General features: G+C 41.0%; 6 protein-coding genes, 1 long non-coding RNA gene and 1 other non-coding gene across 15 annotated transcripts; 4 read left to right on the top strand and 4 right to left on the bottom strand.

Moving 5' to 3' along the window:
- Positions 1 to 18,778: 18,778 nt before the first annotated feature.
- LOC121726936 (wee1-like protein kinase) lies at positions 18,779 to 32,672 on the bottom strand. Its single transcript, XM_042114585.1, has 5 exons — positions 32,274 to 32,672; positions 21,048 to 21,304; positions 20,811 to 20,899; positions 19,936 to 20,706; positions 18,779 to 19,439 (listed from the first exon to the last, which is right to left on the bottom strand). The coding sequence occupies exons 1-5, from the start codon at positions 32,510 to 32,512 to the stop codon at positions 19,173 to 19,175; spliced, it is 1,623 nt and encodes a 540-aa protein (XP_041970519.1). The 5' UTR covers positions 32,513 to 32,672; the 3' UTR covers positions 18,779 to 19,172.
- Positions 32,673 to 35,071: 2,399 nt separating this feature from the next.
- Positions 35,072 to 50,234, top strand: LOC121726742 (SID1 transmembrane family member 1-like). Of its 2 annotated transcripts, none has more exons than XM_042114211.1 (14): positions 35,072 to 35,303; positions 36,172 to 36,241; positions 36,492 to 36,588; positions 38,682 to 38,804; positions 39,126 to 39,298; positions 39,613 to 39,801; positions 42,521 to 42,604; positions 43,912 to 44,030; positions 45,879 to 46,015; positions 47,043 to 47,138; positions 47,725 to 48,468; positions 48,563 to 48,695; positions 49,002 to 49,206; positions 49,599 to 50,234. In XM_042114211.1, the coding sequence occupies exons 1-14, from the start codon at positions 35,221 to 35,223 to the stop codon at positions 49,773 to 49,775; spliced, it is 2,430 nt and encodes an 809-aa protein (XP_041970145.1). In that variant the 5' UTR covers positions 35,072 to 35,220; the 3' UTR covers positions 49,776 to 50,234. The 2 variants fall into 2 exon arrangements, with proteins under 2 accessions (XP_041970145.1, XP_041970147.1); XM_042114213.1 differs by lacking the exon at positions 35,072 to 35,303 and adding an exon at positions 35,681 to 35,709.
- Positions 50,235 to 57,162: 6,928 nt separating this feature from the next.
- LOC121726741 (GTPase-activating protein CdGAPr) lies at positions 57,163 to 89,734 on the bottom strand. 6 transcript variants are annotated; one of them, XM_042114208.1, is made up of 12 exons: positions 70,487 to 71,230; positions 67,811 to 67,905; positions 67,535 to 67,611; positions 66,908 to 67,462; positions 65,414 to 65,563; positions 64,406 to 65,289; positions 64,233 to 64,327; positions 63,998 to 64,142; positions 63,345 to 63,405; positions 62,619 to 63,228; positions 58,916 to 60,673; positions 57,163 to 57,316 (listed from the first exon to the last, which is right to left on the bottom strand). In XM_042114208.1, the coding sequence occupies exons 1-12, from the start codon at positions 70,538 to 70,540 to the stop codon at positions 57,232 to 57,234; spliced, it is 4,569 nt and encodes a 1,522-aa protein (XP_041970142.1). In that variant the 5' UTR covers positions 70,541 to 71,230; the 3' UTR covers positions 57,163 to 57,231. The 6 variants fall into 6 exon arrangements, with proteins under 6 accessions (XP_041970142.1, XP_041970144.1, XP_041970143.1 ...); XM_042114210.1 differs by lacking the exon at positions 70,487 to 71,230 and adding an exon at positions 89,195 to 89,734 and having other exon boundaries at positions 66,908 to 67,611; positions 67,811 to 67,902; XM_042114209.1 differs by lacking the exon at positions 70,487 to 71,230 and adding an exon at positions 89,195 to 89,734 and having other exon boundaries at positions 66,908 to 67,611.
- On the top strand, positions 76,936 to 77,008 carry Trnak-cuu. Its single transcript has one exon. It is a non-coding gene; the product is annotated as a tRNA-Lys (tRNA).
- A 1,782-nt stretch (positions 89,735 to 91,516) lies between the features above and the next one.
- On the top strand, positions 91,517 to 92,128 carry LOC121727031. Its single transcript, XM_042114710.1, has one exon. It carries the CDS (start codon positions 91,517 to 91,519, stop codon positions 92,126 to 92,128), a length of 612 nt encoding a protein of 203 aa, XP_041970644.1.
- A 3,729-nt stretch (positions 92,129 to 95,857) lies between these two features.
- On the bottom strand, positions 95,858 to 97,801 carry LOC121727260. Its single transcript, XR_006035643.1, has 3 exons — positions 97,422 to 97,801; positions 97,138 to 97,297; positions 95,858 to 96,328 (listed from the first exon to the last, which is right to left on the bottom strand). It is a non-coding gene; the product is annotated as an uncharacterized LOC121727260 (long non-coding RNA).
- Positions 97,802 to 112,330: 14,529 nt separating this feature from the next.
- Positions 112,331 to 118,008, bottom strand: LOC121726868 (leucine-rich repeat-containing protein 34-like). Of its 2 annotated transcripts, XM_042114498.1 has the most exons (5): positions 117,789 to 118,008; positions 117,287 to 117,455; positions 116,794 to 116,963; positions 116,410 to 116,576; positions 112,331 to 112,715 (listed from the first exon to the last, which is right to left on the bottom strand). In XM_042114498.1, exons 2-5 carry the CDS (start codon positions 117,453 to 117,455, stop codon positions 112,508 to 112,510), a joined length of 714 nt encoding a protein of 237 aa, XP_041970432.1. In that variant the 5' UTR covers positions 117,789 to 118,008; the 3' UTR covers positions 112,331 to 112,507. The 2 variants fall into 2 exon arrangements, with proteins under 2 accessions (XP_041970432.1, XP_041970431.1); XM_042114497.1 differs by lacking the exons at positions 116,410 to 116,576; positions 116,794 to 116,963; positions 117,287 to 117,455; positions 117,789 to 118,008 and adding an exon at positions 113,101 to 114,601 and having other exon boundaries at positions 112,579 to 112,715.
- A 1,574-nt stretch (positions 118,009 to 119,582) lies between these two features.
- Positions 119,583 to 128,889, top strand: LOC121726869 (ankyrin-3-like). The gene is made up of 8 exons (XM_042114500.1): positions 119,583 to 119,780; positions 124,839 to 124,967; positions 125,361 to 125,648; positions 126,914 to 127,096; positions 127,353 to 127,599; positions 127,744 to 127,835; positions 127,981 to 128,130; positions 128,473 to 128,889. Exons 2-8 carry the CDS (start codon positions 124,857 to 124,859, stop codon positions 128,791 to 128,793), a joined length of 1,392 nt encoding a protein of 463 aa, XP_041970434.1. The 5' UTR covers positions 119,583 to 119,780; positions 124,839 to 124,856; the 3' UTR covers positions 128,794 to 128,889.
- The last annotated feature ends 10,490 nt before the right edge of the window (positions 128,890 to 139,379 follow it).

The raw sequence follows: 139,379 nt of genomic DNA on the forward strand, positions 1-139,379 counted from the left end.
AATACACAAGCAAAGTCCGAATCATAACAACAGATTTGTTTATAGTATACTAGATGTCCCGCGCGGCTTCGCCCGCGTAAATTAGGAATTTTACGGAAACCGTACATTTTCCCATAAAAATAGCTCTTATGATCCTAGTCCCTACTCCCTTCACTTGGTCTACTCTATATCTGTGCCAAATATTGCCATAAAAATTGCTCCAGTAGTTCGTAATTTCTTATATTTCCCCCATTTTTTTCCCATATTTTCCAGAGTTTCTTCGGTAGTATTAGTCTTAACCTTATAGTCTTACTCGATAAATGAGCTATCTAACACTGAAATAAGTTTATAAATCGGGCCTGTAGTTCCTGAGATTAACGCGTTCAAGCTAACATACCCTTCAGGTTTATAATATTAGGTAGGTATATTTTTTTTAATTATCGCTCGACAAACTCGAGTCTCGATCTAAAAGACTATGAAAAGTACCAATAACATGGTATAATATGGTAGTGATGATGATGATGATGTTGATGATGAATGTAATTTGCATAGTAGCATATGCTTTCCGTTCTTAAAACAACGCCGAAACTCCCAAACTTGTATCTATAAAGAATCAGGAGTTCTCTCAGCACCTTCTGAACCACGGTATACCAGGAAAAATGGAAAAATCTTACTTGTTGGTAGCATAATATGCTTAGAATACTTCTCACGAAACCGAAGTCACCACATGTTTCCCTATAAATTTTGAGGAGTTCCCTCGATTACTTATGGATCCTTCATCAGATCACCACTTTTGTCAATATAATACCAAATTGGGATGATACCCTATATACCAAAAGAAATTATTTTGAAAATCGGTTAACAAACGGCGGAGTAATCGTTGAACATAAGAAAACGAACATAACACCTCCCCCATTTTGAAAGTCGGTTAAAATTGTAGCCTATGTGTTATTCTGATGTATAAGCTATATTATTGTAAAGTTTCATTAAAATCCGTTCAGTAGTTTTTGCGCGAAAGAGTAACAAACATCCATACATCCAAACAAACTTTCGCCTTTATAATATTACTAGCTGTTGCCCGCGACTTCGTCCGCGTGGACTTCAGTTTATAGCGCGCGGTGTCAATAAAATTGGTGTCAAAAGCTTTTTCGAAACCCTGGTACCCCTTAAATCAAAATACCCAAAACAGCCGTGTAGTGTGCACATAATATGATTTTTTTTTAATTAAACTTTTTTATACCAAGCTTATTTAGCGTTACAACTTACACAACTTAGCTGCATAATGCATTACACAACTTTAGCTTTGCCCAATAGCCATAAACTATTTAGTATAATTTATTATTGGTAGACTGTTGTTTCTGATATCTATGTTGGTAAGTGAGTTATTTAATAACATGTATAACAATCGAAAGAATCAAAACATTAACTCAACATGGTACTGGTATCATGTTGAGTTAATGTTATTAATAATATGATGTGATTATTTTACATTTATTTTACATATGAGTAAGCGATAGCGCGATCTAGGCGACCCTTGGCGCCATCTGTTCCAGTTTTTGGAACTAACTTAATTTGAACAAATTACGCATAAACACCCCCTTACAACCCCTTTTTCCAGTAAGAAGTAGCCTATGTCCTTTCTCAGGCTTTAGACTATCTGTGTACAAAATTTCATTACAATGGGTTCAGTAGTTTTGGCGCTGTTGTTTTTGAATTTGATATCTAAGTAGGTAGGTGAGTTATTAGTTAGTATCGTGTATAACAATCGAAAGAGTCGAAAAATTCAATTTAACATGGTACCACCTCTTATAGAAATACGCATGAGCAAGCAATAGCGCGATCTAGGGGACTCTTGGCGCCATCTGTTTTGCATTTTTGGAACTAACTTAATTTGACCAAATTTACGCATTTTCACCCCTTTACAACCCCTTTTTCCAGTTAAAAAGTAGCCTATGTCCTTTCTCAGGCTTTAGACTATCTGTGTACAAAATTTCATTACAATCGGTTTAGTAGTTTTGGCGTGAAAGCGAGACAGACAGACAGACAGAGACACTTTCGCATTTATAATATTAGTATAGAAGTATAGATTAGTAGGATAGTAGGAAGTAGGAAGAGACAGGCGTTAGTTTTTAATGTTGTTTTACAGGGTATTTTTATAATTTTACTAGCTGTTGCCCGCGACTTCGTCCGCGTGGACTTTAGTTTATAGCGCGCGGTGTCAACAAAATTTGTGTCAAATTTACAAACTTTTTAAAACCCTGGTAAGTGGTACCCCTCTTAGGGCCGCGCTACACCGGAATGGCAGCGCTGAAAGTGCTCGCCTCGCCGCTGCCATTTCGGTGTAGCGCGGCCTTTAATTAATTAAAATACCCAAAAACAGCTGTGCAGTGTGCACATAATCTATTTAATATTATAAATGCGAAAGTATCTCTGTCTGTCTGTCTGTCAGTCTCGCTTTCACGCCAAACGCCAAAACTACCGAACCGATTGTAATGAAATTTTGTATACAGATAGTCTAAAGCCTGAGAAAGGACATAGGCTACTTTTTTACTGGAAAAAAGGGTTGTCAGGGGGTGAATTTGTCCAAATTAAGTTAGTTCCAAAAATTCATAATAGATGGCGCCGTGCGTCTTCTACATCGCGCTGACGCTTGCTCAAAAGTCTTTCTATAAGAGGTGGTATCATCTTACATTTAAGTTTTGATTTTTTTCGATTGTTATATCTATTCTACGGTATTAAATAACTCAGTACTTTATCTGTGCAGTGGCGTAACCTTAAACCTATCAATGATAAATAGTTTACGGGTAAAGTTGTGTAATTGGGGGGCTAAATAAGCTTTAAAATTTGGCATAAAATATAAAGTTTAATATAAAAAAATGAAATACTTATTGTGTGCACACTGCACAGCTGTATTAATATTGATTTAAGGGGTACCAGGGTTTTTTTATAAAAGCTTTTGACACCAATTTTGTTGACATCGCGCTTTATAAACTGAAGTCCACGCGGACGAAGTCGCGGGCAACAGCTAGTAACTAATAACCTTTGACGACCTCTAAGGCTCAGTGGTGAGCACGTCGGTAGCTCAAGCCGGGGGTCGCGGGTTCGAATCCCGCCGACAGAACAAAAAGTTTTCAATGTTCCCGGGTCTGGATGTGTATTAAATATGTGTATGATATAATAAAAATCTTAAATATATGTATAGTATAAAAGTATTAAATATATTTCCGTTGTCTGGTACCTGTAACACAAGTCCTTCAGGTACTTAGCACGGGGCCAGACTGACGTGGTGTGAAGCGTCCATAGATATTAAAAAAAAATATTAATAAGTATGATTAGTTCTATGTTACAATGAAGTAAAAAATAAAACGCCATCTGTTGAATCGTATTAGAACTAAAATGTTCATTGCATCGATATATTTCTGGATTTTTTATAATATTATACATAAAATATATTTAAGTAAAAAATAAAACGCCATCTGTTTTCATATATTAGAATTAAAATGTTGATTGCATTGATATATTTTCTGGATGGAATATAGGCCAACACGGTACACCTGAACTCCTTTATTTTAGAGCGCCTTCTGTTGTCAACTTGTCACATATATTAGAAATGCAGTAGGAGTTCTATAAGATAAGATAAATTGATTATTATTATGCCAAGTGATAATATTATTAAACATAATATTCTAACGTATTAAAAACTATAAACAAACACATAATAACTAATAAGTATGATTAGTTCTATGTTACAATGAAGTAAAAAATAAAACGCCATCTGTTGAATCGTATTAGAACTAAAATGTTCATTGCATCGATATATTTCTGGATTTTTAGGGTTCCGTACCTCAAAAGGAAAAAACGGAACCCTTATAGGATCACTTTGTTGTCCGTCTGTCCGTCCGTCCGTCTGTCAAGACCCTTTTTCTCAGGAACGCGTGGAGGTATGAAGCTGAAATTTATATCAATTACTCAGGTCTACTGTCCCTTGAAGCTGTGAAAAAATCAAACTTCTAAGCCAACGCAATCAAAAGATACAGCCGTTTATGCCGCAAATTTTCGACACTTGCAAGGGAATCAAAACCTACAGGGTGCTTCCCGTGAACTCAGAATCTTGAAATTTGGTACGAAGCAACGTCTTATAGCATAGATAAAGGAAAAATTACGAAAACCATAAATTTTTAGTTACATCACATAATATATTTTTTTTTAATAATTTTAAACTTACTACCCATTTCCTCATAAACGCGTAGAGGTATTAAATTGAAATTCATACCAAATACTCAGGTCTATAATACCTTTAAGCTGTAACAAAATCAAACTTCTATGTCAACGCAATCAAAAGAAACAGCAATTTAAGCTGCATATTTTGAAACTCGCAAGTACTCGCAAGGGAATCAAAACCTAAAGGGTACTTCCAGTCGACCTAGAATCTTGAAATTTGGCATGAAGCAACGTTTTATAGCACACATAAAGGAAAAATTCCGAAAACCTTAAATTTTTAGTTACATTACAAAATATATATTTTTTAATAAATATAAACTTATTACTTTTTTCCTCATGAACGCGTAGAGCTATCAAGTTGAAATTCATATCAAATACTTAGATCTAATTGCCTTTAACCGGTGAAAAAAAAAAAATTCTATAAAAATACCATAGTTATGACTCGATTGTCGTAATGAACGAACTTTGTAAACCTTGCAGGTTTGTACGGAACCCTCGGTGCGCGAGTCCGACTCGCACTTGGCCGGTTTTTTTATAATATTATACATAAAATATATTTAAGATTTTTGAAATTTTATTTTAATACACATCCAAGACCCAGGAACATTGAAAACTTTTTGTTCCACCTGCGGGACTCGAACCCAGGACCCCCGGGATGAGCGCTGGCCACGCGCAATGCGAATTAATTTTCATCGATATTTTCATGGAAATAAGATAATATTTTCCCACATCAAAATGTAGCCTATGTCCTTTCTCAGACTCTAGAATAACTGTGTACAAAATTTCATTGCAATCGGTTCAGTAGTTTTGGCGTGAAAGCGAGACAGACAGACAGACAGAGATACTTTCGCATTTATAATATTAAGTATGGATAGTATGGATAGTATGGATTTAGACATCGGATTATATTATGCACAATCAAAGTGCCGAAATATGCATGCAAATATGCACGAAAAAAGGCCAAAATATTATGCACAATAAAGAGTTACCTACTTTTTATTAAAAGTCGGAAGACCGCGACGTTGCCGCTGTTCATGCGGTTGCACGAACGAAGCGAACAAAATATTATCTTTGGTTAGTCAATAATGGACGCCATATTTAACCATAACCATAGAGCTTGACAAGGCTTTAAATGCACGTGGCGAAAAAAGAAACTTACGCTGTCATCATACAAAAACACCATTTTTGACAGTTCCCCTTTACCAGCAGCGCCCCCGCCCAAGTTCATTTAAAGCCTTGTCGGACCAGCAACGTCTTCTGTCAAATTCTGTGGTCAAAGTTAAGGTTAAAGTTAAATTAGCCTTAACTATAACCATAACTTTAACTTTAACCTCGCCTCTGGTGCAACCCACCCTAATATCACAAAGTCATTGTTTGAATAAAATATTATTACTTGTGCATTATAGCGACATCTAGTGTCGAGTAGATGTAACTAAACTTATCTTGAAAAATTACGTAGGTGGCGTACTACTACGTCGTTGAAACAAAAATTATTAAGGGCCTGTTTCACCACTACCGAATAGGCTATCCACCACTTAACTTCACAGCAGGGCCGAGCCGCCCCTGTCTGCGATGTGTGCGGCGCACACAGGCGCCAAGGCTGAAGGCAATAGGGGCGCCGCGGCCGCTGTCGAAATTATTTTTGTTAGGTACTCTACTCAACAATATTATAAAGTTATTTATAGTGGAGTATCGAATTGTAAGTAATTGTGCCAATATATATTTTATTTCAGAGGTACATCTTCAACATAAACACAATCAGTACAGTCAGTTTGGTTAAGCGCTTATGTCAATTACAGATATGCACAACATTATTAACACAATCCATAAATAAATAAAATAAAAAATAATAAAAAGCCTTTTATTTGTTCCAATTACAAAATTATAAATTACATTTTTAAAATCAGCAATAATAATGACAGAAAATTAATTTACAATATTCAATAAATTTCAGACATTATAGCAAATTAATACTAGAAGTGATAAATATTTACAGTTCAATTAAATTATATAAATGTCACTGAATTAGCAAAGTCAAAATTATTGATTAATATTAAAATTTAATTATTTTTCTCACATTTAAATTAAACATCACAATTAAAATAAATAGATGTCACAAAATTAGCAAAGTCATAATTATTGATTATTATTTAAAAATTTAATTATTTTTGTCACATAGTGATACGTCATACTAATTTATTTGTTTGGAACCCCCTTTTGGGTAAAGGCCTCCTCCAAATTTGACCACCACTCCCTGTCTTGTGCCACATCTATCCAGTGTCTGCCGTCCACTGCACACACAACACAATCCATACTAATATTATAAATGCGAAAGTGTGTCTGTCTGTCTGTCTGTCTGTCTGTTACCTCTTCACGCCCAAACCACTGAACCGATTTTGCTGAAATTTGGCATGGAGATACTTTGATTCCCGGGAAAGGACATAGGATACTTTTTATCCCGGAAAAATGTGCGGTTCCCGCGCGATAAACTAATTTTGGCGCAACGGAGTTGCGGGCGTCATAGTCAGTAAAATAATATTCTATAAAAATCAAATATTAATCTAGATAGGTATATATGACGACCTCCGTGGCTCAATGGTTAGAGTGTGTGGCAACTCAAGCCGGGGGTCGCGGGTTCAAATCCCGCCGACGGAACAAAAAGTTTTTCAATGTTCCTGGGTCATGGATGTGTATTAAATATGTGTATGATATAATAAAAATCTTAAATATATGTATAGTATAAAAGTATTAAATATATATCCGTTGTCTGGTACCTGTAACACAAGTCCTTCAGGTACTTAGCACGGGGCCAGACTGACGTGGTGTGAAGCGTCCATAGATATTAAAAAAAAAAAAAAAAAAAATATTAAAAAGATAGGCATAGCTGGGAACCGTTAATCAAATAGTTAACTTCGTTAATCGTTAATCAGTTAAAAAAATGTTAGCTTCGTTAAACGTTAAAGCGTTACATTTCGGATGAATTAACGCAAGTTAACGTTAATCGTTAATCCGTTAATATGTGTAATATGGCCTTGTTGTAACTTATATCACAGAATAGATAATAGTACAAATACAGAAGTCTCACTGCTTTGATGTTCACAAATGCCGCCGTTTTATGTGCCTACATAAGTATTATTAACAACGGACCGCACGCGAGCAGCCGACATTGAGCTCTCTGGCGCCGCGTGAAGGTCGACTTTATTCCACACCTTGTCAGATATTCCGAAAATAGGGTTGTCAAAGTCAAATAAGTATAAATACCACTCAAGTGGTAGTGGTATATAAGTATATATACATACGGAAACTGTTATACCTACCTATTAGGTAAATGAATATCGAACATATAAATCAGTTTACACAGACACGACACGTGATTTTCTTTTGATGTAAGTAGGTAATTAGGTATGGATTATATTATTATGTATAATGTATATGCAGCTACCACCTATGACCTACCACCTATTTTAAATAAGTATATTTATTATTTATTAATTACTAGCTGTTGCCCGCGACTTCGTGCGCATGGACTTCAGTTTATAGCGCGCGATATCAACAAAATTGGTGTCAAAAGCTTTTATAAAAAAAACCTGGTACCCCTTAAATCAAAACAGCTGTGCAGTGTGCACATAATATTTAATTTTTTTAAATTAAACTTTATATTTTATGCCAAATTTTAAAGCTTATTTAGCCCCCCAATTTTTTTTCAACACAACTTTACCCATAAACTATTTATCATTGATAGGTTTAAGGTTATGTCACTGTATTTAATATAAAGTACTGACTTATTAAATAACGTAAAAAAGAAATAACAATCGAAAAAATCGAGACTTGAATGTATGATGATACCACCTCTTATAGAAAGATGTTGGTCAAGCGTTAGCGCGACGTAAGAGACGCACGGCGCCATCAAGTATGAATTTTTGAAACTAACTTAATTTGAACAAATTTTCGTATTTTCACCCCCTTACAACCCTTTTTTCCAGTAAAAAAGTAGCCTATGTCGTTTCTCAGGCTTTAGACTATCTGTATACAAAATTTCATTACAATCGGTTCGGTAGTTTTGGCGTGAAAGCGAGGCAGACAGACAGACAGACAGACAGAGATACTTTCGCATTTATAATATTAGTATAGATAATTATAGAACATTAATTGTGTGTATAATATTAATATTGTCATAAAATAATATTATTATTGTCATAGATTTAGGTACCATGACAGTAGAAAAGTATGTAAATTTGCTATTTTTTTCATTGTCCCAACAATAGGCTGCAATGCAGTATTTTTTTGATAAATTTTGCCAATTAAAATATGACACTGCGTAAGAGGCGCGCGCGTGCGCCACGAGTCAGTGCGCGGCAACCATTGAATCGCCCCGACGTCGGGGAGTCTCGTAGCTCGGCGGTGGAACGGCGGAGTGACACCCCCCTGCTTATATGTATCATTGCGTTAGTGTACATACAAAACCTGTTGGTTTAAGGTTTTGAAAGTTAACATGTTAGGGACAAAACAAAATCCGTACTAATATTATAAATGCGAAAGTGTGTCTGTCTGTTTGTTACCTCTTCACGCTCAAACCGCTTGTGGTGACATACTATGGGTAGGAAGATAGTGAGGTTCAAAGTTCACCACACGTCGCGCGTCACACATGTATCGTCTCAATTTTCATCGCTATCGTTTTGTTTATGTTTTGTCTCTATTGTGCTAATATGTATCGTCTCTTTCTAGTCTGTAAAATTTTGTATATATAGCCGTAAGTTTCATGAATAAAACACTTCTTCTGATCCTACAGTCGAGTTATCATTTACTCCTGTATCTAAGTCGCAACATTGGTGACCCCGTACTGAAAAAAGAACAAATAAGCAGAAACTATGGCCGAGGAAGCATCGAAAATCAGAAGCGAAGAAGAAACTCTGGCAGCCGGACCATCGAGAAATACTGAAGAAAATCAACCTTGTCACGAACTCTCCGCCGTATCCGTACAGTCAAGACTCCTACCATTTTGGCGCGAAATTCCACGAGCATGGTTTATACAATTCGAAGCCCTCGTCGAACCTCTCAAGACATCGGACGACATGAAGTTCCGCTACGTTCTTCAACAGCTGCAAAACACAGATCTCCAGCATCTCACTGACATCCTCTACAACCCGCCTAAGAAAGACAAATACGCAACGATCAAGAACCGCCTGCTCACCGTCTACGAGAAATCAGAAGTCCAAAATTTCCAGAAGCTCATCAGCGGCCTAGAACTCGGCGACCAGAAGCCTACACAGCTGCTCCGAAGGATGCGAGAATTAGCAGGCGGCATGATCACTGAAGATGGTCTAAAAATAGAATGGCTCAATAATTTGCCGCCTTACATACGTTGCGTGCTCTCCGTAAACAATGAATCATCACTAGACACACTCGCAGCGATGGCCGATAAAATGATGGAGTATTCCGGCGACAACAACACTATTGCAGCAGTCTCGTCGTCGTCTGCACCATCAACCAGCAGAGAAAATAGCGTCATAGAAATGATGTCCAAGAAAATCGAAGAGCTTACCATTCAAGTGGCCGAACTACATACTCACTCATCGCGGCCGCACTATCGCCGTCCCTTGCACACGCGCGCGCGGTACTCTCGCTCCCGGTCAAAGTCCGCGCGCCGAAGGCCTGTAACGAGAGACGAATCGACATGGGAATGTAAATATCACTTCCGATTTGGCGATAAAGCTAAGAGATGCGAATCGCCATGCTGCAGAAGGAATAAAACGTCGGAAAACTAAAATCGACACCGACTGTGGCGGATGTCGGTGTCCCCAAGACGACAAATCGCCTTTGTGTCCGCGATCGCAACACTAACCAATGTTTCCTCGTGGACACGGGCGCGGATATCTCCGTGTTAGCCGCCACTATTAAAAACAAGAAAATGGAAGAGGGTCCGTACACACTGTACGCCGCAAACAGCACGAAAATAAAGACATACGGCGAGAAAACTATAACACTGAACCTGGGGCTACGAAGATCTTTCACATGGACATTCATCATCGCCGACGTCAAGACATCGATATTAGGAGCCGATTTTCTTCGCCACTATCAACTGCTAGTCGATTTACATAAGAACAAACTAATCGACAGCGTCACAGAATTATCAGTGAAGACTATAGAAATCGCAAGTTCCGTCGACAGTATTCGCCTGTTGAAATCCGAGCAGGCATACCACGACATACTGAAGCAGTATCCGGACATTCTTCATCCTTTTTCACTCAAGAAGCCCGTCAAACACGACGTCGTCCACCACATAGAAACTACTGGACCGCCGCTCTCCGCCCGTCCCCGCCCGCTTCCGCCGGACAAATACAAAGCCGCTAAAGAAGAATTTAAGCGAATGATGGAAATGGGCATCTGTAAACCTTCAAATAGTCCCTGGGCGAGCCCGATGCATATAGTCCAGAAAAAAGACGGCGGATTACGAGTGTGCGGCGACTACAGAAGACTGAATACTGTAACGAAACCCGATCGCTACCCGATACCTCGGATTCAAGACTTCACCTACTCGCTACATAACAAGAAGATATTTACGAAGCTCGATTTAAAAATGGCCTACTATTGCATACCTCTTGCGAGCCCAGAAGACGCACAGAAAACTGCGATAATAACCCCGTTTGGTCTGTACGAATTCACAAGTATGCCATTCGGGTTACGAAACTCGAGTCAAACGTTTCAAAGATTTATGCACGAGGTACTCAGGAATATCGAAGATTGCTTCTGTTTTGTGGACGATATCTTACTGTACTCAGAAAACGAAGAGCAACATAAGAAGCTACTACACGAAGTACTACGACGCCTTAACGACTACGGCGTAACGCTGAACATTGAAAAATGTCAGTTCGGCGTTAACAAAATCGACTTTTTGGGCTACGAAGTATCCGAGGCCGGCATAAAACCGACAGAAGAACGAACATCTGCAATTTCGGGTTATCCAAAACCAAAGACGGTAATCGAACTACGACGCTTTCTAGGCATGATCAACTACTACCGTAATTGCCTACCACAACAAGCGAATCTTCAACACGAACTCAACAAATATCTGCACAACGGGAAGAAAAATGACAAGACATCAATAGACTGGACGCCCGCCGCCGAAGAGAGTTTTGAAAAATGCCGCCAAAGCATTTTACAAGCTACAACACTCAGTCATCCGATACCCAGCTGCCCGCTCGCTATCATGACCGATGCCTCCGACCATAGTATCGGCGCCGTACTACAACAACGTGCGAACAACATTTGGAGACCACTGGCCTATTTTTCAAAAGCAATGAGCGCTACGCAACAACGGTACAGTGTATATGATCGCGAATTATTAGCGATATACACTGCCGTAAGACATTTTCGAAGATTAATAGAGGGCTGCGAAGTAACAGTATACACGGATCACAAGCCTCTCGTGTACGCGCTTACAAAGAGTGCGAGCAGTAGCGACACACCGCGAAGAGAGAGACAGACGCATTTCATAAGTCAGTTCTGTTCGGCGATAAAATATATACAAGGAGAAGAGAACACAGTCGCCGACGCATTATCGAGAATCGAAGAAATAATTTGCCCCTCTACGATCGACTTCAATAAACTTTCCATCGACCAGAGCAGCGACAAACAATTACAGAAGCTAAGACGCCAGGAAAACTTAAAATTCGGCGAAATAAGTCTGCCGGGACTCGAACGACAGATAACATGCGAGTTATCTACTTCGACGCCTCGCCCGTACCTGCCGCAAGTGTATCGCTACGCCGTATTTAAGTCACAACACGATTTAAGTCATCCCGGCGTACGAGCAACGAGAAGATTAATTCAATCAAAATATTTTTGGCCGTCGATGAATAAAGAAGTCACAGAATGGGCGAGAACATGCATCAGCTGTCAGCGCGCTAAGGTTCAGCGACACGTCGTCACGCCGCTACAGCGTTTACCGCAGTCGCAGCGTTTTGAAAATATACACATCGACATTGTGGGCCCGCTGCGCTTATCTCGAGACTACAGATACTGCGTCACGATGACAGATCGATGTACGAAATGGTTGGAAGCAATACCAGTACAAGAAATCACAGCCGAAGTCGTAGCCAAGGCATTCTACGACAACTGGATCGCTCGTTTTGGTGTTCCCTTGCGTATCACTACAGACCAAGGACGCCAGTTTGAGTCGTCGCTATTCAGAACTCTACTACAGAAGTTTGGAATAACAAGAATACGAACTACGGCCTTTCATCCACAATCGAACGGTCAAATAGAGAGGTGGCACCGCACTATGAAGACAGCACTAGTGGCCCGCGGAGCATCGACGCAGTGGACAGACGAGTTGCCGACTGTACTTCTCGGCCTCCGCACGGCGCTCCGCGAAGACACAAAAGTGAGCCCTGCGCTTATGACATACGGAACTACGCTACGAGTGCCATCCGATTTCTTCGTACCGTCAACATCAAAAATCGAAGATGCAGAGTTTGTACGAAAACTAACTGAAACGATGGCCACGTTAAAACCGCAACAACGCTCCTGTGAAAAAAGATCTACGTTCATTCACAAAGATCTATATACATGCAGCCATGTTTTCGTACGAAACGACACCGTACGAGCCCCGCTGACACCACCGTACGATGGACCCTACGAAGTATTGAAGCGCAACGAAAAATATTTCAAGATACAATTGCCGCTTCGAACTACAGTCGTATCGCTCGATCGACTAAAACCGGCGTATCTCCTTAACCAAGAAGCATGTGAATCGGAAAATACATCAAGTACGCCGTCGCCGCCGCAGCCGTCGCAGCCATCGCAGCCGACGCAGCCGCAAGTTCGAGTCACAAGGTCCGGCCGCATTAGCAAACCTACGGTGCGTTTCACTTGAAGGGGGGTAATGTGGTGACATACTATGGGTAGGAAGATAGTGAGGTTCAAAGTTCACCACACGTCGCGCGTCACACATGTATCGTCTCAATTTTCATCGCTATCGTTTTGTTTATGTTTTGTCTCTATTGTGCTAATATGTATCGTCTCTTTCTAGTCTGTAAAATTTTGTATATATAGCCGTAAGTTTCATGAATAAAACACTTCTTCTGATCCTACAGTCGAGTTATCATTTACTCCTGTATCTAAGTCGCAACACGCTGAACCGATTTTGCTGAAATTTGGCATGGAAATACTTTGAGTCCCTGGAAATGTACCGTTCCCACGCGATAAACGAATTTTGGCGCAACAGAGTTGCGGGCATCATCTATTACTTCTATAATTATTGTATTCTACCCAACTAAATTACACTGCACTCTCTCTATAACACCGGCGCTGAGTAATAAAATGATAAAACGAAACAAATCTCTTCTCACTCGCATGCGCCTGAAAACGTATCTAGTATTGTTTTTGTTTCGCTGCTACCGTGCCGCGGCGCCGCGCTGCCCGTCCGCCCGGCACTTGTCGTTTCATACTACATAATTGTCTGAACCTGTATTCGCGCCGCGCCGCGGTGCCGTGCGGTAAATAGTAGGCATTGGATTAACGATTAACGGACTTCTGCATATTAACGGATGTTAACGAGTCCGTTAATATTTTTAAAAGTTAACTTAAAAGTTAATCCGTTAATCAAAATGTTAACTTCGTTAATTAACGATTAACGGATTAACGAGTTAATGCCCAGCTATGTAGATAGGTATATAATATTAATCTAGATAGGTAGTAATATTATAATTGGGAAGAGTTTGTATGTTTGTTTGTTTGAAAGCGCGAATCTCAGGAACTACTGGTCCGATTTGAAAATTTTTTTCAGTGAAATAGCCCATTTATCGAGGAAGGCTATCCATACTAATATTATAAATGCAAAAGTATCTCTGTCTGTCTGTCTGTCTCGCTTTCACGCCAAAACTACTGAACCGATTGCAATGAAATTTTGTACACAGTTATTCTAGAGTCTGAGAAAGGACATAGGCTACATTTTGATGTGGGAAAATATCTTATTTCCATGAAAATATCGATGAAAATGAATTCGCATTGCGCGTGGCCAGCGCTCATCCCGGGGGTCCTGGGTTCGAGTCCCGCAGGCGGAACAAAAAGTTTTCAATGTTCCTGGGTCTTGGATGTGTATTGAAATAAAATTTCAAAAATCTTAAACATATTTTATGTATAATATTATAAAAAATCCAGAAATATATCGATGCAATAAACGTTTTAGTTCTAATACGATTCAACAGATGGCGTTTTATTTTTTACTTCATTGTAACATAGAACTAATCATACTTATTAGTTACTAGCTGTTGCCCGCGACTTCGTCCGCGTGGACTTCAGTTTATAAAGCGCGATGTCAACAAAATTGGTGTCAAAAGCTTTTATAAAAAACCCTGGTACCCCTTAAATCAATATTAATACAGCTGTGCAGTGTGCACACAATAAGTATTTCATTTTTTTATATTAAACTTTATATTTTATGCCAAATTTTAAAGTTTATTTAGCCCCCCAATTACACAACTTTACCCATAAACTATTTATCATTGATAGGTTTAAGGTTACGTCACTGCACAGATAAAGTAGGTACTGAGTTATTTAATACCGTAGAATAGATATAACAATCGAAAAAAATCGAAACTTAAATGTAAGATGATACCACCTCTTATAGAAAGACTTTTGAGCAAGCGTCAGCGCGATGTAGAAGACGTACGGCGCCATCTATTATGAATTTTTGGATTTTGGATTTTGAACAAATTTACGCATTTTCACCCCCTGACAACCCTTTTTTCCAGTAAAAAGTAGCCTATGTCCTTTCTCAGGCTTTAGACTATCTGTAAGTATACAAAATTTCATTACAATCGGTTCGGTAGTTTTGGCGTTTGGCGCGAAAACGAGACTGGTAGACAGACAGAGATACTTTCGCATTTATAATATTAGTATAGATTATGTGCACACTGCACAGCTGTTTTTGGGTATTTTGATTAATTAAGGGCCGCGCTACACCGGAATGGCAGCGGCGAGGCGAGCACTTTCAGCGTTGCCAATCCGGTGTAGCGCGGCCCTAAGAGGGGTACCACTTACCAGGGTTTTAAAAAGTTTTTAAATTTGACACAAATTTTATTGACACCGCGCGCTATAAACTAAAGTCCACGCGGACGAAGTCGCGGGCAACAGCTAGTAGGCTATATTTTATGACGCTAATACTAATAGGAGCGAACTGCGAAGAAATAGGGGAAAGTATGGATAAACGGGGGGAAATTATTTCCCCCCGTTTGTCCACACGTATGTCCGATTTAAAAAATTCTTTCAGTGTTAGATAGCCCATTTATCGAGGAAAGCTATAGGCTATAATTTATCGTGCTAAGACTAATAGGAGCGAAGAAATAGAGGAAAGTGTGGGAAAAAAGAGATAAATTATTTGAAATGGTTTATTTGAACGCGCTAATCTCAGGAACTACTGGTACGATTTGAAAAATTATTTCATTGTTAGATAGCCTACTTATCGAGAAAGGCTATAATTTATCACGCTAAGGCTAATAGGAGCGAAGAAATTATTTAGAAGGGCTTATTTGAACGTACTGGAGCAATTTTTGTTATTTGGCACACATGATAGATAGACCACGTGAAAGGACATAGGTTTCTTTTTTTGCGGAAAAATGTACGGTCTCCTTGACATTCCTAAATTACGCGGGCGAAGCCGCGCGGAACATCTTTAAACAAATATTTACAAACTTACAGCTGGGTATCTCGAATTCAGGGGTGAACTTGGGTTGGATTGCACCAGAGGCGTGGTTAAAGTTAAAGTTATGGTTATAGTTAAATATGGCGTCCTTTAGCTTTAACTTTAACCGGAGAAATTCACAGATGTCTGTTGCGTTTATTTTTTTTTATTGAAGCTACCCAGGTAACGGGATTGAGGGTATAAAAAATTGAATTGAACGCCATATTTAACTTTAACCAAAGATTTGACATTTTGCACTGCAGTTAGTTACAGTTATGGTTAAAGTTAGTTGGTGCAACCCAACCTTACTATACTAATTGGACTAAGTATATAGAAATCGCGCTGCTGCCGCACTACTGGCGAGTGGCGACTAATGTGAAGGCACTCTTAATATATTATATTATGTATGGATTACAACTAAATAAAACGCAACATGTAAACAAGCAAATTTAATTATTATTATTAAATACACTATTAGCAAATATACAATCATCTTATTCACAGCAACCATCACGCCCGCCTTCGGTCAAATCTTTACATCTACATTTTTGGTTAAGTTAAAAGCTCTTCTAAATAAATTTAAACATATTTTACACTCATGCGGCATGACGCACACTTAACAAACAGCCCTGTTTTTTTTTTTACAAAATAATCGAAAATACGATTGAAGGTTGATAATTTTGATTCGAAGATTTGACCATGCCATCTCACTATAATATAATAATTAATAATATTAATATAAGTAATATGTTATAAACAGAAAGCATGAGATCGATACATCTAAAGACAACCCACCAACAGAACTACCACGAGACAACGATTAACATTACAAGCGCACACGGCCGCCGAATGTGTACACTGTACAGTTTACACGTATTCGGAGAATCAGAATCCAACAAATTATCATATTATTACAATAAAAAAATATATAATCAATGTTACGACTTACGCAGTTACGTACTGTCCGAGAAGTTGGTTCCTAGGCAGATGGCGGACCTAAGTAATTTGGTCGCGTTACGTCAAACCCATCCGACCGATCACAGCTAACATTGAATTGACATAGGCCTAGGAATCAATTTCCTCCATAATTAATGTTAGTTAATTAATAGTGACAATAATAATTTTAAATGAAAGGGGGACAAGGTCCTCGTTTACAAAAATGAATTATCAGTTAATTTATGACTTTTATTTATAGATTACTCCAGAATTAGTCGTGCTGCGTGCGTCGTGCATGTGCATAACGTGCATTACGACAACTCGTTACAAAATTGAAGAAAACACTACCGAGCCTATCGGCACCGCGGCACCGTGTTCTCGACTCTACCTAACATTAACCTAATAGTTACAAGTAGAAGGCACAAGATAAAGGGGAACTTATATTACTTATATCATATCTCATAAACCACGCGAGCTCGTCCTCGGCCGAGCTCGGTTATAACTTTAAATAAACGATTATTCGCTACGATCTAATTGGATGGTATCATCATAATATATTTGTTTCGCTTACATAAATACATACTCCTACTTCTGCTACATCTCAACGATCTTAGGGTCTAATGTGCGATTTATCTATACAAGGTTTATGATCTCTGCCGTTACACCGAACGATAATAAACTTACTATTGTGAAAATAGAGGTGGACTCGACGAATACTGGTACTAAAGTAAACGGCGAACCACCCGGTGGGGTGCGGAGCGCGGTGGGGGGAAGGGGGCGGGACGATCATAAACCGTATACATGTGCTAACGCAAAACTAACATAATCAATATCACATACGTTTTCGAATTGGAAGATTGGTAAGTGTCGATCATATCGTTCATCACATGTACATGTTACATCGACTTATCGTTCATCACATGTACATGTTACATCAACTATTTTTTGTGAATTTAAAATTCTCTCTTGCTATGTTTTTACCTCGCAAATGTTCACAATTAATTATAATAATATCGTTACAACTAAAAAATCACCAACTAAAAATGTATAAAGAAGCGGTCGTAACACCAGAGGGAGCTGCCGAATTGAATAATTTAACTACGTCCTACTCGAAAACTTAAGTTTGAAAAAGTAACATCGCTAAATCGACTCCCAACGTACGATCGACATTATCGAGGGCCAACGAGGAGCTAGACCGATTAGGGCACCAACCGTGCGTCAATGTTGTCGGAGGATCGCCGCGGAGCGACTACACGAGCCGCTCGCCCCGAATACGTCCCCGTCAAAACTACGGACACTCGCTTTAAGGTGATCGCACATTACACCGACTCGACGCCAACCCAACTCAGTTTGGCATTGAATTTTTAACCTGATGTAGTGTGATTTAGGAGTTAATTTACTAACTTGCGAACAGCTAGTTGACGACTAGTCACCAACTGACCGTCCACGCGGTGTGAGTTTGCAAATTTTGCTCTTATGTCCTAACAATATAGCTTACATTTCAATGCCATGCTGTGAGTTGGGTGGGCATCGAGTCCGTGTAGTGTGCGATGACCTTGATTCGGTCACTTCGACTACTTTATCTGATGTGAAATGGAACAAAAGCAAATAAGACTCCGATAGAGAGGAGAGTTAGACGTAAACTAGTTAATATATCTGTGCGTATAACGAGGTGTGGTCGGTGAGGTCGGTGAGGTCGGTGAGGTGCGGAGCGGTGGGTCCCGAGCGCGAGGATACGTCGTGTCGATCTTCGTTCCCGACTAATTTTAAATGCTTTTTCAAAGCGACACCTATACTACGACTGAACCGTAAACCTGGCTTACACTAGGAAGAAACGTATTATATAACATATTATATACTCCATTTTATAATCACAATTGAAATTAAGTATAGTTTTCACAGAGCTAGTTCTGGCTGCCAATAAGACTGGCAGCCAGTATTGGCTTGATATATGCCGCGTGTGAACAGTTTTCCAAGCCAGGCCAAAATGTTCACACGCGGCATATGCCAAGCCAGTACTGGCTGCCAGTCATATTGGCAGCCAGTAACTATACTTTAGGATAACTCGGAGTTTGAACTTCCTATCCTCTAATTCGGTTTTCGTTAGTAATATTCGTTCGAACTGGACGAATGGATTCTCCGGACCGATCTCTCTCGGTCCGGACCGTCGTCCGGGGGACCGGCCGACGCCGTCGGACCGCCCTAGCGAGCGATCGCCGGGCCGACGGTCGCTAACGTAACGTCGATACTACCACGAGAAGTCACAATAATGAATATCACTACAACGAAACGGTCACTCGATTATTATTTAAATAATTAGATTCGGATTTGAGATAGAATATTACAGGAATAATTAGCGCGGCGTGTGCGTGGCGGCGGGTCGGCGGGAGGAGCGCGTGCGGCGCGCGGGGGCGGGCGCGGCGGCGGCGGCGGGGGTGAGCGACTTGATGCAGCGCGCCGCCTCCTGCAGCTTGCGCGCCAGCAGCTCGTTCTTGAGTCTGGCGGCGGCGAGCTCGCGCCGGAGCTGCGCGCGGCTCTTGTTGCCGCCCGTCTGCAACAGCGGGTGTCGCCGCAGCCGCGCCGCCGACGGCCGCAGCGTCGGCTCGGGGTCCACCATTTTCTGTAAGCGTCGTTGCATTCATATTAGTACTAACCGGTGAATGAATGTGGCATACAAACAATTATCACAGAGTTGTTAATTTATTTTAGATATTAATAAGTAATATGTGCTATAACAGTCGGTAGCACATCTTTTGAAATCTTGAAAACCAGTCGCAAAGACATAAAATGTCATCTCGTCTACGACGCGAAGTACTCATTGAGCCCACTGCCCACTAGGTGGCACTAAACGGTCGATACTATTATTGAGAGCGCCGATCTTCATAAAATATTAGATGTCACAATCGTTAACAAAATTGTAGCTTTATGCTACAAACTCCTCAAGTTTTTCTGTCCGTTACCTCATTCCTCTGTTAAACCGATTTTGAAGAAAGTTAGGAGGTACTTTGATCTCGAGAGAAACTAAATATGTAATATAGCTTTTATAAAAAAAAGTCGAGTTTCCGAGCAAGCAAACGTCTTATATAGTCTGTAATATTATAGAGTATAGGCGGTACCTTGAGCAGCTGGTTGAACTCGCGCGAGAGGTGGGGCAGGTCGGGCAGGCGGCCGTCGCGGTAGTCGTGCCACTTCGGGCCGTTCTTGGGCAGCGGGCCGCCGCCGGCCGCCTCGAACAGCGTGAGGCCGAGCGCGAACACGTCCGCCTTGGGCAGATGCGCCAGGTCCTCCTGCAGCACCTCCTTGGGCAGGTAGCGGCAGTCGCCCTCCTCGACGGCGGGCGCGGAGACGCACGTCACGTGACCCAGGTCGCCGATCTTGTACTTGCGCGGCGGCGGCGGCGGCGCGTCGTCGTCGTCGTAGCCGTCGTCGGAGTCCGGCGCGAGGTCGGGCGCGTCGCCGCCGCACACGAAGATGTTGGCCGGCTTGATGTCCATGTGAGCCAGGCCCTGCGAGTGTATGTACGCGAGGCCGTCGGCGACGTGCGCCAGCACCAGCAGCAGCTCGGGCTCGGGCAGCGCGCCGCGCTCCAACAGCTCCTGCAGCGAGCCGCCGTCGCAGTACTCGCTCTGGATGATCATGTGGTCGTCCTCGGCCCAGGCGGAGTAGTAGCGCACGAGGTGCGGGTGCTTGCCGAGCGCGGCGTGAGCGTACACCTCGGTGAGGGCGGCGCGCTCGGCCGCCGAGCCCGCCACGGGCCGCAGCGAGCGCTTGAGCGCGTACACGCAGCCGTCCAGCTTGTTGACGCAGCGCGCGACGCGTCCGAACTGCCCACGCCCCACCACGCCCAGCTCGATGAACTCCACATTGTACCGCGATATGTTCGACTCCTGCGGGAGGACATAAACGAAATACGTTAAGGATTCGTCGGAACAATAACCATGAAACATACATTTAAGTCGAATAAGACGAGGGAAACCAAGGTTAAACGTACCCGAAGTCTCTTGGCGGGCTGCTCCGGCGTCCGCTCGCCCCACGTCGGCGTTTTGGAGAGCGCTCGCTTCTTCTTGTTCAGGGCTTGACCTACGACATACGAATTTCGATTACGTATCTTACGACGTGTAAGCGGGAGTGACATGACAATGAAGACGGCGGTCAACATTGTCATTCAAACGAAGCATCGAACTGAAGATATCGTTCAGTCGGGCGGCGCGGGCGCGGGGCTACTCACCGTCGGGCGTGAAGGGGTTGATGTTGGCGCGGGGGCGGGGCGGCGGCGGGGGGCGGGAGTCGTCGAGGTCGTCGGGCGGCAGGGAGCCGAGCGCGCTGTCCTCGTCGGACGGCGGGTGCAGGTGGTGGCTGGAGCCGGCCGGCATGCCCGCGGCGGCGCTCAGCTTGGGCGGGAAAAGGCGCGAGCGCGGAGCGTGGTGCGTCGGCGTCGAGCACTTCTCCAGCAGCGTCTTCGGCGTGTGCGGACTGTCGAACAACCTGCACCCGAAAATATGCTTTTGTTACATTTTCTGAGCCTGTTTATGACAAATCTCAAACTTGCCCTAAACCAAACCGATATTACTTTTTTATACTTTTATTATAGTTGTATTCACGCTCAAATTAGTTGCGGGCTCGCGCCGGACGAGGTACGAGATACGAGTACAATAGGCCCTCAGAGCGGCAGGTGCGAGATGACACTGTCTTCGCGCGAAGCCGTCCGTCTCGACCGAATAAGTCAACACACCATCTATTTACTAGTATATTCTATTCGGACAATCGTAATGTATTCCCAAAAATGGAGAACGGCGCGCGGCGTAAAGTGCGCGGGTACCTCACAAGTCACAATAGAAGGGAAATAACACTTGATTCACATGAGTCGAGCGTGAGCGGATTTGTATCCTACGCTCGAGGTACTAGAGTCCACTTTCGAGTGTGACGCGACGTCGGTGCTTTCGGCAAAGGTGTTCCGAGAGCATTTTTCTCGCGGGCGTTTTTTCTGAGGCAGATGTCAGCTGTTCGCGCTCCGATCACATGTTGCTTGTTATTGTGCGGCTAACTGTACTATAACTGATTTCTACCGAACTTTAAAGTTTTTTCAATTTCGCGATTCATAATAAACGTGAACGTTTATTTTATAGGTTGGGACAAATCAAACCTTAATAAATAATAAATCAATTTCATGGCTGACTCATGCCCGTGTTGTTCTCAAATCTAATACAACGGGTTTTTGCAATGTGGCATTTAAATATTGCTCATAAACACCCACATATTCAGTTATGTAAATTGTTGATAAAAATGCCTCCAGCGTGTAGTGGCCCAGACGGCCCTTAGTAGTCATTCAGATTTCAGAGTACCTACTACGAAGCTACCACTTTATATTTTACCTTTGTTTATGTGCCACCTGACTTCTAAAGGCTTAAGAACTTAGTGACACACAGACTAAAAGAACTCTGGGGAACATTTACCATAATACGTGGAAAGGTCATGCTTCGGCACGAATGGGCCGGCTCGACCGGAGAAATACCACGTTCTCACAGAAAACCGGCCTGAAACAGCGCTTGCGCTGTGTTTCGCCGAGTGAGTGAGTTTACCGGAGGCCCTATCCCCTACCCTATTCCCTTCCCTACTCTCCCCTATTCCCTTCCCTTCCCTCCCCTCCCCTATTCCCTACCCTTCCCTATTACCCTATTCCCTCTTAAAAGGCCGGCAACGCACTTGCAGCTCTTCTGATGCTGCGAGTGTCCATGGGCGACGGAAGTTGCTTTCCATCAGATGACCCGTTTGCTCGTTTGCCCCTTATTTCATTTTAAAAAAGGGGCACGGCACCTATATATATATATATATATAGGTGTGACACCTTGTAACATAAGCTGCAGTCAGTGCTTAGTTTTAACCCATTCATGACCACCGTGACATAAGCTTTTTTACCTAATGTAATTTGTTTTATAAACAATTAAAACTAAGTGTTCCCAAATGAACACTTCATTTTTAATTGTTTATAAAACAAATTACATTAGGTAAAAAAAACTTACATAACAATAAACTTGAAAGTGTTGTCATTATGTATTAAATTTAAAAATTTCGTTAAATATTATACATTTATAGCAATATTTGGCTAAACTTTGCTATATATATAATTGGAATCTCGGAATCGGCTCCAACGATTTTCATGAAATTTAGTATATAGGGGGTTTTGGGGGATCATTTTTAGAAAATGTCATTTTATTCGTGTTTTATCGAATACCGAGCAAAGCTTGGTCAAATAGCTAGTTATTATAATATTTTACACATAAAGTATATCATTCTAAATAGACATTGTTCTTCAAATACAATAAATAATGTATCCTATAAGCAGATAACAAGTTTTTTTAAATCGTTTTTTACCATTTTATAGCAACTGAAACATTGCTGTACCAATTTTGGTACACTGGCTACATGTATACTAAGAAATTATTTTTTTACATTATTATAATGAATCGCTAACGACTTTATAGTGTCACTAACAGCTACCGTGGGATTGAGAAAGCACTGAAAACGATTATCAAAGGTAGTGATGATGCCTTGGAGTAGAAATTGACCATCATTTCACTGGAATCCTGTGTATTTATTGACAAAGTGGTTTTGATGATAGATAAATTTCATCAACCTTGCTAAATTATGTTTCGAGAGAAATTGAAGTTCATAATGTTGGTTTCGGATTCTGAGGATAGCGGTCATGCATAATGAACCAGGCAGCGAGTAGAGCTTGTCTTAGATCTGATAAGATTCAAACTACCACTAATATAACTGCAGTACATATGATTGGCCTAATTGATTAGTGCTAAGTGTTACTTCTTGACAAAGTGTACTCCTTATACTCAGACTTATTCAGCATCGCATAGCCTATCACTAAACAAGAAAATAGAAAACTTTTATAACAACTACTACAAGAAACCACAGGGAAGATGTGGTCAAAATGGACCAATCAATATTGTTGTATAGAACTGGCATTCATTGTTGAAGTGTTAGCACATATAGAATCACACACAAACATGATTGACATGAGCTTATCCAATGTGTGTCTTTTACATGTTCAACATAAAGAAGGTGCAAAATCAAGTTATTATTTCTGAAATAAAGGTAAAATCTAGCTAAAATCTAGCTCTGCCTTGATGAAATAATATTTCATCAAGGCAGAGCTAGCTTTTACCTCCTACAATGATATCGTCAACGTCTTACTTGCCCATTAGCAAAAGAAATCGAAAAACTTCGATTCAAAAGGACTTTCAAAGCCTGAATGTTAGGTTCTCCGTCATAATAGAAGTCCAACATTTTTTAAATTATTTTATATAATTTATATTCCCTACTATCATAAAATTAAAAAGTTTCTAATTTTTTTCTTGCCGTTTTGATTTGGCTTCAAATAGGTTGATTGAAGTAAAATTAAAGTAGATTTTGATCAAATATGTCAAGTGTGACATATTTGTGACAAAAACATGAAATTGACCATATTACACCTAGAGATGGGCACGTACCTGGGTATTTACCCATCTACCCGGTATTTACCCTCACGTACCCGGTAAATACCCGTATCTACCCAAAAGGGCGGGTAGATAAAATTCAATATTTAAGTCACAACCACCTCAAGAACGGTAATAGCTAGAGAGTTGAAATTTTCACAGATTGTGTATATCCGTTGCCACTATAAAAACAAATACTAAAAGCAAAATAAAATTAATATTTAAGGGGGGCTCCCATACAACAAACGTGTTTTTTTTGGCCTTTTCTGCTATCTTATCAATAATAGCAAAATGTAGGTACTTGAATTTTTACACAGTCTTTAGATGGATGTTAACTTTAATATTTAATAATAATATTAATATAAAATAAAAAAAATAAGAGGGGCTGCCATACAAAAAACACAAATTTTGTCCTAATTTTTCTCTATAATGGTACGGAACCCTTCGTGCGCGAGTCCGACTCGTACTTGGCCGATTTTTTTTATTTACATTCTATTATTTTATTAATAATTTAAAATATTTGAAAAACCTTTAAAATATTTTAAAAAAATATTAGAAAAAATATTAGAAGACCCTTGAAAATTACTTTTAAAATAGACAATGTATAAGTACCTGGTTAAAGAAATTATATAAAAAAATATGTAGGTATAATTTTTTATTACTTATACATATAACACGTCCTATCTTATATAAAATCTGATTTGCTTTGATTTGCTTCTGATTTTTTTAACTTCTCATTCTGCTAGCGATCTGACTTCTAGACATTGAACTAGTCGTTTTGAATTTCTTCTTTGTGTGGCACGCATCCATTGATGCGTCTATATATTTACTATTTATCTTTATTTACAGAAGATTTTGTGGGGCTCGTCTTTTTAATCTTTTGAATGTTTGGTTTGATAGAGTTTTTATCAATTTTTTTGCCAATATATTGGGATGTTATTTTATCCTTTTACAATAGTTTTGAAGGGAGTTTTTAATTTTCTCTTTTACATACTTGATTTTTAGATCATTGTAGGTTTGGCTATTCGTAACATAATATGGGGCTCCAGTTATTGAACGCAGGGTGTTAGATTGGAATCGTGGTAGAATTTCTGTGTTAATGTGGAGGTTGTGCCCCACAACTGCATCCCATAGTCCAGATGGGTTTGAGTATGCTTTTATACAAAATAAGTTTATTTTATCAGCCAGTAAAGCTTTCGTAGCTGCTTGTCTAAAGCCTTTCTTTTGTTCCATATATGTGTTCTCCATGTTAATCGCCGGTCGAGATAAAGTCCTAGGTATCTAACATCGTTTGACTGTGGTATTTTTATCCGATTAAGTTCTACTTCTGGACATGTTTCGTGTCTTAATGTGAAAGTTACATGGACAGATTTATTCTCGTTGGCTTTTGTCCTCCAATCTTTTAACGACTATGATATTTCGTTTAAGGTTCTTTGCAATTTTGCCGATGCTCCATAGGCTGTTTGGTCTACTGCAAGGATTGCTGTGTCATCTGCGTATGTATATGTCAGAGCTTCATCAGTACTTGGAAGGTCTAATGTGTTTAGAAGGTAGAGATAAGGGCCCAATATACTGCCTTGCGGCACTCCTGCTTCGATTTCATGTAGACATGTGACACTATCTCCGTACTCAACATAGAAATATCTATTGCTGAGGTATGCGTTTATAAAGAGGTAGAAGTTTAAGGGTGGCTTTTTACGAACTTTATACAACAGTCCAAGATGCCATAATCGATCAAAGGCCTGTGATATGTCCAGAAAAATAGTAAGATTTGCTTTCAAAAGCTTTTTGAATTTCTTCTACCAGTCTGTGTACCTGCTCCACGGTCCCATGCGCTTGGCTTGCCCGAATTGGTGATCGGATAACAGTTTACTCGCTCTGATTTCTGGCATCATGCGTTTCAGGAAGAGTATTTCTAAGACCTTGGAGGGCAGATTTTTCATCCTATGGATCTTTTCCGGGTTTGGGGATTAATATTATAATCTCTACTTTACATTGCGGGGGGACAATTTTTTTTTAAATACACGCGGATTTGTGTGAGATATTTGATTCTACTTTTTGGTAGCTCTTTTAGTATTTTTGGTGAAATGTTTACGCCAATTTTCATGCTGGGGAAGATTGTTAAAGTGGTTCCCTTAAACGAGGATATACCATTGGTGACTTTTTTGTGGTGAACGCGCTGACTTGTGTTTTGGTGCGGTTAAATTAGACTGAGTTACGTCTACCCCATTCCACCCCGAGAAATATGCGAGAAGTCACATTATCTGTACTATCATCTGCATAGCAATGAATGCCGTTGGTCTGTAACATGTCATTGATATGCTGTATGAATAGGGTAGGCGATAGCACACAGCCCTGAGGGATACCAGCGTCAACAGATAGAGTATCAGAGCATTCACCATCAACTACGACTGCTAAGAAACTTGTGACCCTCTTGCATTATTTCTTGGATGTATGGAATCTTGGATAATAGTGAAATTGTATATATCCAAACTGACAGCTAATACCCATAGTTTCAATCGCCTGAGCCAACGATGAGTTAGGTACGCCAAGAGAGCCGAGCCGAGCCTTAGTAATCCCTGAGCGTCCAAGTGTCGAAGGGGCTGGCTATTGATGATGGACTCCATCATCTTCGAGAAGGTTATAGCGATTGATCTGCTGTTGGAAGAATTGGAACGGTCACATTTTTTAAGTATCGGGTTCTCAAAAAGCTGTCTTTCAACAAGCCGAAACTATGTGAGTAGGATAGTTGAGCCAAAAAAGACGCGTAAAGACCGGAGCCAACTCTGGAGCACTCACTGGAGCTACTTGCACTGAGCGCTGATAAAACCGAATATCCGACATGACGCTCATACTTCGTTACCATAACCAACCATACCGGTTGGCGGTTTCCGCCCTCATCATAAAGGGTCGAGTTAGACGACATGAGGACATGTCATAAGATCGGCATTCTCTTTTGCGTGTTGAAGGAAACACAGTGCAAGCGCTGTTTCATGCCGGTTTTTTCGGAGTCGACCCATTCGTACCGAAGAATCGCTCTCCCACGGTTAAAAGGGATTTTTTTTCTTTTAAGTAACGCACAGGCCAAGAACTTTTTATATTTGATCATTAGTTGCGTTTATACAAAAACAGTACTCATTTACATAATACATTAATTTGCATGTACAAAATATATATGTGTCAAGACTGTAAAGGTGCTTCTTCACAATTGACCATACTGGCCCACTACTAGCCATCGCCATTGTGTAAACGGAGTAATGGTGTATGATGGCGGACGATTTTCAGGCGTGGCGGGCAATGGCGTGGCCTGCAGTGGGTCATCGTGACATTGTGTACTGGTTATATAGGAGACAAGATTTTGCACACGTGTTCCTCTAATAAAGTAGGCATCCACTATAATTGTATTTCACAAAATTCTTACCTCAAAGAGGTTTTATACCTTGAGGTTGTAATAGTATAGGCTCAAGGTTAGTTAGTGGAACCTTATAATTTCTTAGACACAATTACACAACAATATTTCGTATTAAGTGCCTACAATTACTAACAAATATTGAATTACGAGAACCTATGTATATTAGAATTTTTCAAAGTTTAGCCTAAAGGAGGGATGAATGTTTTGAAATTTCGCACGCGTGTTTCCCTTAACGATGAAGGCGTCCACTAAGATGATTTACTCAATTCCCAAAACCTTATCACCATTAAAAGGCAGTATACTTTAAAGAATATTAATATCACACATACAAAACCAAAATTTAGGAAAAAAGTTCAAAAACACAGCGTGACATGCGGCCGAAATTCATGAAAAACATGGTTTTGTATTGCAAACATACATTAGTTTAAGACTTAAAGGGGCTTATTCGAACAGTTACGAACTAGTGACCAAATTTGCATTATTTAATGGAGGTTTAACTAAGGATTTACTAAAAAAAAATATGTGAAAACGTACGCTGAATTATAAATACCCACCATTTTTGGGTATTTACCCAATCTACCCGGTAAATACCCAATCTACCCGGTAAATACCCAGGTGGGTAGATTGGGTATTTACCCATCGCCCATCTCTAATTACACCTGACATAATCCAGTCCATCACTTATGTAATCTGAATTGAATGAGAAGTTCCATAAATTTAATTTAGTATTCAAATTTATTAGATAACTACTGCTCATGTTGAATATGTAGAGGAGTCACCAGACAAAATTTCATAATACCTAATGTACAAAAATATTTCTCTTTTTATTATTGTTTTTGGGCGAATATTTGAGAGAGACTAAATTCATTTCTTCGAAGTTGGGTTCAAAACGCCTTCGTAAATTTGATGTAACATTACACATTACAATGTCTAATTAACTTACGAAAATGCTGCTAAAACTATTTGAAAGTAGAGTTAATATTTCAAAAGTTATTATAAAAAGAAGTACCAAATTATGACATTTTTGCGTGTTGCTTCGATACTGCCGCTTACAATTTATTATTTATAAAAAAATGAGCTAGAAAGGATTAAAAATTTAATGTTAATTTGAAGATAAAGAACTAATAAACTATCCGATACCAACAAATAACACATCAACTTACATTAAATAACTAAAAATTATATTTTTAAAATGTTCATAAAATTCGCGTCATTGTCCTGCGCATTGTTTGTTCACACTGAGTACACACATTGTCACACTGTCATACTGTGTCACATTGAGTATATCGGCAAGGCATTCAAATGCCTTGCCGATATACTCAATGTGACGGGTTGAAACCTATTTTGCGATAAAATCTGCTGGCTCACTTTATTTGATCGCAGTGCTTTGGTGTGGATAGAGGTCTTCGTTTTATGCAGGTGCGTCTTTGAAATAGGTTCTACATAAATTTCCAAATAAGACGTCATTTACCTTTCTCGATGTGTGCCAACATTTTTGTCTGTTTTTCACAACTTTTTTTTTATACCAAGTTATAAAAGCCCGCAACATTTCTAAGTTCTTAATAATTTTCTTAGTTTTCTTTATATCAATACTTAATTATGAACGAATTTAGTGAATTCCTCATTTTCCTGAACGTCTTTTTCCTGAATAGCCCTAAAAACATAATGACGATTGCTTTATTGCAGGTGACTCGAAAAGGTAGAATATATTTTTTTAAAGGCAGGTTTTGGTATTAGCTATATTTTAGGGAATACATTTTTATAATAAATCAATACTTTTACTAACATACAAGTTTTATTGAAAATCCTATTTTTTACTTATAATAATAATAACCCCCACACCGGTTTGAAACCAGGCCAGTTACGCAGGAGTAATTTTATAGTGCCCAAGTGTGTGCGCAGAACACAAGAGCACTCTCCATTCCTTTTAACTCTCATAACCCAGTGGGACGGACGACCGACACAACTGGCGAGAGATGCGCAGGACCGACTTTTACATGCCCATCCGTGATCCGACGCATGGATCATCTTACTTGTCAGACCTTATTTTCCTGTTCTGAGTGTCAGACAATCAGGTGATCAGCTTGCAATGTCCTAAGTCCTTACCAAACTTGGAACTAATAATTAACAATATGTTTCCAACGTGGGAATCGAACCCACGACCTCTGAGTCAAGAGTCACGCTCTTAACTACTGGACCACGGAGGCGTTTATAATCAGCACGAATATGGATAAGATTTTTAAAATAATCATTATTCTCAACAAATTGTCATTATTCTAAGTAAACACGTCATTTTCCACAAATTTTGTCATTGTCATGAACAACAGTTTTTACTTTATATTGAATATCTCTTAAATTATTTAATTTTGTTTCGTGACTCTTACAGAAAGGGAATTCTATTTCGGTGCCTTTTAACACCAGAAACATTCAGAGCAATATTTAAGGGTTATTTTTAAAACACAATTTTTGGCCTAAAATAAAATTTCGAGTAGATTCACCCTTTTGTGCACCTTTGCAAATACAAATTATATCAAACTTTATAACCAAGCTGTGTAAAAAAAGTGCTTGTAGCAAGAACACTGTTCTAGGAAATAAAACTACAATGTTAAAGCTAGGCTAATGTTATGTATGTATGCTCTAGAGACTAGAACCCTACACCAATATCTTTAATGTGAATGATAAAAAACTTGCAGCTTCCACCTATATTTTCCACAAGTAAACAACAAGAATTGCCAAAAACCTGATCCCAAAGAATAAGATTGGGAACTGGTTTAGTACATGTTCCAACATGACTCAACTAGATAGGCTGCTGGCTGAGCCACATCCAAACACAACAATGCCTTGGTTTTAGCTGCTTCCTGTTAATGCCATCCAAAAATAATGTCTCCTCATTTAGAACAACCATAATAGTAATTTTAAGGAATATATCAATAAATATGTCTTATACAATGCCAATATTTGTTTACATACATAATTATAATATAATTAGCATAAACAATATTTTATTTATTAATCTACAGCCATCATTAATTAAAAAAATATGATCATTAGACATCGGATTATATGCACGATTAAAGTGCCGAAATATTTAGCATAAACAATATTTTATTTATTAATCTACAGCCATCATTAATTAAAAAAAAATGATCATTAGACATCGGATTATATGCACAATTAAAGTGCCGAATATATATATGCATGAAAAATGACCGAAATATGCACAAATTATGCACAATCAAGAATTACTTAATATTAAATTTTATTAATTTTTAGAAGAGTTTTCCAGTGGCGCAGTTAATAAAAGTGCCAATTTTTATAATTTCATCTAGTCCAGGATTTTTCGTTTCTTATAAAGCACTATATTTCTTATAATTTTCTACCAATATTTTTCGATTCCAATCTTAATGCCCATGGAAGTTTATTAAATCGTTAACTACTTTATTCAAACTTTTTACTAATGTTACAAACTACAAGAAATTTTGTTTCTAGAAAGATATTGTACCTATTGGGTACAAGGTATTGCATTCTTTAAATGGGGATGGAGCCACATATTTGAAGTGTTTTGATCCATCGTACCTGTTTTGTGGTCTCAATGTGTGTCATAAAACTACCAAATATACACTATCAACCAAAAATTGGCAAAATAAGCACTATCGCCTAAAAGTGCCATTATATGAATTTGCATATGCAAGTATGCAAATGCATATAATCTGATGTCTAATGATCATACTAGATGTCCTGTTGAACTTTGTGTCACATATTCTAAACCTTCTTTGGATCACCACCTTCTCTGGACTTCTATGATTATTTAAGGACTAAAATTACCCAAATCGGTTCAGCCGTTCTCGTGGATAATTTTCAAATATTTGTTGTCATCATGGCATTTATTAAAAGACATGGTATGCAAAATTAAGAACCAAGACAGATGTTACAACTACAAACAACCGCACTACATTTTACAATTTATAATAATTTGATCAGATTGAATCCCATGGCCTGCACATGATATTAACATTTGTAAATGAATTTTATAGAGTAGTATAAAATGCTTCCCTATTATGTAGTACTAAAATTTGCTATGCACAGGCATATCACATTATTAGAATTTGGTTATGATGAAGAATTCTAATACATTGACCAACACAAATCAGCAATAATAATTTTAAATAATTTTAAATTTGTTTGTCTGTGAAAACTTGTCATTGGCCTTCCTGTGTGTGTCATTTTTACTTGTTCTTGTGTTTAGCCGTAAGTTTTCCGAATCCCATAAAATAAAATAAAAATAATGATAACTAAATTGATGCGACTATTCATGCCTAGAATGGTGCAATGCAGTTTAGGTATACTAACTACACTTATTTAAATTATTATGATGTAGCTACCAGGAACTAAACTACTGCTCACCTTTTTCTTTACACTTATTGGATAGAGATGGAATGGTACATTTGTGCCAATGTGAGCAAGGAAGTAGACCACAAGTTACAAGAAGCAGCGTAACTAGGTATGTAAATAAGTGTTCAAAGTAGAATAGGTAATGTGCTAAATGGTGACTTACTTTAATGCTCTCACTCTTTTGTACGGTGGACTAAGCGACATTGGCGCTTGTGACGTCTCCTCCGTACAAACATCATCATCCAGTCCGCTGAAATCTAACTTTCTTGGAACCATTGATGCTATGGGGCTCAGATTATCAGAAAATAAATCTGACATTTCATATGAGGTCTCCTCTGTCAATTCCGATGAATTATGCTTATTATTATATTCGTCCTTCATTTCGCACCACTCACTCATCATAATATATCACAATCATAAAACACAATCCGTAGTTTTTACACAAATGATGGGGTAATTTTGTTTTACACTAAAAACAAAGCGCACTTTCACAATTTTAACGACATGGCGGATGACGCATAGCACCTGTTAACTCTGCAACCAATCACAGCCAAAATTTCGACCGGTAAGATGAATGCGCGCTTCTCATTGGCTAATGCTTTTTTTTCTAATCGAGTCAAGTCAAGGAACATAATGGAAGAAGTCCTAGGCTCCATTTGTTGTTAAAAACGATCAAAACGCTCAAAATTTCTCCTATTTTGAGCGTTTTCATCGTTTTTAACATCAAATGGAACGCGGGAAAGTGACAAGGCTTGCGCTGTTCAAGCTGGTAAAGGAGATTTGTCAAAAATGACGTTTTTGTGTGTCTGGGTCAAGAATCTTATATAAGTACATGGATTCTGCACTTAGAACCAATGATATTCTACTTATACAGATTTGTTACGTCCATACTATTTTCCGGCTAAAATCTCTTCCGAACAATTTTCAAATTCAAAATTGCAAACATTGACAAATTTGACAGCTAAGTGAAACAAAAGATATGAAAAACCATTTACATAAAAGAGACAGTTCTATTTTTAAACGTCGAATCGTATCGCTGTCTCTTTCTTCGCTTGAGCCAGCCTGAGCTATGACGAAAATTCGATTTTTTCCAGACTGTTCGAAAAAATAATTGAAAATGTAAATAATCGAGGTATTTATTGCAATCAAGACATGTGGTAAGAGATTCCATGTGTTTTGTTTTCTTTTGAGTCATAATTGGTACATTTTCGAAACACGCACGACGTCATTTTCAATTTATTTATAATAGGTAAGACAAGACGCGGCACGCGGCAGCACACTAAGTAACTTCACTAATTAACTGAATGCATACCAGTTCGTGACTGCGCTCGATGCTGACTAAACAACAGACGGCCCAATTGGGCCGTATTTGAAGCTTCAAAACGCACGCGGTAGTGACATATCTGCTTTGAGTTTTTCATCATTGACTTAGAACATTTTTTGAAGACCAAAAATTTGGCCTTGGGTGACGTCATTTATGTATTTTGTCTCGCTCTTTGAGGTGACCATGATTGATCTATACTAAGGATTTCCCAATTAAACTTATATAAGAAATACAATATTATGTCGTCATTATGTTATGGGGCAATAGAGGGGTCGGACTTTTAAATATGACTGGACGACGTTGGGGGTTGGTTGAATTTAAAAATGTATTTATTTACAATGAAAATTAAAATATAAACGTCATTAATTTATGATTTCATGGATATGACTCTTAATTTTTAAAGAGGTAAGAATGATCAACAACTGTGGAGTTTTGATCGTGGATGCTTTGGGAGGTATTCTGATGGTCTACCTTTTTTTTTTAAATTCTTAACAACTGTTGCTTCTCTACATTTGTATGAATACAATATTTAAATTATTAAAAAACTATCCTTAATTATATTATTACAAACTAATACTAGTAATAATACACTAATACTAATACACTATTACTTATAACTAATATATAACTAACAACTATAATTTAACAATATTTGAACTCATACACTCATCTACAACAAGGTCTACCTAACCTTCTATCTTTATAATTCTATTTATTATAATTGTATTTCTATCTTCTATTTGTATTTTCTGAGGAAATTAGATAAAAAAATAACCTTTTACTTTTAAATGGTTAATTTTTTATCTAATTTCCTCAGGATAACTGTAGGAATCTCGTATTTCGGTACCGGACACTTATGATAGTTGCTTCTTATTGCAAGACCTTCATGTAAATTTAATACTTTAGGCTTTATTTGAATTTGTACATTAAAATCTTTCAGGCGGGGTCGTTTTATCGGTGGTTCATATTGAGCATCCACCTGTTGGATACAAAAACGGTAATACATACAATTTCGATATTTTTAAACAGTATATATTATAAGTATATGTTTTTAAACTACCTATCGATTAAAAGCGATTGTTTGCCATTAATAAAAGAAGAAGAGGAGTTTTTGGGAGAATGTGAAAGAGTGATGTTGTGTTTTTATATTATTTTCCTAAAATTATGTTATCTGGGTTTTTAATGTGTAATATTGGTAGGATATTAACCATTAAATATTCGTTATCGTGCACAAGTGTGGGAAAGTGATGTAGTAACCAGAAACGTGCTCTTTTGTGTTCCCTCCAAAACTCCATCAAAAGTTTCAGTAAAGCGTCCTACCACTTTACTGAATCGACCGACTTGACTTCTTGACTGTATTGACTTTATACTTAGACTTTGGACCTGACTGACCTGACGATAATATATAAAAAATTGTATCAAAGAATATTGTTTTCCCGCCATAATATTATACTCGACACTGGCCATGGTTATAGCCGAAGTGCCATTATATGAAAAAAAAAAGAAGAAGAAGAATTTTTGTTAGGGAATTCCCTACTATCTGTCAACTGTCAAGTAACATCTGTCGAAACACAAGTCTTTGATGTGCAGCCGACAATATTTTGCTTGAAGCCACAGAGTACTTTATTATATCTTGAAGCAAACTATTTGCTCCAATACTTTGTAATTTTATTTAAATTAGATTACTCATGTATATAAATGTTTTCGTTCAAAACAGTGTTAAAATGTCTAAAAAGTAAAGCATTTGTTGTTCTTTGTCAAAGTTAATTTAGAATAAAAGGTCATAATGCTTTTCTGGATTTTGTGTTTGTGTGGGACACTTGCTGCTTGCCAACAAAGTGATGAAATAATTTTTAATTTCAATAACACGTAAGTACCCGTGATGCTTATGAAAGCACTAAGCAGCAATAATTAGTGATTTGGTTTTGTACCAAGTTACTTGGGTAGATCTTAAAATAGAAGTTTTGTAGAATTGTAACTTACTTACCTTTAAATCAAAATAGTTAATTTTTCTGCTTAAATGTTGTTCTTTTATCTTTTAGTTTTTGTTGAATTAGTACTTAAGTGTTCATTAATGGTTCAATAGAAATAAATAATATTATATAGCTGAGAGTTATCAACACTAAGCTCTGTCAATGTACTTTATCATCATGCATGTGTCAATGTTTTATTGTATACCCTTTTACTTAAGATAATACAATAATATGTATACAGTATAGGTCTACCAGGATCTGATGGCAAAAAGTGATAAAAGAAATTGACTAGCAATACTGGGGTAATTGGAATAAAATGTTTTGATCCTTTTTTTTTCCTTATAGCGGCTGATTCTGTGTGTGAAACATGCAAATATAAACATTTATCCAATACCTAGTTATAATAGTTTTGTATAAAATAAGAAAAGTGAATAAGAACAAGATGTGGGTTATTAGCAAATTATTTGTTTGTACAAGGCAGGTAGAGATTAATACTTAACTGTCTGGCAATGTACTAATAAAAAAGATGAACCATGTGCTTCGAGATTCAGCCACTAGTGAATTAAAATTATTTTGTAAATGTGTTTAAACTTTTTATACCGACTAGTATTTTTTTCTGGTATGTTATGCACCATCAAAATTCAAAACACATTGATCTGTTTAAAATAATTTGCTTGAACAAACATAAAATATAACCTTAACTCAAATAAAGCATAATGAAACAAATATAATTAACCAGCAGTTTAATTATTATTTGTTTTCAGATACAAGTACAATGTACAATACATCGTAGAAGTGAGCAGAAATGTGGAGTACATCATGGAGTTTGATGGGGTGAGTGACTTCCGTGTATTGTGTGTAAGTGGTGTATTATTGTACAACGTCTGTGTGTATGTATCATGTGTTACCAACATCACAGTCCGTGTGTAACGAGTGTCCACAATTGATGTTGGAAACATTATTTTGGTTTCTTTTTTAATCCTCCACAAGGGCGCATAAGTTTGTATGTGGAATATCATCGTTGGTGGAGCAGCGCCATATAGCGTATTTTCAATGTGTAACCGCTGCCGGTCGTCTGTCGCAGGAGTACGGCGCGTTGGACACGCCGGCGCGCGTCACGGTGGCCAGCGACCGCGCCAACCGATCCTACCCCGTCTTCATCACCGCCAAGCAGGAGAAGGGTATTTTATAAAGGACAACTCGATTCTAATATATAAAAATGCGCTCAATATGTCGCAATATTGAAGTCAGCAAGAGAGCATAAATTCTGCACGCAAATTGAGATTTTATACAACAGACTCATAAGAGTTTCCTGTTATAAAATGGGATAATAACATTATTAAATGCACATCAGAATTATTTTTCAGCACACTAAGTAACTTCACTAATTAACTGAATGCATACCAGAAAAACTGATGCTGATAAAAAAAAACAATTGATTAACTGAACATGTCCTTAAAAAAAACCTAAACATTATAAAAAACGAGACGACCTTTATACCGAATTCACACCTAAAATATTACACGTACGTCTATGTATATTATTTGTAAAACAAAAATTCAAATTGTTTATCAAAAATACTAACTTGCACTCTAAATTGGACAATCTTACAACGAAATTTCTACAAACAATATCGAAAGGTGCACCACAGTAAAATAAATTTCTATTATCAAAAAAAGTCTACTAATAATTGACAAATCGTGCAACTATAACTATAATCGTGCAATAGGCCCAATCCCCTACCCTATTCCCTTCCCTTCTCATCCCTATCCTCATCACCCTATTCCCTCTTAAAAGGCCGGCAACGCACCTGCAGCTCTTCAGATGCTGCAAGTGTCCATGGGCGACGGTAGTTGCTTTCCATCAGGTGACCCGTTTGCTCGTTTGCCCCCTTGTTTCATTAAAAAAAAAAACAAAAATCATTTTTAACCTAACTTTATTTTCTTTTTGTTTCTCTGTTTTACTGAAAAACATGTAGGGGCCTGCCGCCTGCCCAGTGCCCATCTAACGCCGCGCTCACTCCTTTGCGCTCGCTCTTTAGCGACAAAGATTTTAGAGTAATTATCTCAGATAATATGGTGAAAGATTGTATCATTCCAAAACTATATAAGTACCTAATTCAAGGTTTCTTGATAAAAATTAAGAAAAAATATCAAAATTCACTACTGTATAGTAATTGTATGGATTAATAATTTATTAATGATTCTTAAAAATTAGATAATAATTAATAGCAATGTTAGCCCAATACGACTTGATTGGGTTAGGTTAGATGGCTAAGGCGGGAGCTTCGCTGCGCTACGCTCCGTCCTATCGTGGTTATTTTTTTGTGAACCACCCAGAAGTAGGAGTCCCGCGTAGCGGGGCTCCGTCGACTCATAACTGAATCCAGTTGTTATATTATGTATATGTTACGCACAAAGACCGAAATCGCTCAGTGAGCGAGAAAATAGCTCACAATGTTATTAATGAATGTGTAGCTATCTTCTAATAAGGCTAATATAGAAAAATATTAATGTTAAATCCCTGTATTAACTAAATATTTATAATAATTTTTGCATGCTTCAAAAGCAGAATAAAAAAACGAAAAAAAAAAAACGCGTTGTGGTCACAGTGAAACAGCATAAGTTATTGTTTGTAATATTTAATGCAATAAAGAACTTATTTATTTATTTAATAAAAATAAAGTTTTATTTTCTTTATATAATTTCAATATAATACTACTAGTTGGTGCCCGCAACTGCGTTTCGCCAGACAGACAGACAATAATAATATTTATTCGTAAATAGTATACTTAATTAGCAATTTAGTGTTCATAATTAGTGTGCAAGTCAGTATTTTTGGTGAAACTTTCAAATATTTTGATCGAAAAAAGGGAATATACAGATATTGAAAAAACATGCCTTAAAAATGATGCCTCGTCTATTGCAAAATTTTTAACTATCATCTTTTTGACTTTTGATTACAACTTTGAATGAAAGGTGTTATGGTTATCATTATATTATATTAATCTGTTTCATTAAGGTTCTCCCTCACCGAGAGCAGTTGCTTGCAATGTAACGTTACACAGTCGGGCGTTGCAATGCGCACCTTGTAACGATACAGTGTGTAATATCTTGATACAACTTGTAACATCAATCTGACATTATGGAATCAACTAGCTATGAAATGCTCAAAGTCGAATCTTTAATGTTACATTACACGACGTGTAATGTAATGCTCACGGTGAGGGAGCACCTCTAAAGTAATAGTATAGTGACGTTTGTGCGTGCGGCAGGCGTGTTCGCGTGGCAGCTGCCGCTGGTCGTGGAGGCGGGCGGCGACATGCACGAGTTCTCCAACGTCTCGCGCACGCTCTGCCCACACAACAACCTCTTCGCCCGGGACGAGCACTCCTGCGGTGAGCTACAGCATACACAGTTCACACTGACGCACACACTGACAATAGACATATTTATGTACACACGTAAATTAAAATCAGAAAAGATTGATTTGTTTTTATTTAAAAAGCTTTTTATGTCCGTGACTCCTTCCGCGTAGTGGGCTCGACAAGAATTGGGGTAATGATTGATATTTCAGATCCTAAACTACTCTGTACGGTGTAGTGTGTACCCATCCAAACCCGTCATACGATACTCGATTATGAATGTGAAACCTTCACAGTATCAGTGTGACACCTATGTAACACATTTAACTTAAACGAGTTCATTATTATTTTCAGAGTTGTCGTCGGGCAGCGCGGCGACGGTGCACGTGTCGTCGTCGTCGCCGACGCCGGTGTCGGTGGCGGTGCGGCTGGAGACCGTCGCCGACTTCTACGTGCGCCTGGACACGCCCCTCAACGTCACCGTCACGCCCAGCCAGCCCCAGTACTACTTCTACCCCTTCGACCAGGTAACATCTCGTTTTTTAGTGCTTATACAATTCACAGATTTTGAAGTGAAAGTTCTTTAGGCGCGTTGAGAGTAAAACAAGGTCTCGTCATGGCGTTACCGTCACGGAGTAACGCGACGATTTTGACTAAGTTTCACTTCTGACAAGTGTGCTCGGCACACACGCTATTTCTTTTTAATAAATAGATTTTTAAGTTGTACTTTTGTAATTAATTTTTTGAAGCACAACTCGTTTTTGTGATGACGAAGTAGCTGGCCCTTTTTGTCCTCTACTAATATTTTGTTGTCAGTATGTAACATATAGTATGTGAGCAGGGCCCCGACGCACGGCTCGACCTGGACGTGGAGGCGGCGAACAAGCGCATGTTCTGCTCGGGGTCCCCGCCCCGCGCCCCGCTCCCCGCCCCGCCCCGCGCCGGCTGGCCGGAGCGCTCCCGCAGCGTCATCGTCACTATAGACTCCGACGACGACATCTGCGCCGTCGTCTCCATACAGAACTACTCGGTCGGTACACAACTCTTTAATGCTTGTACAGATATCGTAAGAAAAATAATGTGATAATATTTTAGGGTGTGTGTCGATGTGTCTCTTAATATAGAGTTCACGGTAAAAGTTGCCTGAAACAGTCACTTATGACTTCTATGTGTAAATAAAAATTGCTCCAACGTCATGAATTTGCTTTCAATGTTAATTGTGATCTGTCAGTTGGGTTTGACGTAACGCAACCAAACTACTTAGGTCCCCGATTTGCATAGGAATCAACTTCTCTGATAGTAAATAATAAATAAAAAATAATCGGCCAAGTGCGAGTCGGACTCGCGCACGAAGGGTTCCGTACCTACCGTTAAAGAGCAAAATAGGCCAAAAATTTTGTGTTATTGTATGTGAGCCCGCCTTAAATTTTTATTTTATTTAAATAATATTATTATTAATTATTAAAGTATACATATTATATTTAAGGCCTTTATGAAAATTTCAAGTGCCTACCTGTTGCCATTATTGATATTGAGCAAAAAAGGCTAAGAAAATAATGTTTGTTGTATGAGAGCCACCCCTCAAATATTAATATTCTTTTGTTTTTTAGGATTTGTTGTTATAGTGGCAACAAATATACACAATATGTGAAAATTTCAGAAGTCTAGCTATAGCGGTTCTTGAGATACAGCCTGGCGACAGACAGACAGACAGACGGACAGACATCGAAGTCTTATGAATAGGGTCCCGTTTTCACCCTTTGGGTACGGAACCATAAAAAGTAGTCAAACGTTTGTGTGCCAAAGCCTATATAAGGTCAGTGATTTCATAAACGATGGCACATCTTGGGAGTACGATGGCTGACTTACAATTATGTATGTATGTTGACATCAATGTATAATTTTAGGTTACAGCATTGTAAACTTTATTTTAAAAGTTTTTTTTTTCTCACTTTTTTTGGTAAATAAAGTGTGCCCCGTGCGGGTTTCTTACGCCGGTTCTTCTCGCCGGGTTAGTTCCCGAACTGGTGGTAGGCATCATGTAGACTTTCAGAAAATATTTGCAAAAATGTATCTATATATATAAAAATGGATTTTCAATTGTGTTAGTAACGTTAAAACTCGAAAACGGCTGAACGGATTGGAGTAATTTTAGTCTTAAAATATTCGTAGAAGTCTAGGGAAGGTTTTAAAGTGACACGAAGTTCACCGGGACAGCTAGTTCTGAATAAAAAAAAATGAATTTTGAGTTTAATTCTGTGTTTCAATATTTAGTTTAATTTAGTACTATAAAAAAGGCATATCTTAATATATATATTTCTTGTGTGCGTGTGTATGTGACTGAACTCCTCCTAAACGACTGGACCAATTTTGATGAAATTTTTTGTGTGTGTTCGTGGAGATTCGAGAATGGTTTAGATTTACAGTTTGGTGTACTGGAAAATGTTTTTTCAATTAATTTCTTATTTATAAGGAGTTGTTGATTTTGGAATGTTTTACATTAGATCCGGCGGACGGCGCTATCATCGCATTCAATATTATTCTATTTCAATTTTAGTTTGTCCTGACAGATGGTGCTACGATTAATTTGAAAAAAATTTTGTTATTCAATTCATGTGCTGATTAAAATATTAAATAAATAACACATAGGCACAAATTTTGTTGACACCGCGCGCTATAAACTAAAGTCCACGCGGACGAAGTCGCGGGCAACAGCTAGTAAAATTATAAAAATACCCTGTAAAATAACATTAAAAACTAACGCCTGTCTCTTCCTACTTCCTACTATCCTACTAATATAATATTATAAAGGCGAAAGTTTGTGTGGATGTATGGATGTTTGTTACTCTTTGACGCAAAAACTACTGAACGGATTTTAATGAAACTTTACAATAATATAGCTTATACATCAGAATAACACATAGGCTACAATTTTAACCGACTTTCAAAATGGGGGAGGTGTTATGTTCGTTTTCTTATATTCAACGATTACTCCGCCGTTTGTTAACCGATTTTCAAAATTTTTCTTTTGGTATATAGGGTATCATCCCAATTTGGTATTATATTCAGAAAAGTGGTGATCTGATGAAGGATCCATAAGTAATCGAGGGAACTCCTCAAAACTTCTAGGGAAACATATGGTGACTTCGGTTTCGTGAGAAGTATTCTAAGCATATGCTACCAACAAGTAAGATTTTGCACCGAGATATACCTGGTATACCGTGGTTCGGAAGGTGCTGAGAGAATTCCTGATTCTTTATAGATACAAGTTTGGGAGTTTCGGCGTTGTTTTAAGAACAGAAAGCATATGCTACTATGCAAATTACATTCTTCATCATCATCATCATCATCATCACTACCATATTATACCATTTCATAGTCTTTTAGATCGAGACTCGAGTTTGTCAAGCGATAATTAAAAAAAATCTATATCTACCTAATATTATAAACCTGAAGAGTATGTTTGCTTGAACGCGTCAATCTCAGAAACTACAGGTCCGATTTAAAAACTTATCTCAGTGTTAGATAGATCATTTATCGAGTAAGACTCATCATTTATCGAGAAGGTTATATTATATTATTACTCTAAGACTAATACGACAGAAGAAACTCAGGAAAATGTGGGAAAAACGGGGGAAATATTTTTTATGGGAAAATGTACCTACGGATTCTGTAAAATTTCTAATTTACGCGGGCGAAGCCGCGCGGGACATCTAGTCTAATTATAATATAATAATTTGTTATTTCAGTGTCCGGTGTTCGACAACGAGCGCGACATCCTGTACGACGGCTACTACCTCACCATGACGCGCCGCGGCGGCATCACGCTCACGGTCGGTCCCCCGCCCCCCACCACCCACACTTCGGCTCGAGTGACTACCGCGGCTGCACACAAATCCACCGCAACATTTTATAAATTCACTAGACGTTCCGCGCGGCTTCGCCCGCGTAAATTAGATATTTCACAGACAAATTACTCCACAAAAAATTGCCTATGATCCTTCACGTGGTCTACTTCTTATCTGTGCCAAATAACAGAAAAATTGTTCCAGTAGTTCGTGAGATAAGCCCTTTCAAATAATTTCCCCCCGTTTTTTTCCACATTTTTCTCTATTTCTTCGCTCTTATTAGTCTTAGCGTGATAAAATATAGCCTATAGCCTTCCTCGATAAATGGACTATCTAACACTGAAATAATTTTTTAAATCGGACCAGTAGTTCCTGAGATTAGCGCGTTCAAACAAACAAATAAACTCTTCCGCTTTATAATCTTAAAATATATATAAAATTCTCGTGTCACAATGTTAGGCCACGTACTCCTCCGAAACGGCTTTAACCAAATTTTATATGCATATTCAGTGGGTCTGAGAATCGGCTACTGGGTACTTTTTATATTGATAAGTGCATTTGTTGAATAAATAATAGTAAATTATTACAATTCGAGACTGACGGCGACCATTGTTTGTGGGACGGGATAGCGATGGACGTTGTCATGGTAACATACTTATTTAGTCACTTCAATAAAATAATATGGGTGATATACTTGATTTATACGTGGGAGAGCCATGCTTCGGCACGAATGGGCCGGCTCGACCGGAGAAATACCACGTTCTCACAGAAAACCGGCGTGAAACAGCGCTTGCGCTGTGTTTCGCCGAGTGAGTGAGTTTACCGGAGGCCCCCTACCCTATTCCCTTCCCTACTCTCCCCTATTCCCTTCCCTTCCCATCCCTACCCTCCCCTATTACCCTATTCCCCCTTAAAAGGCCGGCAACGCACCTGCAGCTCTGCTGATGCTGCGAGTGTCCATGGGCGACGGAAGTTGCTTTCCATCAGGTGACCCGTTTGCTCGTTTGCCCCCTTATTTAAAAAAAATAATTATATTATGGCAAAGCAACATTTGCCGGGACAGCTAGTATTAGTATAGATTGACAAGGGGCTCAATCACCCTGACAACTATATTCATAGAGTGATAATCATCATAATTATAGCAAGTAGCCTACTATCACTTTTGCACAGAAGTGTGCAATTATGTGGAATAGATAAGTTACGATAAGTCAATTTACAGAACTCTACATGCACCTTGACCTGACTGTATGTATGTGTTTACTGATTTTTCATTTTGGTGTGTGTGTGTGCAGCAAGAGACGTTCCCGCTGGGTTTCTACGTGGTGTTCATCGCGAAGTCGTCGGACGAGGCCTGCACCGGCAACTCCACCGAGCCACTCGCGCCCGCCGCACCCAGGCTCAAGACCTTCAGGTACACACACACACACACACACACGCACTCACATACACAAGTCACACGAGTGCAAGGGCGGAATGGGGGTCATGACCTGGGCTGGGTCCAGGTCCTAAATGAACCACTAAGTAAAATTGTTAAACATACTGATTTAATATATTTTTTATAGATTTTATTTGAATACTTTCAATATTTAATTAATTTAATATAGCTAATAATTTTTTTATTTACAGACACAAGAATTTAAATTATAAGTTCTTGTGTCTTGACCACGACTACGTGAGTCCCCCTGGTGCCAATCTGGATCCGTCCTTGCACGAATATGAAGCCATATTCAAATTACAAGAATAATATTATTATTTTAGATGACGACAGTATGGTTTAAACATCTTCACTTAGGCAGTAAATCATATAATATTTGAAGTAACCACATTTATAGTTTGTGCGTTTTAAGATGATATGGGTGACAGTTTTCATATTCCTTGTTACGGGTTTTTTTTACAAGAAAACAAAAAAAATCAAAATGTAATAAATTATATTCCATCTACAAAAACAAATGTTTCCTATAATTGTAAATGAATTAAAATAAAAAGTTGCTAAACGCTAACTTATTAATATAAAATTATAAATATTAACTGTGAAATAGGAGTTTAAATTATTGTTCCGAAAACATTTGAAAAATGTCAGATGCATGAAACGGAACTTATGTCAATAGAGATTGACTCTGTTGAATCGAAATCAAATCGATAAAAAAGGGCGGCCATCTTAAATCGCCGGCACCACTGAAATGTCAGTACGAAATCGATAATTTCGATTGCAATTCCTTTACGAAGTGATTCGATATTTTTAAATTATCGATTAATTTTTGTTAGGTAACTTACCTACTATTGTCAATTATAATGTGTCACGCATATCATCATAAAACGCACAAACTATAATATAGCGAAACGTTTACAATTATAGGCTATTTGACAATGCGAGCAAAACGAAGTGATAATATTTAAGGAGGTGACTGGGGGTGTATCTTATCCCTTGTATAGGGTTCACTGTGAATTTATTAGCGCTGAAAGACTTTTAATTTCTATTTTGTATGAGAAATGCTTCGACGACATGACTTTGCCCACACAAAATTTAAAAAAGCCCATACAACTTTCAGCGCTTTTACTTTCACAAATCTAGACCTAGAGGTATGCCAGATACACATTGTATGTATATCAAAATATACACATTTGTGTCATCCTGAATACCTATTAAGAATTTAAAAATGTTTATTTACTAACGTAGCTGGAAAATAAAATACTATTTTAAAAATACGTAATTAACGATGCAGCGTTTAGCCCCGCCGCATTAACCATATACGTGGTTAGGAATCTCGGTGTTGTGTTGTATCCATTTTAAATAACAGACACTCACACCTACTCACGTACGCATAGTCGTAACTCGTACGTGCGATATATTATGTATTATGTACTCGATGGTACTCGATGGTACTCGGCTTGACACGGTACCGCGTGTCTAGATGTACTATCTGAGAAGTCGATTCATAGGTAGGACCTACGTTACCTACGTATGTCGGTTGCGTTATGTCAAGCGCAGCCGACCGATCACCAATTACAGTTCGACAAGGCTTTATTTGAACGTGGGTGACATTGACGGGAGCGCTGCTGGTAAAGGAGAACTGTCAAACACATGTCAAAAATGACGTTTTTTTTTATGATAGAAGCGTTTAGTACATTTTCTCGCCACGTTCAAATAAAGCCTTGTCGAACTGTACATTGAATTGACATAACTCGACCAAATGACGTAGGTCCGTCAACCTGTCTGTGAATCAATGTCCTCGATGGTACAATAGGGTGTAATCTCCAGGCTGAAGGTGATCGAGACGATATCGTACGTGGAGTACGCGCGGGGCGCGGGCGCGGCGCTCGGCTTCTTCCTCGCCTTCTACGTGGTGTGGTTCGCCGGCGTGCTGCTGCAGCGCCGCTGCCGCAGCACACGTGAAGGTACCGTCCTGATACGTGCAGTTTCTCATTTCGATAAAATCGTTACGATAAATCGAGTTAAACCTTTTGTTTTTTTTCACACCGCATACGTATTAGATTCTCTTATAATTATTACAGATTGCTGCTGTATGTTCTATGTTGAACTCTCCGGCTAAAACGGGTCGTCAAAGTATATTCGTTTTACGGTCGTTTCCAATATTCAATCTATCTCTGGTTTGACATACAACCGATCGCAGCTAACATTGAATTGACATAAAATATATGTCTCTAATGTCTAATGTTAGCTATTTCTATCTCTAGTAGGGCAAAACCAGAGATAGATCAAATATACGTGGGAGAGCCATGCTTCGGCACGAATGGGCCGGCTCGACCGGAGAAATACCACGTTCTCACAGAAAACCGGCGTGAAACAGCGCTTGCGCTGTGTTTCGCCGAGTGAGTGAGTTTACCGGAGGTCCAATGCCCTACCCTATTCCTTTCCCTACCCTCCCCTATTCCCTTCCCTTCCCTACCCTCCCCTATTATCCTATTCTCTATTAAAAGACCGGCAACGCACCTGCAGCTCTTCTGATGCTGCGAGTGTCCATGGGCGACGGAAGTTGCTTTCCATCAGGTGACCCGTTTGCTCGTATGCCACCTTATTTTCATTAAAAAAAAAATTGGGAACGGCCGTTAGTCGTGAGAGTGACACAGGTGTACATCAGTCTTTCAGTCATCAGTTATTCGATAAAAGGCCTGCTATTAATAGTTAGTTAGTTAGTTAGTTATTAGTAGTATATATACTATGATGTAGAGATGTCTAAGGTTCACTCGGCGTAACTGGGCGGTAGCGGTCATTGACTGCCTGTCAAAAACTTGTCATTTTCTATATAAAACGCGATTGACAATAAGGTGTCAGATGTTGTCAATCGCGGCTTTGCATAGAAAATGACAAGTTTTTGACAGGGAGTCAATGACCGCTACCGCCAAGTTACGCCGAGTGAACCTTAGATTATAAAATTTTATAGGCTACGATTTGTGTTTGTAGACGGTGGCAGCACGGTGCTGGTGGAGGACGGGCGCACGCCGCCCTCCGCGCGCCGCCGCCGCGTCGTCAACGACGGCAGCTCCAGCACACGCGCACGTGAGACACGACACTCGTTGTTAACATAATATTATTGCTACCGTATAACTCCGTTGCGCCAAAATTTGTTTCTCGCGCGGGAACCGTGCATTTTTCCTTCATAAAAAATATCCTATGTCCTTTCCAGGGACTCAAAGTATCTCCATACCAAATTTCAGCAAAATCGGTTTAGTGGTTTGGCGTGAAGATTAACAGACAGACACACTTTCACATTTATAATATTATCATGGATCAGTCAGTTTGTTAAAACTGTGTACACAAAAAGTGAATGTGATGTTTTGTTTCATTATCTGGATGGAATATAGAAATTAATATAGTACTTGCAATGGCGTCATAGTCTTTGACAAATCAATAAAATTAACGTTGTGTGATATTTTTGTGATTTAGGTCTGAATTTGAGTTCTTTAAATACTTAAATAACTTTTATTGAGAAAAACTTCATCTTACAATCAATTTTGACCACCATTTTGACAGAAGGAAGTGAACCTAGCGCCCACTGATGACAGGAAAAACGAACCTTTTTTTAAATAAATAATACACAGTCAAAGACTAAAATTTACATCTCAATACATTTGTTTGTACGCAGCGAGCTCGTGCTCGGACACGGAGTCGGAGGCGGGTGGCGGCGCTGGCGCGGGTGCGGGGTCGGGGGTGGGGATGGGGGGCGGCGCGCTGCGGCTGGCGAGCCTGGCGCGGTCGCGGACGCGCGTGCTGGCGGCGCGCTCGCGGCTCTACCTGTGGACGGTGCTGACGGTGGCGGTGTTCTACACGCTGCCGGTGGCGCAGCTGGTGCTCACCTACCAGCGCCTGCTCGACCGCTCCGGCGACCAGGACCTGTGCTACTTCAACTTCCTGTGCGCGCACCCGCTAGGCCCGCTCACCGACTTCAACCACGTGTTCAGCAACGTCGGCTACGTGCTGCTCGGCGCGCTGTTCCTGCTGCAGGTGCGGCGGCGCGGCGCGGGGCGGCCGGGACGCGGCATCCCGCAGCACCGCGGGCTGCTGTACGCGATGGGCGCGGCGCTGGCGGCGGAGGGGCTGCTGTCGGCGGCGTACCACGTCTGCCCCAATAGCATGAACTTCCAGTTCGACACGTCGTTCATGTACGTGACGGCGGCGCTGGGCATGGTGCGGCTGTACCAGGCGCGCCACCCCGACATCAACGCGCGCGCGCACGCCACCTTCGCCGTGCTGGCGCTGGTGATCGCGCTGGGCGTGGCCGGCGTGCTCACCGCCACGCCCCTCTTCTGGGCGCTATTCACGGCGCTGCACCTGCTCACCTGCCTCGTGCTCACCTTCCAGATCTACTACCTCGGCCGCTTCCGCCTCGGTGAGTCCGCGCACGTCCTGTGTGACAAACTTCTAATTGCTAAACGAATTTTGACGTATCCTACGCTCACGTAACTGTGCGTGTGTGTGTGTAGAGAAGCAGTTGGTGTGGCGCGTCTGGGGTGCGGTGCGGCGCGGCGGGTTGGCGGCGGCGGCGCCCACGCACTGCGGCCGCTGCGTCATGCTGCTACTCGCCAACATCGCCAACTGGGCCATCGCCGCATACGGGTCAGACTAATTACAACACCAAAAGTGTATAATTTATAGAATATAACTCTTTCCGATATTATTATATCGCTCGCTGTTCGCTGTTATGCAGCTCGAAGTCCTTAAAGACGTTTATTCGTATTTTAAAATAAAATTAAGTATCTTTGTTTTATTGAAATCTGCCTGGCTCAGGGCATTCAGCTAAACGTTATGAAATTTTAATTTATATCTAATGAATCTATTTAAAACATTTTGTCGCTGTTCTTTTATTTAAGTCGTGTCTGACGAACTCGACCATAATTTCCAACTCTCGCGCGCGCCCCGCAGGCTGACGAGCGACGGGCGCGACTTCGCGTCGCACCTGCTGCTGGTGATGCTGGGCAACCTGTTCCTGTACACGCTGTTCTACATCGCCATGAAGCTGCTGACGGGCGAGCGGCCGCGCGCCCACAGCTGGGCGTGGGTCGCCGCCGCGCACGCCGCCTGGGCCGCCGCCGCCTACTTCTACCTCGACCTCAACACCAACTGGGCGGTGAGAGTATACATAATTGGAAGGACACGCTATCTACATCCTACACATATTTTGTAAAGACCTTCGACGTAGTTGTTTACGGAATTATCATAAAAGAGTGCATCAGGGTCTGGGCCAAATTAGATTTTCGGGAACATGATATTATAATTATTATAATTATATAATATATAATAAATAATATCGGAAGCAAAAAGATACGATTGATTGGATTCCTTATCCGCCTAGGACCTATTTTTTAAATTATTATAAAATTACTATTTCCCTCTACGATAGACCCGTACGATGAATCCCATACAATTCTCACTTGCTGTTGCTTGTTGTTCAATTTAAAAAAAAATATTTTTTTGTTAAAATTGAGCAACTCCAAAAACAGTCGTGTTATGTGTGTTCAGCTGACGCCGGCGGAGTCCCGGCGCGAGAACCGCGCGTGCTCGCTGCTGCGGCTGTACGATGCGCACGACGCCTGGCACTTCCTGTCCGCCACCGCCATGTTCTGCTCCTTCAACATGTACCTCACGCTCGACGACAACCTCGCCGACGTGCCGCGCGACGCCATCGCCGTCTTCTAGCCGCCCCGCACCGTCTACCGTGTACACCGCTGCGACCCCCCGTACCCCGCGCTCGCCCCGAGCGCTCAGTAGACAGTAGCGTCCGAGTGACGTCGCTCCCCGAGGTGCAGTTGAAAAGTACGGGTTGTAGCATTCTGAATTCTACATAATGACTGCGGTTGAATTTGTTAAATGATAAGAAATCATTTGATTCTGACAGGATTAGTAAATTACAATGTTCTAGTAGCGCGCTAGCTCCGTGTTGTGACGTAGTGAACGAACGAGGATAAGCGTTCTAAAATACGTACTACCCACAGCTGTGTTTTGGGCGGTGGAGGGGTGTGTATTTTCTGAAAGTTTGTCCATGTATCAGGGTGCTAAGGGTCGGTTACCTCACTCATGAATATGATCTTCAGGGTTCATGATAGTTTGTTTTTTTTTTCTATTTAAAAAATATATAAACGACGACGTTAATATAAACGAAAGTATGGTGTCTAATAGGGTTGTTGAGGAAGTGATTATGAGGAAGAGGAGGAGGAAGAGGAATTTTCACGCGCAAATTTAGAGGATGCGGATGAGGAAGAGGATATTTTTTGAGGAAGAGGATGCGGATGAGGAAGCGGAAGAGGAAGCGGATGAGGAAGAGGATGATAGGAAATTATAAATACCTACTAGCGGACCGTACACATAACTAGGTACATAGGTACATTACACAAAAATTAATTAAAAGAGCATTTTCCAGTGGACCAAAATATGAATCTAAACCATTCTCAAAACACACACAATAAAGAATCATCAAAATCGGTCCAGCAATTAAGGAGTTCAGTAACTAGTCTAAGAAAATAAGTTTCAAAATCGACGATCAGACCGAATAATTCGTGTAGTTTTGAAAGTTGGTACAGTTGTTCCTAAAGGTATCCAGATGAATATACTAAAAGTCCCCGAGGGTGGGACAAGAGCCGGCGGTAAGGGGAGGGGGAAAGGTGTCTTTTTCAAGGTTTTTGCTTGTGATTCGAAAATTATTTAAAATATCTCTTTAGTGACTTCTACATTAATTATCTACATTAAATTTACTATAACTTACGTCCAAACATTTTTACTGTACGATCATTACTTTAGGAAATACAGAGTATTAAAAGGGTACGCTCGCACTGTATTTCCATTCAAACGTATTCCTCAATTTACTCCCTGGACAATGCGTTTAGACAAATAATTTTTATACAATACTATGATCTGTTAAAGCTACGTTAGATTTTTTCTAAATTTACTAATAAATAAAAAATAATATGACCCTTAAAAATTGCAAAAATATGAATGCCCCGTACCCCGCCAATCGACCGACCATAAAATAAATTTGAAAGATGTTTACGATAAAATAAAAACGTAGTGGTATAGACTCATTCTTCCTGAAGATATTTAAAAAGAATAAATTTAGATAGGATCAACTTTGAAGGAGGAATCACGGGAATACGTTACCTCGATTAACTGTACCTAGAGACAGATATAGTAAATCGGCGTAACGTAGTCCCCTGATACCTCCTTCAAAATAGTCTCTAATTTTATTTATATTTTATTATTTTCAGGAAGAGCCTTCCCCCCCTCCCCCACCGCCGGCTCTTGTCCCACCCTCGGAGACTTTTAGTATATTCATCTGGACACCTTTACGAACAACTGTACCAACTTTCAAAACTACACGAATTATTCGGTCTGAATTCCTTAATTTTCCCAGGCTAAACATACACAACAACGCACACAAAAAAAAGATGAGTGAATGATACAATTCTCTGGCTCTGGCGTGTGCGTTGCCATGATTGGATACGCGACGCGCATGCGCAGTGAAATTCCTCATAAATTCCTCTTAAATTTTGAGGAAGCGATAGCGGAAGAGGATTTTTTTATTTTTATTTATGAGGATGCGGTAACGGTTGAGGAACCCAAAATATTGCGGAACTTCCTCATTATGAGGAAGCGGAAGAGGAATCCTCAGCAACCCTAGTGTCTAACCGGGTCCCTGCAATGTTAAATAGCTGGTAAATGTTACGTTTAGTTCCTAAATATTGTTTCATGAATAATTGTTTACTATTAATACTGTACTGGGTGCAATAACATACTGCTGGAATGAATTCTGTTAATCATACTTTTATCTCGGCAGTAAACACCAAATAGCATCCATTATATCAGGATTTAAAGTGTACTAAGAATTTGTTTATGTATTGTCCATATTTACATTAATCATATATTTTACAACATCGAGAGTCGAGACTGACGCTATGATGATATGTAAATGATCTTGTTGTAAATACTGATGTAACAATAATCTGAACGTGATTTAATGTGTAGCAGTAGTACGAGTAATGTAAATAAAATTGCAATTATTGTTATTGTATGGGGTCGTCCATTAATCACGTGATGCCTTTAATAACGTTTTATACCTTCTGGTGATGCTTGGTTAGGTTGTGTAGCCGGCTAATCCCCTCCTTCCATTTACATGTTTTCCGATTTATAACCTCTTTTCCCTTTCCCCTAAGGGCATCCACGTGAATGCGGGATAATGGACACCTCTTAAAACTAAGATGATACCCATAACATGCCATAACCCGACAAACACTGTGTAAGCAGTGTGGAAAATGAATTTTTACGTAATATTTTAATATTATGTATTTTGTAGTGCAATAATTGAAGTATGATCGGTTAAATTTGTCTATATGTATACAGGGTGTAACAAAAATATGTGATAATACTTTAGAGTGTGTACCTGTTCCTTGGGCTAAGGGCCGAAGGTCACGAGTTTCCCAAAATGTGAAAAAAAAATTTGGTCTTTCAGCGCTGCTACTTTCACAGTGAACTCTCTACAAGGAACACGTACACACCCTAAAGTGTGATCACTTATTTTTGTTACACCCTGTATATTAGGATTTAGGCAGCAGTACTGAGGCACATATTATGAAACAACAGATGTTTTGTAAACTTGATGCAACATAGAAATAGTTGCTCAAGATTGGATTCCTTAGGCATATTGTCAGAACGATATTTACCTGTATATTCGCGGTGATCGCCTACAAGTCACAACTCACGAGTGCATCCATGACTGCGACTAGTTGTATTATCCCATGCACCAAAAAATATTTTTAATGTAGGTAAAAGAAACTACTATTTCACACAATAATATGATTCTTTAGTAATCCATATTAAGTAAATATAGATTATCATTATGGCTGGTTTGGAGCAGCTTGTCAGTTATAAAAGATGTGGTATTTAATGCAAAATATTATATGATATGTATCGTGTAACAAAAATAAGTGATAATACTTTAGGGTGTGTACTGTGTACGTGTTCCTCGTAGAGAATTCACTTTAAAAGTACTTACCGCTTGGTACGTTTACGTAAAAGTTTTTTTTTTCATTTTTGTATCCAGGGCAAGCGCCCCAGCGTTACGAGTTTCTCTATTTAAATAAAATTTTGCGAAAAAAAATGTTGGTCTTACAGCGCTGCTACTTTCAGAGTGAACTCTCTACAAGGAACACGTACACACCCTATGGTATCACTTAGTTTCGTTACACCTTGTATAACATGTATTATTAATGTGTAAGTTTTAGGTTAATTAATGTAATTGGGGTCACCCGTTTTAACTAACTGTAAATAAATAAATAAATAAAACTTCATGAACGATCTCGACTTGTTTGCTACTTCTTGGCTTATGCCCGGTTTCTGTGTACCGTATGTTATGTGTTCATTAGTATTACTCACGAGTCACGAGTCATGAACTCATGACCGACCAATATTTACTACAGGTATAATTGAAGTTTATGTAAAAAGTTTATAATCGGGCATAAGCACAGTTTTAATTGTTAGATACTAGTCGCTTATAATATAATATATTTTTACTATAAACGAGTGTTTTATTACTCTATCTTGTGCATTGTTTTTTCGGCTAGGTGTTTTCAAAAGCAGCCGTTTTAGCCCAATAGCGCACTAGCGGCCAGGTCGAGGCGACCATCGAAGGTATGGTGTGGCGGCCAGGTGCGCGTGGTACCAACCTTAGTATATTATGTTATAGATACCTATCTATCTCGATGGCCGCCGCGACCAGCCTAGCATACGCCAACGAGATATTTCACTCTACATGTTTTCTCGGTGTTTGATGGTTTGTCTCTTGATCTCTATTGACCCTAGCATGACAAACATTTTTTCTCGTATTTTCTCTTTCCAAGGTTAAATTTAGCTTAATTAACCATAACTTTAACTTTAACCACGCCTCTGGTTGGGTTGCAACCTCAGTGTTTACGGAATATTAGGCAAGGCACACCACTGCAGTGTGGGGACGAAAATTTCGAATTTTCAAAATAATATGACACCGAAAACAGATGACATACCCTATTTTAGTAACACGGAACAGCGATCATTTTTAGGGTTCCGTAGTCAACAAAGAACCGTTATAGTTTCGGTCTGTCCGTCCGTCTGTCTGTTCGCGGTTTTGCTCAGAGACTATAGGACCTACAAAGCTGTAATTCGGCATGAATACACATGATATGAATGGTGCCGACTAAATGGTATATATAAAATAAAAAAAATATGGGACCTCCCCTACAGCTCGACAAGGCTTTATATGAACGTGGCGGGAAAAGGAACATTAAAAGGAACTAACGCTTCTATCATACAAAAATGTCATTTTTGACAGTTCTCCTTTACCAGCAGCGCTCATTGACATGATTGACGTATTCATTTAAAGCCTTGTCGAACTGTACACATCAAGCGGGGATAATTTTTTTTTCGCGTCCACCCGATCGTGTGGGATGTCGTTGGATAGGTTTTTAAAAATATTACGAGTATCTAAAAATCATTTTCCGATTTAGGGATCCATTTGCGAAATATGAAGTTTTAAAATGGAAAAAATTGTTAGTCCAGTGTTCCCCCTTCTACCAGATGAACGGTTGCTTCTGGAAATGTGAAAAAATTCACGGAAGTAGGAAATATGCTGAATTAAAAAAAAACTATCACAGCTAAGAAGACTTCATAAGTTATTGAGTAATAGTCGATCAAGTAAAAAAATGTATTCGGAGAAGTACCTATAAAGGAACTTTTCGTTCAAATTCCTTTAAACGTAACTGAGAGAGATGATGTTATTAGTAGTATAAAACACGTTATAAATGCACATTCATTGATCATTAAAAAAATATCAAAAACTATCGGTAGGTACTACGGAACTCTATTGCGCGTGGCCCGACACGCACTTGGCCGGTTTTAAATATGACATGCTCTTAATAAATTATTATTTTAAATATTTGCTTTCTTGTATTATGCTACTCGGATTACCCCTGACAAAAAAAGTGTCCGGGTTTTACCCGGACACTTTCTTAAACCCCGCCCGGACGCCCTCCAAACTAGGACAAATCCGGGGCAACCCGGACGGATGGCAGCCCTAATAAATCATAACACAGTGTTCATGTATATCGAATAACATGCTCACGGCTACTACATACTACATACGCTGCTACTATTTAAAAATGAAAAAATCTACTTCATTCTTGCACAAGAAACACACAACTGTTTTCTTCGGGTTACAATTAAGAGGATACACCAGGGGTGAGAGAAATTGAAAATAGGTATTTGAAAATGTATTGCTGTCTCACCAATCTCAATTCTCCCACCGCAGAGCGCGATAGAGACAACACGACAAAAGTTTTTTTTTTTTTTTTTTTTTTTCTAATTCTAAAAAAGTTCTAATAAAAGAACCGAAAATCTTCGATTCGTTGTCCGCTGATTCCTTCTCCAAAACAAAACCGATTTAAGTACTTTTTTCATTAAAATAAAAGCAAGGCTTGAGCTATGTTCCTATGTTTTATTTTTTTGTATATTTTAGCCAGTTTTGTTTTCTGGGTGTTTGAACACAGAGGAAAATCTTGCCATTTTTTGAGTTTTTGGACGTTCTTATCTTTTTTAATAATAAAATTATGAAAAAAAAGAAAACATAGGGACATGCTAATAGTGGCCATAGATATTCAGGAAAGAATCATAACTCTACCGGCATTATCCAGGGAGGAAACAGGGGACAGCGTTTGTATGGAAAAACGGCGGTGTGGACTCCTCTTAATAAAACAGGGGATTATGTAATATAACTTTATTGTAAGTATATCATTTCCAATTCGAAGCTATACCCAGTATACAGGTTACAGGCCGGACTCGCCAGCGCGCTTAAAGCTCTGCCCCGCCGCGCCCGCGCGCCTCACCCCCTCACACGCCCTCCTACCGCCCATCTAGCATCTGTACAACATTCACTTTACAATACCGTCTACGGTCTACATTTAGTTACAACATTTTACCATCGATAAATACATCGTACTCGAGCAGGAGTCGCATCACTACAACTACTATATTTATCATGAAAAAATATGTGCGCCGCCCGGAGCCGGCCACGAGCGGGGCCAGAGTCGAGGTGAGGGGGAAGGGGCGTGCCGCGGGGGGCGTATAGGTACAATATACACGTTAGGAGTACAATATCTTTACGTATCTGTCTCTATACAAAAACAGAGGAGGACGAGACGAGAGTATTAGTAAATTTATTATCGGCTAATACATTCGAGGATCATAAAACGTTTTCCTGTAGTCGTCGCTCACTTCAGCGAGGAGATTCAATAGTATATCACAAAAAGTTCGATACAAAAGGGGGTACAAATATTTTGGCATCAGCGAGGTCGGGCGCTCGCGGGGGCGGCGCGTCGGGGGCGGGTAGGCCGTCGGTCGAGCACGTGTCGACAGGCCGCCGCCGACGACGCGGCGCGGGCGGGGCTTATTGTCGGTGCGCCGCGCTCGCCGCCCCCGCGAGCGATACAAGCGGCGAGTTACGACAAGTACATAATCATAGACGTAGTCTTTACAATTTAATTATATTAATACTATTCAATGACTTAGCTAGTAACACGAACGATGTCAGATTGAACTACTAGAAATTGTTAACTCGTTGAAATGTTTTCGAACCTAACGCCCTCGGGGCGGTCTCCCCCGCGAGGTATTACGTACCGTACGCGATACACGCGGATAGTCGTAACTCGTAGGTGACGGGGGCGTCGGACCAAAATATTCACTAGCTACTTCCGGCGTTCCCTCGACTTGACCGTCGATTTAGACGATTTTGGGTACCCATACTCGATCTACTGATTAAACGATTTGTGATGTCGACTTTAAGATGCGTCGAGGTTCGACCCTGTTCGCACCCTGTCGCGCGAGGCGGACAATATTCTCATACTTTTTATTAAAAAACATTACAAAATTAAATAATAATAAATTAAAGCATCAACGTGATATTTACAATGTCGCGCGCGCCGTGCGCACGAGATCATTCAATGTCAACACTCACGAACCATAGACAACGTTACAGCAAAAGAAACAACATAACTTATAACGTCTTGTTAGCGGCCATCGCTCACAGGTCGGTGGTCGCGCGCGGCGCGGGGAGGGGGGCGGGGGGCGCGCCCGCCTGTCATCCATTGCTGTTGCTTTGTGATCTCTGCTCGAACATGGCGGCCATATCTCTTATATTGTACGATGGCGAGACTTTTTCCTTCCTGAAAAATTATAATTTTGTAGATATACGCTACTTAAAATTTACCTGTTTTAATAAAAAATGTTTTACGCATCGTAGTTAAATATTCAGGATTCGCTGTTTTCGTGTCATGTGATTTTTCCAATATGACAGAAAGAGCCAACCTCGTATACCTAGTCATTTGTCATGCATACGAGGTTGAAAATATTTTCTGTTCGCAAGGATCTTAGCTTTAACTGTTCAGATTATAAATATATTTTGTGTATTACCTTTATACTATGTAGATGAAACAGTTCGCTACGTTTCGGTTACGTTTGTCATTGTCTAGAATCTAGATGACATCTAAATGGATTATGGACTATGTATTATAACAATCTACTTCTGTATGTCTGAGTGAGTCTAAAAACAGTTCCATGACAGTTCTAACCAAAGCTTTACTGTAATAACAAAATATCGTAGGACGTAGAGTATATAATAGACTACTGTACAGTACTCCAAAATTAAGGCCCAGTAGTCCCTAAAATAAGCAGGTCGATGTCTGTCAGTACAAATATCGACGTTAAGGACATGCGTTATAACAGTCATTTTTGAGATTTTTTTCTATCGAGCAGAATGTTTCAAATTGTGTACTGATATACCTTTGCATATATGAAATTTTCTCAATTTTAAAACGGTACTTATTTTATACTTAAATAATGGCATTTCCTTTACTAAAAACATGTTTTAAAAAACCCATTTTAGGTAGTTGCAACAACCACAGCGCCTTAATAATGCGCATGCAAATCTTATACACCATAAAACCTTTTATTGCGCATGTCCAAATCATGTCATGCCATGGCAACGCCACCAACAAGTTGCTTTTATAACACTTACCTCCATTATACAAGTAGGCTGGACCTATTATACCCTTTGAAATGACAGCTGTTTTTTGTGCCTATTTGAAGCGGAATCAGCGCCCCCAAAATCGGGGGAAGAGAACTAAATCTGACGTAAACATGATGTTTAAGTCGTTATATTGGCGCTGATAGCAGTAGTGGGAGTACTTGGAACTAATACCACCGTAGTGATTATATTCTCTTTGGTTTCTACAACCTTTGGTTTCTACAACTTGCAAGTTACGTCAGATTTAGTTCTCTTCCCCCTATTTTGAGGGCGCTGATTCCGCTTCAAATAGGCACAAAAAACAGCTGGGTATCATCTGCCCAGCGTACTTGTATAATAGAGATCATTGTTATATTACGTTACGGTCAAGTCGTAAATAGTTGGCGTTGCCATGGTGTGACATGATTTGGACATGCGCAATAAAAGGTTTTATGGCATTGTCTTCCGACGTTCGGGAAAAACGATCGTTGCCGAACAATGACGAAAATTTCTATACGCATTATCACTTTGGGAGTACTGTACGTGGTGGAAATATATATGTCGCAGTCATCTGGTTTAATCTGCTATTACATTGCTATCTCCTACGTCTTATGATCTTACCGATATATTTATTTTTATTTATTAATTAAAGCATTACAGAAAACCAATGGATGCAAATGATGTAGTGTTAGGTAGCGCTTTAGTTTAGTGTGTCTGTGCGTGTGTGTGTGTGTACGTGTGTGCGTGCGGCGGGACGCACCTGGGCGGCGCGAGGTCGGTGGCGCTGCGAGCGAGCGTGAGGCGCGCACGCTGGCCGAGGTCGACGGTGTTACGGCGCTCGAAGGCAGGCGGCTCGACTCCCCCCGCGCCCCCCTCCTCGCCCCCCTCCCGCCTCAGCTTCAGCCGCGTCAGCTGCTCGGGGCCGCCCCGAAACGACTGCGAGCCGTACTTCTCCCGCAGGAAGCTCCTCCTCTCCTCCTTGTACTTCTCTATCCGCTCGCGGCTCAGCTTCCTCTCGGCGTCGAATCCGATCAGGTCTCGCAGGTCGGGCTTACGTGCGTCGAATCGCTGCACTAGGCAGATCTTGTTCTCGGTGGCGGGCGTGACGCTCGCCGCGTTGCCGGGCGGCTCCGGCTCCTCGGTGTTGAGGTTGAGATCGGGCGGGAGCCTAGGCCGCCGCCGCGTCTCCCGCGTGTCGAGGCTCCGCCGGAGGTCCGCATCGCCGCCGAACTCCCGGACGAAAGCGCTCTCGTCCAGCGATCGTGCGGTGCCGCTCCCCATCAGCTCGGAGGTGTCGGGAGACGTCGGCGCCGCGTCGGGCCCGCGGGCGCGGTCGGCCCGCTCGAGCGGGAGCTGCTCCCGGGCGTCGACGGAGCTTTCAAAGCGGCCGGCGAGCTCGCGCACGCTCGCCGGCGCTAGATCGCCGTTGCCGTTGTCGCCGCCCGCCGCCGCCCGTCCGCCCACGAGCACGTTCTCGTAGTCGCGGTGGTCGCAGGGGCCGTCGTCGCCGCGCGTCGGGGAGGGGCTCGGCCTCCGCGGCTCCGGCCGGTCGAATTCCACGTTCTCGTAGGCGTTCTCCACCTCGGGTGTCGCCAGGATCATGGCGTTCACCTCCTCTATACTCCTCTTGAAAAACTTGACCTGGCTGTACACGTCGAGGTCGGCGGGCGGGTGGCGCGCTCGCTGCGCGGGCAAGCGGGCGTCGGTGGCTGGCACGGGCGCCCCCTCCGCGATCGCCAGGCTGCGCTCCTCGGCCGCGCCTCCGGCCGCCGAGCCCCGCCCGTTCGTGGGCGTCTCCGCATCGTCGAGCGGCTCGTAGTCCTCGGCCCTGCTCGGGGACCGGAACGTGATGCTGACCGTGGACGTGAGCGGGAGGCGCGGGGCGGGCGGGCTGCCGGGCGAGGTGGCGGCGGACAGGTCGAGGTAGGAGGGGCCGTCATCCGGCTCGTCGGGCTTGAGGCTGCCGTTGGAGTAGGTGGAGGATGTGGGGCGCGAGGTGGCGGCGGTGTCGCGGCGGTCGGACGCCGACGAGCCGGACACGGCGGACAGGCGGTTCAGCAGGCGGTAGCTGACGTCGGCGGAGGCGCTGTCGAGGTTACCGGCGGAGCAGTCGCGCGACAGGCGGGGCGGGTCGGCGGCGCGCAGCTCGCACTCCAGGCACTGGCCGCGATCGCAGGCGCGGCACGCCCCCACGGTGATGGTGCGCGTGTGGCCGCTGGCCTCCGAGTCGCTGTCGAGCGGGTCGTACCGCGGCGTGGCGGGCGTGGCGGCAGGCGATGCGGGGGAGGCGGCGGGGGAGGCGGCGGGCGAGGCGGGGGGCGTGGCGGCGGGTGAGGCGGGGGGCGTGGCGGCGGGCGAAGCAGCGGGCGAGGCGCGCTCGGGCCAGTGCACGGCGATGCGCGTGGCGTGGTGGTCGCGGCCGTGCCACGTGAGGCGCGCCGGCGACTCTGCCTCGCCGCCGCCCGGGAGCGCGCTGTAGCGCCCCCCATTCCTTTGTTTCCGAGGTGAATTTCTCTCTCTGCAATCGGAGAGTCGGTTAGCCGCGTCGACGTCCGCCTCGTGTGTTCCGGTTGTTTTTTTTGTGTTTGTTTAAATGATGCACGATAACAGAGATGACAGACAAAAAATTTAAAAGCTCGCACTGTGTTTCTAAATTTTTTGCCTGACATTTGAGCGATTATGGTGATAAACCGAAGGTCGCCGCCGTCATTAGTGAACGCGATGAATTTTTAAAAGCGCATGTAAAACCCGAACGCCGTTAGCGGGGTTAAACGGATCGTTTACCTGGCCGGGGAGCGGGCCGGCGGCCGACAATACTTTACGCTTTACTACCCTGAAAAGACAAGTACGATGACCAAACTAATGTGTATACGGCTCAACCGGGACGGCTCAACATGCGGCAAACAGACTAATAAAATATCATATTTTAATCATACTTTACACATTCAAATTTTTATACAAATGTAAGAAATAATATCATACAACTGATCACTCAGTCAAAAATAAAGTTCTTGTAAGTATGTACTTTCATAGGTTGTTTGAAAAGTTCTCGGCCAATGAAATGATTTAAATTTTAAATATAGGTATTCAGAAACCATTATCGCTTTAAAAAATGTAATTATATTATATTTTAATGACTGAAAAACTTTTAAAAAAGATCTAAACTAGTTTAAATTAGTAAAAAGGAAATTAAATTTTTCGTATTCGTGTATTTTTATAAAAAGCCTTGCAATGCGAGCGCGCGCAACAGTCGTGTTATCCCATTTTATTTATTTTAATTTTATTTGTTCATGGTAACGAACGAACGAACCTAAGAATGACAATTAGTGATTAAAAATTTACCGCAATTTTCTAAAATCTTAAAGATAACTAAAAAAAACTGCCTAAATCTTTAACACTAATATTTTCAAGTCACTCTATGAGCTTAATTTAAACTAGGCCTTTGCATCCATTGTGGATGATTAATTATACAGTGTTTGCAGAGTTAAATGAAGTGATGAAGAGTGGTACACTCTTCATATAATGTAGTGACTGGGACAAGATATTTAAATGCCTGTATGGTTGCACATACGGCATTCTCGCAACACAGTCGGCCTAGTCCAGAGGTAAGAAGAAAAAAGAGGGTCAATACGATGGAGCTTACAAGCGTACCACACGGATGGAGCCTAATGTACGCCTCTCATTAAAATAGCAAGCTATTTTTTTATTTCTTTTTTTTATTATTTTATTTTTTTACTTTTCTTTGGTTGTTAGGGTTATTTCAGACCGCCACGCGATTACGCGACGAGGCGAGGCGAGGTGCGGCGCGGCATTTTGTATGGATTTGACAAATTTCAATTGCGTGAGACGTCTTGCGAATCTGTCAAATCCATATAAATCTACTCGTCGCGTTGCGGTCTGAATCAACCCTTAAGGTATTATTAAATCCTTTTTAAAATTATTGATAGGGACTTACAAAACTTATTTAAACTAATAACGAATGATTTTGTATTTTAATCCAATTCTTAAATAAGCATTCGAGGCAAAATAATACAGTCGGCATGGCGCGGCCATGCCACTGTACGTGCGCCGCAGACTCGATCCCACAAAAAGTGTGCCGTCTGCGATCTCCCTTCAGGAAACTTTGCCTCGAATGCTTATTTAAGAAATTTACAGTAGAAATCGTAAATACGAGCGAATTCAAATTTCTACTGACTTGGCTCAAATGGTTGAGTTTAATCTAGTTAAGAATGGTCACATACGAGGTACGCGTGTTACGCTTGCCAAGCTAAAGTACGTTAGGCAAAGAACTTATCAAACGGCCTGGTAAAATGGGAAAAATATGTAAAAACGGAAAAATAAGTTAAAATACAGAGACATGCCTTCAAATCGAACAGACATTTCACTGACTAACAGGGAAGGCGGGCGCCGTCCCGGACCACCTAAATATAACGACGTAACGAGCGCACGGCGACGCCGCGTACCTGAGCTTGACGGTGGCGGCGGCGGCGGCGGGCGCCTGCGTGCTGTCGCGGTCGGTGCACAGGCGCTTGCCGGGCGCGGGCTGCGCGGGCTCGGGCTCGTGGTCGATGTAGCCCAGCTGCGCCACCTGCCGCTCCAGGCGCTCCAGCGCCACACGCTTGCGCTCCGCCAGGTCGGGCGGCGGGCGGCGCGGCGACGGCTCCGCGCTGGGGCCGGACGCGGGCGACGAGCACCACGACTCCTGCGGCGGCGGCGCGTCGTCCTCCTCGCTGAACATGTGGCGGTCGCGTTCCTGCGGCGACAGGCGCAGCCGCATGCCCGCCAGCTCCGCCTGCCACGGCTCGAAGTACGAGTCGCAGGAGGCGGAGCGCGCGTGCGCCCGCGCCGCCCGCTCTCCGCGCTCCCCGCGCGCCGGCGACAGCGGCGCCAGCGCGTCCGGCTCCGACGTCAGCGACTCGCACGACTTGGCGCGGGGCGGGGCGGCGGCGGCGGCGGCGGGCGGCGCGGGCGCGGCGACGGGCGGCGGCGCGGCGGCGCGCGCTCGCTGCTGCTTGCTGCGGCTGAAGAGCCCGCGCCAGCCCGACGGCGACCGCTTTAACGCTCGCTTGGTCCCTGAACACACACTGACGTCAAACACTCTGATCCACTCCGATCCAGGGTATGGTTATATTCGTGATTACTATATTGTATTGTATGTAGTACGTAGCTACTAGCTATGTTACACTCACCGGGAATCGGGAGATCCAGCACCGTGTGATACTGAGGTAGATTGTTGGGTCCGGATCCGACCTGCAATCGAATGCACGTATATTGTTTAATAGCTTTCGCCTGCAACTTCCTATATGTAGACGTCGAGGTTAACAAGGAGTCTTGCATGTTGCCAATATAATCACTTGCGGTGACAGCCGTTTGTCGTGTGCGACAACATCAGTCTAGTCGTGGGCTGTCGCGAGATATAATTTTGATTATGGTTGTATGTTTTATGTTGTTTGCAATATGTTGTAATTAGTATATCCATAATGGCGCTTGCGGAAGACCGGCGCTGAATGCCCCTGGGTGTACCAGCACATGCCGAGCATGAGGCAATTTGCGGCTGCAATTTGAAATCGTCTTGTTTTAAAGTACCTATGTAAATATGTATCATTAATGTAGTTGCAAATAAACTTTATTATTATATTAACTTCAAGTACGGCCGCGCGCGGCCGACGACAGTCTTAGGCCGGCCGTCTGTCGCGGGCCTCGGAAGCGGTGCCATACATTTACATACACTGACTATTGTCGCGAGCGGCCGACGACTGTCGTAGGCCGCGCGCGGCCGCGATCGATCGCGATGCACGGAATCGTACCTTAAGCTTACATTTATAAACACGAATGGGCGTACCTCGATGTACTTGGGTCTGAGGTGCGAGGCGGGGCGCAGCTGCGTGCGCGCGGCGGCGGCGATGGTGCCGCAGGGGGCGGGCGCGGGCGGCGCGGGGGGAGCCACCCCGCCGCCCGCGCGACCTCGCCGACGCGCCTCCTCCAAGCTGCGAAACGAAACACATATCATCGGCCATCGAGGACGTAAAGTTACTTGACAGTTAAAATATCGTTATTTATAAAACGTCGGTGCTCACCTCAGGAGCTTGGTGGGCGGGTTGATGGGCAGGCTCTTGGGCCGGCGGCAGGGCTCCGCGCCGCGCAGCTCCACCTGCACCTCGCTCTCGTTGTCCTGTAACACGGGTCACGCGTGAGTCTAGCAGCCTCGCCCCGACGCGTGCGCGTCAGCGGGCGTCGCGGCGTGCCTCACCATGTCGAGCGAGTCGGGGCCGGAGTCGTCGGCCTGCTCGCCGGCGAACAGCTCCTCGGCGTAGCAGATGAGGAACTCGGTGACGACCGCCTGCACGGCGACGCCCTGCAGCGCGTGCTGCGGGTGCGGCGAGCGCAGCAGGTTGGGCGCCCACACGATGGCCATGTTGCGCGCCGTCATGCCGGTCGAGTCGGCCAGCAGCGACACGCGGCGCAGGTGGCGCGCCAGGTAGGCCAGCGTGCGGTAGTGCGGCGGCGGCAGCTTGGCCACGGTGTCGCGCATGGCCCGCAGCCGCTCCGCCTCGCTCGGGCGCTGCACGGCCGCCACGAAGGCGTCGTAGAGGCGGTACGTGCACAGCGGGTTGGGCAGCTCGCGGAAGTAGGTCTTGAGCAGCGAGGCGAGCGCGTGCGGGTCGCGCGCCAGCGCCGCCTCCACGTCGGCGGCGGGCGGCGGCGCGGCGGCGTCGAAGGCGGCGCGCAGGCGCTGGGTGAGCGCAGCGCCGCCCGACAGCCGGTACACGCCGTCGACGGCGCCGCGCCGCTCGATGCCGGCGGCGCACGCCTCCAGCACGGCCGGCACGTCGCGCCCGCAGTTAAGCAGGTGCTCGCCGAGGTCGCAGCCGAACACGCGCTCGCGCAGGATGCCCTGCCGCTTCAACGAGCGCCGCGACGGTCGCGACAGGATAAAGCTGCGGAACAGCGAGATGAGCTTGCCGTGCTTGCGGAGCACCGGCTTGATGGGCGCCACGGCCACGGTGCCCACGATGGGCGGCGGCTGCGTCATGTGGCGCGGCACCTTGTCGCCGATCACGGCCACGCAGTTGTGCGGGAAGAAGCCCACGCGGAAGCCGCGCTTGCCGCGCCACCACAGCGACTCCTGCGGCCCTGCGCGAACGTCATTGAAAAAATTACATATAGTACTTTAAAGTTTCACATGATAAACGTTCAATTAATCGAACTCAGATGAAACGTTTCGACGCTTCGACGACAGACAAATTGAAACACTGACCGGGCATGTCGATGATCGATATCATGTCGCCGACGTCGAAGCTGATCTCGTCGCGGGCCTGGGAGACGTACTTGCGCACGGAGTAGGCGGCGGCGACGGCCGGCGTGTTGATCGAGCTCGAGTCCTCACTCGCCACCAGCAGCTTGTGTCCTGCCCGCGCACACACATTTGACATTACATTACGGTCGCCGTCGAAACGACTCGACCGGTTGACCGTTGACTATTTTTTGCTGATACTGTACGAGCTAGCACGTACATTGCTGATCCTACATAATTTTCCGGTAGTCCCGGCAAGTGCATACTCTCGGGCAGTTCGCTACAAGCCGTCATCAATCGCGCACTCATTTACTAGCATTAGCGAATCAATATATTATCATTTTATATCAAGGACTTTTAATTCAACAATCATATTCATATCACAGCACAAAAAGGGTGTAGTCGAGTAAGCAGCTCCTACAGATACTCATTTTAAACTCTAATTATTAAACTCCGTATCTCCGTCATTGATAGAGGAGCTTCATCTATCGAAATCGAATTTATTTATTTATTAATAGAGGAGTTTCATGTAACGAAATCGAATTGCGAAATTGTGTTGTTTAGATAGATCTTATTATCAGAATACGAAAATCTAAAAATTGTGTTATAAACAACGATATCAAAATACTTAGATACGACGTATGCCGTCAAAACTGTACGAGTAGCAATGTTTTTGCATGCAAAATGTGTATCGAGAAAATATTGTCGTCCTTTTTTGTTGTCTTACAGTAATAGCATATATTACTTTCTCTTTAACTCATTTTACGCTTTAATCGTATCGAGAAAATATTGTCGTCCTTTTTTGTCTTACAGTAATATCATATACTACTTTCTCTTTCGCTCGTTTTACGCTTCACTTTGATTTTTCTCTTAAAATGGAAGACAATAATTTAAATATTAATAAAATCTTAGTAATAACGTGTGAAATATTACACCTTTGGCTTTATTTGTATTCCTCGTGTTATTACTGCACTGTCGGAAGGCACATGACGGCATTCTGGAGCGAAATGTAGCGAAAAACAACGCGGTAATTAATGAATTAAACACGTCCGGCTGTTACCGCGTCTTAAGGCACACTGCTCTCAGATGAGTGAGCTCACTCATTTCGAGGGTGACACATTTTCGCGCTGACGATTGTATGGAATGCCTTTTCTAACGTTCTAATTCTATGGTTATAAAAACCTTCAATAAATCGTGATTATATGTACCAAAAACGCCGACCGATATTTTGTGACGTCGAAATGCAGCCACAAGTTTGTTAATAAACAAAACAGTGAAACCTAAAAAGTCGAAATACCAAATGTTTTGTGAATTTGTCGGCAGGCCGACCGCACCTGCCGTTAGTCTCGCGCGCATAGTTGTTTAATAATACATATTGTATTTTACTCTTGTCCTAAAATGCTCATAAGTTTTCCTAATAAACTCAATAAAAATATAAATATAAACGTGGAGCCGTACCCTTATTATCCATCTGGAACCAGTTGAGGGCGGGGCCGCAGTTGATGGAGTCGTCGGCGATGATGGACAGGTGGTGCACGTAGTCGGCGATCAGGCGGCGCCAGTCCGCGCCCCGCGCCCGCGCCGAGCGCAGCTCCGGCAGCCCCGACACGCGCCGGTCGTAGATGCAGCGGTGCAGCATCTCGTCCAGCTGCAGGAAGTTGTCGCGGCTGCGCGCCAGCGTCCACTCGCGCACGTCGCTGCCCTCGCTCCAACTGGCGCTCAGCGGCCGCGCCTCGTCGCCCGCCTCCGGGCTGGCCACGTGCGAGCGTACCCGGAGCCCCACCCACTCCTCGTCGTCGGCGGCGGCCTCGGGCGGGGGCGAGTCCGGCGCGTCGTCGTCGGGCAGCAGCTCGATGCGCAGGCCGCCCAGGGCGACGCGCTCGTAGTGGAAGTGTGCGCACTCCTCCAGCTTGGGGAAGCGGCACGTCGCGCCGCGCTCCGCGTCCGGCGAGGTGGCCGCCGGCGCCGACTGCGACATGGCGCCCGCCGGCAGCACCGTCAGCGATATGGACCCTGCCACACGGTCACACTGAATATCGGGCGAGGCGGGCTCGGTGACGCGACGCCGACGGTCGACGCACCCACCTGGCGTCTCCCTCTTGGCGTCCACATCGCTGGGGCGCGCCGGGTGGCTCCGCGACTCCGAGCTGAAGCGGACGGACCTGGAATAACGATAATAAACGATCAGGATTGTTCAAAGTAGCAGGGTGGTTGCGGTGCCTCGGGCAGCGGCGCATTGTAACTTGTAAGTGGAGTGGCCGCTTCTTTGGAACTGTTCAATTTGAATAGGAGTCAGCACATCTCGGCTATTGTTTGCGGTCCGCACAACGATATGTTAAATAAATAAGTTTGAGTTAATACCTGTGGAAGGTGACGGTGCAGGGCGAGTCGGCGTCGTCGTAGGGGCGCGCCGCCAGCGACTGGCACGACATCACCGAGCCGTGCGGGGAGCTCTGCTGCAATATCAAATGGTCGCCATGATAACTTACGTTTGTAGCAGGTCGTATGTATTATATTAATAGTATGATCTCGCAAGCAACATTAAAATAAATAGTGGCTAATGACATAATATTCTGGCATTACTTGGATATACATTATGTTCAGAAAAGATAGTCTAGTTACTGAACCTGGATTAATAATGTTATTGTGTAGTAAGCAGGACAGATTTAAATAGTATTGTGTAGTGAATGAAAAGTAGTGTGTAGTTTCAAAAAGTGAGTTATTCCATTAACCTTCAAGCGGGCGCGCGCTATTTTGTAACGACAGTGGTCGCGCGTAACCTAAAAGACGTCGTAGGTCGCGCGGAGTCTTTTCGACGCCGGCGCCGAGACCAAAACAATTGAGGTCCTTGCTGCAAAGGGGGTGCGGAAAGTAAGCTATTTATTTTGTAGATAGATAAATGATGAAAAGCTACTGAGAGAATGATACAGATTCAACGAAAAATGTCGAAAATGTCAACGAAAATGTATTGAGGGGAGTCGATTCGACGCCGCGCGACCGCTTGAAGGTTAAACATGTTTCCAAAAACATTAATTTAACACAAGTTTTATTTAGAATAATAATTAATAAATTATCATTATAGATGCGTCCACCGGATCGGAATCGGAGCGTACGCAGCGGACGGATTTGTTGCCTATGGTATTGGTTGTACTGGACCGTCATTTCCGCGCCTGACAAATTTTACATGACGACGCTCCGTCCGCACCGGTCGCTTCGATTCCGATCCATCACCAGTAACTGAGTCATTTCCATGTAAAATTGGCTTCACATGCCTAATATTTAATAATCTATACTTAATATTATAAATTGGAAGAGTTTGTTTGTTTGTTTGAACGCGCTAATCTCAGGAACCACTGATCCGATTTGAAAAATTATTTTAGTGTTAGATAGCCCATTTATCGAAAAAGGCTATAGGTTATATTTTATCACGCTAAGACTAATAGGAGCGTAGAAATAGATTAAAATGTGGAAAATACGGGGGGAAATTATTTGAAAGGGCTTATTTGAACGCGCTAATCTCAGGAACTACTGGTCCGATTTGAAAAATTATTTCAGTGTTAGATAGCCTATTTATCAAAAAAGGTTATACGCTATATTTTGTCATGCTAAAACTAATAGGAGCGAAGAAATAGGGGAAAATGTGGAAAAAACGGGGGAAATTATTTGAAAGGGCTTATCTCACGAACTACTGCAGCAATCTTTCTGTTGTTTGGAATAGATAAGAAGTAGACCACGTGAAGGAATATTGGCTATTTTTTGTGGACTTTGTGAAATATTTAATATACGCGAAGACGCGCGGAACGTCTAATAATCATATAATTATTACAAAACCCAATTGGGTTCACCGTCAGTCTGTCTCAAAATGGAAGATGTTCTTAATGATGAAGTTCCCAAATTAAAGTGTGACACTCGCATGTGTGACACAGATGCGGGGCGAGGCCCACCACCATTGAGCTTGTTGTTTTATTGTGTCTCTTAGACACTTGTTCACAGTCGCAAGTGCTACTGATAACATAGAACAATATAAACATTTGCTAATAATTATACATGACAGTGTTTTTTTTTAGAAATTACAAATAATTTGTTTATTAACCCGTCAATATTCTATTGTCTTGTATCTCTTTCACCGGTGAGCGTATGGGGCTTGATGAATTAAGATGAGTGGCAGAACACTATATGTAACAGTCAAAAATTGCCGTTTTTTTGCATAAATGGAGGCTTTAGGGCTGGAAAAAAATATTTGGAATAAAAAAACTGTTTGTAGCCAGGTGATAAAGTAGATAAGTTATAAGGTTTTATGAAAATAGGGGAAAAAACAGTAAATATCCGTATGTTACAAAATGTTAGTTATCATGTTCATCCACTCAAATCTCCCATCGGCATCGTCAATAGCAAAATTTTTAGTAAAACTACATTTATTGTTGAAAAAGAATAAATTTTATAATATTATGTTATATCAACCATATTTCTTTATTGAGTTTATTTAATTTATATTGACTTTTTGTATTGTTTGATATCAAAACACATCTTATGATCATAATCTAACTACTCAAAATATTTACTTAAAACAATGAACTTAGGATTAAAATGATACATCAAAAATTCTTAAAGTATTGCAAAGGGCAATAAGGTCTCCCCTAGCCAGCCTAGCATGGACCTTATTTGTATAAGGTCCATGCTAATCAATATCAATAATGAAATCAATTAGGTACTATTAATTAACCTTAAACCTAAACCTAATAATAATATTTAATATTTTTTTAAATTACACATTATAACAATACCTTAATTATCCTAATATGTTGTTTTTAATAATTGCAGAGTGCAAGACGTATCATAGTCGTAAATCAGAATTATGCATCATCACATCCAAGAGTGTCAGGATAGTAGACGTAAGGAGCTATGTTCATTCCGACAGGCTCTAAGACAGTCCAGTAAACAAAATTACATTCAATAAATGGAAAGATTAGAGTTAGGGTAAAGAAAAATAAAAATAACAAACGACATACAGACAACATACAGCTAGTGGCAGCTCACATTGTGTCCGCAGAGGGCCCAGCCGTCCGCGCACGCACTCCACACCTTCCTCATCCTAGATGTCCTACATTACACACGACCACAACACTACACTCTCTGGCGCAGCTTGTAGGACCCAATACTGCAGTAACAAGTAACAACTAACAACTGTACGCTGCCTCCATTCTCATGCCGGAGGAATCACTTCGATACTGTATTCACAAGTACTATGTGAACGTTTATCGACCCGAGAAGGTCCATGCTACCTACGTTAAGCTGAGCTAAGTACGAGATACTTTTGGCACGAGTCACACTCACAACTCGTACGTTAAACACTTGGCACTACGAATTCGTTTCGGTCGGACGAAAATAAAGTTTAAGACAGTACGGCCTCGCCCTCGACGCTACGTTTATTCGAAAACATTATAAATGTGTATAAATCGCTGCATTGCAGCCCCGAAAAACAATATTTAAGATAAAGTGGGTTAAACGAAAATAGCAATCGTTGCAGCGTAACAGGTCCGAGGGTGGAGCCGCCGCCGCGGACTCGCCCGCCGACCGAGCGACGGTAATTTGAGAAAAGAACGCATAAAATAACCCGAGAATAGCTTTTCTATGGAAATAATCGCGAAACGCAACTCAGGAAATAATCGTATTTGACAGCAGTCAAACAGCGGGCGGCAGCCCTCCCCGCCCCGCGGCCCGCGCATCTCCAGCTCCGCGCCGACCAGCTGCCGGGGTTACCAGCCACGAGAGACCCTCCACCATATTGGTAGAACTGATTGTATGATAAAATATATTTTCAGATATTGATAAAATATTATATTGTAGAAGATAAATGTAACAAAACAAAAATTAGGAAAACTAAAGAACTCTACAAATTTTTTTACTTTCTAATTCGTAAGCGCGTTAAAAATAATGCTCAAATACATAATAATTATTATAATATCAAACCATCAATAATAAATAATAATGTAGTGACTAATAATAATTAGTCAGTAAAATAAAATGCAAAAAAATCTATTTTATGTTGTGTTAAAATTATTTACAATTATTTCATATTGTATCGTATTTTTTTCTTTTCAATTTCATTAATCAATGATGATTGATATATATATTTACGAGATTTTAAAGATTTTTGCTGTTAATGTTGTGTTGTTGGACTTGCTGGTTCTTTAAGTTTCCAGACTGACAAAATGTAGAATAGAATAATATTATTGTGCTAATTTCGTAGCTTTGCTAGCAACCCTGATCTGAGCAGCCTGCACAGTGCACAACCCGAGGGCCGAGAGGACGGCGGTCGATGCCAGTGTTACCATGATAAAATCTAGTTAATTGTCAAAATAAACAAAAATTTAAATGACATTGTTTTAAGACCAAATGTCTGACAAAAGTGCCGATTCTCTAAAAAACCGATCGAAGTTACATCCGGTTGACACGCGCTGATTGATTTTCTGAGTCTTGTAGTTTAAATACATACGTTAAAAATAGTATTGGAAGCTTTGGAAGTTGGAAACCCGATAAAATTATGATGACACTATGTGCGCCTACGTCATAACCATGAAGTCATAACATTGTCCATTGTGCTCAAACTCAAGTTGGAGGTAACAATGGGTGTTATTGTTATGAGTTGTCGGTATGTCCCGTAGACGCTCGGGCTGAGGTAACCGGTGACGGGATCCATCGTGCCCTTATCGTGTCGCGAGACACCCAGTCCTCAGTACCGACTTCCACGAGACTTTTGAATATCAATTAAGTTTCTTAGTAAAATATTCATTAATTAACTGCTAATTATCTGGAATTTAAAGCTTTAATTTGCCAGTTCTGATACTGCATCGACGGATAAAACTGTCCAAAATAGGCAGCACGAAACATGTCGCAAAAACCTGCTCCTACAGATCGCCGAGCACAATGAGGTTTTGTAGCTGAAGGAGTTTAAACTGCCGTTACATAAACCGTTGATTGTTATATTGTACTCTTTCACATAATCGGGGCCCGCACTAGCCGCAGTTAGGGTTACCAGATACAAATTTCAAAATTCCTGATTTTCGGCCACAATTCCTGACATAAGCTATTTATTTGTTGATTTTTTAATTTTTAATTTGTTAATGTTGATTGATTTAGGTATCGTAAAAATATAATTACGATTTTATTTTATAAGTTACTAACTCCAAAGTACTTGTGCCTCAACCTTTTTTGATATTGTGATTAAAAATAAAAGTTTAGTGTATAAAACTTTATTGTTTCAATTATTTGCCGAAAATTCCTGACATTTCCCTTTTCCGGTCGCATTCCTGATATATAATGTCTAAAATTCCTGACGTAAGTAGCATTAGCACGGCCACAAGTAGAAATGCGAAAGAATGGACAAACTGTGGACATAAACTAAAGATGCCGTTCCGATCTTTACCGCGGCCAATCGCGACCGACAAAAATTCAATTAAAATTAAAATTCAATTAACTTTATGACAGACTATAAGTATATGTCATAGAGTAGGATATTATTTGAATTTTTAGGACTATAGTCCGCCGGCCGATATCCCCAATTTGCCAGGGATGCGTAAAGCATTTCCCCATGTTAAAAACCGGCCAAGTGCGAGTCGGACTCGCGCACCGAGGGTTCCGTACAAACCTGCAAGGTTTACAAAGTTCGTCAATTAGATCTAAGTATTTGATATGAATTTCAACTTGATAGCTCTACGCGTTCATGAGGAAAAAAGTAATAAGTTTATATTTATTAAAAAATATATATTTTGTAATGTAACTAAAAATTTAAGGTTTTCGGAATTTTTCCTTTATGTGTGCTATAAAACGTTGCTTCATGCCAAATTTCAAGATTCTAGGTCGACTGGAAGTACCCTTTAGGTTTTGATTCCCTTGCGAGTACTTGCGAGTTTCAAAATATGCAGCTTAAATTGCTGTTTCTTTTGATTGCGTTGACATAGAAGTTTGATTTTGTTACAGCTTAAAGGTATTATAGACCTGAGTATTTGGTATGAATTTCAATTTAATACCTCTACGCGTTTATGAGGAAATGGGTAGTAAGTTTAAAATTATTAAAAAAAAATATATTATGTGATGTAACTAAAAATTTATGGTTTTCGTAATTTTTCCTTTATCTATGCTATAAGACGTTGCTTCGTACCAAATTTCAAGATTCTGAGTTCACGGGAAGCACCCTGTAGGTTTTGATTCCCTTGCAAGTGTCGAAAATTTGCGGCATAAACGGCTGTATCTTTTGATTGCGTTGGCTTAGAAGTTTTATTTTTTCACAGCTTCAAGGGACAGTAGACCTGAGTAATTGATATAAATTTCAGCTTCATACCTCCACGCGTTCCTGAGAAAAAGGGTCTTGACAGACGGACGGACGGACAGACGGACAACAAAGTGATCCTATAAGGGTTCCGTTTTTTCCTTTTGAGGTACGGAACCCTAAAAAAAGGACTATAGTCCGTCATAAAGTGGCATTTTAATTGAATTTTTGGAAACGAAAAAAGATCAGAACGCTACCTTAAGTTTATCTCCACAGTTTGTCCATACTTTCGCATTTCTACTGGTGGCCGTGCTAAGGTTAGTCACCCTAGCCGTAGTGGCCATATCAGCGCAGCAGGTACAATAGTCATTGGCGCGTAAGAGCTGATTGGGGCTCAAAAATGTATAATAGAGACGTAACAGGAAAATAATTCCCAAAAAAAAACTTTTTCAACAGCAATAGTACTTACCTACTTACAAAAGATTAGTCACCACTTTTGATGCGCACCGTTATGATGACCAATGAACATTGACCTTTCTACTTTTCTACAGTTCTTTTTTACAGCTATACATAATCTATTACAACTGCTATGAACAGCTATATGTATTATTTATCTAAAACCTATTGGCATGACAAGACTATTTTAACCTTGTCGAGCTTGCCTACGTAAAAGCGTAATAACTAATAACGTGTGTAATTTCTCCAAGGAATCAACTGCCCTTTCCAAAACAATTAATGTACGGAGAGTTTTAAAATACTTATATTAAATTATTGCTCATTGAAAATAGGCTACCTAAATCTGGTAAGGTTAGGTATAAAATAAGTTTTAGTAACCATAGGCTAAGCCCTATGATTGGTTTCTAATTTTTGAGCAAGCAATTAATTGGTCACCGACGGGCGACGCGGCGACGGCCGCCGTCGAAAACAAAAGTAAGTGTAAACGGTACCTAACGCAGCGGCCGGCGGCTGTGATCGGCGATTATCACACTTTCGCCACCTTCACGGTTAAAATTACCTGAAACGGTTGAACACGTAACTCACGGATAAAACAATACGGTCGAAAGTGAATTTTTAATAACCTTGTAACACTAACATCTGACCTCAAAAACCTGACGTGTCACGTGACGACTATTCTTTGCTCTGCGATGTCCGAAGTCTGACCTGGGCCACCCCTCTGATCCTACACAATGGCGCACCCTAATGGTGCGACATTTAAGGCCCTTACAATTAAAAGGGCAACGGATAGCAAGTCTGGTCAGTCTAGTGTTTAGAGAACGAATATGTTCATTTCTGGCCCAGCTCCATAACTCGGTCGATAGCGTACGCCGTACGCGATCCGATCTCTCACATATAAATTACAACGAAACTTGAGATAAATGCGGTTAACATCGTGCATAATATTCACTCGACACCACAACACACTACTCTATAATATACAATGTACAAAATAAGTAGCCACCGAAATCTCTTCAGTATGTAATTCAAATATAATATAGCACTAGCTGTTGCCCGCGACTTCGCCCGCGTAGACTTCAGTTTATAGCGCGCGGTGTCAACAAAATTGGTGTCAAATTTAAAAGCTTTTTAAAACCCTGGTACCCCTTAAATCAACATAGCCCGTCAGGGGTAATCATGGCGAACTTTGCGTAGGTACTTTCGGAATTGTGTTAAGTACAATTCCAATGACACACCTTGACAACAATTATGGACTAAAATATCACTTTACACTTAGGAATTATTTAAAGTCAGTAAAATATATTATTTCATTACTTTTTAAAGTTGTTAGGCGGGAATAAGGACAATGTACGCATAATAAAATACAATGAAAATAATAAATGTATGTTGGTCTACGATTAAATTCTAAAGCCTAAAATAAATATTTTCACGATGAATTTTGGATCGAGTCAAGCTTGGCATGTAGATGTTTGTTACCTAAATTAATGCAGTTGAAATGGCAGCCTTGACAAAAAAAATATACGCTAGTACTACAAAACTTCCGGACAAGATTTACCCTTGAGTAAATCTGTTTTACTCGGGGGTCGTAGTTAATTTCACCATGGTTACATGGTATTGTGTAGGTATGTAATAACTAGACATCGGATTATATGCACGAAAAATGACCGAAATATGCACAGTCAAAAGTCACTTATTAATAAAAAAAATTTGTTGGAATAGCTTTCCGGTGGTGCCGTTAATAAAAGGGTCAATTTTATAATTTCCTCAAATCCAGGATTTTTAATTTTTAATACAGCACCAATTATTATTATTTTCTACCAATATTTTCCGATTGCAATCTTAATGCCCATGGAAGTTTAAGAAATCGGTAACTACCTACTTTATTCAAAATTTTTTACTAATGTTGCCAACGACAAAGAAAAATTTTGTTTCTAGAAAGATATTGTACCTATCGGGTGCATTGCATTCTTTTTATGGGGATGGAGCACTGACCTCTATAATACACTGGACAGGCTATGCCGTACAAAATGACAGCTGCTATTTCTTATGCCGATTTGAAGCGCCGCGGTGAGCGTACTGTGAACTAATTACATAGAAAATTACAACCGCCATTTGCAAAATAGTAGTTCCAAGTACACTCACTACTGCTTTCACATAGCAATCAGCGCCAATATGGCGACTTTCAAATAGGAACATTTTATTGATAGCGGTCGCCTGTCCAGTGTATTATAGAGGTCAGTGGGATGGAGGCATATATTTGAAGTGTTTTGATCAATCCTACTTCTGTTTTGTGGCCTCGGTGTGTGTCATGATATCTAGTTTGGAGACTACGAGGGCATAAAACTACCAAAATATGCACTATCAACGAAAAAAAAAATGTATAAAAATAGATAAAAAGTGCCATTATATGCATTTGCATATGCAAATGCAAGTATGCAAATGCATATACATAATCCAATGTCTAGTAATAACTAATATTAGCACGTTTGTGAATAAGTAATCGGTGTCACCCACTGAGCTAGTTTCAGATGTACCTTAGCAATGAACATACAAAAAAAAAATATACAGACGAACTTATAACCTCCTCCTTTTTGGAAGTCGGTTAAAAACTTGAACTAATTTATCTAGCATTGCTTTCGTTTTCGTTTAAAAAATTAGATATTGGAAGAGAGAAGGTGCAATTAATAGAATTAAACAAAGAGCTCTAGTAGGTACCTATATAAATTACATAATTTAAGGAAATTCGTCCCGCTTCCTAACAGCCCGGCTAGCTCAGTCGGTAGAGCATGAGACTCTTAATCTCAGGGTCGTGGGTTCGAGCCCCACGTTGGGCGGATTACTTTTTGTTGTATCTTACATCTTCATAGAGCAAAATAAAAAATAATATTTCATTTTAAAGTTTTTGAAGTTGCGTTGTAATACCAAACTCAAAGAGTAATCTTTGAGTTTGGTACTATTTGGTCGTAAATGCAGCTGTACAGTATTATTAATTTTCATGTCATTTCCATTTAAAACAAAATAAAGTTTTCAGAATTTTGACAAAATTGTCGAGAACTACTGTCTACTATAATAGTAAGCAGTATTGTCGTGACTCGAGACTCGTGACGTGCGCATAATTTATCTTGATAATTGATATCATGCGAGCGTGAGATGCGGTAGTTAGGTACATGGTTATCGGTCGTGGTTCACACGCGCATAGTGGGACACGCTGGGAACCACGTTGTTGACGGGGTGTCCCAACTCCCGCCACCTCGTCCGACAGACGTCGTCTCACGTCACGCGTGTCACACGTAATCTGCGTACAAACGGACCAACTTGTGTTTATGTAACGAGCCGGCAACCCGCTGACACACAGAGAGAGAGTACGGTCCATGTAGTCCAGTTCCACCGGTCGCCCATCCATCAGTTTCGCCACTCAGAGAGTTATGAGTTATGACATTGCATACCTAGTGGTTTGTGTTGTATTATCAATTTGATGGTTTCAAGACAAACTTGCTTTTTGTTGGCAATGTTTTTAACCGACTTCCAAAAAACGAGGAGGTTATATGTTCGGCTGTTGATATATATATATATTTTTTTTTGTATGTTCAACGATTACTCCGCCGTTTGTGAACTGATTTTCGAAATTTTTAATGCATTATATTAGTCAGCAATCAGTATTGACCTGTGATGTATGTGTGATGTAGTAGGCAGTAGCTGGTACTCTGCAGCCCTATTACCAGGGATGTCGGCGCCGCGCTGTCGCGACTCTCGCCTAGACGGGTGACGTCACGTAATTTACCCCTACCTACCCCGCTCACGCCCGCTCACACCCGCTCCTCCGCCGCCCGCGCCCCCGCCCGCACCCAGCAGCACGCAGCGAGGGGAATACTCCCGCAGGACCGGAAAAACTATGTAACGGAAAATCAATAGAAAAACTAACGACCGCGGGTACGCAAAATTATGAAGTCGCAGATCACGTATCAAGTGCCAACGCATATAGCTTTGTTGCCTGCCTGCTTGCGAATTCTTTTGGGCTACGTAGTTTTGCCCAAAACCAAAGTTCTTGATTGCGATTGTCCTAAATATCAGGTCTGTTTTGGTGTTTTTTTTAAGTTGACGAAAAAAGGTATATTATTACAATATACATATACATAATATTACATATTGTCTACGTATAATGATGAGGCTACTTGAACTGAAAGCGTCACAATAATAATTAATAATATTACGAGGGCTGCTATTTATGTATCCGGAACTGGCCACTTACAAGAACAATATTTAAAAAGTAATTACAACATTTGAAAATAGAACTCTTTGGTTGAAGAATACATTTTGTTTCATGTGACTGTCAATTATTTTTCCATTGTGGCGTCATTTTGAAAATTGCGTGTCTTCATTTGCCATGGATTTAACGCGTGAACATTTTCGTGCAATGATTTACTACGATTTTCGGCGTGGGCTAAATCAACAACAGTGCTTTATTCAACTCACCGCAACTTTTGGAGATGAAGCACCATCAAAAACCACTGTTTATCACTGGTACAGTGAGTTTAAACGTGGGCGGTCTATGCTCACGGATGAAAATAAAGAAGGTCGCCCAAAAACAGCTGTTGTCCCACAAAATATAGATGCTGTGCGGGAACTAATAATGCGTGATCGTCATGTTACATATCGCGAGATAGAGGCGTCCTTAGGCATAAGTATGACGAGCATACATAAGGTATTACACGAACATTTGGCTGTAAAAAAAATATGTTCGCGTTGGATTCCGCACAACTTGACAATCGATCAAAAACGGGCTCGTGTCGATTGGTGCAAAAAAATGATAAAAAAATACAACCGTGGTACGTCAAAAGCCGTTTATAATATCTACACAGGTGATGAATCTTGGATCTATGCATATGACCCCGAAACTAAACAACAGTCAACGGTGTGGGTGTTCCAAGATGAGCCGAAACCAACAAAAGTTACTCGTGCAAAAAGTACTTTGAAGCAAATGGTCGCCTGTTTTTTTGGAATTAATGGACATGTGGCTACAGTGCCATTAGAGAATCGTAAAACGGTTAATTCTGAATGGTATACGACCATTTGTTTACCAGAAGTCTTTGAAGAAATAAGAAAGGACAACCGACAACGTAGAATCATATTACATCACGACAATGCTAGCTGTCACACCTCAGCTGAAACAACTCAGTTTTTGGAGGGTCAAAAGATCGAATTGACTGGTCATCCGCCGTACAGCCCTGATTTGGCACCTAACGATTTATTTTTATTTCCATACGCGAAGAACAAATTACGTGGTCAACGTTTTTCGAGCCGCGAAGAGGCTGTTGATGCGTTCAAAATGCACGTTTTGGAGATACCTCAATCAGAATGGAAAAAGTGCTATGAAAATTGGTTCCAGCGTATGCAAAAGTGTGTCGATCATCGCGGCGAATATTTTGAAAAGCAATAAAACCATATTAAATGATATATGTTTGTTTCTTTTTTTAATTCCGGATACATAAATAGCAGCCCTCGTATGATGTCTCAAGAGTCAAGAGCCTTGACTAGTCCTTCTAGTCTTTAATTTAATAATAAAAAAAATCATATCGAAACAAGTGTGTATCCAGTAGTACATACGAGTATTACATAACATAAACCATTTGCGCTTGCTTTTTACTGGTCGACTTTGGGCTTTGAGTCCACGAGTTTTACAAATAACTACGAAGTACCGTACTTAGTAGTCCGCGGTTCTACGACTAGCACATTGCGTTCACACAATTATTATATCGTTATGAGGCACGGAGCTCATCTAAATTCGATCCATGAGTCAGAGGCAATAAACTTCTCTTCTTCCGGCGAATTAATCTTTCCAGTTTCCACAGATGATTTCCAGAATAGATATGCGAACTTCCGTGCCCCGTGGACACTACTTCAGCGATAAAGTGTTTCGATTCTAAAAAATCTTCAAATGAAAACAGCATCGACATTCGACATAATCATAAAAGCTCACGTCATTAAGTGTTTCAAAACCGTAGGACTTCCGTAAATGCTTCTGTGAACTTTTAATATTTTCGCTTTAATTTCGCATTACATGCGTTATGTTATGCGTACAATGTCCCCATTCAACTAGAGCAGGCTGGACGACTGGCGCAGTGCTCTGTACCGAGCACCGGCAGTATTAACAGCGTATATCGATCCCGGCCACGTGGTCCCCTCATGGCAAAGTGGAGCAGCGGTGAGCGGGCATTGTGATTTGTGAGGCGGCAACGGCGGGCCTAGCGCCAGCCTCGGCTGCCCCGCGCGGATAATGACCATCCCGCCATCCCGGGCCTTGACCCACATCCCGGGCCCCGGCTGCCGCAATGCGAAACGTGCACCGCGCATGCAGGGACCCAAATGCGTACCGCGTACGGTACGCACTCACGCTACTAAGAAAGCGATTACGGGGAAGTGCAAACGTGCTACTGGGTACGACGATCTTTGTACGATTGCACAACCAGCTAGTAGTCACAAGTCACAAATCACAACTTACATAACCCGAGTCCCGACATGTCAAACATGTCAAACATGTGCGCTACTGCACATCAGAAGTTCAATTCTGGTAATAATTTCTGTTCATACCGCGCACACGAATGACGCAAGTTCACAAGAGCTTTAATATTATTATTTATTATGCATTATGCTGAAAGTGTCTGACACTGGGGCCAATATAAATATCATCTCTGCGTTTTAACTGGTATGTTCCATTACAAATTTCAGTCTAGACTTAAGCTCTGCAGAGCAAAAATGTTATTAATAGCACCAAGAGATTTTTATTGTTTAAAGTTTAAACTTTAATATCTATGTGGCAGACGAGAGTTCTACAGAGATCGCTATCCAGTCTCTAGCGGGCGCCGCGCCGCCGGCGGCGCGGGCGGCTCGCTGTCTCAACTCTCAATTTCGTCAATATCTCTATACTTGAATAGAGATTAGTAGAGCAATATTATGTAAGTCATAAACTTAAGTATATTATAAGTTTATGATGTAAGTAATAAGATTATGTGACAAGTCAAGAATTATTTCAACGGATTATTATGAGTAATGTAAGTGTAGGGTTGCCATCACCCAAATTCCCTTCGCCGGTCAGGCACGACAAAATTCCCGGACATTTGGCCGAAATGTGCCAATCTGACTAACTCAAGTCCGTGCAAGAAACCGTGCGTATGCTTAGCGAGTTTTTATCTTTCGTTTATTGCCGCATGACTAAAAGTTAAATTTCTCTCATCAAAAGTGTCTGGATTTCAACCGGACACTTTTCAAAAACCGGCCGGACGCACCCCGGACGCCCTTCAAACTAGGACAAATCCGGGGAAATCCGGACGGATGGCAACCCTATGTAAGTGGAGCTTGGTACCTACTACTAATATTATATTACCTATATGTATATTCTGATTTCTGTGGTGGAGCATACTTAACGTGACCTTTTTTTTGTCAAAGCGGGACATCTACCTCCTAGTTGGGACATCCCTCCGTATACGGCTGAAGGCAGGTGGTTTTAGTGGGTAAGAGTCCCACATACCCCCGGGGTGCTTCAGCTAACTGAGGCACATCCCCAACCCGTTTATTAAATACATTTTTTATTATTAATGAAAGTAAGTATAGAGGTAAATACCCCAATTTTAAAATTTTAAAATTGGGGTACTTAACACAATATGGGTTAAGCGGGTTTGCAAAAGCGGGACAATTTCGGCCTCGCGGGGGATAGCGGGACAGACTGCCTGAAAGCGGGACGTATAGTCACGTTAAGCATGCTGCATGACTCCTGACTCATGACCGAGTGGTTGACTGCGCAGTCAGATGTTTAAGCCTGCATTAACCAACAACGACCCGAGCAAGGAAAGCCTTTGCCTGCGAACGAGCAAGGCAAGCAAGCGACTAATTTAAAGCCCAAGGAGCAAGCTTGGACTTGGGCTCTAAATTAGTCAAAGACCTATAAAAATATGACACCAAAAACAAGAAGGCACAAAAAGGTAAAAAATATATAGAGTCAATAAAAAACAATCGACATTAAAGTGTGTCCACTGTGACAGGACCTTAAAATAAGTTGAAATGAACGACAGATATTAACTTGAGGAAGAAGGAAGCAATAAAGATATTTCACTTACATAAAAAAATTGGATTTTCATTTTTTTATTATTCTAGCACATTCTAGTATAAATATATGAATGAATCAGTCACCAACTATTTTCTTTTGTCAATAAGGGCTAGGGTGACTGAACCTCGCCCTAGATTGTTTGCCTACATCCAACGTGAACTCTTACAAGTTACACAAACCAGTGAACATGTTTGATGTAATAAACACCTGTAAATCACACAGTACAGGTAACAGGCGGCAAGCGGCAGACCACACAAGTTTACGTACAGGCAAGTCAAATCGAATGTCGTTTGTTTTCGATCAAATTACCAAGTTAATTCTCTAGGGTCAATTAAGACTAGGGCTGCCAGACGGGAAACTCTTTTAAATACGGGAGTTCAACACGCAATTGATGGGTTTCAAATCTCAGATGAATAGCTGTACGTTTATGCTTTAATAAGTCGCTGTAATGTACATATTGTCTAAACAAGGTTTTCAGACTTTCGCTTCTTCGCCCTTCGCCTTTGAGATTGTAAAAGCTGAAATTTAGCGGCCAAGTTTCGGCACCATTCGGCTCCTTTGCCTGGAAAAGCACTCAAGTTGATGGTCGTGACCGGGTGAGGGATAACATTCCCGAGCTATCTGTAACGAGCCCACTTGGCGGTCGCACCCCGAGGGCCGGCAAAGGGTTGCGTCAGCGTGACTCATCCCGCTGACCTTCCGCGAACCAGCCATCCAGCCCCGCCGGGGAACACTCCAACGTGAGCGATAATATACCTACGTGCTACACTGTACACAGCGGATAGCGCCGACGCGACGGGGGAGACAAGCTTCGGCAGGAATAGAAATTGAAAACTGTTGTGAACCAGGAGCTTATTGTGACGTAGTAGACTCAAAAAGTGTGTGTGAGGCTGGAAGTCATAAGACATATTTTACATTTTTGACCTCTGGTAGACCATATAATATTATAATTATTATATAATGTTTAATGTATATACTGTAGTTTTTCAGTATTTCATGACAACTATATGTACTCATTGTGTGTTACTAATTACTTTTTATTAGAGATGAGCCGATCATGACTAGGGAATGCAATCTCGTTCTCGCGAGATCTCGTTCTCGCGAGATCTCGGCCTTTTTGGCGAGATTGATCTCGGACGAAAAAAAGGCGAGATCTCGCGAAATTGACGAGATTGCACTTGAGCATAAAAACTTCTTATTTGAAGCGCGGACTGACACGGACGGAGTTGCGATCACGGAGTCAAAACAAAGAGGAGCTGGCCTAAGTAATTACTGTGCACTGTGATTCTCCCCTAGGTCCTGAATTTTGACTTATCGTTGTTTTGTTTGTTATAAAAGAACTATTTTATTACTAAAAGATTTGTGTTTGATAGTGCGCTTTTATAATTCTGGATGTCACGTTATCGTGGACACCGGCTTCCACGATAAAACGTTGGGTGTACGTTAAATGCCCTTTTGATTTTACGCACCGCGGACGTTTTGTGCGGTTCAGAAGTGTAAACGTTGTAATGTCCTCTAACGTTCACGTTAAAAAGTTATTGTCGACGGAAATTTAAAAGCGTCTCCATATTATATTTCCATACATTTTACTTCCCTATGTTATCGTTTGAAAATGAAATAAAATGAAATGAAAAATATTTATTTCTAAGTAGGTTAACAAAGTTAACACTTATAGAACGTCGTGTCTACATGAGGCCTACCACCGGTTCGGGAACTACCCCGCCGAGAAGAACCGGCGTGAGAAACTCGCACGGGGCCACCTTTTACCAAAAAGGTGGAAAATAACAATAATAGCTTAAGCTAAATTACACTAAGTATGTAAAAATGTAGTGCCATTAATTATATTATAGAAGCGGCCTATGGTTTATAATAAGCCTTAGCACACAAACGTTCTTTAACAACTTTTTTAAATTTATTAATTGATAGAGAGACGTCCACGATATTACCCCCACGTCCAAAATTATAAAAGCGTATTAGAAGAGAAGACTGGCTGTTACTTTCATTTGTTATAAATTTGATAGATAGTAGATACGTTTACTACTTAAAAATTATAGACAGATACATCAAATTAACAATGTTTGATGCATAAAATTCTATTGAAAAAATCGTGAAAATGAATGTTAATCTTTTAATACTTATAATATTCATTACTTTTTTTCGTAATTTATTCAAAAATTATGATTTGCAAAAAAACCAACCAAACTGCTAATCTCGCGAGATCTCGCGGTATTGTATTCATAAACTCGCGGGATCTCGCTTGAGCCCCAATCTCGCGAGATTTGCATTCCCTAATCATGACTTTGGCCGACTAGCCGACTAGCCGATTAGTCGGCTGCAAAGAAGCCGACTAATCGACCGACTAGTCGGCCAAGCCGATCATGGTTTCGGAAGTTTCCGTAACGCTTTTTTACTGTTGTTTCGCGTCGCACACGCCGCCTGCAAACGTGTCGAATCGTGATAAGTATGTTTACTTCGCGTACGTTACTTTATTTTGTTTAGCTCTATCTACAGTTGATGGTTTTCATTAAATATTTCATGTACATGAAATCTCGATTTAATAATACATACTTAATTTGTTGTTAAAATTATATTTATAAAAATAATTTCTTTACTAGCAAGTAATTTCAGAAACACTTCATTTCATTTTAAAATGTGTAACATTGATTGAGTGTGATCTGAACACATAATAATCAAGATTTTTCTTTAATATAATTTCAATAATATCAAAAAAGTAAATGCCGATTAGTCGGCGCTTTTTGCCGACTATTCGCCGACTAGTCGCCGACTACAAAAGTGGCCGGATAGTCGCCTTTACCGACTAGTCGGCACATCTCTACTTTTTATTTAAATTTATAATTTATAAGAGGAAACTTTTATATCTTCAGATGGCGTTCAATATTATCGCGTGATGTATGGCGGTGCGCGATGTAAGTTATAACCTTTCCTTTATGCCCCATTTACTTAACTTGGGCATCCGGAAGGCGAGGCCGAACTGTGCCGCGAGACAATCCAGACTGCCTTACACCGCGTATTTAAACACGAGGACAGGCGGAATTGTAATGAGCACCCAAAATATACGTCATGATTCATGAACACTTCGATTATAATCAGTAACGGAGAGAAAAATTATTATCCGACCGGATCATAATATGCGTGAACCGTGTCAAATTGTAAACCAACAGTGCACGTGAGTGACGTGACGCTTGGACGACTTTTAACTTTATAGCAGCTAGCCGAGTAGAAAATACCCAGAGATATCCGCGATACAATTTTACGACTTTACACAGTAAAGCACTTTTCTACTAGCCTATTATCCTCCGCCTTTCCCTAGCTACCTATTAGTTATAGCAGAGTAGACAGATCACAGAATGATAGAGTATGCCGACTTAGAACTGATGTTGAAATTTTTGACGTATTATGACGAAAATCGTCGCTAGGGTTGTTAACTGTTACCTACGAATTTAAAACTATGACATATGCGCTGGACGTGTTCCTCTTTGGTCGTATTGTTGTTTGTGTTTTGGCACATGCGATTAAAATTGTCAGAATCCAATTTTGAAATCTTTATTTTAAATATTTAAAAATAAATTATATCAGCCAGCGCGAGGCACATTCCGCTTATAATCCTAGTGAAACCCGACGAATTTGACAGATATTGAAACCTGTCCGTCTCTTTGCAGTCGAACTACTGGTCCTTATGTCTATTGTGGTTATAGGTAGCTAGGGAAAGGGGGAGGAATTAGTCTCATACTTTCTTCGCTGTTGTTAAATTGTACAAACTCGTCCTGAACTCAGCAGTCTGGTCTCCGAACTGTGTCACCGAGTTCTGAAGTTCACCTATTGATCGTAATAAAACCTAGAATCTCCTCGTCGGAACTACTAACACGGACTGAAAGGTGTTAAATATGTATACGTAGTGATTAGGTAGGCGCGTCGCGTCATGGTGGCCCGGCGTTCATGGTGTTTGAAGGAAAGTGGAAAGCGCGCCGGACGTGATGTTTTACCAGCGACAGATTTCTCTTCAGCGTAAGATCTCCGCAGCCAATAGGCAATAAATAATATAACTAATTAATTTGCTAAATGCCGACTCATGCTGCGCGGGCGCACGCCGCACGCTATAATATGACAGCGAGTACGGCTCATCGTTATTAGCTAACCGTCTGGTTTGTCACCTTCACAGGTTCATTAGACATTTCATGTTTAAGGCCTTATCAATATCTCTAGATGGTAAATAATCGAATTTACTCTGATCAGACATCATTATTCATATATTCTCATTTCTCAAACATATCTTACTCCTTGATAAGAGTTCCTAAATGTCTGAGACAGTAAGTAATGCTTATAGCGGCGGCCTGCAGCGTACATACCGTAGTACTAAGAGAGTTGGAAGCTTATCCAGCTCGTTGGATGCGCTGAGGTTCGGCTCGGCCGGCGGCCTGTGCGACCGCGCGGCATCAGGCATGATCTAATCACAATACTACCATGAACTGTGGAATAACCACTCCTTCTGCCCACGAATAGAGCTCGTTCTTGCTTGTCACAGCCAATATCGCCGCAGCACCAATTAAGGGCAATTAGGATGACCAGCTTCGCCGATTAAACGCGCCGGATTGCGTCATACACGCGCTTTTACTGAACTCTAGCCAGTTCACAGTTTTCGTATGACAATAATTATTTATTATACATATTGTGTACATTGTCATTCCAAAAGTAAGTATTCAGAACTGGCGTTACATGATTATAAATAATTCTTCAGTTATTACTAGTTTCCTTTAACAAGGAAGATTAAAATGAAATGGATTATTATTATTATGATGTGAGGAGTATAAAGGTGCCGATGCCGGTTGGCAACGGGCGACATGAAGCGGCGGCAGACGACGTGTGGTCGCGACACTACTGTTTCTATAATATTATATAATATTTCTATGAAAATGTCGCTAGCTGCGCAGGGTATTTCATAGAAATACATAGAAACGAATAGTGTCTTGATGAAGCTTGCAACTTGTACCTTAACTTGACATATTGATTCAATGTAACATAGTTTTGTCTAGAGAACAGTTTTGAATGTATTTCACAATTTTGCATTGTTTCCCCTCATCATCACCACAATTATTATACTTAACGGTAATGAGTTTCATATTTTGTCTAAATACCTTACTTATGACTCAGATTAATTTCAAAAGTATTAACCCGTCGATCGTGGGAAATCGAGACACAGTAGATATTCTATTGTGTCTCGTTCACTGGTGAGTGTATAGGGATGAATTGAGATAAGATTTGAATATATGAGTGTCTATGACTGCCTTTCCAACAGAGCTGAGCAGAGCTGTGTTAAAACCAATAGAATCGCTTCAAAAGTCATGTGACTTCGCCATGACATCGCTCAGCACTGGGATGCTATTGGTTCTCAAAAACACATTCCTCGCAACACAGCTCAGCTCAGCTCTGGTGGAAACGCAGCCTAAGTGTATTTAATAAGAATTGAAAAATGTGTATTTCTTTGCTCAAATGTTAATAAAAAATATCTGCTAGAGAATTCCAAATTATTTGGTAGTTTATTGAAAATGATTTTTGTCAAATACCTTCAAAGAAAAAGATAAAACTTTGAAAATGCAACATTAGATTAAAAGACAAAGGTTTTTTACCAATTGGTATTTGCATAATAATCCATTGAAGCAATATATTATCCTTGCTCATGATCATTATCACTATTGTTACAAATCTTGCACCTTTTTCACAACTTTTGCAAACTTTCCAACCACTGACCCACAACTCGCAAGCATAATTAGCATGGGGGCTGGGGCTAATGAGGTTTTGACAACAATGAGGTTTCATTTCCAAATTAAACCTCATTCTTTCTCAACTGTAAATGGTGCAAACTATTTGCAATTGTATTAAAACAGAAATAGCGTCCGACAATGTTGAGAAACTATTTCTAACATTAGTTTATTGCAAAATATAATGCCATGTTTACAGATAGGTGTGTAACTATTTTATTCATCAACACCATCATCACCGCTTGTGCTGTGGCTAAAGCTGATTTTATATTCATATTATATTGTATTATATTCATTCTCTATTCTTCAGAGAATAGACGGATCCACTAGACGGATCCACTAGAAAAACTGATGAGGCAATAGGCACTTTGTTGAAAGTTAGTTGCAGACGTAGGGATTGCAATCCGGCGTCATTTTCAATCCGGACCAGATTTGACCGGATTCCGTAAATGGATTGATGAAATTGAATTAAAAACCATCCTATTTTTGCTTTTTAACCTTTTGATCGTGGAAAAACGAGACACAATAGCTTATCTATTGTTATTGCGGCCGCATGTGGCTGCTTAGGACTTCATGAATTAAGTAAAAAACTGCTGCTTTTAGCTGATTAATACAGTATTGTCAACGCGAGATAACTACTCTTTAAATACTGTATAGCCTGGCCTATATTTTAAATGTCCGTATGGTTGCTCAAGCACATTACGGCATTATCACAACCTAGTCAGCCTAGTCTCCCCACCACCTACTATTTATACTAAATTCTAAGCTATGGATTTGCCACAAATTGCTAACACCGGATCCGGTATATTGGGCCTGGACTGGACGGTTTTCCGGATTGCAATCCCTAGTTGCAGGTTTTTCCTAACAAAGTAGTTGTGGAATCCACATTATCTCATTAATTTCCTAATTTTTTTCCAATTGCAGCATTTCATATTTTAAATATCTACCCTAAAATTATTAACAGCTCAATTAAAAAAAAACTTTATTGAGTTTATTGTGTGGTCCCAGTACAAGTACCCGTAGTATGAAGTATCTATTCTTTGTGTGTTGGCTAAGTTAAAATTAATTTTGTTGTTTACAAAACACAGCACATTACAGTGAAGGAATATGTTTGCTATCGGTTGTGATATAATTAAACTCACGTTCTCAGAGGGGGTCCGTCAGCGGCGGCGCGGTGGCGGTCACGCCTGGCCGAGGGCTCCGCGCGACACACACGCCCCACACATGTCACTACACTTATTTCACGACTCAAAACACCCGACACTGCAACACCTCACGAATTCTGCTCTGTCCTAATAAACAGTCTCGTTTTTTGCAACACGGATGCTCGTCGAGCAATAGGAAATTGTAAAACTTAAAAAAAAAACGACAAATACGCAAGTGGTCTCGCAATTCCTCAAAATTAGACGTAAGACGCCTAAAGACGACACTAATTATTATTGTAAATCGCTCTGTTCATGTCGTACACGGGTAGACATCCGACCAGCAAAATATTTACATTTTGATGTTATTTTTAGGAGCTTCACTACGCTAAGTTACATTATTTATTTACTAATTCACTAGTAACAAAAAACAATTCGTGATTTGTAACGGAATTCTAGTCCAGCCAAACGAGATATAGTGTGGTAAATAGATTTTATTTCACGAAATTCACGATTATTGCATAGATACAACGAAGTCAACAACCGCTTGACAACTGACATTTTATAACGATCATGACAATCATAGACTTTTTTTTTTTAATTTGTCCCGGTCGGGACATGGTCGGGACCAAGTCGGGACAACCATAGACGCACGAAAAATGACAATAGATGAATGACAGTTGTTTTTTTTTAATATTCCGATAAAGTTAAATATACCATTTCCAAGGAAGTGAAAGAAGCGCGAATATATAGTCTGTCAAGAAAGTGCTTTGAAATCAATCTAATGCCGCGGCTCCGCGGCTGTATATGCGTAATGCTTCGCCCTAAAAACGATACTATTGGACGATCTACGTGTATCATCCAATAGTATCGTCTCATAGCACGAAGCTTCGGACGAAAGACGCAGGTGCGGCCGGGCCGTAAGAAAAAAGGGATGACACTACGATGTTGCCACTTTTTAATTTCTTCACTTTCTTGACGGACTATATTTTTAGATATCTCTGTGGTAGCATTTGTTCGGGTGCAAATCTGCTGAGGTTTAGGCACTCACATGTCCTCCTTCGCGGATTTCATCTCGCTCACACATGTCCCACTCGAAATCTCCCCTCTCAGTTTTTATCTCTTTCACACTGTGTTTAATCTTCCCTCTCAATTTTTGTCTCTTTTGTAACATGTATTCCCTTTTCAACTTTTGACTCTTTCATATTGTGTGTTATGTTTTGTCTCTATCTTTTTGTTTTATATTGTCTCATTCTAATCAATCAAATTTTGTATAAATAGCCGTAAGTTTTGTAAATAAATCACTCACTCTGATCCTAGCTACAGTCGAGTATCAATTATGTCCTGTACCAAACTCTTACAAGTGGTGACCCCGTAAAGAAGAACACTCCTCAATCCCACCAACGCTTGAAAGAAGAGACTAGAATAAGAAAATTTCAAGAAAAGAACACAAATTATTCAAGATGGAAAATCCGATCGAAAATCGAGTCGAAGCTTTGCCCGTACCTCAACATTCGGCAGCTGCGAGTGCTACGACCTACGACTAGCAACGACGTCATCTCCGTGCAATCTCGACTTCTACCGTTTTGGCGCGATTACCCAGATCTATGGTTTAACCAATTTGAAGCCCTCGTCCTGCCGATGAAGACCAGCGACGACAACAAATTCCGATACGTCCTAGGCCAGCTACAATCAACTGATCTACGACATCTCACGGATATAATATTATCGAGTCCCCGGTCCCCCGCAAAAAGGAAAATACGAAGCTATCAAGACAAGATTACTCTACGTGCACGGAAAACCGCAAGTCACAAATTTCAAGCATCTTCTCAGCGAACTGGAACTGGGTGACCAAAAGCCCAGCCAACTTTTACGACGAATGCGGGAACTCGCCGGAAACATGCTCACTGAAGACGGCATCAAGATCGAGTGACTAAACAGATTACCGCAGCAAGTGCGAGTTGTATTATCCGTAAACAAGGACGTACTCGCTGCGATGGCCGACAAAATGTTAGAATACTCATCGACCAGTACCATCGCAGCCATTTCGTCGCCGCAGCCGATACAGCATCAGTATCAGCCGGAACCAGCCCCCAGTACGTCGAATAAAATCTTCATGGCCACGCAGATACAACTTATGGCCAAACAAATCGAAAAATTAACTCTCGAAGTCGCCGAGATACGCCAAGGAAGACAGAGACAGCGCTATCCCCGTCACTCTCGCTCCCGTTCAAGATCGATGAGACGGCATTACAACCACCAAACTAACAAAGATGAATGGTTATGCCGCAATCACTACAAGTTTGGAGATCAAGCCCGACAATGTATATCGCCGTGTGCAAGACGCAACAGAAATTCGGAAAACTAGAGTTAACACCGACCGTGGCGAACGTCGGTGTTTCGTCTGCGAGCAACCGCCTATGTGTCATCGACCGCAACACCTCACAACGTTTACTCGTCTACACTGGCGCTGAAATCTCAGTCCTCGCCGCATCAAGAGTACAAAAGTCGAAGTCAACACCGAATACCTGCAAGCTCTACGCCGCAAACAATACACCAATCAATACATACGGCGAGAAGAATTTACTACTATACTTGGGCCTCCGTAGACCGTTCAGATGGTCATTCATCGTAGTCGATGTCAAGACATCAATACTCGGCGCAGATTTTCTCCGTCACTACAAGCTACTCGTCGACTTACACCGAAAGAAAATAATCGACAGATTCGACAGCGTCACTGAACTAGCTATCAACGCGGTATCAGTGACTACATCTCAACCCTCGGTCCACATCCTGAGTCACGATCAAGTATACCACGACGTTCTGCAACAATATCCAGATGTACTCCGCTCCATGTCTACGATGTCGCCGAGCAAGCACAACGTCACTCATCACATGACGATCGGCGCGCCCTCTGCCGCCCGAAAAGTATAAAGCGACGACAAGAGTTCGAGCGACTGATGGAGATGGGCATATGCCGCCCGTCTAAAAGCCCGTGGGCCAGTCCACTTCACGTCGTCACGAAAAAAGACGGAAGCCTCCGAGTGTGTGGCGACTATCGTCGTCTCAATGCTGTAAGTTGTAACACTGCCAGACAGATATCCGACTCCGATAATTCAAGATTTCACCTATGTACTTCACAACAAGACAATATTCAGCAAGATCGATATCAAAATGGCATATTATTGGATCCCGATCGCCAAAGAAGACGCCGAGAAGACCACCATTATTACCTACTCCATTCGGTCTTTTCGAATTTAACTGCATGACCTTTGGACTGCTAAACGCGAGTCAAACTTTTCAACGATTCATACATTAAGTTCTCCGCGGCGTCGATGGCTGTTTCGAGTTATAGCACATTTACATTGGTCCATGGTTGGGCCTCGGTTATTGGCTCGGTTGGCCAACAGTTAGATTTGGCACACCTGATTGCAAAGCAGCCTACGATGGCGGCCAACGATGGCCTAATGGTTGGCCCATCATTGTTTTCTTTTGTTGGGCCTACGTAGCATTTTATGAAGGTAGTTTGTTGGGCCTGCCGCATGGTTGGCCAACAGTTAGATTTGGCACACCTGATTGCAAAGCAGCCAACGATGCTGGCCAACAATGGGCCAACATAAAGGCCGTCAAAAGGCCTACGGTTGGTATATTTCATGCTTACTTGTGTAGGACCAACATTGTTAGGTTAACGTAGGGCCTACTGGATAGTCCCACGTAGGGCCTACTAGATAATATGGTTCGTTGGGCCTACTAGATATGGTTCTACGTTGGGCCTACTGGACAGTCCCACGTAGGGCCTACTATATATGGTTCTACGTTGGGCCTACTGGATAGTCCCACGTAGGGCCTACTAGATATGGTTCTACGTTGGGCCTACTAGATATGGTTCTACGTTGGGCCTACTAGATATGGTTCTACGTTGGGCCTACTAGATATGGTTCTACGTTGGGCCTACTGGACAGTCCCAAATAGGGCCTACTAGATATGGTTCTACGTTGGGCCTACTGGATAGTCCCACGTAGGGCCTACTAGATATGGTTCTACGTTGGGCCTACTGGATAGTCCCACGGAGGGCCTACTAGATATGGTTCCACGTTGGGCCTACTGGATAGTCCCACGTAGGGCCTACTAGATATGGTTCCACGTTGGGCTTACTCTGCATAGTCCCACGTAGGGCCTACTAGATATGGTTTAACGAAGGGCCAACTGAAAATTAATATGTGTAAGGCCAACATTGTTCATTGACGTAGGGCCTATCGAAGAAATTGTATGTAGGGCTAACGTAATGCTCATAATGTGGGGCCAACTTTATGTTCAGAACCATATTCCCACTGCAGGTTAAGGGTTGGATCATAATACCGGACATTGCTGTCATCCCATACAAAATGCTGTGGTCCGGTATTGTGCTCTGTATTGTAACCCAACCTTTAACCTGCAGTGAGGCTATGGTTCTGAAAATAAAGTTGGCCCCACATTATAAGCATTACGTTAGTCCTACATACAATTAAAGAGAAAGTAAATAAATTGACAAAATGCTTCATTACGAATTAAATTAATACTCGATTGACAATACAACTTGGCCTCACACATAAACAAATGTATTTAAAAAAAAAAAACAAAAAATATAATGGTTACAGTAATTTATTTGAATTATTATGCCTAAGTATAAAAACTTCGAAGTCATAAACTACAATTAAACCAAGTAGACATACTAAACAAATAGTGGCCAAAGGAATAATTTCCTCTGACGCCTAGAGATATAAAGGCACTGAAGATAGGACAGGCATAAACAAAATATTATCTCTTATTTGCAACTGGTCAATGAAAGTGACCCTAGCATAATACCTTTTTAGCCAGACAGGAGACAAATGAACAAACTGATACAGCAGAAAGTAAGCAAGAGATTGTAATGTTGATGCATTACAATCTCTTGCTGCATGGTGTTGCACCACTAACCGTATTGTTAGTGGTGCAACACCATGCTAACGAAAGGGAAACAGATGAATTGTTCGTCATTATTGAAACTGGGCAGTAGTAAACATTTTCTACTTATATCAGAAGGACTAAGATTCACGCTTTGTACGCAATTACTGACCATATATATACCCAACTTGCTGCTATGAATGGGTTCTTTGTAAAAGTCAGTTTTGTTTACAAAGCAGTTGCACCTCAAAGTATAGGAACTTACATCAGTTTCCACAATAGATTTAACAATAACAATATCACCATTTGAAGTAACAAAACAGGAATCTCTTTGTGAGGTACCAATAACGTAATCATTGTAATGTATTTTTCTTATCTGTCCATTTTGTTCTTTAATAGGTTTTCTTTTAGTAATATTCTTTTTTTCAGAGTTACAATTCTCACCCATTCTTTTAGCAACCTGCTCTAATGGCATGTTATGACCACGAACCATGTTCTTTATTTTAGACATAAAATTCTCAAAGGGAAATGCCGAAAAGTTATCAAGATGGCCAAAGTTATATGCGTCATCTGCCAAATGGAGCAGATTGTGGACGTTATATACAAGAAATTCGTTGCTGTACAAATCTGACATGTATAGAACAAAACAATGTAGCAAGTCGCCGGCGTACTGTCGCCATTCATCATGTTTACAAATATTTGCAGTGCATAATATGTAAATTGCACAGTGCAATAAAAGAAAATGCGCGTACAGTGTTTTGCTTAACACACCACGTAAAACAATAGGGCCTAAATACAAAATGAAAGCTCTGAACTCCGTAGCTTTCCAATATTTGAACATATTGATAGGTCTAGGACGTCTGGAAAATTCAGTGGGATATTTATCCCGTATCACCCGTAAACGTTCTGATATTTCGCCTATTTTCGAAGCAGGCATTCTGCATTTTTTTGGTCCATTTTCTAACCAACACCTTATCAGTTTTTTTACAACCCCCAGACACACCAAGTGCATGTAATCTAAAGGTACTTGGGTTATTAACCCTACATCAAGTTCAGATAGTATACTTTTTGATTGCTGGTGCTCGTCGCCATACAATTGATTTGAAAATCCAGCATCAGTTCTAAGGCGCATATCTGATGTGTATAACCAAACAGTCCTCCCCAGATATGTACCTTCTTGCTCGCATTTCTCACACCCATACAGTGAATAATTGAATGACTTAATACTTTTCAAAAAAGATCGCGCTGGTGCATCTGCTATTATGCAACTCACTCGGAAGTTATAATGTTGTCCATTAACAACCAACCCATGCTTTTCTAAATGGAGACATTCATCGACAAAAGGTCTAAGATAATCATTGGCATCGTTAGGTTTTGAAGAGCCATAATAAATTCCTACAATAATTGGTTCTTTATCAATGGACTGATCTAAAATGCTTAAAATAGGCCAAAATGAATTGCTGCTACTGGAATGCACTGGTAAACCATCAACATTAAGAGTTATAGTTATGTAAAAAGTACTTCCAAATTGTGACAGTTTTCTTTGCATCAGAGGAGGAGGAGGAGAAGGTAATTTGAACATAAACCAGCAGAAGCTCTTTTTTTTAACTGATTTTCAAGCCCAAAATACACATACGAGCCTCCTGCACATTGGACAACATTAATACTCCTTGGTGTCTGTAACAAAACGCGAGCATCTTTTGGCAAACTTGGATGGTATACTTGCAATCCGTCCAGTAGATGATTGAGTGCGGAGTGTGAAATATTGTACCGTTTAGACCAAGAAACTAGAAATGATTTTAAAACACTGTCATTTGTGTCAAACAGAAGGGGACTGTTTGGCAAATTAACATTGATAGTGACGTCATCGTCACTGTCACCGAGCATATTATTTGTATAGTTTGATTCACGAGTAAAATTACTGTTACCGACATCTACAGTATATGGTTGATTAGGTGGACTAGTTTCCCCACTGAGCCCGTTTAACTCTACAGATATTTCTTGTATCTTTAAGGCTAAATGTCTTTTCTTATTTCTAGTTGACAGCCCTGTGTAACGTTGATTATTGCTGGATAGAAGTTGGCTCAATTGTCCTGCGTCTGCTTTCTCGACCTCCATCTCTATCTTTGGAGAAGCGGAACCAGTTGCTAACCACGGTCTTTATCTCGTTTTCTGTAGCCGTTTCGGCGACTTTGTGCCGACGGAGAGCTTCTAAAATAACAAATTTATCGATTTTAGACGCGCTTTTATCCTACTATACCCTATTTTATTTAACATTAGAGAGTTACAAACTTAAATAATTAACTGTAAAAACAAGTTAGCTCTACAACCTTGCTTTTTGCAAATACTGTCGACGTCACCGCGATTGAATACCTCTTTTAAGGAAAGCAAATAAAGTTTGTATAACTTTTCTAATGTTAAAAAAAAACAAAGTTTAGATAACATTACAAAATGTGACTTTAGTCGCATTTGGTCCACTACAAAAAAAATTTGGTCCACTTCTCATTTGGTTAACTTTTGTTTAATATTTTTTATAAGACCTGTCATGGCATTCAAGGATGCAAAGAAAAGAAATTGAAATTAAAGACAAACGGTATTGCGGGTTGTACAGATGTGGACTCACAGGTGCAAATACAAGAAATTTATATTAGAGAAATTACACGGTTACATACACAACAGACCAACCGCAACCAGATAAGTCACAGGAGAATTTTCATTAAAACAAATATTTTTATTTGTGATTATCATAATCATAGTTAAAATTAAAATATTTTTGTAGTTATACATATAAATAGAATAACTAAAAAATATACTTATTTTTAGCTGTTACTCTTTCACAGATTGTCATGAGTCATTACAAATCAACCAAAACCAAATATCCTTCAAATAAAAAAATTATACATACAATATTTAACCAAAAAATTAATACATATATGTTAGCAGAGTTAGAAAGGTAACCTGTTATTTAAACTTTATATAGGTAGTTATATTACTTACGTTTTTAGAAGAGGCTTACTTACCAGTAACAACTTTAATTAAAAGGTGTTCTTGTAGCTTATGTTTTCCATTTTTGCCTGACCAATTACAGATTTCCGCAAGTTTGTTTGAAAACAGTTTTTCAAGAATCCTCCTTAATATTGCTGATGTTTTGTTACCGCCTACATAGCTCAAGTGGTTAACCTACAACAAAATATTTTGCACATAGTGCTTGCACATACATACATTCCAGACAGCCAAAAGATAAATAGCGTAATAGGTACTGCCTAGTGTAGTCAGTCATTATAAAAATAATTAAAAAGCTTACAAGTAGCATGTAATTTTCGTCCACTGTTAGCCAGACATCAATCTTTTTAATCTCTTCGATCTGGGTGCATGGTAAATTGACTCCTTCTGGCAGGGACAGGGCTTGATAACCAACAGCTACAGCCGTCGCAGTTGCTCCAGAGCGTAGTCTTTCCAATATTTCTTTTTGGTTTAATTGCAGTTCCTTGATGCCTTCCTCGAGTTTGGCAAGGTGTCGAGCAATCACAGCTAAAATTGTGAAAAATATCGATTAACATTACCTACTGATAAAGCTTATATCTATCTATCTATGTGACTATTTGTAACTACACAATATGCCAACGAGTTAATGGCGGTTAGGGATTAAGGTAGGGTTAGATGTTTTATAAAATTATTAATACCATATTTTAGAGCTCCTGGTCTATCTAAAATAAGGCGCTTTCCCTACTAATATTATAAATAAAATTATTATATATAAATAAATAAAGTAGGGAAAGCGAACAGCTGAACCAATTTTGATGAAATTTGGTATCGAGATAGTTTGGCACTCAGGGATAAAAAGAGGCTATTTTTACTGGTGTCCATGGTGTTAATGTAAAGGAATTGAGAAAATGTTAATGTAAAAGGAATTAAGTTCGGCTTCTTTACATTTCTTTCTAGCACTGAGAAGGTCATCTAAAATCATACGAATAAAACATATTTTATTTCATGGAAAATCTATAATAGAAATGGAAGCAGAGCTAGGTACCTACTGTGTCTGTTTGCCTGCTTACTTATCCAAAGGTAGGTATTTGGGACTTTAGAAAACTCCCTTACATACCTAGTATCATTACATTACTGACTTACCAGTTACATAAAAAATGCGTCGAATTCCAAAAACATTCCACGTGTCATCATCTAAAATTGTGCCCGTAAGACATTTCTTGATCTTTTCGGAATTTTTAAATGGAGGCCAAGCACTATGTTTCTTATGCCGGCTCTTGATATAGGCGAACGCGTTGGCCAACGCGTCTGCAGACGCGTTGGCCCAATGTGTAGAACGGGCGTTCGCGCGTTGGCCGTAGGTATTTAGACGTTGGCCGACGCATCTGCGAGCTTGCCGCGCGGGTCGGAAATGCCGGCAAAAGATCAAAGGACATTTGTCGCAAGCTTCGCGCTCCATCCACACATAGGCCGCGCGATCAGTTCGCCCGGAGCGGCGATGAAGAGTGCACGTTTCCTTCTTGTGGCGAATTAACATCTAACTTGACGAAATGGCGAACAATATGAGTATCGAGAAAACATTTAAATTTATTGGGCCCTATGGGTCTATACAGACGGACCGCATTTCAACTGCAATCCAACCGCAAATTGCAGTTGAAGTGCAGTTTGAACGCAGTTGACACGACTGCAATAGAACTGCAAACCGAACGCGCAGTCGGATTGCAGTTGACTGCAGTCGTGTGAACTTCATACCGACTGCATCCAAAATGCACTATCCCACCCACCCGCACGCTCCACTCTCCCGCGCATGGAATCAGTAGCAGTGCAGTTTGGATGCAGTCGGTATGCGGTTCACACGACTGCACGCCAACTGCAACTGAACTGCAATCCTACTGCGCATTTGGTTTGCAGTTTTATTGCAGTCATGTCAACTGCATTCAAACTGCACTTGAACTGCAATTTGCGGTTGGATTGCAGTTGAAATGCGGTCCGTCTGTATAGACCCTATCAGAGTAAAAACTGCCTGTGGAACCAAAAATCGTATCAAAAGTTGCAAAAAAAAAAATAAGGTTATTGGACATTCTATTTTCCTCACGATGTTTTTAGGGTTCCGTACCCAACGGGTAAAAACGGGACCCTATTACTAAGACTTCAACGTCTGTCTGCATTTCTGTCTGTCCGTCTGTCTGTCTGTCCATCTGTCTGTCCGTCTGTCTGTCTCCAGGCTGTATCTCAAGAACCGCTATACTTAGCTAGATTTCTGAAATTTTCGCAGATAATGTACCTATATCTGTTGTCGCTATAACAACAAAATATACTAAGAACAAAATAAATTAAATATTTAATAAATAATAAATATATATTATTAATTATTACTCATGATAATTATAATAAGTAATAAGTAGATAATAATTTTTATATATAATAAATAATAAGTAATAAAAAAATTAAATTATTTTAATATTAGGTATAAAATATGTAAAAGTGAGTTTATTTCTTTGTTTGTTACGTTTTCTCGCCTTTTACTTATTTAATTCGAGAATACCCTTTTAAAACTTTTTCTTGTCCACATTTACAAAGTAATTATAAGCTGTGAATAAATATACAGCTGCAGCTGTTAGCGACTCAACATCCATTTTGAATCCGTCCGCACATTGGCGCGATCCAAAGCATACTGAACGACCTTCCTATGTGTGGATTACTCACAAACGCCGTTGCAAGCGCACTGCCAACGCGTCTGCAGACGCGTTGGCCAACGCGTTCGCCTATATCAAGAGCCGGCAAGAAATGTATAGCGTCGTTGAATTTAGTGAGGATGACAGCGTCGCTATTGTGCGCTCGTCTTGGATTTCACCCACTAATGCCGGCTCTTGATATAGGCGAACGCGTTGGCCAACGCGTCTGCAGACGCGTTGGCAGTGCGCTTGCAACGGCGTTTGTGAGTAATCCACACATAGGAAGGTCGTTCAGTATGCTTTGGATCGCGCCAATGTGCGGACGGATTCAAAATGGATGTTGAGTCGCTAACAGCTGCAGCTGTATATTTATTCACAGCTTATAATTACTTTGTAAATGTGGACAAGAAAAAGTTTTAAAAGGGTATTCTCGAATTAAATAAGTAAAAGGCGAGAAAACGTAACAAACAAAGAAATAAACTCACTTTTACATATTTTATACCTAATATTAAAATAATTTAATTTTTTTATTACTTATTATTTATTATATATAAAAATTATTATCTACTTATTACTTATTATAATTATCATGAGTAATAATTAATAATATATATTTATTATTTATTAAATATTTAATTTATTTTGTTCTTAGTATATTTTGTTGTTATAGCGACAACAGATATAGGTACATTATCTGCGAAAATTTCAGAAATCTAGCTAAGTATAGCGGTTCTTGAGATACAGCCTGGAGACAGACAGACGGACAGACAGATGGACAGACAGACAGACGGACAGACAGAAATGCAGACAGACGTTGAAGTCTTAGTAATAGGGTCCCGTTTTTACCCGTTGGGTACGGAACCCTAAAAACATCGTGAGGAAAATAGAATGTCCAATAACCTTATTTTTTTTTTTGCAACTTTTGATACGATTTTTGGTTCCACAGGCAGTTTTTACTCTGATAGGGTCTATACAGACGGACCGCATTTCAACTGCAATCCAACCGCAAATTGCAGTTCAAGTGCAGTTTGAATGCAGTTGACATGACTGCAATAAAACTGCAAACCAAATGCGCAGTAGGATTGCAGTTCAGTTGCAGTTGGCGTGCAGTCGTGTGAACCGCATACCGACTGCATCCAAACTGCACTGCTACTGATTCCATGCGCGGGAGAGTGGAGCGTGCGGGTGGGTGGGATAGTGCATTTTGGATGCAGTCGGTATGAAGTTCACACGACTGCAGTCAACTGCAATCCGACTGCGCGTTCGGTTTGCAGTTCTATTGCAGTCGTGTCAACTGCGTTCAAACTGCACTTCAACTGCAATTTGCGGTTGGATTGCAGTTGAAATGCGGTCCGTCTGTATAGACCCATAGGGCCCAATAAATTTAAATGTTTTCTCGATACTCATATTGTTCGCCATTTCGTCAAGTTAGATGTTAATTCGCCACAAGAAGGAAACGTGCACTCTTCATCGCCGCTCCGGGCGAACTGATCGCGCGGCCTATGTGTGGATGGAGCGCGAAGCTTGCGACAAATGTCCTTTGATCTTTTGCCGGCATTTCCGACCCGCGCGGCAAGCTCGCAGATGCGTCGGCCAACGTCTAAATACCTACGGCCAACGCGCGAACGCCCGTTCTACACATTGGGCCAACGCGTCTGCAGACGCGTTGGCCAACGCGTTCGCCTATATCAAGAGCCGGCAGAAATGAGTAAACCAATTACCTAACCTAGTAGGTACCTATCTATCTTGGGAAATGAACGTAAATCGGGCTATTACAATGATTAATATGATATATTATATAATATTATTGTATTGACTACCCCGTAAGTATAATACTTATTTCAGTTAGGTCCTTACATAAGTTTTTGAGGTTTTGTCATGATTTTGTTAGAAAATTTTAAAGAACATGGCGGTTCGGCGTCCCCCGCCTTAGCGTCTCTCTTTCACTACCTACTTTCTTTCCTAGTACAATAATCTCTCTTTGTTTGATACACACTGTAAACGTAGCTAATCTTAAAAATATTACTTTCTACTTACTTTAGGAATAGATATTCCGTTTTTTATCCTCTTGAAACCATGAAATTACAGGTATTTTCTTTTCTGCATCCAAACACTACGAGCACAAAATAGAAAGAATGCTAACGCTAGGCTTGGGTAAAAAAAATATATATATCAAAATATCGATATTTTTTCAGAAAATAATCGATATATTATATCGGCGATTTTTTATTCTTTTATATATCGATTTTCGATATTTATTTTCGGATATCAAAAACGATATTATTTCGCTTCGAATTTTCATTTTTTATTATATAATTTTTGAGATTGCCAACTATACAGGGTGCAATTAAACCTTCCTGCCAAATTTTTTCCAGGGCTTAGGTATCATTAGGAGAATCCATTTAACCAAAAAAAATTGGGTGTTATTTTTTTGTTAATGACATATTTTATCCCATTTAAAATCGTTGCAGAATGCTCACTCGCGGCGGTGGGTGTGATCGGGGGTGACGCGGGGCGAGGCGCGCGCGCGGGGGCACGTCACGCGCGGGCGACTCGTAGGCCGGTATAAATAGTCAGTACTTAATGGCGGCTCTCGACATAGGCGAACGCGTTGGCCAACGCGTCTGCAGACGCGTTGGGCCCAATGTGTAGAACGGGCGTTCGCGCGTTGGCCGTAGGTATTTATGGCGGCTCTCGACATAGGCGAACGCGTTGGCCAACGCGTCTGCAGACGCGTTGGCCCAATGTGTAGAACGGGCGTTCGCGCGTTGGCCGTAGGTATTTAGACGTTGGCCAACGCGCGAACGCCCGTTCTACACATTGGGCCAACGCGTCTGCAGACGCGTTGGCCAACGCGTTCGCCTATGTCGAGAGCCGCCATTAGACGTTGGCCAACGCGCGAACGCCCGTTCTACACATTGGGCCAACGCGTCTGCAGACGCGTTGGCCAACGCGTTCGCCTATGTCGAGAGCCGCCATAAGATGCGACCCGGTCTCAAGACGCGGTTCGGCTCTGTGATTGGCCCAAATTTTGACAGCCAACCAATCACAGAGCCTGAACCGTGTCTTGAGACCGAGATGCATCTTGAGTATTGACTATTTATACCGGCCGTAGTGTCCGTTGTAGTGTTTTTTAGGATAACTTTCGGAAGCCATTTCTCAACATTTTAGTACTGAGTGATTATAAAAGAAAAAATACGTGTATTTTTATTTTTGACAAGGATCAATAAATATATCAAAATTTGGCAGGAAGGTTTAATTGCAGCTTGTATTAGTGAGGGAGCCCTAGAACAATTTTTTTTGTGATTACTAACAAGCTAATTTTTTGTGAATAGCTACATTTTGATATTTAAGATGAACAACATTTTTATTTTAGGTCAAGGACAAGGACAAGGTTACTTTTAATTTATATAACTATTAACCTACAAATATTATACAAAAAATCTGCTGGTCAGGGTTCCGTTTTAGGGTACAGTAGTCAACCAAGTTTTGTTGATTACAGAACCCTAAAACCTTGTCTTACAAATAAAACAATCCATATTTTAGGACCATCAAGTCAAAGTATGAAATACTTTCTATCTCTGTTAGCTACCACTTTCGAGATTTTTCGAAAATAAAAATGTTGTTCGTCTTATCAAAATGTAGCTACTCACAAAAAATTTGCTTGTTAGTAATCACAAAAAAATTTGTTCTAGGGCTTCCGTAATACGAGTATTTCTAATTAGTCTGTGCTTCCGTACTATATAGTATATATATAATAACCTTCTCGAGGCTCGAGGCTTAAGCAAAAAATATCGATATATCGGAATATCGATATTTTTAAAAAATATATATCGATACATTTGAAAAGTATCGATACGATATATATCGATATATTTTTTCCATTTGCCCATCCCTAGTTAACGCATCAGACAGCTCACAGCGCTCTTCCATAGTGAAAAGATGTGCTTGTGCCTTAAAACCGCACATGTTGATTTTGACATTTTGTTTTTTTTATAATGGGACTAAAATTATTCACGGAGATTCTTTCATAACCTTAATGGCATGAATTACACCATCAATATAATCACGATTCCGTGATAATATTGATGGTGTAAGCGGCCGAATCGCAGAATTTATTTATTTATTTTTATTAGGAATAACAACAGCCATCATTCTTATATCACTAATGACACTTGTAGGTATAGCTAATATTATTTTGTAAGCTATAATACATTTTAGGCAATTATAAGCTATACTTAACAGTAGGAAGTAGGGCCAATAATAGTTGTTCACTTATTACAATCTTAAATAGATGTTATTAAAAACTTAATATAACAACTTGTGTAAGAATTTTTTTTTTTATTAATCATGATTTTTTATCAGAGATTCTTGAAATCCACGCGATACTGGGGGGCGTGGCTTCCACAGATTATGCGATCTCGTTGGGCCTATGTTGGGTATTTGTACATATGTGTTGTAGGCTACACAACCAAAAACACTTAAAGGGCCTTCGTTGGCAGATTGTTGAATTTCACTGTTGGCAGCAGAACGTAAAATCAATGTTGGGCCTATGTTGGGTATTTGTACATATGTGTTGTAGGCTACACAACAGAAAGCCACAGTAGGGCCTTCGTTGGCCGGTTGTCACCAATCACTGTTGGAAAACTATAACAAAATATATGTTGGGCCTACGTTGGGTATTTGTACAGATGTCCTGTAGGCTACACAACCAAAAGCCACAGTAGGGCCTTCGTTGGCAGGTTATCACCAATCACTGTTGGGAAAATAATACAAAATATATGTTGGGCCTATGTTGGGTATTTGTACATATGTATTGTAGGCTACACAACCAAAAACACTTAAAGGGCCTTCGTTGGCAGATTGTTGAATTTCACTGTTGGCAGCAGAACGTAAAATCAATGTTGGGCCTATGTTGAGTACTTGTATAGATGTTCTGTAGACTACACAACCAAAAGCCACTGTAGGGCCTTCGTTGGCAGGTTATCACCAATCACTGTTGGGAAAATAATACAAAATATATGTTGGGCCTATGTTGGGTATTTGTACATATGTATTGTAGGCTACACAACCAAAAACACTTAAAGGGCCTTCGTTGGCAGATTGTTGAATTTCACTGTTGGCAGCAGAACGTAAAATCAATGTTGGGCCTATGTTGAGTACTTGTATAGATGTTCTGTAGACTACACAACCAAAAGCCACTGTAGGGCCTTCGTTGGCAGGTTATCACCAATCACTGTTGGGAAAATAAAACAAAATATTTGTTGGGCCTATGTTGGGTATTTGTACTTATGTGTTGTAGGCTACACAACCAAAAACACTTAAAGGGCCTTCGTTGGCAGATTGTTGAATTTCACTGTTGGCAGCAGAACGTAAAATCAATGTTGGGTCTATGTTGAGTATTTGTATAGATGTCCTGTAGGCTACACAACAAAAAGCCGCAGTAGGGCCTTCGTTGGCAGGTTATCACCAATCACAGTTGGGAAAATAAAATAAAATATATGTTGGGCCTATGTTGGGTATTTGTACAGATGTCCTGTAGGCTACACAACCAAAAGCCACAGTAGGGCCTTCGTTGGCCTGTTGTCACCAATCACTGTTGGAAAACTATAACAAAATATATGTTGGGCCTATGTTGGGTATTTGTACAGATGTCCTGTAGGCTAGACAACCAAAAGCCACAGTAGGGCCTTCGTTGGCAGGTTATCACCAATCACAGTTGGGAAAATAAAACAAAATATATGTTGGGCCTATGTTGGGTATTTGTACATATGTGTTGTAGGCTACACAACAGAAAGCCACAGTAGGGCCTTCGTTGACTGGTTGTCACCAATCACTGTTGGAAAACTATAACAAAATATATGTTGGGCCTATGTTGGGTATTTGTACAGATGTCCTGTAGGCTACACAACCAAAAGCCACAGTAGGGCCTTCGTTGGCAGGTTATCACCAATCACTGTTGGGAAAATAATACAAAATATATGTTGGGCCTATGTTGGGTATTTGTACATATGTATTGTAGGCTACACAACCAAAAAGACTTAAAGGGCCTTCGTTGGCAGATTGTTGAATTTCACTGTTGGCAGCAGAACGTAAAATCAATGTTGGGCCTATGTTGAGTACTTGTATAGATGTTCTGTAGACTACACAACCAAAAGCCACTGTAGGGCCTTCGTTGGCAGGTTATCACCAATCACTGTTGGGAAAATAAAACAAAATATTTGTTGGGCCTATGTTGGGTATTTGTACATATGTGTTGTAGGCTACACAACCAAAAACACTTAAAAGGCCTTCGTTGGCAGATTGTTGAATTTCACTGTTGGCAGCAGAACGTAAAATCAATGTTGGGCCTATGTTGAGTATTTGTACAGATGTCCTGTAGGCTACACAACCAAAAGCCACAGTAGGGCCTTCGTTGGCCTGTTGTCACCAATCACTGTTGGAAAACTATAACAAAATATATGTTGGGCCTATGTTGGGTATTTGTACAGATGTCCTGTAGGCTAGACAACCAAAAGCCACAGTAGGGCCTTCGTTGGCAGGTTATCACCAATCACAGTTGGGAAAATAAAACAAAATATATGTTGGGCCTATGTTGGGTATTTGTACATATGTGTTGTAGGCTACACAACAGAAAGCCACAGTAGGGCCTTCGTTGGCCGGTTGTCACCAATCACTGTTGGAAAACTATAACAAAATATATGTTGGGCCTACGTTGGGTATTTGTACAGATGTCCTGTAGGCTACACAACCAAAAGCCACAGTAGGGCCTTCGTTGGCAGGTTATCACCAATCACTGTTGGGAAAATAATACAAAATATATGTTGGGCCTATGTTGGGTATTTGTACATATGTGTTGTAGGCTACACAACCAAAAAGACTTAAAGGGCCTTCGTTGGCAGATTGTTGAATTTCACTGTTGGCAGCAGAACGTAAAATCAATGTTGGGCCTATGTTGAGTACTTGTATAGATGTTCTGTAGACTACACAACCAAAAGCCACTGTAGGGCCTTCGTTGGCAGGTTATCACCAATCACTGTTGGGAAAATAAAACAAAATATTTGTTGGGCCTATGTTGGGTATTTGTACATATGTGTTGTAGGCTACACAACCAAAAACACTTAAAGGGCCTTCGTTGGCAGATTGTTGAATTTCACTGTTGGCAGCAGAACGTAAAATCAATGTTGGGTCTATGTTGAGTATTTGTATAGATGTTCTGTAGGCTACACAACAAAAAGCCGCAGTAGGGCCTTCGTTGGCATTTTACTGTTGGCGGCGGAACGTAAAATTTATGTTGGGCCATTGTTGGCTCTTCGTTCGGAATTTTAGTGTAGGAATTTACGATTGGCTTTTTGTAGGCCCTTTGTTGGGATTTTCTCACACCATTCCCCGACAGTTTACCAACCGTTGGCAATCGTTGGCCAACGGAGTGTGCTACTAGGGATATGATATTCTGTTGTGCAGTGAAGACGAAGAGAAACACAAACAACTATTGCACGACGTACTCGAGCGCCTAAACAAGTACGGCGTAAGTCGTAACACTAAACGTCGAAAAATGCGAGTTTGCGAAGACAGCAACCAACTTTCTGGGCTAAAAAGTTTCAACTCAAGGCATCAAACCTACTGCAGATCGAATCAAGTTATATAATATCTAATTATCCGAAACCGAAGATAATACTCGAATTGAGAAGATTTCTCGGCATAATTAATTTCTACAGAGACTGTTTACCGCAACAAGCCGAGCGACAGAGACAACTAAACACGTATCTGCACAATGCATATGAGACTAAGCTCCTAGTGCGAGCTAGAATTGAGTTTAATCATAGATTAAGTATTATAGTATAGATGTAGTCTTAGCCCGTCATCGCGTGGCCATTTTGTGCTTATTTTCATACAAGTAGTGTGCGTTTATTTTCTTGAATATTTCTATTTGTCGATTATTTCGAAGCACTTTATGATACAGGAAAGAAAGTCAATTAGTTCACGATATCGATTAACTATAGTTCAAGTGATGAGAATCCGTAAACACACGTAAAAAGCTATGCAATTTTTATAGCCAAATTATTAATTGATGTGACATTTGTAGCACTATATAAACTTATAAATTATCTTTTTAGCTTACAAAAATACCGATTGAAAAGCCCAAAAAACGTTATTCAAAACTTACGTATTTAATGTTAGATCCACGTGTTTGAGGCATTCTTTGACTATTCTTATGGTTTATTATTTAGCGGAACCACAAAACTTAACAATATATAGCAATAAATGTTCACTAAAAACCTTTATTAACACTTTTATTACATGAAATATGCCGACCGACTCCTTTATTATGTCCTAGTAAGTAGAACATAACATTACACGCTTTTGACGCTTATACACCGATATAAGGCTCTCTCCAGTCTATAGTAGGTACCTCAATGAGTTTAATAATGTCTGTAAAAAATCTCTTTTGATCTTTATATGTACATTGCGGACCAAGAATGCAAGAGTCAAACTGAACCTTAACTTCTTCGATTAATATTTTCTATTGATTTATAATTAAGTACTGTTCTATTCTATATTCTATTGTCTTAAGCGAGAACAACCCTGTGGCCGACGCTCTTTCCCACATAGAAGAGATCGACGTGCCGTCGAACCTCGACCACAAATAGCGAGCGACCAGCAGTACGACGAAGAACTAAAAAAGCTAAGACAGCAAACTAATCTCAAGTTCGAAACCTGCGAGTATTTATCATCATCGCCTCTTCCTTACCTGCCGCCTGCGCACAGTGCCGTAAACAGTCTTTTTTGCGCCCTGTGCGAGCTTCTACAACTGCGCCATTGCTTTTTTAGATATTATATTACCCAAAGCAATGTATAGGTCTATTTTACTGTTGGAATCGTGCTCTAGGGGCGCAGCGGGAACTATTATCGGGAGCAAACCGAAAAAATAATACTTACTTCTGTCTGGTTTGGCCATTCTTGCGCCCCCCAGAGTCTACGCCCTGTGCCTGGGCACCCGTGGCACCGCCCTATTTACGGCACTGCCTGCGCATCGACACGAAGCTTTTAAATCGCAACACAATCGAAAACTATTTACATCGAAGTACTTTTGGCCCTCGATGAATAAAGATGTAACTACGTGGAGTAGAAGCTGCATCGATTGTCAACGAGCGAAAATTCAAAAACACACAGTCATGCCACTAGCGAGTTTCCCGCCGTCGCAACGCTTCGAACACCTACATATCGACACTCCGACTAGGTCCGACCAGGACCTCTCCGAACATCGCAAGACTACCGTTACATAGTAATGATGATCGACAGATTTACAAAGTGGCCGGAAGCCGTTTCGGTGTACAAAATTACAGCGGAGTCCGGCGCAAAAGCTCTCTACGAAGCGTGGATATCGAGATTCGGCTGCCCCCTACGAATATCTACAGATCAAGGTAGACAGTTCGAATCCTCTCTATTTAACGAGTTAATGAAGAAACTGGGAATAAAACGCATCCACACTACCGCATTTAATCCGCAAGCAAATGGAAATATCGAGCGCTGGCATCGCACTCTAAGGCCCATATAAATAGTCAGTACTCAAGACGCATCTCGGTCTCAAGACACGGTTCAGGGGGGTGAGCCAAAATCTTTTCGTTTTCGCCTCGTTATAGAATCGCCGATTAAAATGTATGGAATTGACATAAGCGTTCGTTAATATGACGTTGACGTTCGACTCGTCTAATGTCAATTCCATACATTTTGATCGGCGATTCTATAACGATGCGAAAACGAAAAAGTTTCGGCTAAATGGCCAGGTTCTGTGATTGGTTGGCTGTCAAATTTTGGACCAATCACAGAGCCGAATCGCGTCTTGAGACCGGGTCGCATCTTAAGTACTGACTATTTATACGGGTCTAAAAGCCGCGCTAGTAGCACGTGGCGCTGCCATGCGGTGGAGCGAGGAACTACCGACAGTACTACCAGGACTCCGCACCGCTCAGCACGGAGACAGCAACACCAGTCCCGCACTGCTCACCTATGGCGCACCGCTACGAGTACCTGCAGACTTCTTCGTGCCGTCGCGGCGTCGAAGCCGAAAATTCAAGAAGCTGACTACGTGCGTTACCTCACCGAAACCATGGCAACGCTATCTCTGGCACAGAACACTGTGCGAACGTCGTGTCGACCCTTCGTACACTAAAACTTACAAAAGTGTACGATGTGTTCGTGAGAAACGACACCGTCCGGCCGCCGCTCACGCCGCTCTACGACGTACCCTATCCGGTACTACAACGAAACGACAAGTACTACTGCAAGCCTCTCCACAGCCTGAAAATGGACCCGAGTACTTGTTTATCGAAGCCACTCTTGCAAGTACTAAAACACTTCTACTCGTAGGTGTTTTGTTGGAGAATAGGTGTTTTTTTTAAAAAACCCAATTAATTTTGAAACTAACACAGGTACTTGAGAGTTGAGACTTTTCTGGGTCCCAGTGAACAAATCGAGACGCATCCCATGGCTGTTGAAGGGTGGGGACGCGGACTGGGTTAAAGCCCGTCACAGACTTAGCTATAATATATTATATTAATATACCGTACTATAATATATATTTTAGTAGCTACCAGAAATATATATTATAGCTGAGTGTGCGGTCACGCGAAAATTAGTATAGAAAATATATAGTAATTTGCCTAGCTATAAAATATTAATATTAGCCCCGTCAACAATGTAGTTGTAGAATGCGTGAGCGGGAACCTAAGCAATTTCTACAGGAACTTATTCAGGGTGGCTAAGGACAAAACATACTAAAAGTCCTGACGTCTATGAGGTGAGCCGGAGGGAGGGGAGGACGACAAAGGTCTAAATTTTTGGTTTTTCATCAATAACTATAAAACTATGCGTTATAGCAAAAAATATTCTATGACGACATTAAAGCTTATTGAATTCTCTATAATAATTTATAGAGAATTTAATAAGATTTAATATTAATACTAATAATAATAATTTAATAATAATAAATTATTTTCTTCGAAAAGAAAAGAAAAGAATTTATTATTATTAAAGCTCGAAGAACAGACGATCGCTGGAGTAAACTTACTCTAGAATGGAGACCAAGGCTGGGAAATCGGGGTGTAGGTCGACCTCCAACTAGGTGGGACGACGATCTCCGCTTAGTTGCAGGCCCATGTTGGATGCGAGTAGCAGGAGATCGGTCATCTTGGCGTTCATTGAGAGAGGCCTATGTCCAGCAGTGGACGACTATAGGCTGATATGATGAATTCTTTATTTGCACACACAAAAGAAAAGAGAAAAGCACATAAAAGAGCAAAAAAACAAAAGAAATAACAACAAAAAAGGTATAAAAAATTTTACAAAATTTTGCAAAAAGGCGGTCTTACTGCTTTAAGCAGTTTCTTCCAGACAACTGAAAACAAAATATTATATTAAAAATATAATGACATAAAAATATAAATATTAAATATACATATTATATTACATACATTATTAATAAGTAATAATAGTTTTTTATTATATGTAGCTAATAAGTTACTAACATACGGTAATAGAATAAATGAAATAAACTTTACACAGATATAATAAGACAAAAAAAAAGTATAAATAAAAGAACCTACACACCAACGGTTTCATATAGAGAGGTCTAAGTGATATTGTTTTACACGTTTTTTGAATATATTTATAGATTCGGGTTTTTTAATGAAATCGGGTAGGGAGTTCCAAAGTCGAATAGCGGTGATGGCGAAGGAAGAATCATAGAATGAAGTTTTATGAGATGGAAAAGCAAGAGTAAGTTTGTTAGCAGAGCGAAGAATAGGGTTGTTATGACCGAGGAAATTGAATTTTACTTTTAGATAGTCAGGAGTTGAAGGATTAAAGAGGATATTATATAGTAAATGCAGGACGTGAGAATTTCGTCGCATTTTTATCGGAAGCCACTTCAGCTGAGACCTTACAGAGACAGATTTAATGTCGTCACAGAATCTAACGATTCTATACAGTTTTTCCAAATTCTCATCCGTTTTCGAACTACACGCTCAGGAAAAGTGAAAATTAAGAAAAGCTTTATTTTTAAATATTCCTTTCTATTTCTGTTTGAATAATAGGATTATAGCTTCTGTGCTTCGTCGTCCTCCCCTCCCTCCGGCTCACCTCCTAGACGTCAGGACTTTTAGTATGTTTTGTCCCTAATCACCCTGAATAAGTTCCAGCAGAAATCGCTTAGATACCCTCTTAGATACCCTCTTTTGAGTCATTCGTTAACCGGACTATATTATATATTCTGATAAAATCCCCCAAGGTCCTTTACAAAATATTAGAAAAGTCAAAAAGGCAACTTTTCCTAAGGGCTCCCAAACAAATTTTATATGGGGCCCTTTAGGCACGCTACGCTTCTGCCCAAGTATAGAAACAGTAATTTTTAAGTCAAAAACTAGGACAACCTTTGAAACAAAGCGGGGCGACAAAGTAAAATGGTAAAAATTATAATGACGGAATACTGATGGCGGACTGATTCGTGTAACCTACGTCGCGTTTCCGAAATAAAGCAAAGAGAAAGCAAATAAACAATGAAGGTGAATTTTATATTGTCATACAAGTTACAACTATTGTAATATAAATATTAAATAAGTTATTGCTACGGGTACACATTACAGTATATTGTTTTTTTTTTACAAGCAATAATAGGCTACGCCAGGTAGCTGCTAATAGTTAATAATCATTGTGTTTTTAACATATTATTTTAAAAATACTCGATGACTAGAGCCATGAGTTTGGAGGAATGTGTGTCCTGCTCGACGCCGGGGAAGCGGAAGCCGCGGTCGGCGAGGTCGGCGTACGAGATCTCGTGCAGCAGCTGGAAGCCGGCGCGCGCCGCCACCGCCTGCGACGCCGCTGCCGTGAACACCGTCGCCGTCACGCGCACGCCCAGCGCCTTGCAAAGCGGAATTCTGCGACGTGGGAGACGTGAGTTACCTACTGGTAATATTGTCATTGTCATGGAACTTATTTAACTAATATTAGGGCCTGTATTCACTTTGATTAGTGCAAGTGCAGGTGATTACTAATCAGGAGGAGCCAGTGTGGACTGTTTGTAGACAGCGACAGATTAGTGCAAGTTCTTTATTTTCTCCTAAGACCTAATCTGCACTCGATCTAATCAAAGTGAATACAGGCCCTAATATTAGTTAAATAAGTTCCATGACAATGACTAACTCATTTTATGGTTCAAATAAGTTAGTAAAAACCCAAAAATTAAAACAAACTGTATTAGTTAAAATAATGTTCGAGCACATGGAAGAAATCAACAACAAATAAAAAATAAAAGAAGCGTACTAAAGTAAACTTTTGTGGGGTGTCTCGGTTGCCGCCTCTCTGCGAATGCGGTACACGGGCTGCGCGCAGCCGTACTCCGGCCCGTCGCGGTGGAGGAGGCCGCCGCAGGCGCGGTCTGCAGCGGGCGCGAGGCCGCAGCGCGCCGCGCGCCACGCACCCTCCTCCCCGTACACCCGCACGTCCAGCGCGCCCGCCGCCAGCACGCCGCTGCGCAACATCCGCTCGATCACCGTGCACGACCTCGGCCCCACCTCGTTCCCCCACACCCTCAGAATTTGCACGTAGTACGGTTTCTTTATGGTCGTCAGAACGTCCAGGACCCCGTCGTCCGTCATTCGATTGTCGCCGACGTCGAGGGCGCGGACCTTCGAGAAGGGGAGGGCGAGGCTGAGCGCCCGCGCCCCCGGGTAGCGAATCCCGTTGCCGGCCACGTTCAGTACGCGCAGCGGCGGGCCGGCCCCCAGGTAGTCGGCCAGCAGCTCGGCGCCGCGGTCGCCGATGCCGTTGGAGGCCAGGTCCAGCAGCAGCAGCGCGCCGTTGTGCCGCAGCCCGCGCACCACGGCCTCCACGTCGGGGCCGGATAGCGCATTCTTTCTCAGGTGAAGCTCCGTCAGCGTGACGTTCCGCTGCAGGAGCAGCTCCACGTGGTACGCCAGCCATTTCGTCTCCGGGGGGTAGCGCCCACTCGCGGGCAGGATCCGACTGAGGTCGAGCGCTCGCAGCGAGGCGTCGCGGCCGCCGTCGGTGCGTAGCGCGGCCGATATCGCTGCCACCGCCGCGAGCGTCAGGCTGGTGTCGCCGACGTCGAGCGCCGTAACGGTGTCGTTAGCCGCGAGAAAACGCGCCAGCCGCTCCCCCGCGTCGCGGCCGAGCTCGTTGCCGGCCAGCCGCAGGTGCTTCAGCCCTATGGTTTCGGCGTATTTCACGAGGTGCCCGAGGGAGGCCCCCGTCAGCTCGTTGTTAGCGACGTCGAGGTGCGTCACGGAGCAGGCGGGCAGAGCGAGCAGATGCTCGAGTAGCGCGAGGAAGCCGGCGTCGGTGATGACGTTGAAGCTGAGGTCGAGGTGCGTGACGCGGCGCGCGCTGCCGCGGATGTGGAAGCAGACGACGGGGACGTCGGCGTCAGCCAGGCGCGCGCCGTACCGCTGCTGCATGTCGCGGCCGTGAAGCGGCAGGCGCGCCGTGCCGTTTGCGCGCCGCACCGCCAGCAGGCCCAGCCGGATGTCGTTGAACTCCGTGACCGACAGCGACGTGTCCGCGAAGCGAGTCCGCCGCCGCGCGAATATACCTCCCTTACTCGTACCCGTGGTCTCCGTCATATTTTATGCTAAACCATTTCGACAAAAGGAAATTTCCCAAAATATGTGCCGACAGTTGGCAGAAAACGTTTGACATAAGAATTTTGAAAACTAAACTTCAATTGGATGTTTTTGAGCTCGGTCACACATACGACAGCATATATTAAGTCTATGGTCACACAAAGACATCATAATATTATATTCAGTAGCTTTAATATTGTGCGCTTTTATAATTCTGGTTGTCACGTTATCGTGGACACCGGCTTCCACGACAAACGTTGGGTACGTTAAATGCCCTTTTAATTTTACGCACCGCGGTTTGCTTTTATAAAATTCTGGACGTGATGGAAATATCGAAATATCGTGCGGTAAAACGATAACACAGAAAAGTAAAATGCTTGAAGGCGTTTTAACGTGCCACGTTATCGTAGCGTCCATAACGCTACGATAACGTGGCACACTAAACTTCCCTCTAAAACCGCCCGATATTTTTGCTATGTAGTGCATACTGCATAGCTACAGCCTACAAGAATTAATTAATGTGTGAGTTAGACCACGTGCTCGCACATCCTCGCCCGGGCCACTACCTGTCAACAACAACAAAACCATCGTCGCTAGATAGTATGAACTATGAAATAAAAAAACCAGCCAAGTGCGTATCGGGCCATACGCAATGTCAGTTACGTTCAAAGGAAATTGAACGAAAAGCTATTTAAAGGTGCTCCCGGGATCATCGCGAGCATTCACTTGTAATGTATATGTAACATCGTAGATTCGTTTTCTAGCATTACATTACACATGTAATGTAACATTAAAGTTTCGAGTTTGAGCATTACATTATAATACTATCTCCCTGACTGACGAGCATTCGCGTGTTATGTAACATTAGACCGTGAGCATTCCATAGCTGGTTGATGTTACAAGTTGTATCAAGATATAACACATTGTATCATTATAAGGTGCGCATTGTAATGCTTGGTTTTGTATCATTACAAGGTGCACATTGCAATGCTCGACTCCGTAACGTTACATGGTTACATTACAAGCAAATGCTACCGGTGAGGGAGCACCTTTTCACTTCTCCGAATACACTTTATTCGTAGGCAATGTGTGCTTTTATAATTTTGGACGTATCAGTAATATCGTGGACGTCCACGGTAAAACGATAACATAAGGAAGTAAAATCTCGGAACAGGAAAATTCTAAGAGTAAAATGTAAGTATGGAATGTATGAAAACGCTTTTAAATTTCCGTCGACGATAACTTTTTAACGTGCACGTTAGAGGACATCACGACGTCTACACTCTTCTGAACCGCACAAAACGTCCGCGGTGCGTAAAATCAAAAGGGCATTTAAAGTACCCAACGTTTTATTGTGGAAGTCGGAGTCCACGATAACGTGACGTCCGGAATTATAAAAGCGCACATTGTCTACGAATAAATGATAAAGTCGTTAAAATTTAAAAGTGATGATCCGGTGTGATCGGAATCCAATAATCGCGCAGGCATCCGCCGCAATGTGTACCGGGCACCGGCGGAATTCAATAGCGAGCTCGTCGCCGCCGCGCCGGCCGCCGCGCGCCGGCCGCGGTGGGAATTCTTGTTATTTGTCATTAGCGCCCGCTCCCCCACCCCACCCCCCCTCCCTCCTCGACCGTCATTTAATATCTCCCCAATATCTCTATTTTAGGACCCGAGATTTCTTCGTGATAACTGAAAATTCATGGAAAAACATTCACATAAAGTACAAAAGGAATTTTAATCAATATGCATTTAAAGAAATGGAAAGGCAACGACATAAAGAAATAACCAAAAAATTGTTTTTCTACGTTTCGAAAATAACACATCACAAACATAAACTGCAATTTATTATTGGGTTTTTAAAAGTCATGTCGAGTACTCATTAAGTAGCCGGTGAACACAGGTGTAGTTAACGTAAAGCTCCTGTCAGGGGTAATATACATCTGAATGCACCGTTGCCGATAGGTGGTGACTGGTGCAGGGTGCTCACCTGGCCAGCAGCATCTCCTTGCCGATGCCCGCTCCTCGCCAGCGCGGCGCCACTACCAGCCCGTACGCGGTGAGGTACTGCTCCACGCCGAACCGCGAGAAGATGTCCACACCGCGACCCACCAGGTCTACGGCACCGAACAGCTGAGCCCAGATGGGATCGTCCGTCTGACAATACGAGAACACTGGAGCTTTTATCGGGTATATAAACACAACAAGAACTTTTTGGATTCTAAACATGGAGGAGGAATAACATGCTTTAACCTTGTAGTCACAAATTCAGTCATTATTTTGTCCTCTTTTTGTTTTTTTTTAAACGTAACTATAGCGCTTCCTATCGTCGTATCATGTCTCCTAAATACTTCTAATATGTCCCACACGATACCTGGAAGGGCTCGTCCTTGTCCGTCTTGGAGGCGACGGTGAGGACGTTGACGGCGATGATCTCCGTGGCGTCGTCCCGGTCCTCCACGCACACCAGCGACACGCGGTCCCGCAGCGCGCCCCGCCACAGCGCCTCCAGCTCCCGCATCGCACCCGGGTGCTTCTGGATCTCTGTACCATCATTAATAGAGTAGCCATATGACGCGCAGTGGGCGATGAACAACGATTACCATATAGTATATACATTTGGTAAAACTTGGGGATTCCGTGGAAGGAAAGTTATGTCCGACAGTTATGTAAAAGGAGGTCCCAAGCCAAATAGGTGAAAAGGATAATTAATGTTGAAACTTAGACAGACTTTTGGCACAGTTCAAAATCTGCCCAACGTTAATATCTTCCTTAAGCTACTCCGTCGAATCGCATTTTTTGAGTCATTACTGGTTTCAAATCCAACAAGTAGAAAAAATAAAATAGTGTGCGTGGGGTGTACTGACCGATGTACTTGCAGGGCGGCTCGTCGGCGGTGAAGTGCGTGGCGAGCAGCCGCACCGCGTCCTCCAGCTGCGACTCCGTGACGTCCTGCACGCGCAGCGCCGACCCGCGCGCGCTGAACCGCTGCCACACCGTCGGCAGCGCCAGCGACTCCGGACGTTGGAACACCATCTGATGGTCAGATATTGTTTATGTGGCAGACGCAGCTTGTACACTGTTAACTGTAGGAAGAGAGGTGAACCTAGAGATGGGCATCTCTCGCTCATCGTGTACAATGTACTTAAAGTGTTTGATGATGAGAAGGGATATGCAGAAAACTATCGATACTTTAAGTATTTAAGTCATCATTAACTCGGCGCCTAGACTAGTTGTACTTTATAAATGCAGACTAGTTGCAGGCCCTCACTATATATATCGTGTTACGTGTATCCATTAAACATTTAGTTTAGCCTAATCATAAAACTGTTGGTCGTATAAGCTAGCAGGAAGTGATAAAATGATTACCGTAATGAATGAAATATCTGTCAGCTAGGCGGCTGAGGGCGGCTAGGGCGGCTAGGGCGGCGGACCGGCGGGCTCGGGGTGACGGCACGGAGTACGGCCTCGCTGTGTTTTCCACTGGGGTGATCTCGCCCCGGGGGCTGAGACACACCGGGTGCTTTGGGCTACATTAGGCACTTTTAAATGTTACATTGTAATTTCATTATTTGCACACACATAATAGAAGCTACCTTAAACAAAGTACGCGCATTATTACAAAAACAGCAAGGTAAACTATAGCTTTTATGGATTTCTGTTTAATTCTTCAGAACCACATCCTGTGTCTACAAGTTAATAGTAAGAATGTGTGCTTTCAGTGGGTTCAGAATAGTCGTAACAGGGAAGCGCATATTGCGCAATCTTCACGTGCGAGTTGCGACGCGTAATTTTGATTGAGATGGCGTCAGTGTCTACTAAAGCTCTATATTTTTAGAATACTACGAAATACTTATTTGGAAAATAGCAGTCACGCTCCACGGACCTTTATCTTCATCGTGACGTCTATCAATGATCTGCAAAAATTCAGGAAAAATATCAGAAAATAACTCCAAGGTCAATTTAAAATACGCATACAGTAACCAAAAGCTTTGCTTTAAAAAAATATATAAAATCAGCTGAAAGTTAAATAAAACAGTGAGAAGTGAGTTTTATTTTGTTTCGACTGACTGTCAATTAACTTAGCAAAATAGCAACTAGCAAAATATAAAGACGAGATGTGCTCGGTGTACCCGCAGCTCAACCCAGAAACCTTCATAAGCTAATCTTATCTACTAAACGGTATTTAAACCCGTCTCATACCGGACGATCCGATATGTGGTATCTCCTCGTTTACACACCACGACTTCTACGTTCGTCGCCCAAAGTAAGATGCTACAAGTATGTAGTCTGATGACTTTTAAGTATCGAACCATACACACGAGAATTAACAAAACGAGTGTAGTCAGGTCGGCCTGCGGTCAGTCCGACCGAAACGATCGGCCTCCTTGTATATAGGGAGCCGACTTTCAAATAAGAAAACAAAACATGTGGCACGTGTCTGCTGAGTACTGTTGAGTGTTGGTGCTAAAATAAAAAGTGTTTGCTATTGATAACATGTTACATGCGTACTATTTAGCTACTACGTAGTGGCGCGTAAATTCTGTTGTTTTTCCCAGTCCGTCTGTCCGTCGTAAACAGGTATTAATTATTATTATTATTATCAATAGCTGTGTTATGTGTACAATGGTGCTTCTTTGTCTGTCGATGTGATCAGCCACGCGCGCGTCTGTCAGGTAAAGTCACCAGCTATTGACACTTATGAAATATTTGTACTTGCGAAGAAATAAGGTGTTACCCCTAGGACTTCAGAGAATAATTTAATCAATTTTAATCATGCCTCTGGATGATGCCACAGATTATCTAGTGAGATATTCAAGGCTCGTGTGCTTATAGTATTCTCATAGATGGGCTGCTTCTGTCACTATCTAAATTATTTCTACTATATTTAATGAATTCGCTGCAAACTCTTCATAAAAACTGCAAACATAAAACTGCAAACTTAACATAAAAATCGATTAAATCATTTCTTTGAATACTATCATTTCACAAAGGTAAAAGACATTTCCATTAGTAATACGTGAGATCTGTTGTTTACATTTATATGAAACTGATTGTGAACAAAGTGCGGCAACAAGCGCATCGTTTACCTGTGTACGTAGTTGGCGGCGTGCCAGCTGGTGGCCGCGGCCCAGCGCTGGATCCCCCACACCGCACACGGCCGCAGTACGACGCGCGCCGCCATCACGCACTGTGGACTTACGACAAATATAACCTTAAAGCAGATTAATATAGTAGAGATTATTATATAGTGTTTGCTAAAAGAGCACAGCATAGAAGATAGAATTCAGAGCCGCGGAGTTGAAGAGGAAATAGAGCTTAGTGCAGTGGCCAGTGCTCACGTGGAACTCAAACAAAGAGGTATGTTGTTTGTTAGTAAACAATGGGCTGAAATTATGACATTGTAGTGACTTTCATAACATTATGTCCTACTGTATATATTGTAATTGTTATTATTCGATACAACATTTTGATGACAGACGAACCTTCGCCCAGCGATGTGTAATGTGTCAGACAGTTGGCAGGGCCCCGCTCGCTCACAGTCACAAGGCAATGCCGGGCCCCGCGGCCCCGATCAAAACAAATCAATCATTCACAAAAATGTTTGCATGCAAACTTCAGAAGGTTTAATAAAGGGTAGACAATATACGACAATGTATTGTTACTTCAATTAAAATAATGCACTAGCTAGCTATCCGTGCTACGACGTATCACGTTAGTAAGTTTTTCATAATAAACCTTAGGTAGGTAGATTGTAAATACGTTCCTATATATAATATATTAGGTATGTCTTCTTATTAATAAAAATTATATACTCTTCGCTTGCGATTATCCTTGTTGCTGTCTTTGTCTGCAAAGCGGGTTTTACTGTAAAACTTTGACAAACACACAAACACAGCAAAACCAAGCGTGGAAAAAAATCCTAACTATGCGATAAGTAATATTAAGAATTTATAGGACGTGTATTGTTAACAAATTGTACTGGAGACAGCTGCTGTTGTGCACTGATATAAACGCAGTAGATTTAAGTTCTAAGGAAGCCAACCGTGGCAGTACCAAAAACGGAATCAATAGACTAAGCAAGTAAGCAGTCATCCACTCTTAACGTTCTTGTAATGTCGTAGAACGTATATCCCAGGATAACGATGTCGTGGGATGCTACAAGTATGAATGTTTCCTACCGACCCTGGAAAAAAGTAATCTTTAAAACCTGTGCCTTGTCGAAACTTCCGTCCAAAAGCGCTAATGACTCCTTTGTTCGAGGAGACATTGAGATCAAAAAGCACATAAGCGTCAAATAAATTAAACTGTTTTTGTTTTTATGAAAGTCGAGCGCTATTTCCTTTCATGAAAACAAAAACGGCGCGCACAAAGGGAAATCTCAACCCAAATAAATAAGTGGGGTGAAGGGCGGCGGGGGCGAGGGGGGGAGGGGGGCGGGCGGGCGTTCCCCGCGCTATTCTGGGAGCCATCTTGTTGTGCGCCGGCGCACGCCACAATTTATTACCCGCCGATTCAAAACACAAAACATCCACTCCAAAATTAAACTATGTTTATTATCGAATGCACTACCGCTGCCGATACCGAATGGAATTAGTTTTACTGGTGACGTAGACATACATACATGAATAGAAATAACTAAAGCAGTCAGCAACAAGTTTGTCCGAATATTACGTTATGAGCGTCGAGACTTCCGCGGGGTAAAGAGGAACAGTTAACAACTAGGTACTCTTTAGGGGGTTGCAGCACCTGCATTACACATTATTTTGAGATTCCCTAACCTCCAGTTTAAGCCCACTGAATGTAGCCTACAGTAGCAATGTTTTGATTTATGCTGCACGGCCTGCACCATAACTGACCATAACAAATTGTTTTTCGTTAACTTGTATTTTGGTTGTCGTTTAGGGAGATCGCAGACGACAGAATTTTTGTGCGATCGAGTCGCCCATACAGTCGGCATGGCGCGGCCAAGCCTGGCCAAGACTGTATGGGCGCCGCAGACTCGATAGCACAAAAAGTCTGTCGTCTGCGATCTCCCTTAGTTATTCAAAATAAATAAATAAGTAAAATACCTTTTTATTCAAAATGGGTATCATGAAACACTTTTTGAAAGTCGAACGAAAAAACTACGTTGCCTACCACCGGTAGATACCTGTATTAAGTTCATTCGCATTGATACAGTAACAGCCGAGTTGTCGAACAAAATGTTGACTATACCGTACGATAGTTACCGTGTCGGACTGCTGATGATGGTGGCATTCGGCAGTGACACTTGGCAGGTCCCCGCGTGGGCCGCGGATGCCAGACACTAGACAGCGAGGAGTTATGAGATTGTTGCTTCCTGATTGCTGATGGACGGGAGAAAATTATTGTTTCGACAGCGTATACTAGCAACTAGCAAATAAATTATATAAAAAATATGTTTAAGGGTCTGTTTCACCACTTTCTGATAAAGTGCCTAATAGGCTATTCACAACTTTTTTGACAGATTCTCCATACTTGATCTGTCAAGTTAATTGGTGGATAGTATTATCAGAAAGTAGTGAAACAGGCCTTCAATATAATATCATAAACGTATAAAAAAATATCAAACAAAAAAAATCATTAATCTCAAATGCAAGATCGGTCTACGTCGTAGGCGGTGGGTCTACGAGCCTACGCGGCCCTCTACGACACACCGCGCCGTGGAGGCCCGCGCGTAGACCCGCTCTACGCCGTAGCAGTCATTCCAAAAAGTGAATCAAGTCGAACTTAACTATTTTTTAGGGTTCCGTAGTCAAATGGTAAAAACGGGACCCGTACCCAAAGAGTAAAAACGGGACCCAATTACTAAGACTTAGTCTGTCCGTCTGTCTGCTTCAGGCTGTATCTCGAGAACGATGATAGGTTAGGATAGGAGCGTTGAAATTTTCACAGATTTTGTATTTCTGTTGCCGCTATAGCAACAAATACTAAAAACAAAATGCATCAAAAAATGTATCTCATACAATAAACGTGATTTATTTGCCTTTTTTTGCTTTATATCAATAATGGCTACACCTAGGCACATGTAGGCACATAAAATATTCACAAAATACTTAATAGTACTTGTACTTTATTAATCGATATTCAATAATAAAAAAACAACATTTAAGGGAAACTCCCATACAATAAATACAAATTTTTGATTATTTTCTCTCTTAAATGGTACGGAACCCTTCGTGCGCGAGTTCGACTCGCACTTGGCCGATTTTTTAATTGTAACATGAGAAGTTATAAAATTGTGTGCTATGCGACTTTAATCACGTAAACACAAAACACATAACGTCTGTGTGTCTGTGCTCTGTTACCGGCGCGGAGTAAACAGTGCACTTTGTTTTTTTTTTGTAGAGAATAATAATAATGATTATCAATTAAGTAAACTCACATTGTAGCGCTAACCGAGGCTAAACGTTATTAAATCATGTCGAATACCTGAATGTAACTGATAGTTTTCGAAACACATTTTGCTAAATCTGTATTCTGTATAGGATTTGCTGCTCCGTTACATTATGTATGATAAGCATGTTCGTCTTGACGATATTATTATGTGCCGTGTGCATAAACACACTACATTAAAAAAAATCCGTCCGTTAATATACGGTACCCTATTAGGACCGTCCATCCGTCCATCCGTATGTTCGCACTTCGGTATCGATACTACTTCGCTGCGCGCGGCTAACGACCAAGTGATAGCGCGATGTAGGACTACAGCAGCGCCATCTATTTGTGAAACTGCTAAATGGTAGATTTATAAGTTTTTAAATCCTAATTGTTCGGAAGGTTTTACTCAAGTTTCACTCTACCCGTTTCACTTAACACAAAATAAATACTAGTAGCATGAAAACAGTATTTAAATGCGAGTTCGTGTTTAGCAATTAGCGGAGAGAGTTATTAAACATTATATTACGAGCTGACGACGAGGAGTTTGCGAACAAACACTGTGACACGAGAATTTTATATGTAAGAAGAAGATGAGACAAATATTATAATATATGACAATTGGCAATATTATGAATTATTATACGAAGATTTGCATACTTTGGAAACGTCTCTAAGGCCAGGACTAAAAAGTAAAAGCGACATACCTAGCTGTCTTTAAGATGTACGGGCACAGAAATTATCTAGACATGCGGGAGCCTGTCGAGCCAAGTTAAATTTCTGTACTCTATTCATACGGATAAAAATACAGATTCAAAAAAAAAATCTCTATAGGAGACAAAACTGTTTCAAGACCGCAATATTAGTGAGCGCTATCCGCTTGGAAGTAGCAACGTTAGGTGTACACTGTACCTGCAGTACATGCCCGTGCGCAGGTGTAGACGCGTGGCCGACACGCACTTGGCCGCACCGCATGTCCATGAACTTCAGCGGCCGAGCGACGTTGGCCGGCGGCCGGCGCGGCGTAAGCGGGGCCGGTAGATATATTTGGCGCTAATATACGCGTGTTTTGACGTTAGCGGCCATGCTGATTGCTGACCCAAGCCTCATGATCCTGGTGCGCAAGAATTAAAATACGAAGTACCATTTCCTGTAGGCATATTTATATCATTTCTACGACGCGATATTTCGAAGACTTTGATTTTACCCTGTTCGGATTCTAATAAATCTAAACGTAAGCAACAGAACACTAAAGAACTAATTTTAATGGTACCAAAATAAAATTACACTGATTAATACCGTTTAAAAAGTTTTGTACGTACATTATTTTCATCGAATTTCATTTTAAGTTAAGATTTAATAGAACCGAACAGAGTGGCAAAGGGGAATGGGTTACGGGATACGCGTTGATAGGCACATAGGCACACATGCGGCGCTGTCGCGGTTGGCGCTCCGCCATCTTTGTCTCCGGTGTGTAATGTGTTGCAAACTGCAGTGCCGGGTCACGGGATTGTTGCACTCACCACAATGATTGTCAACAGACAACACACGTGATCTGTACTCGCGCCGCGCGCCGGCCGATCACCTCGATATAAGTCGACCATCAATACTATCTGTACCTGTACCTAACCCATACCTAAATTGTCACATTTGTGTAGGATATACATATAGACGTATTGTGGCGATTATAGAACGGTTACGGCGACAAAACCTTGCCATCACCCGCGGGAACATTGCTGCAAGTGACTGCAACTCACGTTATAGCCTTAAGCCTATGATAATAATATAATTATATACTCTACATCTTGACTTAAAATTCACACTCAAACTCAAACTCTTATTAAGAATTTTTTATTAAGAATACATATTTTTAATTGTTTTCTGAACGTCGGTACCGCTGGTGCTTACCACCGTTTTGTAATTACCAAATTTGCAATTAATAAATTTAGGAGTCTCAAAAACTTAATATTTCATAATATGTATGCAGTGTAGACTAAAGTATAGTATGTTTTATTGGAAGAGTGTGAAGCTCGGAGGATGCCGCAGGAGGTGATAACGGACAAGTCCCTGCAGCGAGAGCTGGCCGACTCCATCATCCGCATGGTGCCGCTCGACGACATCCGCATCCTGCTCGCCTGCGGGGCCAAGGTACGCGTGCTGTTGAACCGTCCAATATTAACGACCCCTAATTTCCAAGCAACTGTGTTAGCTTACGAGTATGTCTGTTTGTTACCCGTTCACGCTTAAGCCGTCGAATCGATTTTGATGAAATTTGATATGGAGATATTTTGAGACCCGGAAAAGGACAAAGGATACTTTTTATCCTGGAAACGTGTACGGTTTCCGCGCGATAAAACAAAATTCCTCCTAACGGAGTAGTGAGCATCGACTAGTATTAGCACCAACTAATTCAATGACGAACCGAACTCGAGATAACTCGAGAACTCGTTGATCGGCTTTCGTTTGTGGGAGGACGACAGTGGTCATAACATCATCGTCGGAGCTCATCGTCGGAGTAACAGCTCATGTACGTGTCATCAGGTGAACGAGCCGGTGACGCAGGGGCTGCGGCCGCTGCACTACGCGGTGTGGCAGCGGCACGCGGACGCCACGCGGCTGCTGCTGGTGCGCGGCTGCGACCCCAGCGCGACCGACGACTGCGGCTACAGCGCGCTGCACCTGGCGGCCGAGCGCGGCTTCACGGAGCTGGTGCGCCTGCTGCTGGCCAGCGGCGCCGCCGTCTCCTACCGCCCCGACACCGCCGACGACTTCCCCCGCACCACGCACACCGACGAGCCGCTCAGACTCGCCATACGGAACAAGCACTATGTATGTATAATTGCATACTGCGAGTTGCGACACTCTTTGTGAGGCTGGATGCATGGTTTTAGATACGAAACATAATATGCGCTATATGCACTATGCACCTAAATCGTTTGTACAGCCAGTAACAGCAGTTTTCTGTGGAGTACCATTATGTTTTGCAGCGTTTCGACCTCGAGAGTCAAGAATATTCCAGTATGTTCAGTTCAGTCGTTTTTTAGTTTCATTTACCCTGTGAGACAATAATTACGGGTAGTTATAATTAATACAATATTATTGTTATCTCGAACATTTATTACATAATCCGATCACCATTAATCAAATCAAACATCAAGCATGTCAAAGTCTTGGCGGACATTCACACTCGGAAGCGAATTTTTGAAACAGCAAGTTCAAAAATTCGCTTCCGAGTACCTACTCGTAGACATCACTTGAATAATACAACATAATAGTGTACGATTGTATGTTACTACTTAATAGTTACTACTACTGACTACTTAGCATATTCGGGTCAACCCGCTCAGTCGCCACTCGCCAATCGCTGACGTAGGCGCCGACTGGACCGCAGCCAACTACATCGTTCAGAGTCGTTTTACCTCCGACCGGCTCTTTATGTCGAAGATTTACAATATATTCTCAGAAAACTCACAGGTAATATGACTTTGAACGCTTTGTACGCGCCGGTCCGGGCTGAGATCACTTCTATATACATGTCTATACTGAAGTGGGGTGTCACCTGTGCCGTGTGCGGCGGCGTGCGTCTCACGTGCTCATTTCTTCCATTTGGACAAGCTAGGCGAGCAGTTTGGTGAGCCTCAACAATTCTTGCTTGTACTATCAAAGAAGTTGATTCCTGACGACCTGACGATTCCTAGGCTGCAGATGGCGAACCTAAGTAATTTGGTCCCGTTAAGTCAAACCCATCACACACACACACATCACAGCTAATATTGAATTGACATAAGCCGACCACATGACGTAGGTCCACCTAGGAATCAATTTCCTCGATGGTACCAAGCGTGTCAAGACTCAAGACTGTGTAGCGCGAGCGGCGTAAAAACCCAGACATTCGTAGAAAAAAGCTCGTTGAAACAAAGTGCATATTCCAAAATAAAACCTGGTATTTGCAGGACGGAACTCGTCAAACATATTGTAATATTTCCTACATATAAGTACCTATTCGTTTGCCCCGACGAACCATGACATCGCTCGTTGTAGCACCGAGGTATTTCTAGAACGGGACTCGTCTAAGCACTCTCTGGTATTTTTAGGACGTGGCTCGGCTGCTGCTGGAGCACGGCGCGGACCCCAACAAGCGATATTTCTTCGGGTCGGAGATCAACCTGGTGTCGGAGCCGGAGTACCTGGAGCTGCTGCTGATGTTCGGCGCGCACCCCGACGCGCGCGATCGCGCCGGCCTCACGCCGCTCATGAAGGCCGCAAGACAGAGACAGGTAACCCTTGCTATTCCTGTTCTTTGTGTAGGTCGTGTAAACTTGTGTATCTACCTAGTCTTTGTAGACTGATAGACTAAGGAATGTTGAAAACCTGTTTATATTCTCGAAGCTATTTAATTGAGGTCTTCGAGTTTTGAAACAATCACTACAGTTATTTTCGTAGCACATGAAAATTTAGGGTCTAGAAATGGGCATAGCTTTTTATATAAGCTTTATTATGCGTATGTACATGATATAAACATGCGCATTCCAGGGCATGGAGTCGGTGCTGCTGCTGATCAGCTACGGCGCCGACGTCAACGCGATCACGGACGCCCGCAACGACTACAGAACCGTCATGCACTACGCCGTGCTCAGCGGCAACCCGGACATGGTGAACCTGCTGATCAAGCAGGGCGCGCGCGTCAACTACCCGGGCCCCGGCGTCAACCGGCCCAGCCCACTCGACCTCGCCATACTCAAGGGCGACGTCGAAATGCTCAAGCTGCTGCTGTCCGCCGGTGAGCCCCATTTCACTCCCTAGTCCCTTTACATTCAGCTGATATATCGACGCAATAAAGGCCATATTAATTATTTGTCGTTACACTTTTTATTGCTCCAAAAAATACCTACATTTTAATTAGTTTCCATTGTGTTTATTTTAGGCGCAGACGTTAACGCATTTAGCTCGGTGATCGGCACGCCGCTGCACGTCGCCTGCTCCGACAGCATCACCAACAGACGGGAGATCGTCAGGGTGAGTGATCGCCTGCGGGCAGACATCGAACCCATAGACTGCCATAAAGTAGAGCCGAGTAGTTATTACAGCTAAAAGAGTACCGAACATCGCTAAAGTCTTATAATATGATACGTCCTAACATAATGTATACATCTTGTGACAGGTGCTGCTGGAGAGCGGCGCGGAGCCGAACCTTAAGGTGTACAGCGCGGAGGACGGCGCGCAGCTGCGCCCGCCCCTCGCCGAGTACCTCGCCTCCGACCCCGCGCCCCGCCACCACCTCGTCCGCGCCCTGCTGCGGCACGGCGCCAGGGTGAGCGCTAACAACTAATATTATTACGACTCACGAGGGACTTCCAGACGGAACAGCTAGTACAGCTCCGCGAGGATCTTTTAGCGCATTGTACAAATCGATCTAGCGGCACCAACTGAACGACCGATTTATTGACATGTACGATTGGGGATAAAATAACAACAAACTCCGGCGCGGCGTAAGTCGTAACGTCACCTTAAATTTTCATCCACGTCCGGGCAATCTAAATTCTAGAAGATCCTTAACGCAATGTATTAACGATTTCAGTTCGTCAGATTATTCTAGCTCCTGCAGGCACACCGCACACGCGACAATTCGGTATTTATCACGATTTCATCGCAGGTGATAATGAAGACGCAGTTCCGCGACCCGGATGGGATCCTGAACCACCTGCAGCACGTGACGTCGCCGGAGACGCAGCACGTGTTCGCGCTGCTGCTGGACGCCGCGGAGGCCTTCGACCTGTGCATGATCAAGCGCACGAGCTGCCTCACGCCGGCGCAGCGCCAGGAGCTGGTGCGGCGCGCGCGCGAGCCGCTGTCGCTGCTGGCGCAGGCGCGCGTGCAGCTGCGCCGGCTGCTCGGCACCTCCCTCGTCAGGGTCGCCCCCGACCTCGACATACCCCCCACCCTCCGAAGCTACCTGCTCTTCGAGTATAGTTAAACCGCCTTAACGGTAAATAGAAGTATATTTTTGACTGGTTGCCTTGTGATGCCACACGTAGGGGCATAAAAGTATATTTGCTATAATTTTATAATACACACATTGGCAAAATTACGAGGAACATAGGTAAAAAGGGCCACAACTTGAACTCAAGTGGGTCGGGCTGAGTGAAATCCTTCTTTATAGTTTCTAAGCTAATTTAAGAAATAAAATATTGAACAAAACTGGCAAGTTGATAGGTTATTATAGCAATTATGCCCTAATAAGTGTTTTTCGATGATTGGCGTTGTAAGTGTTCCTGATAAGAATGGCGTTTTAGCGGGGTGCAAGGTATGCTCAGCTTATTTGATTGTTTGGTTTTTGGAAGAACACATTGCTTAGATACAAAATTAGTGATTTCCCAGCATCTGCGACAGCTAGAGTTGTAACCACGATAGAAAAAGGTCACACCTACCGTTCGGTCAGTCAGGCCTTAGGTGTGTCGGCTTCCGTGGTCCATCGTAACTTTCAACGCCACAGAGAGACTCGATCTTACGTTCGGAGACGAGAACAAGGCAGATATCGGGTGACAATGGTTCAGGATGACCATTTTGTAAAGAAACAAACCTTGAGAAATCGACCTCAAACTGCTTTGCAGACAGGAAACCTGTCGGAACAGGTCCGGGATGTACGTGTAAGAAGAAGACTTATATAAGTTAAATTAAACTCAAAAGTGCCTGTAAGGGCACCAAAACTTGAGACTGGACACCGAAGAGCCAGGCTAAGATTTGCGCGTGAACATCAAAATTAGACAACTGAGTGAAATCTTGTGCTGTACAGTGATGGGAGCAAATTCTGTGTACATTTGGTTGACAGGCGATAAAGAATGTGGATAAATCGTAAGGAACGCTATAGGCCATCAAACTTAACGGAAACAGTGGCCTATGATGCAGGCTTCGTAATGGTTTGGAGTGGCATATGATTTGGAACCCGCACGAAGCTGATGATTATTGATGATGGTACTTTGACAGTACAGGGCTATAGCACAGCCATCCCGGAGCTGCATGGTGTGCCTTTTGCACAGTTTTAGGTAGCAACTTCAATTTTATGCGCGTCAATAGAGTAAAAAAATCGGGCATTATTACCTAAACGATGCTGGCGTAGCCCAGGTGGAGAGGCCGATTGAAGACATGTGGCACATAAATGGGTGAACAGTACGAGTTAAAACTCCAGTCCAAAATGTGTCCAGGAGCTCGAGTTGGCGCTACTGGAGGAGTAGGAGAATATCCCACAGGAAATGATTGACAATCAAAATGCAAGCATGGAATGGCGTATCCAGGCCCTCTTGAGAGCCATAGAAGGCATTACACGCTTTTAACATGACATTTATTTAATAAAAATGGAGAATTTAACTTAAAAACTTACTACTGAAATTTCAAAGATTTTCTTAAATTTTAATTTTTGCCGATATTTTTATATTATTTACGTTTTTATGCCCTAAATTTATATAAAATTTATTTTTTAATAATCAATTAGTAATTAAATAAATAAATTTTTAAAAAACAGTGAACAATTTTCAAAAAAATTGAAATTTTCGTTATGTTCCTCTAATTTTGCCGGTGTGTTTATTATGAGCTCCGCGGACCGCGGTCCTTTATTTTTAGGTCCTATACCCGAAGAGCAATTCATAGTTCTTACTACCTTATTGGTCATTGCCGCGGCAAGGAGGCGAACAAATGATTAGGTATTCAAATTACGAATACGTTACTACGTATAAGCTGGAATGGAGTATAAAATATAAATAAATCTCCTATTGATAAAATTCCTTCTCGACAAACTTTCAAACATTTTCTTACTTTAGTGAAGTCGAATTTGCAGTCTTGAACACGACTAGACTGAGGTCACGACTCACGACTGACGACAAACGTGTGCAACGTCACTACTAAACAAAATTATATGGCTGGTCTAACAGTAGCGAGGTACCTCTCATAGAATACAAAATATTATTATTATCTAATCGAAGAATTATAAGATTTTTGTTAATGTAAGTCATACCATTTATTTGACTTTATAATATATAGATCTTGTAGTCTGATTGTAATATTATGATGTGATATTTTGTGATATATTAGATTAAGGTTTTACACACACAATGGCGAGGTGTGATGATTTTCTATCATAAAAGTGTACGGTATACGGGCGAAGTTTGTAAGATAGCCTTATCAGTGCTACCTCTGGATTATCAGAAGAGTTTTGAAAACTCTTATTAACAATGGAAAGTCATTCATATTACCATAATATATTATTTACTACCTTACTACTTGTATTTTCTATCGTATACCCAAGAGTACGATTATTATACCTAAATACCAATGTCAATATGTTGTTTTTATATTATAAATAAATAAATAAATAAATATATTGACTAAAATGTCTTGTTTTTTTTCATACTATTATGTATCTTTTCTATGATATGATAATAGTAATTAGGTAAGTAGTATCATAACTGAGAGTATAATATACCGTACGTAAATTTTTAACATAATACCCCCAAAAACTTATTTATTTATATATATATTATTTCTCTATGCTTTCAACAGGCATTCCATTAGGCACCCCCAAATCACAAATGAAATGATGCCTTGCCCGCGGGTATACCCCATATACCCCAGGTGCTTGAAAATAATGTCAGTCGAGTCGGCTTGTATAAATATAGTCTGTCAAGAAAGTGAAGAAATTAAAAAGTGGCAAAATCGTAGGTAGTGTCATCCCTTTCAAATCAAACAGAAAAAACCGGTCAAGTGCGAGTTGGACTCGCCCATGAAGGGTTCCGCAGCAGCAATAAGGTTTATTTCTATGAAATTCAAAGGATTTTGATTTATTTTTATATTTTCAGTTGATTTAATGAAAGTTAAATTAAGGTTTACTATTTATAATGTATAAAACCTCGCGAGACCCTTTGTCTCGGGCGCACAATACCTGACCGGACACCGGACCGGAGGGTCCGAGACAGGCGAGACGAGGCGAGCGCACCCATTTACACTCTCGCACTCGGCCCGCCTCGCTGTGTCTCGGCGAGAGTGTACAGCCGACATAAGAAGTTTTTATATAGTAAGAACGAGCAACTCCTGTATTTATTAAATATAATGAATAAATACAGGAGTTAAATATAATCTCAGAATCGGCTCCAACGATTTTCAAGAAATTTAGTATATAGGGACTAGGGTGTTTCGGGGACCATAAATCGATCTAGCTAGGAATCACTTTTTGAAAATGTCATTTTATTCGTGTTCTATCGACCGAAAAGGAGCTAAACGCTTCTATCATAGAAAAACGTAATTTTTGACATGTGTTTGACTCCTTTACCAGCAGCGCTCCAGTCAATGTCACCCACGTTCAAATAAAGCCTTGTTGAACTGTACCAGACAAACAGACAGACAACAGCTGTACAAAGGGATGGGTAAGCTACTGAGTATTTACTCAGACCAGAGTAAATACTCAGTACAAATGAATTTAGACACTCACTTTTTACTTTTAACTGAGTATTTATGTTTTAAACTAACCAATTGAATTATTTATGGTTTTTCTTTATTTATTATTTATTTGTTTAATGTTTCTGAGTATAAGCTATGTTATTTTTAAGTAGGTATAACCAGTATATTTATAAAAGAAAATAAAGGCTCCCGCAGACAGGCGCGATCGTTCACGCGATATATTAATTATGTTTTCCACAGAATAAGGATAGAGAGGTTTTCAGTACATTTTGTATGAGGACGCTCATGTAGTTACACACTGCTGCGATAATAACACCGCAAAGGAAGTTGCATATTATTATATATATTATTTTAATCATATATATAATAATATGCAACTTCCTACATATATATATTATTTTTATCAAAAAAATAAAATGTTTTGGGCATATTTTTGGAAGTAAAATTTTTACAGCTATATTTAATACTAGCTGTTGCCCGCGACTTCATCCGCGTTAACATAGTATAATAACAAAGATGGATAGTTTTCTCCTTTTTGTTTTTGTGGTTCCTTATACAAAGGGTAAAAACGGACCCTATTTAAGGAAACGTCAAACGCAAACGTTAATAAACTTTCATGTTTCTAACTCAAGAAATGACGGACTTTCATTGAAACTTTCTACCCCAATTTCACCCCCTTGGGGGTAGAATTTCTAAAAACGCTTAAATACCTATCCATTCATTTTTAATCAGCAGTCCAAAAATAAACTTTCATGTTTCTAACTTAAGAAATGACGGACTTTCATTTAAACTTTCAACCCCTATTTCACCCCCTTGGGGGTAGAATTTCCAAAAACGCTTAAATACGTATCCATTCATTTTTAATCAGTAACCCAAAAATAAAGTTTCATGTTGAAATCACGGACTTTTATTGAAACTTTCTACCCTGATTTCACCCCCTTGGGGGTAGAATTACCAGAAACACTTAAATACGTATCCATTCATTTTTATCAGTAGCACAAAAATAAAGTTTCATGTTTCTAACTCAAGAAATGACGGACTTTTATTCAAACTTTCAACTCCAATTTCACCCCCTTGGGGGTAGAATTTTTAAAAACGCTGAAATACCTATCCATTCATTTTTAATCAGCAGTCCAAAAATAAACTTTCATGTTTCTAACTTAGGAAATGACTGACTTTCATTTAAACTTTCAACCCCTATTTCACCCCCTTGGGGGTAGAATTTTCAGAAACGCTTAAACACGTATCAAATCATTTTTAATCAGTAACCCAAACATAAAATTTCATGTTTCTAACTCAAGAAATAACGGAGTTTCATTCAAACTTTCAACCCTTATTTCACCCCCTTGGGGGTAGAACTTCCAAAAGCGCTTAAATACGTATCCATTCATTTTTAATCAGTAACCCAAAAATTAAGTTTCATGTTTGTAACTCAAGAAATGACGGACTTTCATTAAAACTTTCAACCCTTATTTCACCCCCTTCGGGGTAAAATTTTCAAAATTCCTTCCTTAGTGGGTGTCTACTTAATAAAACAACCCTACTCACCAAATTTCATGGCTGTAACTTTCACAGTTTTTGCTGAGCGATGATGAATCAATCAGTCAGTCAGTCAGGACATATAATTTTATAAGTATAGATAATATTTATTTCGTTTTTAGTACTATTATTATCATTTTTATTGTTATATAATCATATTTTATTATAATAATTAGATATCTTATTATTTATATTGTTCAAATTCAAATGAACGAATTATTTTGCATTATACAGGGTGCAATTAAACCTACCTGCCAAATTTTTTTTGGGGCTTAGGTATCATTAGGTGAGTCCATTAAACCTAAAAATAGGGTGTCAATTTTTGTAAAATAACATTTTATCCCAAAAAAATTCGGTGCACAATGGTCACTTCATAAGTTCATAATAATTACGATTACCGCTAGTCCGTCGCGTCGTCGCGCGGCGAGCCGAACCAATCGGAAGACCGGTTATGCGTAGGGGTAAAGCGGGGGTGACGCGCGGGGTGGGAGGCGGGAGGCCCGCCGGTCGCCGGCGACCGTTGTATAGCTAACACGTAATTATTTTGTTTGTCACGCCCCCCCGGCCCCCGCGCTTTAATTTGTGTCTGTTACAATGTACCCTAACCACGATCGAGTGTTATGAAATGTGGAGGCATAGGTGGAGGTGCTACATTTTGAGTGGTGAAAGTTTACGCGGAACCCAGAGACTGTACGAGCAAGAAAGTTTTCCACGTCTTCGTAACAGCTGATTGATGCATCTCGAATGCAGCAGCTGTACCCTGAATCTGAATCGCGAAACAATCAAAGACTCGGATTATGGACAGTTCGCACTTCGCAACACACACGCCTAGCCAGCCTCGAAGACATGCCTCTGACGAGGTTAAAAGTGACAAAGTTGTGCTTAACAAACTTTTAAAGTCTTAAAGACAATGTGCAAAACGCGCTAGACTCTGCTTAGAGCAAAACGGATTGCAGTTTGAACTATGTTAAGTGTAGACGAGATGGTAGTAAATAAGCTTTAGAGGTGGGTTGTTTTGATTTTTAATTAGTTGCACTGTGTACATACATAAGTTTATTGAATTTTTTAAATACGCCTAAATGCAAAGGATGTGGTTTAGATTTATTATAAATTTCTAAAGTGCTTATTTTTCGTAATTCAAAAGTTGTAATTTTCCATTCTTTTGATGTGTATCAATTAATTTTATTCTAAACATACCTGTCTACGTCCTTTACATTTGACGGTCCTAAGCCCGTCAAAGTATGAAGGAAAAATTCGCAACTTATGATAATAACAAGAATGCAGTGACGGATTAGCCCTTAATCAAATTATTAAGCAATTGCCTAGGGCATCACGTCTGAGGGGGCACCAGAAGAGTAAAGGTTCAAAGACCGATTCTTAGTTGAGATACGGATAGGGGGGGCCCACAGGCATGGATTGTTTAGGGCATCAAGTAGTCTTAATCCGTCACTGTAAGAATGACAATGGAAGGGCGGGGCGGGGCCGGGCCGCGCATGTGTCCATATTTTGTGGTGTTTGGTAGGATAACTTTCGGAGGCTATTTCTCAAATTTTAGTACTGAGTGATTATAAAGGAAGAAATACGTATATTTTTATTTTTAACAAGGATCAATATATCCAAATTTGGCAGGAAGGTTAAATTGCACCCTGTATGTAAAAAAGTCCACTTCGACCCATCTTTTAAGGTCATTTTGAAAATTGCATAAGCAAAAATAATGAGGTCATTCATAATTTTGTGGAACGTACCCCAAATGATAAATATTTACATTTTGGTAAGTTTTCTTCGAAATTTAGTGGGGTTTAACCCGGCCGCACATTGTTCGAAATTTCTGATCAGAAACATGAACTGCCATCCGATCGAGTACTCTGGTGTTTCGTCCCGACTAAGGTTTTTGGGCCCAGTGGGCCCAATCGCCAGATATGAATTTTAACATTTTTTTCATCTGGCGATTGGTCCCAAGTAATTATGTTTTATGACTTTTGGGCTTGTGTCCGTAGGGCTAGCAAAAAAGTTGTAGATTTGAATAAAAAACAAAATAATTACTTTGTATGAAAACATTTATTACACACTGAATGAATTTAATATGATATTTAAAGAAAAAGAATACAATGGACATGTATACAATTATGTATACATGTCCATTGTATTCTTTTTCTTTAAATATCATATTAAATTTATATTTTTATATATATTAATATATAAAAATATCTTATAACATATTAAATAATAACAAAAGTACTTATTTTCTAAATAATCTAATTATATTATTGTTGTAAAGTTATTTCAGTTTAAAATTTATTCATAATTATAAATATAACTATAAAGCTTATATATTTCTTTAATTGGTAAATTATAGGTCTATAATTTTTTTGAGAACGACTAATTAATTAATTAATTTTATATGAGTAAGTTTAATTCAATAGGCTACTTGACCTACTTTTTTTTCTTGCTAATCGCTTCTGCATCATTCATTTTCACAAAAAAAACTAATATTTTAATATTTTACACAGTAGAAACCCATAAAAATGTTGATTGAAAAATATGCTTTATAAATGGCGCCGAAAACACTGTCCGCCATAGTGTGACGTCATATGTTTTGTATTTCAAACTCTTTTTATTGAACATTTTTATGTGCTAAATGTACGAGTCTAAAAGTGCCCAAAAATTATAAAAAAATAAAATAAGAAATTAGAAATCATTTCTAATGTTGAAAACTTTTGGAGAAAAGTTTTGGCCATTTCATTTCCCGTCTACAATAAATGGAGATAATATATAAAACTGATGTTTTATTTTCATTATTCAAGAAAATATAATTTACAAATCTTTCTAGGCTTATTCCTATTATTTATGTACAAATAAACTTACATAATATAACGAGCGCGATATATAAAAGATATTAAATTACGAGTCTGATGACGTCACATCCAAATCGGAAGTACCGCAAAAGCGTTTTCGTCAGTACAAATCCTATTTTCATAAAATCATATTCTCAAATCGACTTTATTTATCAATCATAAGCATTTATTTGATGATAAGGGTGAAATACGGTTTCCTAGGCCAAGTTCTACTAGAAATATGCATTTGTTCAATGAAATTGAATATAGGTCAAGTAGCCTATTGCGCGCCATTGTTTTGGCAGAATGTTAAAACTATAAGTAGTTAATAAGACCTTTATATCAACAACATTCTGGCAATAAAGACATTTGAATTTGAAAATGAAAAATATTTGGTATCACGTAAAATGGCAATTTTATGCCGATTGGCGCGAGCGGCTATAACCCGGCCGAATTTTATTTATGATTTGAATACAAAAAAAACTTCCCAAGTCTATCGTACTACTAAGATAGAATAATTTTACTGTGGGAAAACAACCATTAAAATTTCACGCAGTACCTATAATAGAGCAGGTATTTTTTTAAAACTTTATTCGACGCAGTATGTTTAGGTATTAATAATAATAATAATATAAGTTTTAAGGCGTTAGATATTTTTTGTGTTAGATATGTTTCGGATCAGAAATTTCGGACAATGTGCGGCTGGGCTTAATCGGCATAGTCTCTTCTAACAATTATTATATATGACTAAATAAATATTAAATAAGTTATTATTTATGTAATTATTTATTTTTATTTTGAATATTAAATGTTTCCTGTTAATGCGGTGATGCATTAATTAGTAAAATGAAAACTCGTATTGGATTACTTACCTATAATATGTTAGATATTTTTTAAAATTTACAAAACAATATTATGGTTATAACTGATTATTTTTGTGCCAACCCTACGGCAAAATTTCTTGTCAGAAAACAATGGATCATAAAAGTGGGAAAAATCGCCAGATAAAAAAGCGTTAAAAATTCATATCTGGTCATTGGGCCCACTGGGCCTAAAAACCTTGGGACGAAACACCAGAGTACTTATCCGATCGACGTCATCTGACACATTATGTCAGATGCCCGCCGGAACGCACTCTGCTCATAGGCCCCATCCCCACTCATCGTCGCGGAATTTCCGCGAAACGTGAGTGTGGATCCGATTCGCATATTTTTCGCACTTCGCGGCCCGATTGTTGTCGGCTTTCTGTCCCGCGACAAAGGATTTTTTTTTAATCTTTATTTTAATAAGGGCTTTTGCCATAAAAGACATGCCAGCATTGTTTAGTGAACAGAATATAATTAATCCTACGTTAATAATAATAATAATATCATTTATTTGCCAGAGTGAAATGTACAGTTGTATGGTCTTCGTAATACTTTATTTTATTATTATTCTTTATACTTTATTACTTTATTTATCAAAATCCTTTCTTAGCGGATGCCTACGTTATAACATCTACCTGCATGCCAAATTTCAGCCCGATCCGTCCAGTGGTTTGGGCTGTGCGTTGATAGATCACTATGTCAATCAGTCAGTCAGTCACCTTTGAGTTTTATATAAACTTAATAAATAAATAGATATAGATTCTTTTTTTTTTTTGTTAATTCGTCCCGGTCGGGACAGGCAAAGGGAGCGTTGCCCATACAGCCATGATATAGGCTGCGTTCCAGAAGACGTTAATTTTGACCAAAACGCTCAAAACGTCCCCTTCTGCCGTTCCATTTGACGACCGCGGTCGTTTTGATCGCAGCTATGACGTCACTCATGACGTCATCATTTTCGCTCGAAACGACCCTCGACGAAGATGGGTCAAAGTGGGCGTTCTAGTTATTTTTTTAATTTTAATGTAATATATCGCGAAAGCCATGTTCGGAAAGTATTGAAGAGAGAGTAGAGACAGAAAAGCTTCATATTATTTCATTACAAATAATATTTTAATTGAAATACATATTATATTAAATAACATTTAATAAAATATTTTGATTAAGAAATTGTTTTAAATGAAAGGTCAAATGATTTCTTATAAAATTTATTACTAATTTTCATTTCTCCTGTACCTGTTGATTTACTCGTACTTGACTTAGCATTACGCGGTATTGTTACCTAACGTTTATGTGACAATAGTCAATATTCAAAGTATTTGGTTTTTTTATTAAAATATGATTCAATGTGGAAACTGAAATAAAATAAAAGTTTAACTATATAAAAAAAATATGATTACTTCAGTAAAAAAAATGTAATACTAAAAACGAAACAAAATATTATGTTATGTATTTTATTTGTAAAATAAATGTAACTAAGTATAAACAATTACTTTTATTTACGATTTGAAGAAAAGGATGAATATCCAAGTTCTGCTCAATGTAAGTACTTATGTATAAAAAAAATTATAGTTCTTTTTTTAAACTTTTCTCAAAACGCTCCATAATGCGTTCCACTTGGGTTTGTATCACTGACGCTCACATGCTAGTGGAACGGGAAAAACTACGGTCTTGAGCGTGAGCGTTTTTAACGTCATCTGGAACGCGGGGCAGGATTCTTCAATCAAAATAAAACGCGATTTTTTAACTTTTTTTGCTCTTTATCAATAACGGCAATAGGTAGGCACTTGGAATTTTCACCAAGGCCTTAATTATATTATGTGCACTTTAATATTTAATAATAATATTAAAATAAAATAAAAATTTAAGGGGGCCTC

The sequence above is a fragment of the Aricia agestis genome, chromosome 5, assembly GCF_905147365.1.
Source record: "Aricia agestis chromosome 5, ilAriAges1.1, whole genome shotgun sequence".
NCBI classification, from domain to species: Eukaryota; Metazoa; Arthropoda; class Insecta; order Lepidoptera; family Lycaenidae; genus Aricia; species Aricia agestis.

Bases quoted from the DNA above. Each gene is read 5' to 3' on its own strand.
- LOC121726869 (XM_042114500.1), top strand. From the start codon at position 124,857: ATGCCGCAGGAGGTGATAACGGACAAGTCCCTGCAGCGAGAGCTGGCC. The intron at 127,097-127,352 runs GTAACCCTTGCT...TGCGCATTCCAG, and splicing joins AGGCCGCAAGACAGAGACAG to GGCATGGAGTCGGTGCTGCT. The intron at 127,600-127,743 runs GTGAGCCCCATT...TGTTTATTTTAG, and splicing joins CAAGCTGCTGCTGTCCGCCG to GCGCAGACGTTAACGCATTT.
- LOC121726741 (XM_042114205.1), bottom strand. From the start codon at position 70,540: ATGAGGAAGGTGTGGAGTGCGTGCGCGGACGGCTGGGCCCTCTGCGGA. The intron at 60,674-62,618 runs GTACGCGGCGTC...CTCCGATTGCAG, and splicing joins GCCGCCACCGTCAAGCTCAG to AGAGAGAAATTCACCTCGGA. The intron at 57,317-58,915 runs GTGCGTCCCGCC...ATAATTTTTCAG, and splicing joins ACCGACCTCGCGCCGCCCAG to GAAGGAAAAAGTCTCGCCAT.
- LOC121727031 (XM_042114710.1), top strand. From the start codon at position 91,517: ATGTATATCGCCGTGTGCAAGACGCAACAGAAATTCGGAAAACTAGAG.
- LOC121726742 (XM_042114211.1), top strand. From the start codon at position 35,221: ATGCTTTTCTGGATTTTGTGTTTGTGTGGGACACTTGCTGCTTGCCAA. The intron at 35,304-36,171 runs GTAAGTACCCGT...ATTTGTTTTCAG, and splicing joins ATTTTTAATTTCAATAACAC to ATACAAGTACAATGTACAAT. The intron at 36,242-36,491 runs GTGAGTGACTTC...CGTCTGTCGCAG, and splicing joins ACATCATGGAGTTTGATGGG to GAGTACGGCGCGTTGGACAC.
- LOC121726868 (XM_042114497.1), bottom strand. From the start codon at position 114,419: ATGACGGAGACCACGGGTACGAGTAAGGGAGGTATATTCGCGCGGCGG.
- LOC121726936 (XM_042114585.1), bottom strand. From the start codon at position 32,512: ATGATGAGTGAGTGGTGCGAAATGAAGGACGAATATAATAATAAGCAT. The intron at 20,900-21,047 runs GTGAGTAGCCCC...CGTATGTCGTAG, and splicing joins CAACCCCTTCACGCCCGACG to GTCAAGCCCTGAACAAGAAG. The intron at 19,440-19,935 runs GTACCGCCTATA...CGACGCTTACAG, and splicing joins AGTTCAACCAGCTGCTCAAG to AAAATGGTGGACCCCGAGCC.